The sequence below is a fragment of the Muscardinus avellanarius genome, assembly GCF_963383645.1.
Source record: "Muscardinus avellanarius genome assembly, chromosome: 18".
Classification (NCBI taxonomy): Eukaryota; Metazoa; Chordata; class Mammalia; order Rodentia; family Gliridae; genus Muscardinus; species Muscardinus avellanarius.
The window spans coordinates 7,449,736-7,590,677 of record NC_137804.1 but is presented as its reverse complement, the minus strand read 5'-3'; the positions used below and the strand labels follow the sequence as shown (position 1 = coordinate 7,590,677).

General features: G+C 55.0%; 4 protein-coding genes across 4 annotated transcripts; 2 read left to right on the top strand and 2 right to left on the bottom strand.

Annotated features, from left to right (window-relative positions):
- Nucleotides 1–9,412: 9,412 nt before the first annotated feature.
- Nucleotides 9,413–18,854, top strand: LZTFL1 (leucine zipper transcription factor like 1; the record flags this gene model as incomplete). The annotated part of the gene is made up of 9 exons (XM_080715331.1): nucleotides 9,413–9,682; nucleotides 11,140–11,264; nucleotides 12,350–12,544; nucleotides 14,293–14,353; nucleotides 15,725–15,793; nucleotides 16,729–16,794; nucleotides 16,870–16,947; nucleotides 17,902–18,078; nucleotides 18,747–18,854. The coding sequence occupies 9 exons, from the start codon at nucleotides 9,413–9,415 to the stop codon at nucleotides 18,852–18,854; spliced, it is 1,149 nt and encodes a 382-aa protein (XP_080571457.1).
- A 10,980-nt stretch (nucleotides 18,855–29,834) lies between these two features.
- Nucleotides 29,835–54,551, top strand: SLC6A20 (solute carrier family 6 member 20; the record flags this gene model as incomplete). Its single annotated transcript, XM_080714918.1, has 11 exons — nucleotides 29,835–29,959; nucleotides 39,288–39,424; nucleotides 40,207–40,298; nucleotides 41,595–41,822; nucleotides 45,184–45,294; nucleotides 46,000–46,241; nucleotides 47,993–48,155; nucleotides 49,811–50,015; nucleotides 50,959–51,118; nucleotides 53,789–53,954; nucleotides 54,402–54,551. The coding sequence occupies 11 exons, from the start codon at nucleotides 29,835–29,837 to the stop codon at nucleotides 54,549–54,551; spliced, it is 1,779 nt and encodes a 592-aa protein (XP_080571044.1).
- Nucleotides 54,552–62,517: 7,966 nt separating this feature from the next.
- SACM1L (SAC1 like phosphatidylinositide phosphatase) lies at nucleotides 62,518–100,026 on the bottom strand (the record flags this gene model as incomplete). The annotated part of the gene is made up of 20 exons (XM_080715773.1): nucleotides 62,518–62,654; nucleotides 64,100–64,157; nucleotides 64,712–64,804; nucleotides 64,921–65,014; nucleotides 65,763–65,835; nucleotides 65,927–65,996; nucleotides 67,240–67,378; nucleotides 70,552–70,650; nucleotides 73,625–73,704; nucleotides 76,700–76,768; nucleotides 77,165–77,251; nucleotides 78,096–78,181; nucleotides 78,889–78,990; nucleotides 82,950–82,983; nucleotides 84,098–84,157; nucleotides 87,839–87,988; nucleotides 89,706–89,833; nucleotides 91,028–91,102; nucleotides 92,444–92,541; nucleotides 99,995–100,026. The coding sequence occupies 20 exons, from the start codon at nucleotides 100,024–100,026 to the stop codon at nucleotides 62,518–62,520; spliced, it is 1,764 nt and encodes a 587-aa protein (XP_080571899.1).
- Nucleotides 100,027–109,321: 9,295 nt separating this feature from the next.
- LIMD1 (LIM domain containing 1) lies at nucleotides 109,322–140,328 on the bottom strand (the record flags this gene model as incomplete). The annotated part of the gene is made up of 8 exons (XM_080715979.1): nucleotides 109,322–109,459; nucleotides 110,678–110,746; nucleotides 111,152–111,203; nucleotides 111,692–111,822; nucleotides 113,688–113,750; nucleotides 114,854–114,921; nucleotides 124,717–124,818; nucleotides 138,975–140,328. The coding sequence occupies 8 exons, from the start codon at nucleotides 140,326–140,328 to the stop codon at nucleotides 109,322–109,324; spliced, it is 1,977 nt and encodes a 658-aa protein (XP_080572105.1).
- Between the last annotated feature and the right edge of the window lie 614 nt (nucleotides 140,329–140,942).

Genomic DNA, 140,942 nt, shown 5'->3' with positions numbered 1-140,942 from the left:
TGTTCTCACCAGAAGCCAGTGGAGCCCAAACTGAGTTTGATTTAAAACCAAGTTTCAAAACAAGAGCAGTTCCAAATATAACACGCAGGCCTTGTGGGAAGAGGAAGTGCTATTCTCTGAGAGGGCGACAGCGAGGCAGTCTAATAAATCAGCCTTTCCCACACCTGCTCTCTCTCCCTCTTTCTCTCTCGCTCTGGATCTTCAAAATAAGGAAGAACTCCAGGCGTGCATCTGGAGGGAGGCCACAGAGCCCTGCAAGTGGCCCTCCCTGGCGGCCAGCCCAAAGCCCAGGGTCAAAAGCTTCTCTGCTTTATGATGCTCCCAAGCCAGGGAAACCATTTTAACCAGGCACAGTGGCACATACGTATAATCTCAGTACTTGAGAGGCTGAGACAGGAGGATCTCAGGTTTGAGGCCAGCCTCAGCAACTTAGTGAGACCTAATAAATAAAAAGGGCTGGGGGTATAGCTTGGAGAGGGATGCCCCTGCGTTTCATCCCCAGTGCCGCAAAAATGTGCTTGCAGGGAGAACTCAATCTCACCCTTCTTTCTTACATAGCTGGTGGTCGAAACCAGAAATGCTAGCCCGCTTCACAGGGCGCGCTGGGTTAGTAATTGTCCCCACCGTGGTCTGTAGGAGAGACCAAAGGTCGTTGTTAAGATAGTGGCACCCTGTCCCTCCACGCCCCGTGTGGCCCTGCGGTTGAGTCTGATTTTGTCTTGGTCACTCCTGGTCCCTCCCCGGGGAGCAGAGCCATTGGGAGCGAAGCCATCCTACCCCAGGGCCTGGGCACGGTCAGCTCTGACCCCCGCAGAGGCAGGTGTCCTTCGGGGCTGGGTCCTGCCCCGGGCTGTTCCAGATGGGGCGGGCGGATGGCCTTGCTGTTGCGATTGCTGAGAAGTTGTCTCTCACAGGAAGGCCAGCGGAGTCAACATGGCGGCCGGGGCCGGGAGGAGAGCTGTCTCCACTCCTGCCGTCCTCCCGCCGGCATCTTACATTTATTGAGGGTTAGAACCAAAGCGCTATTATTATTAGTCACAGGAAATAACAAAGCAATCACGGGGCGAGCCAGGGAATGACAGCAAGCCCGTCACGGGGGTCAGGGAAGGAGAGGGCAAACGAAGGGCTGTGGGGTTGGCGCGTATCGGTCAGCTCCCTGGGCATCGGCCCCATTTGGTCCTTAGACACTTGTCTGGGTGCAAACAACTCCACTCGGGCGGGCGGTTCGTGCCGCTCCCGAGCTGGACAGAGGTGACCTCAGGGCAGATGACTACCGCGCTCCCAGCCACGGGGGACGGGCTGGCCAAGGGAGCATGGAAGCTTCTTTAGAGGAAGAGTGAACACGCAGAACCCACTTGCGGCTTGGAGACTCGTCTTGCTCAGGGGAGCAGGGGCGCCTCTGTGCGCCCCACGCCGTGACCCCTCGGCCCCAGAGGAGCCCGGCCTGAGCGCCAGACGTTCTTCACACATCGGCTGAACGAGTAAAACATAGCTGGCCATCTGTGAGTGTGAGTGTGAGTGTGTGTGTGTGTGTGTGTGTGTGTGTGTGTGTGTGTGTGTTACTGGCGACTGAACCCAGGGCCCTTCTACCTGAGGTACACCCCCCACCCTACTTTATTTTTTAGTTGAAAACAGGGTCTCGCTAGGTTGCTTAGAACCTATGATCTTCTGTCTCAGCCTCCCATGTACTGGGATTACAGGCATGTGTGCGCCGCCACGCCCAGCTCCATACATGATTTTTATTTTCTCAGGAAAATAACATGAGCTCCAGAACCCTAGCAGTAATGCTAACAGCCACCGCTGCTAATAAAGTACTTGGACATTGGGTGGCACCCTCGGCGAGCCGCGGGGCTTTCCTGGACCCTGGTTTCCCACAGAACGAGTTTATCATAAGTGATAGACTTCTCTCCACGGCTTTCAGCTTCTGAAAGCAGCGTCTCTTTTTTAGGCAGGGGATGAGTACATTCTTTCAGTTGGTCACACCGAGAGGTGAAATTCATGAAGCCTAAGAAAGTTGTTGACCTCAAATCAGCTGTGTGTTTCAGCTTGTTAATAAGACGCCTGTAGAGCCAGGGGTCTCGTCTCTCTTCTCTGATTGTACCCCTCATTCCTGCGAATGAGCAGGCAGAGAACACACACACACACACACACACACACACACACACACACACACACACCTTTGCAAGCACAACACACTCACAGGCTCCTGAGCAAAACTAACCTCCACCGCCTTTTGAGAAGCCTCCCCACCCCGCACGCGGGGAAGCTGCCGTGGACGCCTCGGTCCTGGCTGGCAGTCAGAGGACTTCCAGGAACACGCAGGTAATCTGGCAGTGCAGCCAGGCCTGCATCTGGGCCTCCCGCGCCGGCTTGTAACCGCCATCCTCTTTTAACATAAAAATAAACCCTTCCCTGAACTTTTGCCCTCTGAAGTTTTGATCTCAGAAGGGGTTTTTTCCCTTTCATTTGGCTTCTTTGCATTCTTTCCAAATGACTACAGTAAACCGGGTGTGGTGGCACACGCTTGTAATCCCAGCATCGGGAGGCTGAGACAGGAGGATCGCAGTTTGTGGACAGCCTCAGCTACTTAGTGAGGCCCTCTGCAACTTAGTGAGACCCTATTTCAAAATAAAGAATAATAAGCCGGGCGTGGTGGCACACGCTTGTAATCCCCCAAGCTTGGGAGGTGGAGACAGGGGGATTACGCAGGTTTGAAGCCAGCCGCACTGGTTTAGGAGATCCTGTTTCCAAATAAAAATATAAAAATAGGTCTGGGAGTGTAGCCCGAAGGTAGAAGGGTTTCCAGGAACCCCAGTACCACTAATAATAATAATAAAAAGAAGAATAAGAATTAAAAAAAAATATGGCAGGGGGTATGGCTCAGAGGTTGAATGTCCCTGGGTTCCATCCCCAGACCCGAGGGGGGGAAAAAAAAAAAAAGACTACAGTACTCGCCAACAGTCTCTGTTCTGAGCCTGGGCAGGCTTGGACTAAACGCCACGCCCAAGCCCTCTGGGCAGGTGGGAGTCCTGGAAGCCATCCCGCCTCCTGCGCCTGGGCACACCCACGAGGCCAGCCCCTGGGCCCTGTGCGGGATGGAGCGCTTGTGTGTGTCTTCTCCCTAGAAACAGCCCCACATAAGAGCCCCAGAAGAAATATACCCAATGGAGGGTCCAGCAGAGGCCAGTTGGCCATGGACTGGCCTGGAAGTCAGTGAGCCTCAAACTGAAAAATCTCTGCTCAGCAGAAAAAGAAAGGCTGGCAGGACCTTGCTGGGCCAGCCATTCCTGCTCAGACCTGGAGCAAACAGAAGGAGCAGAGAAGGCTCCGCGCCCCAGCTCGGGCCTGCCGGCCACCTGCAGGCAAAAGGAAAGAAATACTAGAATTAGTGGGGCACCGCCAAAGAAAAAAACACCTAAACGTCAGGCGTGGCACCCAGAGTGGAGAGGGAAGGGCGTTCCTTCAATGGCCTCCATCTAGGTCTCTCAGTGGCCTGAAATTTCTGCCCAGTTTCAGGTGTTCAGAGAACAGACGCGAGCCAAGTCCCGAGCACAGTAACTGAGTTGAGTGCTGGGACACTGGCCAGGGTGGCCAGGGTGTTTTTAAAGGGCATTTTACTTTAGTTTTTCCTTTATGTCACTAAATTATAAACATGCCTGCTTACTAAAGAAATTCAAATGACAGACATGTGCAAGGATCTGTCGGCACGCCACGACCCTGGCGTGTTTGGGTGCAAGGAATTTCTTGTCGTCCCCCTGAATGTGAGCCAGGCATGCGCTTATAAAAGTGGGGTCTTCCGTGACTGCTTTCCTCTGAGTCTGTTTCCACGAGGATGCACAGGATTCGTTCTCATTCTTTTAGACAGCAGCAGAAAACCACACTTGTGTCTGTTTCATCATTCCCTGAAAGAGGAACGCTTAACCTACTTCGAGATAGTTTACTATTTCCAGAATGCTGCGGCAGACATCTCCCACGCAGACTTTTGTGTTCTTGTTCTGTCTTAATTCTTAGAAACGGAGCCAAGCTGTGGGTAGAAGGGTGTGGACATTTTCAGTTTTGATAGCAATTTCAAGGCCACACTCCAGAAAGGGTCAGACTATTTCATCCTCCGCCAGTCTTTAGGCTCTTCCTCATGTCCTTGCCAAGGCTGAGTAGAATGATCTCTACGCACTTTCTCGCTTGCAAAGGAGCTTGCTTTGAACAGAAGCTCCCGGGTCTGTCTCTCCCACTAACCTTGAGAGCAGGGACTTCGTTCCAACTATCTTTGTCCTCCCAGCATCCCACAGCATTCTAGACAGGTCTGTGGCCCGTAGAAATGTTTGAGATCTGCACTACAAATGCCCTGGGCTCAAAATACAAAAAGCCAAAAAACATAAATTAGCAATTATTTTATTGGATAGCTTCAAAACGTAGCACTAAGTCAACTAGAATTCAATTTGTAGTGATATAAAAACCCAAGAATTGAGACCCGGGTGTGGTGGTACACGCTTGTAATCCCAGCATTTGGGAGACTGAGACCTGGAGGATCACGGTTCACGGACAGCCTCAGCTGTCAGCTGCAGTGAGGCCCTCTGCAACTCGGTGATACCTGGTTTCAAAATAAAGAATAAAAAAAAAAAAATAGGGCAGGGGGTGTAGCTCGGAGGTCAAATGTTCCTGGGTTCCATCTCCAGATCCGCAAAAAAAAAAAAAAAAAAAAAAAAAGAATTGAGTCAGGAGAACTAAATGATTCTTCTTTCTCAAACACATAAAATTATGTTAGCCATCTCAACTCAAAACTGTGTTTAACCTGGGGGATAAGGCTATCTGAGCCTGTGTGAGATCACAGGATATGCCTTCCAAGAGAAGGCGTGCCCGGGACCAAAAGCTGCCACCAATGTGGTGTCCGGAACCCCCAACGCTTCTGTTGACTACAGTCCTGCTCATCTTCAGCTGGATTCCACAGCTCAGAGCTGACAGACGCCACCCGACACAGCTGTCTTCCTCTGAGGAGCTCAAGCTGCAGGGGGGGAAGACAGACGTGTCCACGGACCCCGCACGGCTTTCCCTTGTGTCTCCTCTCCCTTCTCCAGGCCTCACCCACCCACCCCGAGCACACTTCCATCCGTGAACGCCGCCCGCGCAGGCGGGCTACACAGGGGCCCCACACGGCCCGCCTCTGTAGGCAAGACTCCCTTGGCAAGCGTATGCCTTCCGTTCCATTTCTAGAAACCGTGGTAGTAATGTTTTTAAAAATGGAGGGAGGCTGGGCAGCTCACGGTTGAAGTTGGGTGGACCTGTTCTCCCACGGCTCAGACTGTTAGCTCTGGTGATCAGTAAACAACCTCAAGTACAAGTTCAGCCTTTTTGTGAGCCAAACGCATCGCTGGAGATGGAAAACACACGCGCGTGTTTGCTGACACTGTTTAGACAGCTTATGTAACAACATTCGGCGCTGCTGGACAGCTTGGCTGACAGCGACGATCTTCTAGGCCCTTCAGCACAGGTTTTCAATTAAAATAGAGTTTTGAGTTAAAGTAAACTGCTGGTGCCGTTTTGCAGGACAACTTTAAAAGTCCCCAAGCCACAAACATCTCCACAGATGAGATATTTGCATCACACACTCACTCCTTTGGCCCCGGCAGCAAAATAACAGCACGCACAGGAGGTTGCCTGTGGGAAAGTACGCGGTCTTCTTGGCAAGGCAGACTGTCAACAACTGTGCTGACTTATGTTTCACAGAAGTTTTTCAGTTTGGGGTGCTGAGAGTTGAACCCAAAAGCATTCTACCTCTGAGCCACATTCCCAGCCCTATTTTATATTTATGTGAAAACAGGGTCTCACGAGGTGGGTGAGAGTCTTTATTTGCTGAGGCTGGCCTTGAGCCTGTGATCCCCCCAAGTACTGGGATTCTGGGCATGCACCTCCAGGCCTGGCTGTCACGGGAGATTTTATGAAATTCCTTATCCTTGGTACGTGACACCTACTAACGTGATCTTTTCTTACTGTGTGAAAACAGTGAATTCTACTTAAGAAAGAACGAAGTATTGCCAGGATTTATACTGAAATAGAATGTGTCCAGTCCAGATCCAACATAAACAATGGTGCCACTGTCATTAAACGCTACAAACACTCACTGAACAGGCGCGTGGGGGTGGCATAGTGAGGTGGCCATTTAACTGAGTGTGGAGGTTGAGAGCAGCTGCCCTTATGGGTCTTGCAAGGAGTCGAGATTCCACCCAGGTGCCGCTGGGCCCGGGGCAGGGAGCCCGGCGGAGTGGGCCTGGGCGTAGCCAAGCCAGGGCCCCCCACCGTCCCGCTGAGGAGAGCCCCGAGCACTCCTGTCCTCAGCCCTGCAGCCCTTCCTGGGCGAGTGTCGTCTGAGGGGAGGCTAAGGCTCAAGTCTTTGCTAAGCCCCTTCCAGTGAGAAAGCTGCCTCCAGAAGCACCTGGGCGCCCAGCTCCCTCGGCAGAGGGTGGAGCCTAGCTGGGGAGGGCGATAGGTGGGAAAGCCCTCTGGACTAGGTGGGCTCACCGCCAAGCAACTCTTCTGTGTGTGTGTGTGTGTGTGTGTGTGTGTGTGTGTGTGGTACTGGGGGTGGAACCGAGAGGCTTTCTAACTCCGGGATATACTTCCAGACCTATTTTATATTTTATTTGGAAACAGGGTCTCACTAAGTTGCTGAGAGCCTCACTAAGTAGCCAAGGCTGGCTTCGAACCTGTGTGATCCTCCTGTCTCAGCCTCCCAAACGCGGGGATTACAAGCGTGCGCCACCACGCCCGGCTTCAAGCAACTCTTCAATAATGAGGCACTGCCTTCTAGCCTTACCTCGTCCAAGTTGAAAATCATCCATTTTCATTATTTCCATTTTACTCTATTAACCATTTAACTAATAAACATGTTTTACTGCTATACCCCTTTCTCCAAAGGCCTCACCACACCTTTGGAAGTTAGCTTTACTTTAAAGAATTTATCTGTTTACCAATGGAAGTTTCGAGCTTACTTTAAAAAGGACTAAGCTCAATTCCAGGAACAACCACTAAGCTTTGTACATAGTTTGGTAGTATTCATGTTAAATAAAATGACTGTCACTAGAAATAAAAGACTGGAATTCTTGAAATCGGTGTCTGATTTAATACCCACTGTATCAGATTAGTTCACACCTGCCTCTTGGTCTTGCTTGAGAAAACTTATTTCCATCAACTTCATTAAGACTCAAGCTTCCAGCTGGACATGGTACCTCATGCTTGTAATCCCAATACTTGGGAGGCTGAGACAGGAGGATTGCAGGTTCACGGCCAGCCTCAGCTACTTAGTGAGGCCCTCCACAACTAAGCAAGACTCTGTTTCAAAATAAAGAATAAAAAGTAGAGTTGAGGGTGGAGCTCAGAGGTAGAATGTCCCTGGGTTCCATCCCCAGTACACACACACACACACACACACACACACACACACAAAGATTCAAGTTCCAGAGCCCCACAACTGGCCCTATGTGCTCAGACATGTTATCTGGCCCTCCATATTTTCATCCATAAAATATATCTCTAAATTCCTTTCTAGGGCTAAAAATCACCTGATAGTGATCCATTTTAAATGACACTTCACTAACGAGTGATGTGTGCATGTATGCCTCTGTCTTTTACTCCATTAAGATGTAGGACTACGATGCATCAATAAAAACAAATACATACATAAAAATAATGGCACTTTATAGTGGCTAAAGTCAACACATACCCAGAAGGTATTATCTAAAATTACTGTTTCTATTATTTTGTGTGTGTGTGTGTGTGTGTGTGTGTGTGTGTGTGTGTGTGTGGTGGTGATACTGGGGATGGAACCTAGGGGCCTTCTACTTCGGGCTACACTCCCACACCTATTTTATATTTTTTATTTGGAAACGGGGTCTCTTAAGCCAGCTGAGGCTGACTTTGAACCTGCGCGATCCTCCTGTCTCCGCCTCCCAGGCGGGGGGATGACAAGCGTTGGCGGCTCTCCGGGGTGCCTGTGGAACCCACTCTCCCACAGCTTACCCTGTCGGGGATCCTAGCTGGCTCCGTCCTCCCGCCCTCCCTTCTTCTCTTTCTTTCTTTTATTTATTTATTTATTTTATTTATTATTTATTTTTTATTGGTGCACTGTATTCATACATCATAGTGGGATACAAACTTTTGTAGACATACATGCACACATCGCCCAGTCAGCCCCCACCCGATCCCCACCCCATTCCCTCCCCATCCCTCCTTCCCATGCTTGGCTTAGTGGTTGACATCTAGTATTATAGCAATTTATCCAAAATTAAAAATGATAATCTCACACAACAGTTTCATTTGTCTGATACCAAGCTTTTGATAACTTAAAGATAACATTTCAATATTTCTTTTTGCTTTCTTTCTTACCAGAGAATATTTTTTCTTTTTCTTTTTTTTTAGGTGAAACTATCATATATATTTATTTTTCAGAAAAAAAAATCTATCCTAATATGGAATATGGACTCTAGATACCTTCTTCTCTTTCTTTCCGTGTATGTCACTGGGGCTTGACCCAGGGGACTCTACCTCTGAGCCACAGCCCCCAGCCCCATTTTATTTTGGAACAGGGTCCCGCTCACTTGCTAAGGGCTCACTAAGTCGCCGAGGGTCCTCGAAGCTGCTTACTGTCAGGCCGACGGGGGCTGCCCTCCCGGCCTCGCTCCCAGCGGCGACCCTCTCGTCCTGCACCCGTCTGTTCTGGGACAGTGTTTCTGAGGGGTCGCCATCACCCTGGACGACGGCCAAAGTCGCAGGTCTCGGGACGGTGAATCCCAACCAGCTCCGCGCGGCTGGAGATTTCTGAACTCACTGTTCTTTGGGCACACCAATATTTCTGCAACATTTTTAAAGGAAAAGGTGCTAAGTTAGGCCCCGCTGCAAGCAACAGGAGAAAATCGGGCTCTGCGCGGGAGGGAGGGGCTCGAAGCCCTGTCCTGGTCCTCGGGTCGCTGGTGTCGCCCCTCAGCCGCCGCACTCGGGCTGGACTCCCGCGGAGAGGGACCGGCGCCTGGGATGCCCGCCACGCCGACAGATACTCGGGTCGGGGGTTCAAGAGCCCGCGAGCAGAGCGCAGCCGCGCAGGACGCCCCGGGCCCGCCCCCTGTTACCATTGGCAACGGCGACCGGATCCCGTTGGCGTGGCACGAAGGGCGGGACTTCCGGCTCTGGGCGCCAGTGCGCATGCGGCGGCCCGCTGTTCGCAAGGCACTTCCTGTCGCGTGACCTCGAGGACCAATGACAGTGCAGAGCCTCAACCCACGTGCTTCCGTTCCCATTAGCAACCCGAGGCTTCTAAACAACCCGCCGGCGCCCGGGTCGCGTGCGGTCCTGCCTCCTCGGTGACCCGCGGCGCGGCGGCTCCCGCCGGCCTCGCTCCTGGAGGCCCCGACTCCCGCCGGCCACCATGGTGAGTATCCGGGGAGAGGCCGCGCCGGGGCTGCAGACGCAGAGCCGCCGGCCGAGGGGCGCGCCCTCCGCTGCTTGGGCCTCCCGCGGGAGGGCGGCCGATGGCGCCCGAGGCCCTTCTCCCCGCAGCTCCAAGTTCACACACACAGCCTTGGCCAGCATGAACACTTACACGTTGTTGATCCAGGGAGGGAGAAGGAGCACACCTTCTCGAGGCGGAGTCCTTTCGTCCTTAAGAATGCAGGAGCGGGGCGCGGTGGTCACGCGTGTAAGCCAGTACTGGGGAGGCTGAAATAGGATTGCAGGTGTGGGGCTGGCGCCAACTTAGCAAGACCCCCAGCGACTTGGACCCTGTTTCAAGGTAAAAACAAAAAAGGGCCGACGACATGGCTTGGAGGTAGATCGGCCCCGGGCTCAAGCTCCAGGAAAGAGAAGGAAAAGAAAAGCGACTAAGCGCCCATTTGACAGATGTGGAGGTTTAGTATGAGCAAAGTCCTGTGTTCAGTCTCCAGCAACAAAAATTAAAAACTCACCAATCTCTTCAGCAGATCCAGCATGCCCGTTTAAGTAGTCATACACAGAACAGCGCGCACTACTGACGTTGACGCGTTCAAAGAGAAAGAGGGAAGCCAGGTTAGCGAGTGCCTTGAAGGGCTCACGGAGTACCTCAACAGTCAGGATTCTTGCTTGGCCCCCTGCGAGCCAACGCTTAGCTGAGCTGAGAATACAGCGCTGGACAGAATAGGTCCTTCTTCACCCTCCTTTTTTTCTTTCTTTCTTTCTTTTTTTTTTTAATTTTTTGCAGTACTGGGGTTGAACCCAGGAGCATTCTATCTCTACAGCCCCAGCCCTATTTTATTTTTATTTCATTTTGAAACAGGGTCCCACGAGGTTGATGAGAGTCTCACTACTTGCCAAGACTGTCCAAGAACCCGCGATCCTCCTGTCTCAGCCTCCCAAGTCCCGGGATTAGAGGCGCGCACCACCACGCCTGGCCATTCCCCGCCCTTCCGGAGCTTAGACAGTGCTTCTCTTGGTCCCCCTAAAGTATGATGAGTTGACAAGTCGATGCTGATGTCACCAGAGCACTGCCACCTGATCGTGTCTGCCTCTGCCGCTCTTTCCCATCACTTTGATTAGCAGCCGAGGCTGTGGAGTCAGGCTTCAGCTCTTCCTTAGTAAACCGCAGATAATTACACTGCAGCTGTTGAAATGATAAGTGAGATAATGCACGTAAAATAAGCAGCACAGTGCCTGCTCAGATATCAAGCAGTGTTCCACCTGCCCTCTTGGCCTGGCCTATTAAATAGCCATTAAGCGCTCTTCTGGTTGAAAACGGAGAACAGCTAATGGCCATTTCCATTAAAGCTGAATTTGGTAAAGCAAACAAACAAAAACCAGTGGCTTACCAGCTCACACAGACGTGTATCTCTGCCTCACTCACGTCTCCCTTGCTGCTCCTTTCAGGTTGTGGGCGGGTCAGTGCAGCCGCATGCCGGTGGCCAGGCCCTTCACCCCTTAGTGTGTGACAGGCATACCCCAGATCTTACTGCCCTGGCCTTGGAAGCCATCCACTTCTCATGTGTCACTCCATTCCTGGCACGCAGAGGCAGGGAAGGAGCATCACCTGGGCAGCCAGGAGGCCGGCTCTAGAAGGCTCTCCTGAGTGTCTCATTGTGGGTTCTTCTGTAAGCTCCCCGGTGCTAACACGTGCTTCTTTTTCAGGCAGAGTTGGGCCTAAATGAGCACCACCAAAATGAAGTTATTAATTATCTGCGTTTTGCTCGTTCAAAGAGAGGCTTGAGACTCAAGACCGTAGACTCCTGCTTCCAAGACCTCAAGGAAAGCAGGTATGGGGCATCTTTGGAAACCAAGAAGGGGCAGGAATCCCTGTGGGGGCTGCGCAGAGCCATGCCGGTCCGCCCCTAGGGTTATCATGATTCATTGTTCACCGAGCCGCAGGGCTGCGTGCAGTCAAGACAGTGGACGCTGTGGGAGCAGCAAGCCGCCTATCAGACAGGAATGGGGTGGTAATTATGAGATGGCAAAGGTTCAGGCAGCTGGTCAGGAAACTGTGAGGGCTTTGGATGAGTGGTAGAGATTCTGGAACTTGACTTGAGCTACTCATTAAAAGATCAGAACGTAGATGGCTATGGTAATGTGTGCCTGTAATCACAGTATGTGAGCGGCTGAGACTGCAGGATTGCAGGTTCCAGGTCAGCCTCAGCAGCTGAGCAATAAAAAATAAAACAGGCTAGTGGGCGTGGTGGCGCACGCTTATAATCCCAGTACTTGAGAGGCTGAGACAGGAGGATCATGGTTCGCAGCCAGCCTCAGCTACTTAGTGAGGCCCTTTGCAACTTAGACCCTGTTTCAAAATAAAGAATAAAAAATGGGGCAGCCTCCTGGGCCCTCCCAGTGGGGTTGAAGGAGACGCCACGGTGCGCCTCCCCCACCAGGCCTCCGGCGCCGTTGCTGACGGTGGTGCTCTTTTTTTGTGTGGTAGTGGTGCTTTGCTAAGATGCGTTCACGAACACCAAGAGAAGCAGTATGTAGTTACCGAGCATGGTGGCGCACATTTGTAATCCTGGTACTTGGGAGGTTGAGACAAGAGGATCGCGGTTCGCAGCCAGCCCCAGCTACTTGTGAAAGGCCCTCTGCAACATAGTGAGACCTAAAGAATAAAATTGGGCTGGGGGTGTAGCTCAGAGGTAGAACGCCTCTGGCTTCAATCCCCAGCACCACAAAATAAAAAGGGAAAAGGAAAACTAGGTTATGGTTTTAGTCGATGTGCGCGTCTGAAGAATCAGCTCCGCTGTAGGTAGGTGCCAAAGCTTGGCTTTAAATGCTCTTTGGTCTTTTTATTAATGAAGAAGCAGCGCGGGCTTCTTTGGTTGTGTTGAGCTGTCGGCCGCCCGTGGCGGCTGTTCCCCAGGCTGGTGGAGGAGACCTTCACCGTGGACGAGGTTTCGGAGGTGCTGAGCGGGCTGCAGGCCGTGGTCCACAGCGAGGTGGAGTCCGAGCTGATCAACACTGCCTACACCAACGTCCTGCTTCTGCGGCAGCTCTTTGCACAAGCCGAGAAGTGGTACCTGAAGCTGCAGACGGACATCTCCGAGCTGGAGAACAGGTGATGGCGCGTGCGGCTGGCGAGCGCCCAGGCACGGCCTCCTGGTGCCCGCAGGCCTTGGAGGGTCAGCGTGCTTCCACGCTGCGGCCTCTTCTTTCCTCAGCATCTCTGTTAGCTTGGTCAGTTTTACAGCGAGGTCAACAATGACTCAAGGGCCATGAAACAGTTGAAAAATGAATTCAGATACACTAGAAGCCACTGGTTCTGATTAGTAACAGTGTAAGTTTATTTCTAAGTAGTTACATTTAAAGTCATACACTCAACCAGCTGTGGTAGCCACATCTGTAATCCCAGTACTTGGGAGGCTGAGATGGGGGAACTGCAGATTCAAGGCCACACTCAGCAATTTAATGAGGCCCCAGAACTTAGTGAGACCTTTTTTGTTTGTTTGTTTTTGTGGGTCTGGGGGTGGAACCCAGGGGCATTCAACCTCTGAGCTACGCCCTCTGCCCTATTTTGTATTCTTTATTTTTTAAATAGGGTCTCATTAGGCTGCAGAGGGCCACACTAAGTAGCTGAGGCTATCCACATACCAAGATCCTCCAGTCTCAGCCTCCTGAATGCTGGGATTACAAGCATGCACCACCACACCCAGCTTGTGAGACCTTGTTTTATTTTTTTTGTTGTTTTATTTTTTTTTAATTTATTTATTTTTTGTTTGTTTGTTTGTTTGGTGGTACTGGGGTTCCTGGAAACCCTTCTACTTCCGAGCTACACTCCTAGACCTATTTTTGTACTTTTTTATTTGGAAACAGGGTCTCTTAAGCCAGCGAGGCTGGCTTTGAACCTGCGCGATCCTCCTGTCTCCTCCTCCCAAGAACGGGATTACAAGCGTGCGCCACCACGCCCGGCTGAGACCTTGTTTTAAAAATCAAACATAAAATGAAACAGGGTTGGAGTGTGGCTCAGGTAGAATGCTCCTGGGTTCAATCGCCAGTATTGGGGGAAAAAAGTCATATACTCATCTTTAAGTTAGGAAATATAAAACACAAAGATGTTTATGATCTTAACACTTTTGAAGAACTCATGAATTTTTTAAATGATGTTAAAATCAGCGTAAACTTGTTCTGAGGAGAGGCTGCCCTGAAATCTGAATGGGCCGACCACCTCGCCCCACACTGCTTCCTGAGCAGAGTCGTGCCCTCTGGGCTCATGTGGACCGGCAGGTTGAGCCCTGGGGCGGCCCAGCTTCTGCCGCTGTCAGCAGTGACTGGTGAGAAAGGTCTGAGGAGCCGGTCTAAGAAGCCAAGGAGAGCAGGCTGTCCGCGTGTATGCGGTCGGCTCTCCTTCACCCTTGCAGACTGTAGGTGGCGCACCCCATGCCACCCAGCTGTCCTGGGAATACGCGTGCCTGCTCATTTGCTTTATTAAAATCAGCTTATCTCTCTCAGCTAACAAGGTGTGTTATGTAATAGAGCGATCTCTTCATGACACCTCAGAAACACAGAGCGAGATAAGATTCCACTCCTATTTATATCAGCACTGCAGTTATTCTAGCGATCGCGTCGTGTGCCCGGTGGGTGAAAGTCCTGGGCGTTGGAGAGGTTCAGAGCCATGTCCCGTGGTTTCGCTTCTCAGCCACTTATAACTACGTAGCATTCTGATGTCGTGGGTTTTGTCTATCTTGCACTTTTCTCTTTATCTAGCATGTGAGAGGTTGATACCAGTGCTTTTATGGCTTTATTATGCTTTTGCGTGATACAAATCTATTCTAAATGAGTATTTTCCTACATTATTTTATCTTCAAGAGAATTATTGGAGCAAGTCGCAGAATTTGAGAAAGCAGAGTTTACATCTTCAAGTAAAAAGGTAACTTGGCCGCTCCAGGTCATCTTGCAATCGCCAGTATTGTGGGGTGGGGGGGGGTACTGGGCATGGAGCCCGGGGGCATTCTGTTTCCAAGCTACACCCCCCAGCCCTTTTTTATTCTTTATTTGGAAACAGGGTCTCGCTAAGTTGCGGGAGGGCCTCACTAAGTGGCTGAGGCTTTCCGCGAACCTGCGATCCTCCTGCCTCGGCCTCCCCGGTCCTAGGATTACAAGTGTGACCAGCACGCCCTGCAGTGGCCAGTATTCAACCCACAGGCACTCAAAGCATTTGGAGGTCAGGGGAGCCTCCAGGAAAGGCGTCCGAGCGCTCTGTAACTGCCTCTCAGGTTTTCAATCAAAGAAGAAAAGCCTCGGGAGCACCTGACCCGCCACAGACACGCAGCCCTGCGGTCCAGCGTGAGCCCAAGGCCTGTGGCTCCTTCCCAGCTGGTTCAGAGCACAGGCTTTGGAGCGAGAGTGGCCTGGGGTGGCCGCCGAGCTGGCTGCGCCTCACCTGCCACCCGGAGGCAGTGCTAGCATCATCTAATATCTTGCTAAACGTTCTGGTATGGACGAAGCCCACTTGGCGCTCCGTCCCACAGACGTGCTGTGAATACTCCGTGGTCAGATAGTCAGCCCCGCTGAGGGTTCCACGCACAGACACGGAAAAGAGCTCCCGTGACGCCTCTAGAGCACGGTGATGGCCCGGGGATGTCTGGGTCACAGGGCACGGAGTCTTGTTTTATACATATCACTAAACTCCAGAGCATTCATGCCGAGCCGTCCTTTACAGAGCCCAGCTGCCTGGGTCCTCAGCGGCATCCCAGTTTTCCAGTGGGAGCTTCATGCAGAAGTCTCTCTGTCAGGCCCCACAGATGAGCATCTCAGGCCTAGACGCGGGGTCTCCAGCTCAGCCTTTGAGCCCTGCCCGGGCCCCTCTCCTTCCCTTGGTACTCTTTAAGGAGGTGTGGGGAACCGGGTGTGGGGCACATGCCTGTAATCCCAGTACAGGGGAGACTGAGGATTGCTGGTTTGAGACCAGCCTTAGCAATGTAGTGAGACTCAGCAACCTGGCAAGACCCTAGGTTCAATAAACAACATAAAATAAGACTGAGTGTAGCTCAGAGGTAGAACCCCAGGGTTCCATCCCCATCCTAAGAAAAACGGGGCGGGGAGGGGGGTTTTCATGTTCCTCTCACATGTGCTGGGCAGCGTGGGCTGGGCACGCCCTTTCCCCCGGAACAGACCCTGCAAAAACCCCTGGCCCTGCGCCCGTGGGCGCGACGTGGCATCTCCCACCTACCGCAAGGCTCTGTAGACGTAGTGCTGTGCTCTGTGGTGACTTCAGTCTGGTTTTCTTACTTCGTTTCAGCCCGTCATGGACATCACAAAGCCAAAACTTGTTCCCCTTAACGAAGGTGGAACAGAACTTCTGAACAAGGTAATGTCTCTTGCACCTTGAGAAACAGACGTCTGCGGGCCGCCCTGCCGTGGGGACTGCTGCTCCCCAGGGCGTGTGAAGCAGCGCCTGGTCACCTCCTCATGTGCTGTCAGAGCGATGAGTTCTGAACAGTTTTTATTGATGGACATTTGAGGTTTGTGATCATAATTAACAACAAAGGATTTGGGGGGCTTATACCAGCACACAGGTGTTTTTTGTGACTTCTCTATTCTCACCATTCCATCAGATATTGTTGGAGATTAAAAAAATAAAGGCAGTATAAAACCCGGCCCTTCGTGTCCTTGGGGAAGTGGAACAGAGAAGGAGAATATCCCCTGAGTGGCAGGCATCGCAGGGGAGCCGGTTCCGGGGGAGGAGCGGGGTGAGGTGGCACCCGAGCTGGTCCTAGGCAGAGACAGGCTCAGCTGTCGGAGGGAGGGGCTATGGTGGGTTGGATGGCCAAGGAAGCTGGCGTGGCTGTGCACAGCGCCCTGGGCTGGGCAGCGAGAAGCTGGACTAGCCGGTGGCTTCTGCATTGGCACTGCTTGAGAGCAGAGGTGCTCGGCGCCCGCCCGCCCGCTCAGAGCCACCAGGTGCCTGGCACAGGCGCAGAGGCAGGGCACTGTGCAGGCGAGGACAGCGGGCAGGGTCAGCGCGGTGAGGGGAGGCACAGAGGGATGCGGGGCGCCGCGGGCTGCTGGGCGCAGGCATGCCAAGGAGGGCGGAGGAACTCCAGTCTTGGAGCCAGACTGCTCCCAGTGGTGAGGCTGAAGAGCTGGCGAAACGGGTGTCTACAGAGCCGTAACCAGGGCGAGCAGATTTGTAAGACACTATGTAATCTCTGCTTAAAAATTAAAACTTTAAGTGAAACTAATAATTCAAATGTTAGAAAGGTAGTAAAGGTTACGAGAGCAAAGCTTGGTTTTCTCCCAAAGGAGATCTCAAGACTTGAGGAGGAGAACAAGAAGCTGCGTTCGAGGCTGAAGACCGTGGAGGTGCAGGTGAGCGGGCACCCGGCAGGGCCGCGGGCTCCACGGGGCGGAGCTGGCGCTGACGAGCACTCCTCTTGGTGGCAGGCCACGAGCGTGCTGGGCGAGAAGTCGAGGCTGGAGCAGGCCCTGCAGGACGTCCGGCGAGAGCAAGGGCATCAGGAGGTGAGGCTGGGCCTGAGTCAGTCTGTCCTCCCGTCCATCCCCCTCCCGAGGTCTGAGGTCCGCTCCGCACCCGCCGGGCAGGCCTGTGGCCTACACTCACATTGTGTTTATGTTTTTCTCTTTGGGCTTGCCGTGCATTCGCAGTGGAAAAGAGGCCGTGGAGACAGGAGGTTTTAGTTGGTTGGCTTCCATCTGGGGTACTGCACCGAGCTCTGCTTCGGGTCACGTGGACCAGCCTGCAGACCCGAGGCTCATTCATGGCACGTGGTCCCCGAGGGTCCCCGAGGCTCCAGCAGGGCGGCGGGTGTGGGCGCTGCGTGCTCCCCCTGCTGGCAGCCACATGCACAGCGCCCCTCCCACGGCCTGCCCTGCCCTCTGTGCCGAGGACACACCGCCAAATCCCCAGCCTTGGCTTTTCTAGTGACTGGGTTAAGTTATATTCAAAGTGTGCGTCACCATGTCCCGCTAATACATTGCATTTTGGAAAGTCAAGCCAGACATGGTGGGGCACGCCTGTGGTCCAGTACCTGGAGGTTGAGACAGGAGGATCGCAGGGTCACGGCCAGCCTCTGCAACTTATGAGACCCTTCTCAACTCAGTGAGGCCCTGTTTCCAAATAAAGAAATAAAATAGGTTGGAAGTGTAGCCCAGAGGTAGAGGGCCCTGGGTACCATCCCCAGTACCCCAAAAGAAAGACAGTATTTGCCATCTCCATCCTGATACACACAGCACTGCCAAGTGAGCGTCTCGTGCCCTCCCGCTCCTCCTCGGCGGGGCGCCAGGTCTGTCGGTGGCGTTTCTGTGTTTGGAGCCGAGTGAGTGTCTGCTGGGTGCAGCAGAACCCGCGCTGGTGCCAAGGCCGCACCTGCCGCGACCGCGTGGGGCGCGCTCTGAGGCGGCCAGCGCTGAGCAGGATGTCAGCGTGAAGTTGTGCCGCGCGTTTATTTTTCATAGGACGTTATAAAGGCCCAAGACTTGAGTGACTTGGAAAGCACAGTGGCCGCTCTGCGGAGCGAGTTTGAGAAGACTCTTAATGACAGGACGGAGAACCAGAAGTCCCTGGAGGAGGACCTCGTGGCAGCCAAGCACGACCTCCTCAGGGTTCAGGAGCAGCTGAGCATGGCAGAGAAGGTGGGCCCGCGCGTCGGTGGGCACAGGCACGGGGCGGTGTGGCTGAGGAACGCCGCGCACGCAGGCGGGCTGCTGGTCGGGTGCTGGTGATGTGCGTTCCAAAGGCTCTCGTGTCTGGGCACTAGGTTCTTCCAGCTGGACTGCTAAAGCTCCACGCTAGTGAGCAGTCTCCTTGGAGCACGTGGGAGACGCCCACCCTGCGTGCACCCACTCGGCCCACGGCCTGCAGAGGGTGGGGCTCTTTTAAGATGTCTGTGTCTCTTTCAGAACTTGTGTGACCATGTACACAGCTTGGTCACTCACTTGGGGATTAGGCCATTAACAATATTGGCACTAAAATTGAATTGAACTAAAATGGGCCTTGTGAAGCACCAACACTACTTTGGGATTTGAAGAGTCAGATACCACTCACTTCTGTGCAGCCCCGGTCTAGACGCGGGGCCTCTGCCGGCCGTGGGCTGGACTTGGGAAACCAGGGCTGTCTGGCCCTCATTTGCAGCATGCGTGTGGAGTCTGGGCAGCACTGACGTGTGTATTCTGTTAAGAAAATTAGAAAACAACCGAGTTTCCGTGCGAGGAGGACAGAGCATTTCGGCCCTGAGATGACCCTTTCCTGAGCTACTTCTAGTAATAAGGAATAGTAATGAGTGATGTTGTCCATTAAGCAGGAATTGGAAAAGAAATTCCAGCAAACGGCAGCTTATCGAAACATGAAAGAGATTCTCACCAAGAAGAACGAGCAGATCAGGGACCTGAGGAAGAGGCTGGCCAAGTAAGTGGCCTCTGCCCGCCCGCCGCCAGCGCCTCGGCCTGCGGGCCCTGACCTCACCCCTGCCACCCGCGGTGTGCCAGAGACTCTGGTGCTTTGCCTGGTCAGAGCTCGGGGGGAGCGCGTCCAGGTCGGCCCTGTCCCTAGAGGAGGCCGGCTCCCCTGACTCACCTGCTGCGTCGTCCCCTGCTCTGTCGAGGGACACGTGACCCTGAGTGTCACGGGTCTACATGCAGATCTGGAGACCTGGGGTCTGAAAGGCAGCGCCGCTGATCTGTGGCCCGACCTCAAGTCACCATGGCAACCATTAGGGCCTAGAGCTGTCTAGTCCCGCGGCAGCGAGAGTGGAACACGGGCACCAGGGCGCGCGTGACTGCTCTTCTCTCTCTCCAGATACGAGTCTGAGGATTGATGCCTGAAGATTCATCTGGAACCCAGTGCACCTGCAGCTCCCCACCCCAGCCAGGCGCGTAGCTGAGCGTCCATCGCAGTCCCTCTGCTCTTCCTGATGTTCAGACTTTGCTTCCTGTGTTTAGAACCAGAGGTCCTACTTTCAGTTGTCTAAGTAAGAAGAGAAGCGTGAGGATTCCGCTGGCCCCACTTCTCTGCCCAGGGCTCCAGAGCCTCGGTTCAACGCAGCGAGAGTCTTTATAGTAAGACATTTTAAAGTGGGAAGAAGTAAGGACTGTCTTCTAAATAAACGTTAAAGAAGCCGACAGTGTCTGTTGTTGTGTGTTCCCCAAAGGTAAAAGTAGACTTACTAAAGATTGTCACTACAAATAAACCTTATTTTTATGAGTAACAATGGATTCTTATGATTTGCTGTTGATCGTCAAAAGCGTATGAACTCACTGGAATGTGAGGACTCCACTAGAGGCAGTGTTTCCATCAGTCGTGGGGGAGGTTTAACGGCAGCGAACGTGAGACGGGCTTGAGGCCGGCCTCCTGTGGGAAAGGCTGCGGAGGAAAGGGAGGCCGCGGCTTGCGGTGGGACTCGCCGTCGATTGTGCTTTTTCTCCAGTGACCGGGTAAATCCTTAGAAATTGACATCACAGTAGCAGTGTGTAACTCAGTGACTGAGACAGACAGGAGGCTCAGGAGCAGTCGGCCTCCGCAGGGAGGCCCTGCTTCCACACCTCAGCACACAGCAGTCCCCACTTCTGACTGAGCGCAAGTGGCATCCTGCGCGGACACCACCTCTGAACGGGTCATCCCTGCCCAGAGAACCGCTATCAGGAGCAGGGCCCCCCTTTTTTCCTTTTTGGGGGTTTCTGGGGATAGAACCCCAGAGGCATTCTACCTCCGAGCTACACCCCAGCCCTATTTTATTTTTAAAATTTGAGATGGGGTCTCGATAAATTGCCAAGGGCCTTGCTAGATTGCCGAGGCGGGACCCATGCCTGCAATCCTCCTGTCTCGGCCCCCACGCCCTGGGGTCACAGGCATGCACCACCGCGCCTGGCAGAGCCGGGCCATGCCCGTATGGTGGTTGTGGTGGGTGCTGCTCCGGGACGGCCCCCCGGCATGTAGGCCCCGGGAACTCGGGTTGGACTGGGGCTAATCTGCCCTGAGCAGATGGCTCGATTCGCCTGGGAGGCTTGTGGGGAGCTGCCCCCATCTCCACGCCATGAGCTCTGAAGAGCTCAGGATGGAACAGGGTATGAAACCCCGGGAGCTGGCACCGTGGGCTTCCTGTGGGCTCCATGTGAGCCTCGACGCACCCAGGTCTCTGCTCTCCCAGTCAGTACCTCGCGACCTTGACCCTCTGACTGTCTGGCCGTGATGCCGGCTCTCTTTTAAGCACCAACCGCGCACTATGCCAGGTCTCCATAAAGCCCAACAGCCTGGCCCATGGTCTCTTCCACTGAAAATTTCCAAATTCTGTGCTCATAAAATCGACTGTATGGCAATGAAAACACAAATTATAGCAACGCACAGCACAGATGTGTCACACACACAATGTAAAACGGGAGATGCTGAAGGGACAGGCATTGTGATTTTACTCACCTGGAGCTCAAGGCCTGGCAAAGCCAACTACATTTTTTTTTTTTTTTTTTTTTTTTGGTGGTACTGGGGGTGGAACCCAGAGGCTTTCTACCTCTGGGCTATACTCCCAGACCTATTTTATATTTTATTTGGAAACAGGGTCTCACTAAGTTGCTGAGAGCCTCACAAAGTAGCCGAGGCTGGCTTCGAACTTGTGCGATCCTCCTGTCTCAGCCTCCCAAGCACGGGGATTACAAGCGTGCGCCACCACGCCCGGCTTCCAACTACATTGTTTTTTTCAGGGTGTGTGGACAGGTAGTCGAATTGTGAGGAGAAGCTAACAAGTTATAAAACAGTTGCTAAGAGAGTTAAGGTGGCACCTCTCAGCCAGCGTGATGGCACACACCTGTGATCTCAGTACTCGGAGGCTGAGACAGGAGGACCGCAGGTTCAGGGACAGCCTCAGCAACATGGTGAGACCCTGTTTCAAAACAACATAAAAAGGGCTGGAGGTAGCTCAGTACCACACACACACACACACACACACACACACACACACACACAGGCATATCTCTGGGGAAAGGGAAGAGAGTTGAACTGGAAAGCGTCTGCCTGGAGTGCTGGAGCTCTGGTATTTCCCACCTGTGTGGTGGCTACACGGACACCTGCTTGATTAGTTACTTGCTAAACTATACACGCACAGGTGAAATGTGCTTTATAAGCTGCTGCATAGAAACAAAGCCTGGCAGACAGTAACCGAGTGTAATCCAGGAGAGGCTATGTCTTCAGAAACGGGAACCAAGGGAGGGAAGCTGGAGGTGTGGCGTCCCCTGAGAGACAGCAGGGGTGGACGGATTCATCAGGACCTCCCAAACGGTCGGGCAGTTCCCAGGCCGTGCGGCCAGTGGGGACGGGTCTCGGGCTCAGCTTGGTTAGGACGCCCCCACAAAGCTCGCGCGCTGGAAGCGTCCCAACACAGGAGGTTCAGGGGTGGGCGCAGCTGGAGGAGACAGGCACTGGGGGGCCTCAGGGACTATGTCTGTCCTGGCCCCCGCCCTAGCGCTCTGCTCCCAACCACCAAACTGAAAATCGCCTTTCCCCACCGTGTGACTTCTGCCTTGGAGCCGGCCGACCATGGACTGAACCTCTGACCGTGAGCCCAATGAACCTTTCCCCTCTCCATGCTGCTTGTGAGGTATCCGGGTCACAGTGATGGCGAAGCCGACCGACACAGGCTCCTCACACTCATGGGAAGGAATCCATGTTGCACATGGGGAAGATTGCCTTCAAGACCTTTTCCTATCGATGCCAAATATATCTTAGAGAAGAAACTTAAGTGGGAAGAGGCAGCCGAGTGGGCACTGGGCTCGTGGGAAATGGTGGAGGGACCACAGGGAAGAGCAAAGGCCCACAAGGGCCGGTGAGGGCAGAGCGGGGGGCAGAGGGCTCCTGCTCTCAGAGAAGGGCAGCCCACGGCAGCCACAGGCCACTCGTGGTTTTTTTAGGGGTTTTGTTTGTTTTTGTTTGTTTGCAGTACTAGAGATGGAACCCAGGGGCATTCTACCTCCGAGCTACACCCCCAGCCCTATTTTTAAGTCTTTATTTGGAAACAGGGTCTCACTAATTTGCAGAGAAACTCACTAAGTAGCTGAGTCTGGCCGTGAACCTGCGGTCCTCCTGTCTCAGCCTCCCGTGTACTGGGATCACAAGCATGTGCCACCACGCCTGGCTGTTTTGGGGGGTTTTTTTGGTCCTGGGGTTGAACCCAGGGACATCCTACCTCTGAGCTACACCCCTCAGCCCTATTTTATATTTTCATTTTGAATCAGGGCCTCATAAAGTTGCTGAGGCTGGCCGCAAACCTGCGATCCTCCTGCCTCAGCCTCCCAAGTGCTGGGATTACAGGCGTGTGCCACCACACCCGGCTTGGGGGCCTCTTCTAAGTCCATCCGGGTGTTTCTCACAAGCCCCCCCCCCCCCAGTGATGCTGCTCCCTGGGCCTCATTTTGAGAATGGAAAGTGGGGAGAGATCAGAAAGCCTTTGAACTGCCGGGCTTGGGAACCAAAGGGCGTGTGTTTCCTGGCAGCCTGAGCTCTCAGGGCTGCCCCTGCTGTGAGGGAGCGATCAGGCACAGCCCCGCGGGGGCGGGCCGGGGCAGCGCGGCCCAGGTAGGCTCTGACCCTGGAAATACTTTCACAGTGTCCGTCTGTTTTTCCCCAGAAGTTCGTGCTTTCTAATTGGTCTCGATTCTGTTCCCAGCGAAAATATTTGAAGCGAAGGAATAAACGTAGCCAAGACCAACAAGGAGCACGCCGCATCCGAGGCTGTTCTCAGCAGCTGTTCCCACTCACGCGGCCCGGGACCGCGGAGCCCCGAAGCCAGCACATGCCTCCCCAGCAGGCTGGCGCCCTGCGTTGTTCTCGTGGGCCCGAGAGCGGGGTTGCCCCTCTGCACACAGTGGTACCCTCTGCACACGGCGCCCACTGCGGACTTCACTCCCAGCGCTGACTCCAGGACACCTGTTCACAGAAAGCCCACCTGGCACACGGCGGTCCTGTGCAGGTGGGCGGGTGGGCAGAAGGGCACAGATGCCAAACTGATTTCCTGTGGTCTGGCGCCAAGCCTCGGGAGGTCCCGAGTTTTGACCTGAATGTTCTGGGGAAGTAAAAATGCCAGTGTTCCTGGTGTTGGGGCTGAGCCCAGGGGCGCTCTGCCTCCGAGCGCCACCCTCACTGAGCCGCTGAGGCTGGCCTCGAACCTGCGGTCTTCCTGCCTCAGCCTCCCAAGTACTGGAATTATAGGCGTGCACTGCTGTGCCTGGCTGGGAGAAACATTTAAAACCTTTAAGATGTGTGGATTTATGTGTTTATTAGGAAAGCTCTAGTTTTGTGTGCATGGTAGTGATATAAAAGTTTTTGTTTTTAAATGTCTTTAAGTGAGCAGGTGAGTTAGTTTAAAGGGGAATTATAAATAATAGCACATTTGGTTCAAAATATGTCAAAAACAGCAGGAGTGTGGGAAGGACTGGCTGGCCCAGCTCGGATCAGGGCCCCAGGAGCTCGTGGGGGCCGTGACACGCTGCTCCAGAGCCCTGCCCGCTGGGCCGCAGCTGCCAGCCAGGCTCAGGGGCCAGAAGCTCCCACAGCCCAGAGTCCCCGACTCAGGGACTCCCAGCCCCACGCTCCATGCACACCGCATGCACACACCGCATCTATATGCACACACACACGTGTACACAATATACACGTGCCCATCTACACACACATTGCATATACACTCACACTCATGCATGAGCAAGCATACAATCTCACACATTTAAACATATGCACAGCACATATACATATATACACAGCAAAGTACACAATGCACACAGGGTGCACACCGCACATATATACATCCAAAGTCATGTACACACGCATCCACACCACACATACACACCCATGCACACACACAAGTACACACACACCCACGCACACACAAGTACATAGCATCCACACATACACATCTGTGTATCTGTGTACACAGATACACAACTCCACACGATGACACATGCCCAAGTGCACACACGTGTGCGTATACCTCTACACACAGAGGAAGGGCCCTGTGGGCGTGGGAGGACCCTCTTTCCCTGCCTAAGCCAGGCCAGGCCCTGGCACACCCCTCCTCTGTTCCCTGCGGGGCAGTGCCCAGGAAGACAGGCATGCCCCCAGGTCTTGAGGCCCGGAGCCAGCAGCCTCCTGGCACACAGACTGCGTGCCGCCAAGCTGCCGATGCCGGTGTGTGCTTGTAGCCGTGAACCAGGGCCCTGAACGCTCTAGGTGCTGAGAGCTGCCCCAGGCTCCATCCATCCGCCGACTCTCCCCAGGCCTGGCCCCGGGAGAGGAAGACCCCGCCGCGCCAGCCCGGCCACACTCACAGGCTTCACCAGCCAGGCAGAAGCGGCGAGCCCGCCCAGCGCCGGGCAGCAAGAGGGGCTCATGTCCCCTCTGGGGACAAGAGACGGGCTTTTCCTGGGCTGAAAGGGGGCCCCCGCTAAGGAACTGTCCAGAAGCCTGTGAACCCAGGCACGCAAGAGTCAAATTCCTCGGACGCAATTAAAAGACAAAAGTCTCCAGGCCCCACAAACAAAACTGCAGAGTTTGAACTTTATCTTGTGGGGAACTAGGAACCCTTGGTGGTGGTTAAGTACAAATGGGGTCACCAGGATAAGCAAATGATTGACAGCTGCGTGACCTTGGCACCTGTGGGGTAAGACTCTGGAACCTGGCACGGGCCGAGCGGCCCACACCCACTACTTAGTCAGCGCTGGCGCCTCTTCCTCCACCTCAGGGCTGGATAACACGGCTCGCTCGCCTCCGTCCTGCGGAATCACGTCCTGGTCGGCAGGGCACGGGGAGGTGGTCCACAGGGGGTGGGGAGGTTCACCAGGCTGCACCCTGCTGTCCTGGACGCACACAGGGAGCTGAACACGCTCCCCGCCTCGACCTCCCCTCCCGCCCAGCAGGCACCGGCTCCCACAGGTCCTTGAGAGCGACAGAGACAGCTTCAGGAACGCGTGAGCTGCTTGTTATTAGCCGGGTGTGGTGGCCCGCATCCATAACCCATCCTCAAGGAAGGCTGGGCCAACAGGATCGGTTTTGAGCCAGCCTCAGCCACTTAGCAAGACCCTGTTTCCAATTGAAAAATAAAATAGGGCTCAGAGGTGGGATGCCCCTGGGCTCAATCCCCCCAACACACACACACACACACACACACACACACACACACACATGCACACGCGCGCACACGCACACATAAACATACCAGCTATTATTAAGAAATGAGTTACATAAACTAGTGGTCACATATATTACTCAAAACGGGTAATAGCTGGGTACGATGGTGCATGCTCGTAATCCCCGTGCTTGGGAGGCTGAGACAGGAGGATCGCACAGGTTCAAAGCCAGCCTCGGCTACTTAGTGAGGCTCTCAGCAACTTAGTGACACGCTGTTTCCAAATAAAATATAAAATAGGTCTGGGAGTATAGCCCAGAGGTAGAAAGCCTCAGGGTTCCACCCCCAGTACCACCAAAATAATAATAATAATAATAATAATAATAATAATAATAATAAAGAATAAAATATAGGGCTGGGGGTGTCGCTAGGAGGTCAGATGCCCCTGGTTTCCATCCCCAGTAACGCAAAAAAAAAAAAAAAAAAAACCAGAGGTAATAACCGTTCAAAAGAATAGTAAAGAGAGGTGACAGAGGCGCGCCCCCGGTCGTCTGCTGTGCTGGACCACCGGCCCGCTCCCTGCATGCGGAACCCCACGGTGGTGCTCACTGGACGCCTCCACAGCTCCCCGCTGACGCTGGCGTCTCTGCCACAGCGCCCGCCAGCGTGCTCCCGAGCCTCGCCAGTCCACACCCACCGTTCTCTTCCTGGGTTTGCAGCGTCTTGGCGGCTCCACACAGTTGACAAGTAACCAAAGGGTTCTAGGAGCAGGTAGGACATTGTATGAGGAGGTCAGCGAATGGGGCGGGGGCCAGGCTCTAACGACCCCTTCTCCCGCAGGCCTGGTGACGAGGCGTGGGGCACGCGGCCATTCCAGAGCTTTCCCCGGGGAGGGGAGATCTCCAGGGATCCAGGGATGGACGGGTGCTGCCTATTTTCTTCCCTAACTTGGGCGGCATCTTCGGCTCTGCCCTGGCACTGTCGGGTGTGGTTCATCATACAATGAGACTGTAATCGGCCCGAGCTCCTCCGGAGCGCCAGGGTGGCACCTAGACTAGCCGGAGCCGTCGGAGCCGGCGTTTGGTGCAGTGCCGTCGGCAGCTGGGGCATGTGCTTGTCAGCAGCGCTTTGGCGGCTCTACGGGAGCTGATGGAGCAGCGGGTGGCAGGTTGGGGGCTCAGTTGGCGGCACCTATCCAGGATCTCAGCAGATTGGGACCCTAGCGCTCGGGAGGCTGAGACAGAAGGATCGCTCCGTGTGTCCTCTGGGCCTTGCTGCGGGCTCCCCCAGGTGGCTCCTGTGCTTCCTAAGCCACCGCCCCAACCAGCACCCCGACAGACTGCCAGGGAGCATGGGAGGGCGGGGAGGGCCGCCTGACCTGGGGCAGGGAGTGAGGCGGGCCTCCATTGACTTGACCATTGCTAGGCACCCAGTTCCTGGCACTGCACGGCCAGGCACACCCTGAGAAAGCCGGGGAGGAGGGAGGCACCGAAGCAGGGGTGGCCTCTGTCTGCGCCAGCCCGCAGTCCCTCGGACCCAGGCAGCCCTGTCCGATGGAGCAGACCGCCCGGTAAAGCACTGCTGCCTGGCTCCCCTGTCGTTCTGGGGTTTGGTTTGCTGTTGTGCAGAACTAGGGAGGGAACCCAGGCATATTCTACCTTCGAGCTACACCCCCTCCTCTATTTCGTTTATTATGTATTTATTTATTTAGTTTGAAGTACTGGGGATGGAACCCAGAGGCATTCTACCTCCGAGCTACACCCCCAGCCCTATTTTATTCTTTATTTTATTTATTTATTATTTTTTGTGGTACTGGGGGTGGAACCCAGGGGCTTTTCTACCTCTGGGCTATACTCCCAGACCTATTTTATATTTTATTTGGAAACAGGGTCTCATTAAGTTGCTGAAACCCTCACTAAGTAGCTGAGGCTGGCTTCAAACCTGTGTGATCCTCCTGTCTCAGCCTCCCAAGCGCGGGGATTACAAGCGTGCACCACCACGCCTGGCTCTTATTCTTTATTTTAAAACAGGGTCTTGAGCAGGACATGGTGGTGCACGCTTGTAATCCTAGCATTTGGGAGGCTGAGAATGGAGGATCACGGTTCATAGACAGTCTCAGCTACTTAGTGAGGCCATCTGCAACTTAGTAAGACCCTGTTTCCAAAATAAAGAATAAAAAAGAGAGCTGGGGTGTAGCTCAGAGGTAGAATGCCCCTGGGTTTTATCCCCAGTACCGCAAAAAAAAAAAAAATAATAATTAAAAATAAATTTAAAAAACAGGGTCTCACTAAGTAGCTGAGGCTGTCCACAAACCTGTAATCCTCCTGTTTCAGCCTCTCAAGTTGTGAGATTACAAGCGTGCCCCACAACGCCCGGGTTTATTTTATTTTAAAACAGGGCCTGGCTAGGTTGGGAAGGGCCTCACTAAGTAGCTGAGGCTGGCCTTGAACCTACCTCCTCCTGTCTCAGCCCCCCAGGCCTGGGTCCAGGCAGCTCGCCCTGGCTCGCGCCTCACCTTTTAATCTCCTGTGTGCACTTAGTACTTGCTTCTTCCTTGGCGACAAGCAGAGCGCAGGTGCAGTAAACAGTATTAACTGCTCGCTAGGTCCAGCAGGCCACCCACTGCATTGTCAAGAAGAATGAAGCCCTGTGGACAGACAGCAGGGTGGTGGCTCGCTCTGTGGGGCCGAGGCATACTTTGCCATGGATTTAAATTCTCAGGAATGTCTTTAGAGCCTTGGAGTTGAAAAGAGAGAGAGATATTAAACAGGTTATTTTAAAAAAGGATAAATTGGACTTTGTTAAAATGAAGAACTTAGCCGGGCGTGGTGGCGCACACCTGTCATCCCAGCATTCGGGAGGCTGACACAGGAGGATCAAGGTTCGCGGACAGCTTTGGCTACTTTAGTGAGGCCCTCTGCAACTCAGTGAGACCCGGCTTCAAAATAAAGAATAAGAGTCGGGCGTGGTGGTGCACGCTTGGAATCCCAGCGCTTGGGAGGCTGAGACAGAAGGATCGCATAGGTTCGAAGCCAGCCTCAGCTACTTAGTGAGGCTCTCAGCAACTTAGTGAGACCCTGTTTCCAAATAAAATATAAAATGGGTCTGGGAGTGTAGCCCGGAGGTAGAAAGCCTCTGGGTTCCATCCCCCAGTACCACCAAAAAAGAAAGAAGAAAGAAAGAAAGAAAGAAAGAAAGAAAGAAAGAAAGAAAGAAAGAAAGAAAGAAAGAACCAGCCGGGCGTGGTGAGGTACACTTGTAATCCCTGCGCTTAGGAGGCTGAGACAGGAGGATTACGCAGGCTTGAAGCCAGCCTCAGCTACTTAGTGAGGCTCTCAGCAACTTAGTGGGACTCTGTTTCCAAACAAAAATGTAAAATATGTTTGGGAGTATAGCCCACAGGTAGAAAGCCTCTGGGTTCCACCCCAAGTACCACAAAATTAATTAACTAATTAATTAAAATTAAAAAAAAACAGGGCTGGGCTGTAGCTCGGAGGTAGAATGCCCCTAGGTTCCATTTCTAGTGCTGCCCCAAAAAATAAAAAAGTAAAAAACCAGGACCGGAACCAAGACTCCACATCCAGCTTTGTGTGTGTGTGGTGGTGGGTGAGAACTGAACCCAGGGGCATTCTACCTCTGAGCTACACCCCCAGCCCTAGTTTTTAGTCTTTGTTTTGGAGCAGGGTCTCACTAAGGTGGGAGGGCCTCGCTCCGTGGCTGGCTGGGATGGCGAGCGTGTGCCCCCCGCCGCACGCCGGCTCTGAGGATGGTTTTGTCCTGCGCTCTGTCCCCACAGTAGCCCTTCCTTGGGGTCGGGATACGTTTGCGCCCATTGCAGTGGAGGAGCAGAGGCCTGGGAGTGAACGGCCCCCCACGACCCGGCCCATCCTGTGCGGCCGGCCCACCCAGCTCCTGAGCACCTGCCCAGCCACCTCGCAGGGCTGCGCCCGGCCCGGCCTGACGACTCAGAAGCCCCAGCCCTGCGCTGCTGGGCGGTGGTGGTCTCAGACCCTCCTGTAGGTGTGGACGGGCACCGAGGGGACTGGGCCGGGGGACGCGGCGGGGCCGCTCCATCTGGGTCTTGGAAATGGACCAGGTCTGACCCACGAACCGGCTCCGCTGTGGGTCAAAAGTCACTGAACCGCCACAGTGCGCAGCCCCAGCGTCCGCCGCCAAAGTCCAGCCGGGAGGGCGGGTCGCAGGCGTGTCCGCGGGCGGCACCGTGGCGCCCCGGGGAGCTCAGCGGCCACTTGTGCTGGCGGGCCAGCGGTGCGGCGGGAGCGCGGCATGGAGAAGGCGCGGCCGCAGTGGGGCCGCCCGCGGCAGTTCGTGTTTGCCTGCATCTCCTACGCCGTGGGCCTGGGCAACGTGTGGCGCTTCCCCTACCTGTGCCAGCTCTACGGCGGGGGTGAGTGCAGGCGCGGGCGATGCGGGGCGCCATGCCGGGTGCAGCATCCCGCCCAGCCGAGGCGCAGGGACCTCTATGGAGCTGGGTGGTCGGGAGCGCAGCCCAGGTCCGGAGTGAGAATGGAACCCGCTGGGTCAACAGAAACCGGGCTCGGCTCCTAGATCAGAAACTTAAGACCCAGCAGCAGGTGGAGGCTGGCGGTGAAGGATGTCCAGCTGTTTCCTTACATTTGTACAGAAGGATTAGCGGCTGGGGGCCGGTGGGCGGGAGCCACAGCGAGCCTGAGCGAGGGACTGGGAGGCTGCACCTGTGCGGCCAGAGAGCGCGTTTGAAGGCTCTCCTCGCCGGGCCAGGCGTTGGGTGCACGCTTGTGATCCCAGCATTCGGGAGGCTGAGTCCAGAGGACCGTGGTTTGAGAACAGCCTCGGCTGCTTACAGGTAGAACACCCCTGGGTTTCATCCCCGGGACTGAAGAGGGGAAAAAAGAAAAGGTTTTCCTCAGTTGCTTGGTTTCCAAGAATTCTGTCTAAAAGAAATAATCATGTTTCTGGCAGAAGGTAGAAAATGGAAGCGAGATGACCATCTTTTAATAAGATGCAAACACGGGGAGCGGCCCAAGCCCTCGACCCAGGAGCCTTGGTCAGTAACCCGAGCCGGAGCCGCCGGGCTCTTGGCCAATGGCGCGTCCACAAACGTTTATCTGTGTTTTCATATCATATAGTAAGTGGAGGCAGGGAGGCGGATCCGACCTCATAGCTAATGACATAAAAGTGTCCGCAATTATGTTAAAATAGTCCAGGGAAAGGAGGATGAAGAAACGTGTCCAGCTCGTAACAGGGCTCCTCTCGGTGGGGTGGCCCACCTCCACGCTTCTCCCCCTCTTTCTGTGTGTGTTCTATAATCACTTTGGTTTTTTCACCCATAAAAGACAGTGAATAAAGCCGGGCGCGGTGGCGCACACTTGTAATCCCAGTGCTTGGGAGGCTGAAACAGAAGAATGCACAGGTTCGAAGCCAGCCTCAGCTACTGAGTGAGGCTCTCAGCAACTTAGTGGGACCCTGTTTCCCAATTAAAAAAAATAAAATGGCCTGGGGTGTAGCTCAGAGGTAGAATGCCCCTGGGTTCAATCCCCCACACTCCGCACACACACAAAAGTATTTATTTTATTTATTTATTTTTTTGCCAGGTGTGGTGGTTCATGCCTGTAATCCTAGTACTTGGGAGGCTGAGATAGAAGGATTGCAGGTTTGAGGCCAGACCTTCAATTTAATCTTAGTACCATACAAAAAACTTTTTTTTTACAAACTGTGTGTGTATGTGTGTGTGCATGCATGTGTGTGTGTGTGTGCATGTGTGTGTATATGTGTGTGTATGTGTGTGCATGTGTGGTACTGAGGATAGAACCACGGAGCATTCTACCTCCACACTGCCCCCCAAGCCCTATTTTATTATTTTTTGTTTTGTTTTGTTTGGTTTGGTGGTACTGGGGTTCCTGGAAGCCCTTCTACCTCCGGGCTACACTCCCAGACCTTTTTTAACATTTTTTTGGAAACAGGGTCTCGTAAGCCAGCACGTGCAGCTGGCTTCGAACCTGCACGATCCTCCTGTCTCTGCCTCCCAAGCGCGGGGATGACAAGCGTGCGCCACCACGCCCGGCCTATTTTTTGTTTTGAAACAGGGTCTTGTTAGGCTGCTGAGAATCTAAGTTGCTGAGGCTGGACTTGAACCTGTGATCCTCCTGTCTCAGCCTCCCAAGTGCTGTGATTCCAGGCATGTGCCACCACGCCCGGCTTCAGTATTTACAAACTTTAACTCATGTAAGACCGAGACCTACATGCTGCCCCCCCCCATTAGCTCAGAAACACCTTCAGGAAAGCACGGTGCCCGCCGGGCCTGGGTTGTGCAGCCCTGTAATCTCATTACTTGGGAGGCTGAGTCAGGAGGATTGCAGGTTTTAGTCAGCCTCAGCAAATGGGGAGACCCTGTTTCAAAATAAAATTAAATAGGGCTGGAGGTATATCTCAGAGGTAGAATGTCCCTGGGCTCCATCTCTAGTTAAAAAACAAAACAAACAGCACAGCGCTTTTCCTCCAGTCCGATTCCTTTTCAACCAGGCGCCCCACACTTAGCAGCTGACTTGGGGGGCTTGGGCAGAGGAGGTTGTCACAGCGTGCTGGGTAGCACAGGTGCACGGTCCCCTCGTTCTGGGTACCGGGGGCCCAGGTGGGCCGGGTGGCCCCGCCGTCGCGGGTGGACTGGGCTGCGACTCCGGGCATTAGCGGGGAGGAGGCGGCCCTCTCCAGGGCCTCTGCAGCCCGCCCTCCTGAGCAGCTGTCCTGAGCTCCACCTCCCTGCCCCGCCTCTCCAGGACCGTCCTCTGCCCGCCCCGGCCTGGCTGCTCTGCTCCTCACCACCCTCCTCCGGGGCCGGTGAGCAGCGGGGCGAGGCCAGGAAGCACTGGGGGCTCGCCGGGTGCCCGCTGAGTGCCCTCCGGGTGCCAGCCGTGGGAAGCTGCCCTTGGAGGGCGGGCAAAGTCACTTATTAATGCGAGGTTTACTTTGCCCCAAACCCAGGCCGCTTCGGCCCGTCCTTTACCGCGGTGAGGGGGAAGCAGCCAACTCGGGAGACTCGGAGGGCATCCGTCCCCCTTTTCACACACGGAGCTCCAGCACCCCCAGGAACAAAGGGCTTGCTTAGGAGCCAGAGCCAGACCCCTCCCACAGCGCGGCTTAGGCCGGCCGGCGCACCGGGAATGTTAATTCTGGAGATTAGCTCCGTGCCAGGCCTCCGCGGCTCTGGCCAGGGAGAGCAGGCACGGGAGAGCGGCACAAAATCCTCCTTGAGAAGGAAGTCAGCAGGTCCGGCGACCGCGCCAAAGTCTGAGGCGGTGACCCGGTGGGAAGGAGCCGGACCGGGACGCCACACGCCGGCCCATGAGGACACACACGCACACGCTGCCCCACACGGACGTGTGCGCCGGAGGAACGGGGTGGGGAGCAGTCTGCCACAGAAGGAAAGACGGATGGATGTCGTCCTCTTGAATTTTCTCTGTACGAGCCAGGCGTGGTGGCACACGCCTCTGATCTTGGTACTTGGGAGGCTGAGACAGGAGGATCGCAGTTCATGGACAGCCAGTGAGGCCCTCTGCAACTCAGTGAGACCCTGTTGCAAAATAAAGAATAGAAAATAGGGTTGGAGGTGTCGCTCGGAGATAGAATGCCCCTGGGTTCCATCCCCAGTACTGCAAATAAATAAATAAATAAATAAATAAATAAATAAATAAATAATAAAAAGGATTGGGGATAGCCAGGTGTGAGGAGGCGGATCATAGGTTCACAGCCAGCCTCAGCTACTTAGTGAGACTCCGCAATGCAATTTAGTGAGGCTCTTTTTCCAAATAAAAGATAAAATAATAAAATGTCCCTAGGCTCAATCCCCAGTAACTAAAACACACACAGACAAAGAAATCCTCTGATGTTTGAACAATACCAGGGGGACCTCAAAGGCTGGATTCACTTTTGTTTTGTTTTGTTTATACTGGGGATTGAACCCAGTGGCATTCTACCTCTGAGCTACTTTTTATTTTTAATTTTGAAACAGGATCTTGCTAACTTGCTGAGGCTGGCCTCAAACCTGCAATTTTCCTGCCTTGGCCTCCCAGGTTCTAGTGTCATGGGAAACACAACAGCTTCTGTGAGTGCTTGGCTTTGATTTCAAAAAGAATTTAACTGTGCCGGTTAGAGATAAAGGCAGAGGTTTTAATTCAAGTAAAGATACAGGTTCGAGAACAGCGGGATCTTGTACAATCCCTCTTTATAGGGTACCCGGCACGGCTGGCCAAGGCTGCAAGGGGAGGGTGGCTGGCGGCTTCTTCTCTTTGAAGCTTCCAGGTTCACAAAGGTGGGAATTCCTTTTGGCCCAGGACTGTTAGGGTGTTGGGCTATTTTAACAAAAACTGTGACTTTTGTGAGGATATTCCTGGAGGCAATTGATGGATCAGCACTTTGATAAAGGTGCAGGCCCAGGTTTAATCACCTCAGGAATTTCCTGAGCAGGCCCATATCATTTAAAAGCATGGCCCACGCTTGTAATCCCAGCACTCCCACTGGGGAGGCTGAGACAGGAGGATCAAGGTTCGCAGACAGCCTCAGCTACTACCTAGTGAGGCTCTCTGCAACTCAGCAAGACCATTGCAAATTAAAGAATAAAAAAAAAAAGAAAGAAATGGGGCTGGGCGTGTAGCTCAGAGGTAGAATGCCCCTGGGCTCCATCCCCAGTACCAAAAAACAAACAAACGAATAAATAAATAAATAAATAAATAAATAAATAAATGTATGGGCCTGGCTTTTTAAGAACAACCAAGCTCTGTTAAACTGAAGATTTCAGATTTTAAAGCCATATCTTCCTTCCCTTCCCAATGCATCTTCTTTTGCCCTAAAATTTATTTCTTTTATCCTACCTCTTCCCTGGGACTACAGGTGTGCACCTCTACACGTGGCTTTATTTTTATTTTGAAACAGGGTCTCATTAAGCTGCCGAGGCTAGGCTCAAGCCCTGGATCCTCCCGTCTCAGCCTCCCAAGTACGGGATCACAGGTGCGTGCCGTATCCAGCAGTTCTTTCCTTTGTGCAACGCTGCAGCTCTAAGTGCACAGGCGGCTCTCTCTGAGCATGCCTGCGAAGCTTTCTTTTGTAGACCCAGGAGGGGGATGCCACATTTTCTCTTCTAAAAAACCTATGGTACTTTTCTACTGTCTCCAGGACTCCAGCTCTGCAGGCCGCTTTATTTTGATTAGTTCTTAGCATCCTGGATGCCTGAAATATGATGTAAATGTCCAGGACCCCGCATGGGCTCATGTCCCCCAGCCCACAGGCTGACGTCTGTGTGTGGCGTGCGTCCTCTTGAGCTTTGGCAGCCTGGGAGCCGGCGTCTGCACAGCCGTGGGACTCGTGCGTCCTGCAGTGCCCTGAGGGTCCCAGAGGTGGAGCAGGTGCCTGGCCGGCCTCACCTCTGCTCTCGGGACTCGCGTCTCTGCTCCTGCCTCGTGCTGGGCCTCCCACGCCCGGCCTCCCCTGGCCTAACGATCAGCGCCCCGGGTTTCCATCTGTGTTCAGTCTTTCCTTACTTGTTCTCTACCACTGCCGGGTGCTGTCCTGCAGCGCAGAGTCCCCTCCACTCCCCTCCGTCCCTCCTGGGCCCTGCGCCAGGGAGGCTCTGCTCCCCACAGCCTCCATTTCAAAGTGTCTTATCTTGGGTGCAAAGGTCTTCTCTGGCGGCTCCTCTGCACAGTTCCCTCTTATCTAACACTGGCACAAATGAGGTCAGAGGCTAAAGTAGTTTATGTGAAACTATTTTAAGCTCGGTTTTAGCACCACAGCGAACCTTACAGACTTCCCCTGATAACCTTTACAGAACTTTCATCCCACCAGAGCCTCCTGACCTGCCCAGCCAGGGAATCCCTACTGTAAAACCATGTACGGCCAGGCAGTCACTCCACAAACGCTCCCTGAGCCCTTCCTGCGTGCCAGGCCTGCTGTTAGGAGAGAGCGCTCAGCGGCGAGCCTGAAGCCCATGTCTGCCCTTGGGAGCTGGATGCGCAGTGTGGGTGGGGCAGGAGCCAGAGGGGCCCAGCTCGGCTGTGGGTGAGGAGCCGCTCCTGGAGGCCGCTGTCACCGCAGCCAGGGAGACCTGAAGCCCTCCTGGGCTCAGCCGCGCCCCGCCCAGCTGTCCGCCCAGTGCTCAGGGGTGGAGCGCTCGGTTCTGAAAACCGCGTGGAGACCCTGGAGGCGGAGCAGCCAGGACCAGCTGGCCAAGGGCTCACCGGTCAGCACGGGAGGGCACACGGGGGTGGTCGTGACCACAGGGCTCTGCCTGCGTCCGCCACCTGTCCGCCTGACGAGCCCCCGGGAAACAGCAGGACTTGCAAGCAAAGGTGCAAGGAGACAGGGCCCAGTGCGACCAGCACGGCGGCCATTGACTCGGGCAGGGTCACACTGTGGCAAACTCCTGGGCTAAAACTAGAGACGCGATGGTTCATGGACTCCTGTGTCTCCTGCGTGGTGCTTAGTATTTCCGTGGGGACACGGCTTCAGCAGAGGGAGCTGCAGCCAGCAGGGGGCAGATGACGGCTGGAGCCTCCGACACGGACACAGGCCACGCGGGTTTTTCTGCTGAAACCCCAGATGAGAGACTCCACAAAATAACAGCCGGGAGCCTCCAAAGCGCCGTGGTCATGACAGACTAAGAAAGTCAGGACAGGTTGCAGGGAGCGGGCGGGAGTGGATCTGGCCAGCCTGCCTGTCCGCCACGTGTACACACTGCTGGGACTCAGTGCTGGGAGCTGAATCCACGCGTGGCAGTGGTGGGCGGTGGGACCTTTAGAAGGTGATAAGGCCCTCGGACTCTGTCCTCAGGGACGCGTGTCGTTGTAGCGGGGCAGGGCTGATAGCGCTGCTCATTCTCGTCCTCCTGCCTGACACCCCAGGCGGCACCAAGCAGCCCTGGCCAGTGGGGTGGGTGCGCTGGCGCACCTCTGTCATCCAGCAAGGCGGAGGCTGAGCCATCGCAGGTTCCCCGCCAGCCCAGCAACTTAGCGAGACCCTGTCTTAAAATAAAAATAAAAGCCGGGAGTGAGCCGGGCGAGGTGGCACATGCTTGTAATTCCAGTGTTGGGAGGCTGAGACAGGAAGATTGGGGTTTGCAGCCAGCCTCAGCTATGTAGTGAGACCCTTTGCAACTCAGTGCGACCATTTTTCAAAATAAAGAATAAAAAACAGGGCTGGGGGTGTAGCTCCGAGGTAGAATGCCCCTGGGCTCCATTCCTGGTACCGCAAAAAAAAAAAAAAAAAAAAAAAAAAAAAAAAAAAAAAAAAGCCGAGGGTGATGGCGCACACCTGTATTCCCAGGAGCTGGGAGGCTGGAATAGGAGGATCAGAGGTTCGTGGCCAGCCTCAGCTACTTGGTGAGGCCGTCCACAACTTAGTGAGTCCCTGTTTCAAGATGAAGAATTAAAAAAAAGGGGGGGGCTGTGAGTATAGCTTAGAGGTAGAGTGCCCCTGGGTTCAATACCCAGTACTACAAAAACTAACTAAATAAAAAGGACTGAGGTGTAGCTCAGTGGCAGAGAGCTTGACTCACATGTGTGAGGCCGTGGGTTCGATCCCCAGTCCTGCAGAATAAGACAAGAAGTAAAGCAAGAGGCCCCCAGCAGTGTGCTGCTTGGTGAGCCCGTGAGTTTTACAGTCTTTGTTATCTTCGCTCTTTGTAAATGACCAGGCTCAGACTTTCTGGGATACAGAATAAATGGACCACTTCATCTGCTCCCCAGTGAGATATCTGTTCAACATCTTTGTGCCTTTGGAAACATCCTTTGTTTTCTTATGGAGTTTTTTGGTTTTTGTGTGTGTGTGGTACTGGAGATGGAACCCAGAGGCTTTCTACCTCCCAGCCCTATTTTATACTTTATTAGGAAACAAGGTCTCACTAAGTTGCTGAGAGCCTCACTAAGTAGCTGAGGCTGGCTTCGAACCTGTGCAATCCTCCTGTCTCAGCCTCCCAAGTGCTGGGACTACAAGTGTGCGCCACCACGCCCGGCCTCTTATTGAGTTTTGGGAATCTGTTATGTATACTCAAACCAAAGTTTGATCACATATGCGTTCTGCAAATATCTTCTCTTGGCCTGTAGTTGTTTGTCTGTCTGTCTCTGAGTGTCTGTCGCACCAGCCTGTCAGTGTTTCCTCACACACAGGGCTTTGCTGAGCTGTCTAAACTCCCTTCCGGAGTCACCAGGACCTTCCCCGTCTTGTTGGACAGAGAAGTCCGATCCATTTTCTTTCTTCCTTTTGGTGGTACTGGGGACTATAAACCTCTGCCGCCAGGCTGTACCCCAAGGCCTTTTTGTTTGGAAACAAAGTCTGGCTAAGTGGCTGGGGCTGTAAGTGGCCGGGGCTGTAAGTGGCCGAGGCTCTAAGGACCCGTGGCCCTGCCTCGGCCCCGCACACTGGGAGGCGTGCACCGTCGAGGTGCGCGCCGTCGAGGTGTGCGCCGTCACAGCTGGCCGTGTCCCTATTCCTTGCATAAAGCGTGAGCTGTGGCTGCGGCTCACTGCTCCGCACAGAGCTGTCCCTCGTTTAGCGTCATCTGTTGACACGGTGGCAGAGCGCACTCCCCACAGAGGCCTGCTAAAGGGTGGGGGAGAGGTCAGAATCACGGGAGGGCCCCCGTCCCCTGGGCCCACTGTGGCACGGAGCCGCGGGTTTCCACCTGACCAGGGCTGTGTGGGGCTCGGGCCTTGGGACAAGCCATCTGCAGGCACCTGGAGGAACCTGTCGCGGTGCCAGAACACGACTTTGCAAGGCGGGAAGGGCTCAGCCTGGGCAGGCTCGCAGCGGGCACCAGGAGGTGCGGACACCGCTGTCCCCTGGCACCACCTGCCGTCCCGGCCCTCGGCGATGTGGCTCCAGCCTCTGCGTGTCCCTGTCCCGGCCCTTCCACTTCAGGGGTCTGTGGCCCCAGGAATAACCAGCCAGAGGGCCGGACTGGTGCCCCAGGCCGGTTTAGGGTGAGCCGAGTCCACTACTGAGTGAGAGGGGTGCTCAGCAGCCGCCTAAGGACGCCCCGATCCCAAGGGGCCCAGGAGGGGGGGGCACCGGGAAGCAGTTTAAAACTATTGGGTGTTTACGTAAGAGCACAGATTTCCTCATCTACCCCAATGCCCGCCAGCCTTAATCCCCGCACCGGTAGCGCCGGGTTTCCTCTGGTGGAAGCCTGGACTTTTCTGGGGCCTCTGCCGAGGAGCTGAGGAGCCAGGGCTGGGGGGGGGCAGGGGCTCCTGAGTGGGGAGGTATGGCCGCCTGCCTCCTCGCCGGGGTCTGGCAGTGGGGCCGCAGTCCCACTCTCCCTCCCACGCCCGCGTCACCAAAGCACGGTCTGTGGTGGCCGCGTTCGTGGGTTTGAAGACCCCACAAATCACAGTTCTTTTCACTGAAATGGAACTTAGAGCCAGGGGCCTGTTTAAGCAGCAATACACAAAGGTGCTCTGTTTCAAAATAAAGAATAAAAAAGAGGGCTCGGGGTGTAGCTCGGAGGTAGAATGCCCCTGGATTCCATCCTCAGACCCTCAAAAAAAAAAAAAAAAAGGAAAAAGAATAAAGAATAGATGAATGGACGGTAGGAGGCGGCTGGTGGGAGGCGGGGCGGGGCGGGCATTCGCACAGGTGCGGCGGGCGGGCGGGCAAAGGGCAGGTGGCGGGGCGCGGAGGGCGTGGGCGCGTGGCTCTGGCAGGGGCGTGGCTGCCAGCCGACCGTGGCTCTGTGGCTCTGCCCGCAGGCAGCTTTCTCATCCCCTACGTCATCATGCTCGTGGTGGAGGGCATGCCACTTCTGTACCTGGAGCTGGCCGTGGGGCAGCGCATGCGGCAGGGCAGCATCGGCGCCTGGAGGACCATCAGCCCCTACCTGAGTGGCGTGGGTACGTGGCCCCTCCAGCCCTTCCCGCCCGGAGCCCCCTTCACCCCCAGGGCCGCACAGGGCTGGGTGGGACCCGCGGGCAAGCCCGGCCCAGGAGCTGATGCCTCGGCCACCTCTGGCCTCAGTGGAAATCTGTGAAGAGAGGGGACTGCAACTGGGCCCCGGCGGCGGCCACCCCCCATTAGCTGAGCAGCTACTACGCTCGGTGCAGCCGCAGGGTGTGCGTGCTGGAGCTTGTGAACGCTTGCACACCACCGGACACTGGGGCGCAGAGCGAGGTTCACGTGTGCAGCTGGGCGCTGCTTCCCACGGCCCTCTTCACCGCCCGGAACCGATGCACCCGGCTCTGCCTGTACACAGCCGTCCCCGGCTCTCCCGGACCCACGGTCCAGGCCACCACGGCCCCGCACCCAGGCACGCAGGTGGCGCGGCAGTGACACGGAGCCTCTCACGCAAGGGCTGAGCTCAGTCCACGCTGCCCCTCGCCAGCTGCGTGGTCTTGGGCAAGCCGGGTGCCGCCGCCGCCTCCATGGAATGGGGATAAGGCTGTGGCGAAGACCAAAGGCACAGGAAGTACTTAGCACAGCACTAGCAGTTAGATCACAAAAAAATACGCCATCAGCCTCGTGTCCCCAAAGATGAGAGGTCAGGGCGAGAAGCTTCACGGGGGCAGAGGCAGGCCGGTCAGCTCAGGGCCCACACAAGCCCGGCCAAGGCCGGTTTCCCCCCCCCAGAAGCGACCGCAGGGGCTTCCCGGGCCTCAGGCGGCCTCTGCTCCCGCAGGCGTGGCCAGCGTGGTGGTCTCCTTCTTCCTGTCTATGTACTACAACGTCATCAACGCCTGGGGCTTCTGGTACCTCTTCCACTCCTTCCAGGTGAGCGGCCGCCCCCCGGGGAGGGCGCCAGCCTTGGGGACCCAGCCCGAGCCCAGGGCCCTGCTCATCGCGCACGCGCGGCCCTGGGGAGCAGGTCCGCAGCCGTCCCTGGGTTCTCTCTGGAGCATGTGACCCCCGAGGATGCAGAACCCTCTCTTAGCGCGGAAGATAATTCGCGGCGAGGATCGATGGGGGCGACTGGGGACCCGGCAAGTCTGCCGTGGCCGTCCCCCCGGGTCCTCGCGTCCTTCCGACCTCTAGCCTCAGGCCGAGCCCCCTCTTCCCTGCAGGCCCTACACTCTCCCAGAGCACCATAGCCCCCCTTGGCACATCGGGGCTACCCTCCAAAACAGGCCTAGGAGGCACCTTTGACCATCCCCGGAGGACTCTCGCTGCAGGGAATGTGGACGGGGCTGGAGAGAGGGGCCAGTCCACATCGAGCGCTGGCCTTTGTGTCTCAGCCGGGGTCCCCCAAACTCATGCTCAGTTTCTGGAGCCCCCTGTTCCGCCCCCTCACCTTCCAGCGACCACCTGTGCCCTACAGAAAGAGGAAGGAGACGGGAGGACCAGGCCGGCACTGTCCCTCTGCTTCCGAGGCCCAGCAGCAAGGCAGGGTGGCCGTGGACCGCAGGCAGGGTCTCGCCGAACTGCTGAGGCAGGCTTTGAATCTGTGGTCTTCCTATCTTAGCCTCCCAAATACTGGGATTACAGGCCTGGGCCATCACACCTGGCTCCAATAAAAAAATTATGTGAGAGAGAGAGAAAGAAAGAAAAAAGCCAGGTATGGTGGCACATGCTTGTAACTCCAGCATTCGGGAGGCTGAGACAGGAGGATCGCGGTTCGCAGTCAGCCTCAGCTACTTAGTGAGGCCCTCTGCAACTCAGTGAGACCCAGTTTCAAAATAAAGACTAAAATAACAGGGCCGGAGGTGTCACTTGGAGGCAGAATGCCCCTGGATTCCATCTCCAGTACCACAGAGAGAGAGAGAGAGAGAGAGAGAGAGAGAGAGAGAGAGAGAGAGAGAAAGAAAGCGAAAGCAGGCCCCACACCCTATTGAGGGCACAGTGACCTGCTGAGCTCACACTAAAGCCCACCTCTTAAAGGCCACGGCGCCCCCCAGTGTCCCGGGCTCCCAGCCTTTGCATCTGGACCTCAGGGACATGCACTGCGCCCACCTTCCGGTGTGCTGCCTGGCCCTGGCTGGCCCCCACCTTCAGGGACCACTGTCCTCCTGAGCCTTCTGCCAGCCTCGGGGCGCTCTCACCTCCCCGTGTGACCTTTGCTTGATCCCAAAGGACCCCCTGCCCTGGTCCGAGTGCCCACTGAACGGGAACCGCTCCGGCTACGACGAGGAGTGTGAGCGGGCCTCGTCCACGCAGTACTTCTGGTACCGGAAGACGCTCAACATCTCGCCGTCCATCCAGGAGAGCGGGGCGGTGCAGTGGGAGCCGGCGCTGTGCCTCATCCTGGCCTGGCTCATGGTGTACCTGTGCATCCTGCGGGGCACCGCCTCCACCGGCAAGGTGGGCCCGGGCACGGAGGGCGCAACGCGGGCGGGCGAGCTGCCGGGGCAGAGGGTGCACACACAGCTGGCACCAACCGCCCGCTAGGGGCTGGTAGAGATGGCCAGAGGCGAAGTTAGAGCCCTGAATCCCAATGCGGGCCCCTTAAAAAGCGAGCATCAGCTGGGTGGGGGCGCATGCGTGTCATCCCAGCATCTGGGAGGCCGAGACAGGAGGATCGTGGTTCGCGGACAGCCCCGCTACTTAGTAAGGCCTCCACAACTTAGTGAGATCCTGTTTCAAAATAAAGAACAAAAAATAGGGCCGGGGTGTAGCTCGGAGGTCGAATGCCCCTGGGTTCCATGTCCAGTACCACAGGAAAGAAAAAAAGCACCTCTGCACCAGCTGTCCTCATGGGACCACTATGCATTGTGGGTTTGCGTGTGCCTGGCACACCCAGCCCTGGCATTACCCAGAGAAGTTGATACACCTGGTGCCAGGTACCAGTGCTCTGCAGAGTGGCCCGAGCACGGGCGACCTATAGGCGGTTCCAGCGTGCAGCGGGACCCTGTGTCTCCGCGGCTCGGGGAGCTCTGGGGGCTGCTCTTCACCAGCCTCTGTCCAGCTGCAGCCCCAGCTGTGCGCCCACAGGCTGACACGCGTGCTCTGAGCACGTGCGTGGCTGTCTCAGACCCTGGCGGCCCGCCTCCTACATGGCCACCGCGTGGATCCACGTGGCCGGGCGGCCCCTGCCGCTCACAGGGGTGAAGTGACCGCAGAGGGTGCGCTGGGGAGGGCCGGGCCGGGCGGAGCCCAGCTTCACCCCGGATGGACGCACACACCGTGGCTTTGTTGGGTGAGTCCTCAGCTCAGGGACTCAGGATCACCAGGGTCTCGGCTAATGTGGTAGGGAAGAATTTTAGCACACACCAGTCAGACGTGGACAGAGGGTTATTTGGGGGAAGGGAAGAAATAGACATTTAAGAGGGGATGTCTGCCACCTCAGGCTGAGGAAGGCTTCTTGGGGAGCGCAGGGCTCTCTTCTTAGGGGGCCTTCCATGAGGGGGGACCTGGAGGAGGTGTGTGAGCGTCCAGAAGTCCTGGAGCAGTTTATGGTGGTCCTGGAGGTCTGGTCGGCCTCAGGGTGGACGAGCTCAGTCCAGGAGTCCCGAGGCAGGTCCTGGTGGTCTGGTGACCTTCGGGCCCTCAGGCTAGTTGGGGTCTTCATTATCTAATTGACAGATGAGCTGGAGAGTGTCCTAAATTATCGTTTTCTCAAAACATCGTACCTGTCCCGTAACCAGTGCACAGGGCAATTCTAGCTTCTTCCAGTTAACCTAAGGAGCTGCAGACTGCCCAGGAATTTGGGAGAGTCAGGCCTGAACGGAATTGGTTTGGGAGCAAAGGCCAAGCACTTGAGCTCTGGGCTCTTGAGTTGTCCTTTCCTGTCCCTTCCTGTCTGCCCTCTGCCTGCTGGTTTCTGTCCCACGTGAGTCTGGTGGCCACCCCCAGGGCCTCTGCTCTGGTGAGCCAGTCACCCCAGTCCCAGCCGGGTGGTGAGAGCAGAACCTTAGCTGCCCTCCAGCCCCTCTGTGTTCTCCAGGCAGCAAGTCCCAAGTGGTCCTGTAGTATCCAGGCACAGCATGGACACCCCAAGCTCAGCCCCATGGACATTTCACCTTGGTCCCAAGTTGGGTGTTGGTGTCTGCTCAGCGTGAAGCACCCATGGGACCGGTGGGCCCAGCGCCTTCCCGGGTAGCTCAGACCCAGGGGCCACCACCCGTCCCACCGTGGAGCTGGAGGGCGTCCGCGACACCCACGGGCATAGCTGTAGACCGGAGACTTCATGAGGCCGTCCCTGGCTGGTCACTTTTGTTTTTGTGGCACTGGGGATTTGAACCCAGGGGCTTTCTACCTCTGAACTACACTCCCAGCCCTATTTTATTTTTATTTTGCAACAGAGTCTCACTCAGTTGCTGAGAATCCCACTCTTCGCTGCGGCTGTCCTGGAACCCACGATCCTCCTGTCTCCGCCTCCCACATGCTGGGGCTCCAGGGGTGTGCCACCGCACCCTGCTGGTCCGGGTCACTCTACTTGTGTGTAACGAGGCCACCTGGGGTCTTGATGACACGGACATCCCCGCCTGTCTCCTCTGCCCCGGCCCATCCTCAGAAGTGCCCAGCAGCCTGGGCATAGGTCCTGTTCAAAACCATGCCCTCCTCCCGGCCTCGTCCCCTCCCCTGCGGGGCTTGCCGGGTGGACAGAGTGGTTTCTCCCAGGTTAGTGGTGCCCACAGTCCCGCTGACTGATGGGAATGAGCCACGGGGACTCCAGTCTCCCCGGGACACTGGCTCCCTGCAGGAGGAGGGACCGCAGGGCCCACCGTGCCCCCCAGAGGCCCGTGTCAAGGATGATAGGGCGGGTCCTCCCTGTGTCCCCGGAGCCCTGCAGATCACAGTGGCCACCTGGCATGGTGCACCCTCATCACTCAAGGGCCGCGGTCAGGGACACACCCCATTCCGCCTGCTGCCCCTGGGCGGGGTGACAGCACCACGCTGGGGTCCTGGCCGTTCATGGGCCACCTCAGAAGAGGGGCGCTGACGGACTCGGGTCCATGGACAAGTGCGTCTCCCGGGACGATGCAAACTGCAGGGGAGCCCGGGCGCAAAACAACCTTCCAGATGCTTCTCTGCTTTACATACAAGGCTCTGGGACACCAAGGGAGTGATCTGCAGAAAGAATCCCAGCCCCGGGTGGGCAGGCGTGCCCTCGAAGGTGTGTGTGTGTGTGTGTGTGTGTGTGTGTGTGTGTGTGTGTAGTACTGGGGATGGAACCCAGGGGCATTCGACCTCTGAGCTATACCCCCAGCCCTTTTTATTTTTTGTTAGGAAACAAGGGTCTCACTAAATTGCTGAGGCTGGCCTCAAACCTGTGCTCCTCCTGTCTCAGACTCCCAAGTACCGGGATCACAGGCGTGCGCCACCACCCCTGGCTAACGTAGACCTTATAAATGATTGGGTTTCTGGCTTTGCGTAGCCCACTAGGAAGCTCTGAGGCAGACGAGGCTTGGAAACTGAACGCGCGCCTGCGCACACACGCTGCTGGCTGCCGCTCCCTCTGGCCGCATGACGGCCTCGCACCTCGCACTCTGAGAGTGCCTGCGTGTGTCCGTGGGCTGCCTCCAGTCCTGTCTGCAGTGTGGCTGCTGGGGGCCAGACCCAGTGCCTGTCGCCTGTCTTCCACTCAGATCGCCTGGTGGTCCTGGAAAGACACCTCCACTGGCCACACCGACCTGTCCAGCGCGAAAGTCAACCCCACTTCCAGCTGTTAGCAGCTGGAGGGGAGGGCGCAGGCGCTGACTGTGCCCTCTGGCGCCCCTAGGTGGTGTACTTCACTGCGCTGCTGCCCTACTGCGTGCTCATCATCTACCTGATCAGGGGCCTCACGCTCCACGGAGCTACCAACGGCTTGGTGTACATGTTCACTCCCAAGGTACCGACGCCGGAAGCTGGCTGCCCTGGGCGGCCGGGGAGGGCAGAGGCTGCCCAGCCCTTTTCCCAGGAGGGCCCCTCCGACCTCCCTGCCCTCAGCTGGCTGCCGCCCCAGCCTCCCTTCCTCTCACCAGAAGCCCACACGGCTGCTGCCCAGAGCTGGCACCGTGGGCACTGTTCCCGCACCGCCCTTACCCTCTCACACGCCTCCACAGGGCCTCCCCCAGCCGGCTCGGCTCGCCGTGGGCCCCGCCTCGCTCTCACCCCAGAGCCCGTGCCCATGGAGTGAGGGGCCTTCGGAGCAGGGCAGGTTCCTCACGCAGCAGATCTAGTGGTTGGAAATGAATTGACTTTACCATCCCCAAAAGTGGCCCTTGTTCCGAACGCCCCGGGAGCCAGTGTTGGGTGCGGTCTAGACCTGGCGCCACAGCCAAGCCAGGCCGCCTGCACCCCTGAGTGTCCAGAACACGCGGCACCTCTGCACCTCCTGTTATCTCTCCTGGACAGCCAGCGAGGCGCCGCAAGGAGAGGGCGTGGGATGCCGGGTGTCCGTGGATCCGCGGGGCGGGTTGGCCGGGCTCTGTGCCAGAGGCGTGGGATGCCGGGTGTCCGTGGATCCGCGGGGCGGGCTGGCCGGGCTCTATGCCGGAGGCTTCCCGCCCGGCCCTGTGCTGCAAGGCTGAGTCTGGCGGCCGGGGCCTTTCAGATGGACCAGCTGGCCAACCCCAAGACCTGGATCAACGCGGCCACGCAGATCTTCTTCTCGCTGGGCCTGGGCTTCGGCAGCCTGATTGCCTTCGCCAGCTACAACGAGCCCTCCAACGACTGCCAAAAGCACGCCATCATCGTGTCCCTCATCAACAGCTGCACCTCCATCTTTGCCAGCGTCGTGACCTTCTCCATCTACGGCTTCAAGGCCACCTTCAACTACGAAAACTGCCTAAGCAAGTAAGCCCGGGCCTCTGCGCTGGAGGAGGCCGCGCAGGCCGGCGGGGCGCCGGTGCGGGAGGCCTCGACCGGCCCCATGGGGTCTGCAACCACAGCACCAGGAGCCCACGGGCCTGGGCGAGTCAAGGCCGGCCACGCGGGGGCGGCCCTCGAGTCACCAGCGCCCGCCGGCGTGGTGGCACCCACCTGTGCTCCCTGCACTGGGCAGGCGGGAGGGTCGCTTGAGCCCAGGAGGTCAGACGAGACCCCATCCCCAAAATAGTGAAATGAAAGTCAACTTAAAAGTTAAGACATTTAGCCCGGCATAGTGGTGCATGCTTGTAATCCCAGAATTTGGGAGGCTGAGGCAGCAGGATCCCAGTGCAACCCAGTGAGACCCTGTTTCAAAATAAGGAATAAAAATTAGGGCTGGGAGTGTAGCTCAGAAGTAGAATGTCCCTGGGTTCCAATCCCAGTACTGAAAAAAATATTAGGCTGGGGGTGTCACTCAGAGGTAGAATGCTCCTGGGTTCCATCCCCAGTACTGAAAAAAAAAAAGTTTAAAAATGTAAGCTGTGTATGGTGATGGGCTGTAATTGCAGTACTTGGGAGGCTGAGACAGGAGGATGGCAGGTTTGAGACCAGCCTTGGCAATTTAGCAAGACTCTTAGCAACCTAGCAAGACCCTGTTTCAAGACAAAAAATAAAAAGGGCTGGGGGCAGCTCAGAGGTAGAATGCTCCTGGGTTCAATCCCCAGTACCAAGAAAATATATTTTTAATGAAAAATATTTTAAAAATTAAAGCAACCAAGACCTTTCTGGCCAAGCCATGAGGTAGCAGACTTTCCCATCTGTAGCCCTAGACCCAGGAAAACAGGAACTCCACCAGTTAGGTGAGGTGTCCAACGCGGGGACCCACAGCTGGAGCAGCTGCGTCCACCCTGAAGCTTGAGTTCATCTAAGTTAATTTACACTGAAATAATTCAACCTGCACGGCAGTATCAGTTTAAATTGGAGCAATTCTAAATTGACTTTTTTTGTGTGGTACTAGAGGTTGAACCCAGGGCATTCTACCTCTGAGCTACACCCCCAGCCCTGTTTTAATTTTTATTTTGAAACAGAGTCTCACTTGGTTGCTGAGGCCAGCCTCAAACCATGATGCTCCTGTCTCGGCCTCCCAGGTACTGGGATTATAGGTATGCGCACTGTGCCCAGATCTAAGTGGCTTTTGGTCGGCTGCTCAGTGGCACGAGGCAGGCGTGCCCGTCACCAGCCATGCTAGCGACAGCAGGTTGCAGTCCCTGTGCCGCAGGCCCGCCGGCGCAGGCAGCCCCGGCAGACAGCAGCCCCGGTGTAGAACAGCCTTCCTGCTGGCTTGGTTCTGGGTGGCATCGCCGTTCACACCTCAAGCTTCTTCAAGGCCGCTCAAGACCACCCTGTCCTTTATTTTTTTATTTTTTTTTTGTGGTACTGGGGTTCCTGGAAGCCCTTCTACCTCCGGGCTACACTCCCAAACCTATTTTATATTTCTGAAACAGGGTCTCTTACGCCAGCGCGGCTGGCTTCGAACCTGCACGATCCTCCTGTCTCCGCCTCCCAAGCGCGGGGATTACAAGCGTGCGCCACCACACCCGGCCACCCTGTCCTTTAAAAGGGCCCCGGTGCACAGGTTCCTTTCCTGAGCTGACCAGGATGGCAGAGGCTGGCGGGAGGGCAGCGCCCGGAGCGCGGCCTTCCTGGTCAGTGGGGTCAAGCTGTGGTCTGCTCTGCAGGGTGATTCTGCTGCTGACCAATTCTTTTGACCTTGAAGATGGCTTTTTGACAGCCAGCAACCTGGCCCAGGTGAAGGACTACCTAGCGTCCACCTACCCGAGCAAATACAGCGAGGTGCTCCCACACATCAGCAACTGCAGCTTGGAGTCGGAGCTAGACACGGTACGGGGCCGGGGACGCAGGGGTTCCATCCCACGTACACACGTGTGTGTGCATGCATGTACGCACAAGCATACCCGTAGATTGGGCCCTACACACAGTGTTTGTACTTGCCTGCATGCCTGATGTTTTATTTGGTTCACCATTCCTTCTGTCTTGGAGGAGATCTCCTTAAAATACCTTCCTTTAGGGCAGGTTTCAAGAATGGAAATTTTTGTTAGGTTTTGCTTATATAAATTTCCATATTTGGCCCTCCGATTTTTTGTGCGTGTCATACTGGAAATTGAACCCAGAAGCATTCTACCCCTCACAGCCCTATTTTATTTTAAAAACAGGGTCTCACTCAGTTGCTGAGGCTGGCTGTGAACCTGCTATCCTCCCGTCACGGCCTCCCAAGTATCGGGCTTTACAGGTGTGCACCTCGCCCGGCTGGCCCCCATTTTTTTTTTTTTTGGTGGTACTGGGGTTCCTGGAAGCCCTTCCACCTCCGGGCTACACTCCCAGACCTATTTTTACATTTTTATTTGGAAACAGGGTCTCCTAAGCCAGCGGGCGCGGCTGGCTTCGAACCTGTGCGATCCTCCTGTCTCTGCCTCCCAAGCGCGGGGATGACAAGCGTGCGCCACCACGCCCGGCTGGCCCCCACTTTTTTAGAAGATATTTATCCCCAGGGCAGAAGGGTCCAGGTCAGCAGATATTTTCTTTCTACACCCCAGCCCTATTTACTTTTATTTTAAGTCAGGGTCTAAGTGGCTGAGGGCCTCGCCAAGTAGCCGAGGCTGGCTGTGATCCTGCGCCCCTCCTGTCACGGCCTCCCAAGAACTGGGCTCACAGGTGTGGGCGCCACGCCCAGCCCTCCTACCATCCCCATCATCACTGTCTCTGCCTCTGCTTCCTTTCTCTTTTAGAACTTCAGTTACACCCGTGCTAATCCTCCTCCTCGAATACAGGCCTCCTGTGTCTTTTATTTTCTCATCTTTTTTTGCTTTGTTTATAATTGTTAAAATTATAACCCATCAGTTGTACAGGCATTAATGGGCTCGACCCTAGAATCAGGCAGTGGCCTAGACAAACAGGTCCAGAAGGCTGTGTCCAGTTGGGCATGGCAGCACATGCCTATAATCCCAGTACTTGGGAGGCTGAGACAGGAGGAATGCAAGTTCGAGACCAGCCTCAGCAATTTAGTGAGACTCACAGCTGCCTATGAAGACCCTGTTTCAAAATAAAATATAAAATAGGACTGCAGGTGTAGCTTAGAGGCAGAATGCCCCTGGGTTCCATGCCCAGCACACACGCGTGCACACACATACACATACACACACGTGTCCCTTGTCCTCCAGCGGGTTTGTGAATCCCTGATTGTGAGCTTGTGGCTTAGTCCCTGGGTCAGCTGTGGGTGGAGATGGGAGCTCCCGCCCTACACGGGGTTTGCTTTTGATTCTCCCGAGGACCCAGAGCGTGCCGCACCTCCCAGGCGCTGCCCCTTGCTGGGACCTCAGGTCCGCCTGGAAGCAGGAGTCGGCACCTGGGCCCGTGTGCACACACAAGCTGCGGCTCCGAGCACGGCTCCCTGCTAGCTCAGATCCCAGCTTGCTTAGGAGCGCGTGTGTTCAGGAGACTCGTCCCTGGGCGCGCACCCACTCTCTCTCCACGCGCAGGCTGTGCAGGGCACGGGCCTGGCCTTCATCGTCTACACAGAGGCCATCAAGAACATGGAGGTGTCGCAGCTGTGGTCTGTGCTGTACTTCCTCATGCTGCTCATGCTGGGCATGGGGAGCATGCTGGGCAACACGGCGGCCATCCTCACGCCGCTCACCGACAGCAAGGTCGTCTCCAGGCGCCTGCCCAAGGAGGCCATCTCAGGTCAGCAGGAGCCAGGGCCGGCCGGGCTCCATCTGCCTGGGTGCTCGCAACGTGGCCTCGGCCTTGCGATTCACCCCGCGCCATCCTCCCGGCCTCCTGGGAGGGGAGCGGGCGCGGCCCAGTGGTGCCGAGCTCCACCTAAGCACACGCCACCCAGGCCGGGCCCTTTCCCGCACCCACAGGGCTCCCTGACTTCTTCCCGGGCAGCAAGCACCCCATGGTCACCCCAGTTCTGACTTCTACGGTGCTAGTCCTGCGCTGTCCTGAAGTGGCTCCCGCCTGGTACCTACGCTCACATGTGGCTGTGGGACCCGCTGCCCGGCTCTGCCGGACAGCGCTCCCCCGCTCCCTGCGCACCCTCCTGCCGCTCCCCCAAGCCCCATGGTTGGGTCCTCCAGCAACCCAGCCTCCCAGCCAGCGTTGTAGTGCGCATAGCCCCAGGCCTGCGTGGGCCCCTTCTCCCGGCCTGTCCCCCCAGGAGGCAATGGGGCCCAGCGGCCAGCAGCGTCAGGGGGCCGCTGAAGGAGGCTGAGGCCAAACAAACCCAGGTTCTGAGGCTGTGGTGGCTGCATCCAATCCTGACTCTGGTGCTGTGTGCTGCGGGCAAGTTGCTTGACATCTGAGCCTTGCCTTGGAGGGGCAGGCCAATGCTTTGCAGGCAGTCGGAACTGCGTGAACCTTACCTTCTCCCCATCCCGACCACTCCGGGTGGTCTGAGGCCTCTAGGAGCCGGAAGGGCCCACCCACATTCCAGCCTCTCCCTGAGCTCTGGGGCAGGTGGGGTGAGCGGCACCCCTGACATCCGCTGAGGCGAGGTTCCCAAAGGAGCCTTCTCTCTGCTCTGTGTCCCCCAGCAGGGCAGCAGGGCGGCGGGGCGGCTCCTCGCCATGTGGGTGGGAGCCGGCAGGTCGCACGGCCGCGGGTGAGCAGCTCTCCTCCGCAGGGCTGGTGTGCCTGGCCAACTGTGCCATCGGCATGCTGTTCACCATGGAGGCGGGCAACTACTGGTTTGACATCTTCAACGACTATGCGGCCACGCTGTCCCTGCTGCTCATTGTCCTGGTGGAGATCGTCGCTGTGTGCTACGTTTACGGGCTGAGGAGGTGAGCAGCCGTGTCTGGGCAGGCCACCTCGCGCAGACCTTGCTCCTTTTCCGTCTGGCTCTGGCTGCTTGAACAAGCGGCTGCTCTCTCTCCTGCATCTCTGCCTGGTAGGATAGGAAGTTGCCCTGTTGGCCCCGCAGGACGCTCACAGCTCGGCGGGCAGCGAGATGTGCCTTTCACAGGAGATGCCCCAACCGTGTCTGTTTCTCAAGGGCCTTGACCAGAGTCCAGCTGAACTTAGGCCTGAGAAAACCTGGCAAGTTCAGAAGGTGGTCGGGCGCTTGCATGTGCGGCTGGGGCCAGAACCGCTGCCCTGGAGCAGCTGTCAACCCGGGCTGTGAGCGCAGTGGGAGCTGCGCCTCCCGCACCAGAGGTGCTGGTTAAGGAGGCGACTGGGTGTGGTGGCACAGGCTTGCAATCCCTGCTACTTGAGATGGAGGCTGGAGGTTTGCAAATTTGAGGCCAGCCTGGGCAACTCAGGGAGACCCTGTCTCAAAAAGAGAACAAGGGCTGGGGGTGTAGCTCAGTGGTAGAGGTCCTCTGGATTCAATTCTCCAGTTCCACAAAATAATGATACTACTACTAATACTAATAGGAAGAATTCTCAGCCCAGCACGGTAGTGCGTGCCTGTAATCCAACACCTGGGAGGCTGGGACAGGAGGATTGCAGGTTTGAGGCCTGCCTCAGGAATTTAGCAAGGCCCTATCTCAAAAGGGTAAAGGCTGGGGGTGTAGCTCAGTGGCGGAGTGCCCCGAGGTTCGACCACCCAATATGTAGGAATAGTTAGCAGGTTCTCAGGTAGCTTGGGAACACACTGAGAACAGGGGCTCCGGCAGCTGGCTCCTCCCCGGTGGCCCTTAGAGCAGCAGCCAGGGGCAGGTGGCCGGCCAGACCTCAGGACTCGGCCACCCAGCCCTGCCGAAGCGGGCCAGGAAGCCGCCATGTTCTGGGGACACAGCTGCCTCGACGTGTGGATGGACCGTGGAAGTCCCTCCGCCCCGGCCCTTTCTGGGCTGGTGAGGAAGACCAGATTCGCCCTCCCGCAGGCTGGTGGTGCCGCAAGAAAGTTCCCTACTGTCCCCAGAGGGCCAGGGATCCTGCATGTGGAAGGACTTCCCCGGTCGACTAGTTTGGGGACGGAAGGGGAAGTCAGGTGGCTGTTTCCTGGAGGGCTCCGGAGCCCTGGAGGTGCCTGCGAGTCTTGGCGGGCTGTGACCTCCAGCTTCAGCGCTCCTGAAACCCCCTTGGCCACCGCCCTCCCGCACTAACACGTTGAGGATTCTAGCATTAGGGTGGCCAATTCTCCCAGTTTCCCCAGCATTCTGGATTTCCTGGGACAGGGGCCTTTTCAGTAATACGACCAGGTAAGTCCCCTGTATCATGGGCTAACTTGGCCACCCAGGAAAAGCCAGTCTAGGGAAAAGGAGACTGGTCCCCTAAGAGGTGTGCAGGCCAGGGTGGTGGCACACGTCTATAATCCCTGTACTTGGGAGGCTGAGACAGGAGGCTCACAGGTTGAGGCCAGCCTCAGCAAGTAGTGAGGCTCTTATGTACCTAGCAAGACCTGCTTCAAAACACAAACGGGGCTGGGAGTGGGGCTCAGAGGTAGGATGCTCCTTGGTTTAATGCCTAATAAAAAGGCGGCTCAAAGCAGAGGGAGGAGGCCGGGGAGAGGAGGGAGCCTCAGGCCCCCTGGAGGTCGCTGGGAGGAGGAGCCTGGGGTTTCGAGGACTCTGTAGAGGGTAGGAGAGGTCCTGCGCTGGTGGGGGCGCGGCCCCACCCAGTGGCCCTCAGGCGGCGCTGTCCTGCCTCCCCCGGAACCTGCTCCTCGTTCTCTGCCCAGAGTGGGTGGGATGCGAGGAGAGGGCGCCCCAGGCCTCTGCCTGTGCCACGTGTGCGTCCAGGGGGTCAGCGCCGTGGGCTCTGCAGCACGCTGTGGCCCGCAGGGAGGCTGCCCAGGGAGGCTGTAGCTCGCAGGGAGGCTGCCCAGGGAGGCGGTGGCCCGCAGGGAGGCTGCCCAGGGAGGCTGTGGCCCGCAGGGAGGCTGCCCAGGGAGGCTGCCGGCCCGCAGGGAGGCTGCCCAGGGAGGCTGCCGGCCCGCGGGGAGGCTGCCCAGGGAGGCTGCCGGCCCGCGGGGAGGCTGCCCAGGGAGGCTGCCCAGGGAAGCTGCCCAGGCGAGGCTGCCGCTCGCAGGGAGGCTGCCCAGGGAGGCTGTGGCCCGCAGGGAGGCTGTGGCCCGCGGGCTCCGCCCTGTGGAATGCCGCTTTCCTAGTGCTGAAGGACTTAATCCTGTGGGTACTGCAGTAGCATACGATCGGCCTGTCCAATCCTGGCTAAACGAACACTGCTGTGCTGGCGCTAAGTTCAGGCAGAGGCTGCATGTGGCCGGGAGGTGGCGGGAGCCCTGGGCAGCTGCTGGGCACCCACTCCCCCGGGGCCGGCTGAGAGCGGCAGGCACAAAGCGACCACTCTGGGGGTTGCTGGTGGGGCGTGGGGGCAGAGCCAGCCTGCAGTGCACCGGGAGGCCAGCCCCAGGGGTCTCCTGGTGGAGGGCGCTTGTGACTCCTCAGCCCCTCTCCCGACCCCTCCCCGCCCTCCCCAAGAGGGGACTGGAGGGGCCCAGAACCCAGCGGCCGGCCTTAAGCTCTTCCTCCCCTCGGCCCACGCAGATTTGAGAGCGAGCTCAAGGCCATGACGGGCCGCGGCCTCAACTGGTACTGGAAGGCCATGTGGGCCTGCGTGAGCCCGCTGCTCATCGTCGGACTCCTCATCTTCTACCTGAGTGACTACATCCTCACGGGAACCCTGCAGTACCAAGCCTGGGACGCCAGCCAGGTACCACGCCTCTGTGGGGCGGGGCTATGGCTGCCCAGAGCTCAGCACGCCCGCTGTCCCTGGTCCCGGCCCCTCCAGACCCGGCTTCTGGTCCTGACACCGAGGGGCCACTGCGTGGTGTGGGTCATTGGTCACACGTGGAAACCCCGCCCAGGGTGTTTTACAAACGCCCAGTGCTGGACAGCAAGGCCACAGGGCCGAGGCAGGGTGTCCCCTCCAGAGCCGCCAGAGCCCTTCCCACTGCCCCGCAGCGGCTGCCCGGGCTGCGCCCTCCTCAGGATGGAAGTTCTACCACCCAGGAAGTTCTAGTCTGGGCTGAGGGTGCATGGCTGCAGTGGGCACGCTCGTGCGTGCCCAGGGAGGAGGGCATGAGGCCAGCTGGGCCTGGTGGTGCTCTCTGCCAGGGGCCAGGGAAGGTACCTTCCGCTCACGCTGTCCCCCCTCCAGGGCCAGCTGGTGACCAAGGACTACCCCGCATACGCGCTGGCCGTCATCGGGCTGCTGGTGGCCGCCTCCACCATGTGCATCCCCCTGGGGGCCCTGGGGACGCTCATCATGCGCAGGGCTAAGGCGGGAAGCGCGGCCCCCGTGGCCTGAGGGGACGCGGTCAGCGCTCGCCCGCCGCAGCTGCTCCCAGGGCCCCCTCCGCCTGCACCTGCGGAGGACTAGAAAGCAGAGGAAGACCCCTGGAGAAAGCAGGCCCCAGACCACCTCGCCCTGCGCGGAGGTCCCGGCCCGCAGGGTGGAGGCCAGGCTCAACGGCCTCCTCCCCTGCACGAAGTCCTGAAGTAAGCACACTGCGGACTCACATCTGGAGGGATCTGGCTTTTTACTGGGAACCCCAAGATAGCAGAGGACATCTCGTTCCCTTCGGCTGGACGCGCCTGCCACCGTGTGTTCCCGAACACCTTGGTCATGGCGAATGTCACCTGTGTTCCCTGTCCCCTCCTCTACGCCGTGGGGACTGACCTGACTGGCATTTAAAACCCTTTCTCTAAGGTCTCACAGTGGCCAGGGCTATGGCCTGAGACCCCAGGGTACCGAGCAGGGAGCGGAGGCCCCAGCCATGGTGCCTCGCTGCCCTGGAAGAGAGGCCACTGCACGAATGAGACGGGCCCGACTCCCCCGTGAGTTGGCCGTGCGGACGTCCTGACCAACTCTAAAGACAAACACTAGTCAGCTGACCTTATTTATCTGTACATACGGGAGTGTTCTAAAATGTATATAATTTAAACACTGCGTCTTGTTATGAAGACACACCACACGTATGATTACAGCATCAGTCCACCTTGCGAATTTGCCCTTTGCCCTTTCTCTTCTTTTTGACTGCAGTGAAGTAGGCCGGCCATTACCCTGCAGAGAGAGGGGCCCCTTCCTGTTCTAGGTTCTGGACTTCGTTAAGATTGTAAAATTCAGCCGGGCGTGGTGGTGCACGCTTGGAATCCCAGCATTCGGGAGTCTGAGACAGGAGGATTGCAGTTTGAGGACAGCCTCAGCTACTACTTAGGCCCTTTGCACCTCAGTGAGACCCTTCTTCAAAATAAAGAATAAAAAATTGGCCGGGCGTGGTGGCGCACGCTTGTAATCCCCACGCTTGGGAGGCAGAGACAGGAGGATCACGCAGGTTCAAAGCCAGCCTTGCTGGCTTAAGAGACCCTGTTTTCAAATAAAAATATAAAAAATAGGTCTGAGAGTGTAGCCCGGAGGTAGAAGGGTTTCCAGGAACCCCAGTACCACCAAAAATTTAAAAAATAATAAAAATAAAAAATAGGGCTGAGTGTGTAGCTCGGAGGTTGAATGCCCCTAGGTTCCATCCCCATTACTGCAAAGAAAAAAAAAAAAGATTGTAACGCCGGGCGTGGTGGCGCACGCTTGTAATCCCCGCGCTTGGGAGGCAGAGACAGGAGGATTGCGCAGGTTCGAAGCCAGTCGCGCGCGCTGGCTTAGGAGACCCTGTTTCCAAATATAAAATGTAAAAAAATAGGTCTGGGAGTGTAGCCCAGAGGTAGAAGGGCTTCCAGGAACCCCAGTACCACCAAAAAAAAAAAAAAAAAGATTGTAAAACTCAGGTAGGAGGATTGCAGGTTTGTGGCCAGCCCTGCATCTTAGACCCTGTTTCAAAATAAATAGGGCTAGGGTATAGGTCAGAGGTTGAATGTCCCTGGGTTCAATCCCCGGCATCAAAAAAAGTCTGTGGCATTGGGGCCCCGGGTTCCTTGGGTATGTTTGGACAGTCACCTGTGAAGACACTGGATGGAATACTCACTCTCACATCTCTTGGGACATAAACTAGAGGCGTTTTCCCTAACTTTTCATACCAGAAACTTCTTTACAGAAGAAAACGCCTGAGAAGTGTCCTGCTGCTCCACACCACCTTATCAACACTCCCAGCTCCTATCCGTCATGAGCCAGCACCTATTTTCCCCAGTTCTCAGTCCTGATGTCCAGAGCAGGCCTGCTCAGGCAAACAGGCCGGAGTCCCCATCTCACGACAGGGTGGCCTCCGCAGCCAGCCAGGCCGGCCTGCAGGCTCTGCACACCAGTACCCTGAGGTGGAGGGCACCGCTGGCCGGCCTGGCACTGCCTACTCAGACTCACGTAAGCCTGCCCACCTCACCACCAGGCCGACCTGGCCGGGAGGGCGAACACTGCAGCTGCCGGGCCCACTGCAGGCACAGGGAAACGGGAGGGTAGTTAGGAACGGAAGGCAGTGTGAGCACTTCCAATCACACGGGAAGTCACCGTCACAGAACACACCTGTATTCAATGCAGTGGCGTCCCAATAGAGCCTTGAAGTGAAAGTGCCAGGAGCCAAACGCCTTCGTCACCCCCTCCGACCTCACGGCTCGGAGCACGGAGCACGTGGCCCCTTACCTCGTGACCACGGTGTGTGCCTGGCCAGGCTGTCACCTAAACACGGCTCCCCCGCAGGCACACTGCTGCACTGCACCCGGGCCGAGCGTGGCTGGAAGGTGTCTGCGATGGGCTCCAGGTGGCCCGTCTCGGGTGTGGCTGGGGTTCACAGGCATCGCCGGGGACGCCCTCTGCTGTCTGCTGAGTTCTGCATGATGTGCCATCCTGGCACGCGTCTGCTTCCCTTCCAAAGGCTGGGCATCCCAGCCCGAGGACTCGGCCGTGACTGAGGCAGTGTGGACAGGTCACGGGCTCCGGAACTTCCTATTTACGCTGCAAGTGTAACCACCTGACAGGCTCTAGGACATCAGGGAAAGAAATGTTTGGTTTTTGTCAGTCATTCACACATAAAGGCTTAGTTCTCAGGGCGCCGTTACAGGGGTGCGTGGGCCTTCTGGGCTGGCCTCGTGGGCGCCCAGGTGACCGGGGTGTGCCTGTGAAGGAGGCCCGTGGCTCTGCTCCCAGCTGGAGATGTGCCCTTTGGCTCCAGAATCCGCGCCCGCCCTGCTCTCTCCACGCCTTAAACACAGGGCTGAGCTCCAGCGACCTGTTCTGTTCACTCCCCCGACGTGCCCCGCCACCTGCGTGTTCTACTTTTCCTGCCACCGGAGGACCTTACTCAGACGTGCAGCGTGACGGGCCGTTAACAGACGACACCAGCCGTGCACATGCTTTACAACAGAGACTGGCAACAGCAACGTTGCTGAAAGGTGACAGAGCAAGGTGGAGACCTGGATCTTTGGCTAAAACATACACAGTGGGAAATTCATACTCGGAAAAATCTATGAAGGGAAGAGGCGTACACACACCGCCCACCTCATGCACCCAGGATGAAGGCATCACCAGAAAAATCAAACACAGCTTGTAATGGCGGCCGGGGCCGGGCGTGGTGGCGCATGCTCCTAATATCAACGCTTGGGAGGCTGAGATAGGAGGCTTGCAGGCTCCAAGCCAGCCTCAGCAACTCAATGAGGATCTCAGCAACTTAGCAAGCCCCATTTTCCAAATAACAAATAAAACAGGTCTGGGCATGTACCCCAGAGGTAGAAGGCCCCGGGTTCCATCCCCAGTATCACCCAAACAAACAAACAAACAAACGCCAACTGTGAAGCCCCACAAACACTCACTCTCCCGACACTGGGGCAAGTGCCTTTGTCTGGGAAGGGGGTGGCAGGAGGAAACCCCTGATGGATGTGAACAGAAAGCCTGACACCCAGAAGTGGGCAGGATCCACAGCGCTGCAGACCAGGGAAGACATCCAAAGCCTCAGAAGCCGGCTCAGCGGCAGGGCGCGCAAGGACACGCACTCGCCCTCCAGGGCGGCGGGGCGGCCCCTGCCCGGAACTCCTGCGGCCATGGTGCCGGCCACTGCCAAGCACGTTTCTCCCACTCCCTGGAGGGACGAGTGAAGACGTCCACCCCTGGGACCCAGCATTCAGGCCCCTGCTGTGGGAGGGAGACAGGACCCTTCCCCTGCGGTCAGGGCTGGCCGTTCCCTGGAGGCTGCACTGAGGGAAGCCAAGACCGCCACACCTGGACCAGGCTCTGTCTCTAAGCTACATCGACGCTTTCCTTACTATGCAGCCCTAAGCCAGTCAGGACGGAATAAAGACCTACGAACGGCAAGGTAAAAACTGAGAAGACAGTCCTGAGGTGAGCAGTCTGGCTCGCACAGCTTGGTGCCGAGAAGCCTGGAGTGACAGGCTCACTTCACCCCCACAGACCGGGAGAACACGAGCTACTGGTCAGGACAAGTGTCCGTGGGGCCGATAACCGACAGACTTACTCTCCAAGACAGACAGAACTTCAACAAGCAGTGAAGACAACCTAGCAGAAACGGGCACAGGGCAGGAGGCACCGACAGCAACGATCAAAGGCCGCGTCAGACGTGCTGGATTACATGCTAGTCAGTCTGCTAACGCCAAGTGTCGGCTAGAAGTAAATGTGGAGCTGGTAGAATAAGGACAACCACGTCAGAAAACACCTTTCTGTTATCTTGGAGAGTTCCCCTCCCTCCCATCTTTTGCAGTACTAGGGATGGAGCCCAGGGGCATTCTACCTCCGAGCTACACCTCAGCCCTATTTTTTATTCTTTATTTGAAACAGGGTCTCACTGAGTTGCAGAGGGCCTCACTCAGTAGCCGAGGCTGGCTGCGAACCACAGCCCTCCTGTCTCAGCCTCCCGAATGCTGGGATGACAAGCGTGCGCCACCACGCCCGGCCAGCTCAGATTCTTAATTCTACCACTGGGCACAGAGAAACACCTTTCTATGGAGCGAGGAGAGAGCCCCAATGCTCACAGCCGTACTGAACGTGAGAACCACCAACCGGAAGCCACGAGGACACCCTTTACCATTACCCTGGTCAGTCACGGTGACTGTGCCCTGTGACTCTGTGAATAGACACTGCACCGTTCACTCCACGCAAATGAGCCCAAAGAGTAGACGGCGGCTGCAGCCATCAGCGTGGACGAGTCCTCTTGCTGTCTATGATGCTAGCGATCCCAGGGCTGTACCACTGAGCTTCACCCCAGCCCTTTTTATTCCTAGACAGGGTTTCTCTACGGGAGCCAGCCTGGCCTTGAACTTGCGGTCCTCCTGCCTTGGCCTCCGGAGTAGCTGGGATTACAGGCATGTGCCGCTGTGCTCAGCTAAGGCACATGAGTTAGAAACAATCCAGGTCCAAAGGCAAGCTACAGGAGGATACATACAGAGTGGCATTTTTATAATCCACTCTGGAGCCGGGCGTGGTGGCACACACTTGTAATCCCAGCATTTGGAGGCTAAGACAGGAGGATCGTGGTTCGACATCCTCAGCTACTTAGTAAGGTCCTTTGCAACTCAGTGAGACCCTGTTTCAAAATAAGCAAAAATAGGGCTGGGGTATAGCTCAGAGGTAGAATGCCCCTGGGTGGTTCCACCTCCAGTACCGCAAAAACAAAACAGAAAAACAAGTGGAGCTGAACATACAACCTAGAAATACGCAGTACGTACTGAATTAGAAAGGCAAAGAAACGTGGAAGGAGCCGGAGCTTTAGGAGGCCAGCACCGGCTCTCGGCGCAGCCTCTCCTGCACCACTGCTGCCACCCCGCCTTGTTCAAACAGAAGCCCGACTCCCTCCCTCGCACGCTCTCACCTCGCGTGGTCTCCTCTGCCCTTTCTGCCCGTGGTGGGCAGACTCCTGGACGCTGCCCCCAGCCACCGCCATCCCTTGGTGTCCGTGCCGCTGACGGCCGCCTCGAGCCAGCTGGCTCCAGCGACCGCATGGGGTGCGCAGGATGAAGGCAGGTTCTCCAAGACCACAGCTGGTGTGCCGTCCTGGGACAAGCTGCACCGTGATGGTGCTTGATGGGAGATGGAGGGCGGATCCTGCCCCAAACCTTGAAAGCCTGTGGGGACCCTGAGGTGGGGGACAGAGCCTGTCCAAGCTGAGACCTCCAGCTTTTTAAAAAGAGTGCTCATCTGGAGATGGGATGCCTTTTTGTTATTCTGGGACAGAGAACTGAACCCAGGGGCACTCTACCTCTGAGCACACCCCCAGCCCTTGCTATTTTTTATTTTGAAACAAGGGCTCGCTAAGTTGCTGAGCTGGCCTCAAACCCGCAGTCCTCCTGTCTCAGCCCCCTGAGCACTGGGATAAAGGCCCATGCCACTGCACCCACCCAGGCATTGTGCTTTAGGAGTATTTCCCTGGTCTATCTATGAAAAGTAACTATAAGGATATACAAAACTACTGAATGGTCATAACTAGAAAACAATTTCAGAAGCTGTTGATTTTCTTGCCCATTTCACTGTCTAATCTTTCAATAATAATCATACATTGCTTTAAGATAAAAAAAATATCAGCTGGGCACAGTGGCTCATACCTGCAATCCCAGTACTTAGGAGGCTGAAACAAAAAGATCACAAGTTTCAGGCCAGCCTCAGCAACTCAGTGAGATCCCGTTTCAGAATAAAAACTAAAGCACCAGGCTGGGGGTGTAGCTCAGGGGTTAGAATGTTCCTGGGTTCAATCCCCAGTACCTCTCCCCCCAAATTTACTTTTCAAGATAAAGTACAGAAATGACAGCAACGACAGTTAGAAAAGAATATGACATTTTATTTCCACCCGTGGAGTACAGTGCACTGCAGGCTTTGCACTGTGGACAGCTCCGACCCAGGTCCCAGCACAGCAGCCACCCAGCAGCTCAGATTTGGTCTATGTAGCTGTGGACATTAAGCTGCTACTGTGAAACAGACGGCCAGTAGCATCTGAACAATGCGTTACAGTAGACAGGAGCTAGGTCTCTGTTCCGTCTTTGGAACAATTATGCTTATTTACATGTTACACCAATAGCAGGCTCTATTTACTTACCCTATTGTGAATTTTAATGACCGGTTTTACACAGGCTTTCCCCAGCTATTATTTCTTTTAGGGTTTCTAAAAGCAACAGCTCTTATTGATGTTTATAAAAAATCATGTTGAAAAAAGGTAATGTTAAAATAAAGGCGCTTTCAGAAAGATTGAAGGGCAACAGAAGGTATTACTACTGGAAAAAACTATGCATACTTTCAAGCAAAACACTGAAATGTTATAGCAGTGTTTAATTGACTTGTTTTAAACAGTGGTCATCCTGCTACGTATACACGGTTCTAGCATCTAAGCCTCATAAACACCATCTGAACGCGGTCTGGCTCAGCACTACCGCGAGGCTTTGCAAGCGTGCTTTTCAGGTCCGCTTCTGCACATGGGTAATTCAAGTTGGTCCTTGACTTGGAGAACTGTCACTACCTGGAAGCACTAGTTTTCGACACACTTATTGGTAGCCAATGAAACTTCAACAGAGCCAGAGCAACAGAGCCATGCGTAGAGAAGCAGCCGCTGCCGGTGGCGGTGTGGCGGCATGGCGCCTGGCCGAGGTGGCTGAGGCCCTCATGGAGGTCCGAGGTCTGCACAGGACAGGACCAGGGGAGGAGCCGAGATGCACATGGAAGAGGCTGGCCGGGCAAGGGCACTCGCCACAGTGGGGCGAGCTTTAAAAGTAGAGGCTTTGGGCCTTTAGCACAAGAGCAATTACATTCTTTGATTTCTTTCACACCTTGAACAAGACAAAGGTGTACCTTAACCCCTTCACCACACTCGGGCTGCCGGAGCTCCCAGAGGCTCGAGCCGGCCCCGCGGAGACGCCAAGCAGCCGGGCCCACCGCCTCTTCCTTCCCGAGGTCCAGACCATCTCCTGAAACTGCGTGAGACTTGCATCCGTAAACACGGCAGAGTCGGCTTACCAATCAGCTTCTCAGAAAAGTCCCGAGACGTGGAGAAGTCTGCTTGCTAACAGTCACTACCTCTACAATGATGATAATCAAACAGAGCTAGAAAAATAATTTTACTGTCTTAAATAATGAAAAGGAGCTAATTTTAAAATATATTACTTATCTGCAACAGCTGATTAACTTGAGAATTAATAGATTCCTTTCAATTATAGTAGAGCTCCAAATATACACACACACATCGCAAGAGCAGAGAGCTCCTCCAGGCAGCGCCCAGATCAACCTGCGGCCGCAGCATGGCCACGCCCTGGCGTCAGGCCGGTGTGGAAAGCGGTCAGTAGAGGCTCCAGTTCTGCACCAGGGAGTCTTCCAGGCCCAGCCGCTTTCCACAGACACAGATTCAGTCCATCTTTTCTTTCTGGACCAATCTAGGCGCATCGACAAAATCTTTGCCGTTGTAAAGAATAATTAAAAAGGTTCCAATGCTTGCAACTCCCCAGAAGAGTACGTAGGCCAGGGTTTCTGTCCAGGTGTCACCTGTTGAGAAGAAGGAGCTGATAAGTAAGCCACCTGCTGACACCTGATCCCATCGTTGGCCGCCGTACCATCTTCGCAACATTAAAGCCCGCTAGCACATTCTCAGGAACATCTAAGACCCTCTGAATTAAAGCAGCAGTGCCCAAACTCTGGCTAGCACCAAATCATCCGCCGTGCCTGATGAAGTCCCAGCTGCTGGCCCCCAGAATCCACACTACTAGCCGGATGAGGCGCTCGGCCACTGGCCAGAGCCCTCCGATTACATCACACCGTTACAATATCGCCGTCTGCAGTGCAGGGCAAGAAGTGAGCGGCCCGGCCCCCTCAAGAAACTGCCAGAAGGAATGGCGCGATGTGGCGGGTGGGTAAGCGTCAAAGGGACAGCCTTCATTTGCAAACAAAAAAGCAGTCCATGTTCAAGGGCCTGCTATGCCCGAGACCCAGGCGAGACGGTGCAGCGGGGCCTCTGCCCTCAGTGTGCTGCTGGCCCAGTGAACAGGGCGGGCATGCAGTCACCCCCAAACACACAGAGAACGGCCACCCCTCCCCGACACACACAGTGCACTGCTCCTGTGAGGACAGAGGCGCTGCATCTCTGGAAACCAGGCCCAGGCGCCCAAGAGGGAGAGGGGTGGGTTCCAACAGCTGTGCCTCTGGGCTACCGCACCTGCCAGACGGCCCAAGACCGAGGCCCGAGCAGGGAGCGCTCCGCTCACATGGACCAGCCTGCGGCCAACCCTGGAAGCACTAAAGACCTCGTCCTGAGGCAACGGTACTCCCAATATTTTAAACTTTAATAATAAGCAAGCTGTGTGTGGTGGTGCACACTTGTAATCCCAGTTCTTGGGAGGCTGAGACAGGAGGATCCCAGGTTTGAGGCCAGCCTCAGCAACTTAGGTCCTCTGCAGCTTAGATCCCATTTCAAAATAAAAAATAAAATAGGGTTGGGGTGTAGCTCAGAGGCGGAGCGCCCTGGGCTCCATCCCCAGGGTCTGATCGCTAACAGCACACGGCCGTCGAGCGGGAGCGGGGCAGCCATGGCGGAGCCATCGCGAGCGAAGAACACGGGCCTCCTGCTGGCTCACCGAGGAGCACGCGGGAAGATCAGGACATCCAGACGTCAAGACTGGGTATCTCTGGAAGGCAGGACGGAAACAGCTGTGCTTTCTACAACTATCATGTTTTCCTCCGGTTAAAAAAAGATGTACTGAAATCTTAAGACCAAACGGGCCAAAGGCTGCAGGCCGCGGCACGGCACTTCCCCAGCTGGGCAGAGCGCAGGCCAGGCCCCGCAGCACGCGCAATCCCAGCAGCTCTGTGGCTCCTCTTTCTCCCTGTGATGCCACCTACTCCCCTCTCACTCGATAGGTGGACAGCACGTGCTGAGTGGACTCAAGCGCCAGCCGCCCATCTACGCCGTGAGCGTGAGACGAGAGTGCACTTACCAGCCATGAGCAGACAGATAATGCACATCGAGAAGGCAACAACCATGATAATAGGCAACTGCAAGAGAGAACGAAGAGACGCCGTCACGGGGCGAGACGCGCGGGCCGCGCACCCACACGCACGCTGCCTTTGACCCACACAGCGGCATCTGGGCTCCAGGGCTTCCTCAAGCTGCTAACCATGAGCCCGAGGAAGCAGGCCCTGCCCTGAGCCAAGAGTGCTGTGTGGAGGGAGTTGCTGAAGGAGAGGCCAGGCGACTGTGCCCACGGGCACGGGACCCGAGACGCTCTTGCCACGTCTGGGGAACAAAGGAATCAGACGAGTATCAGAAGCACACCCGCCTTCCATGCTGCCAGGCTCTCTCTGGCCCTCCCTGAGAAGGGAGGGCCGAGGCCTTCCTGAAGTGGCAGGCCTCACCCACAGTCCCTGCCTTTGTGTGCGAGAGCCAGGGGAGAGCACAGGCGCTCAGAGCCACCGGCTCCAAGCCCGACCCCGGCGGCCTGGCTGAGGCTCCGTTCACAAGAGCGTATCACGCTTTCAGTCAAGGGAGCTGGCACCACCCACACTCCACACACGCGTGCTGGCGACTTAAAAACATAAAGGTTTCTTACAGCCAGGAACTTCCAGTCCTTCGGAACACTTAAAGGACTATGAGATTCTAATTCATCCACTGAATAGTTTCCAAGAAATAAGTCTATGGAATCCTACAACAGAAAGAGGAAAATCAATACCTCCAACCTTGATGTGGCCACCTTACGGAGTACAAATGCAAAGACACAACCGTCCAGTGACCAAAACAGAACATCGAGCATGGGCCTACCTGCCTAAATCCGTCCGAAAAGTTGTTCTTGTAATAGCGAACCAGTGAGTTCCAGCCGTCCATCAGAAGTCCCAGCTGAGTTCTCTTTCCTGTCCTGGTTAAGAGATGAGTCTGACATTACAGACCTGCATACTCAATCCTCCTACCTCAAGGTTTGGAGACTGAGTTGCAGAGATGTAAAAAAAACACCCCTGCTACAGAGGAGGAGGAGCTGCGCCTTCCTCCTTCCCTCCCCAACCTTCCGCCACCTTCCAGTCACAAAGGAGTCACTAGCGGGTCCGAGAGAGGCGTAGGCCTCCCTCAGCACCCCAGGGAATCTCAGCAGACACCAAAGTCAGCAGGTGCCCAATCCCTTGTATTAAATGGGGAACATCCGCGTAGAGCCAATGCACACCGCCTGCACGCTTCAAATCATGTCTACATGACAATACTTGGCACAAGGTAAATATCAGATAAGCCACCACTATACAGTACTATTTAGAAAATCACAACAAGGAAAAGTCTATGCTTGGAAGAGGCACATTTTTTCTGAATATTTTCCTCCCAGGAAATACACTATAGCAGAAAAAGGAACCAAGTGCGCTCGTAACAAATCCAAACCGTCAGAATTCTTCACCATCCACTGCGGTCTGGACGCTGTGCAGAGCCAGCGCTCAGGCCGCACCAGACCTGCAGGCCCAGGACGGGGCGAGATGCGCTGGAGCCGGGGCCTGCCCATCCCTGCACAGCGTGGCCCCGGGAGGCGAAGGCCCCCAGCGCAGGCTCAGCTCCATCAGCCCGCGCGGCAGGCGCCAAGGGCCAGGCAGGCTGCCTCCGCTGCCCGAGAGCTGCCGCGGGCTTGCCTGGTGAAGTCCGTCTTCAAGGCACCGGTTCCTGCGTACTGCTTGGCACAAGCATTTGCGTTGTCAGCCCAGGCTGTGGGAAAGGCAGATAAGTGACCTGCAAACTCTCGATCGAAAGTATTTACTGCAAAATTTGAGCGACTTTGAGTCTAGTCAATACCTACCGTTTTTGTAAATCTTCTCAAATTCAACTTGTTCTTCAATCTTTTGTCCCACGTGAAGAACTCCTAGTCTCTAGAGTAAGAACCACACCCATACTTATGTGCAACACATTTCAGCAACAGGACTGAGAAGAGAAGGCAGACAACCCCAGCCACCAGCCCCTCAGCCGCCCGCAGGCCTCTCCTGGCTCCTCAGCCCGGAGCGCACAGACAGGAGGAGAGGGAGGGTGAGAGGCTTCTCCCTCCATGCCGCCGACCTTGACCCCCACCATGCATCACCAGCCCAGGCACCCCCCCAGGGGCCTATGGGAACGTGACCTGTGCTGTGTGCCCACGCCCCACACTGCACACATGGCCCTGCAGGGATCTCCCGGGCCCCAGAACCCCCTCTGCAGACTCCCCTCAGGCTGCACTGGGCGGCCGCTGCGACCCTGGGTCGGGCCCCCATGCCGCCTTGCCTATCATCTCCTCGGCATGGCTGCTCTGCCCTCACACGCAGCCAGGAGCCCCGGCAGCTGGTAGCCTGGTGAACCGCTCGCTGCTTGGCGGGGAGGTGCAACGGCAGAGCTGACGCCAGGCCGCGCCCTGGGTCGGTGTGCAAGGTTCAGCGTGTGAAAGAGCCAACCAGACCGCAGGACTATCTAAGCAGGTCTTGGTTAACAGCCATGGCGCTGTGCTGCTGAAAAAGGCCACCAGGCAGACAAGGGCAGCACAGGACCTGGGGCGCTCCGGCCTCAGCCCTATTTCTTACTCTTTATTTTGAAACAGGGTCTGAGTTGCAAAGGGCCTAAGTAGTGGCTGAGGCTGTCTGCGAACCATGATCCTCCGGTTTCAGCCTCCCAAATGCTGGGATCACAAATGTGTGCTACCATGCCTGGCTTTATTTTGTATTATTAAAATAGAAAAAAATATTAAAATAAAACCAGAGTTCGAAAACATGGACTCACTTATCCATTGCTGACCTCAGCTTAGTCCAGCAATTCCACTCTAGGAATTAACCCAAAGGAAAGAGTCAAGTTGATGATAACAGATGCATTTCCTCCACTGCGCAGTCTAAAGCCAAGATCAGAGTGGCTTAAGTGACTCAGCCAAGTTAGAGTCCGATACAACCACTAAAGACGATTTCATAAAGCCCCAAGGGCAGCGGCAGAGCCAGCACGCGCACACCGTGCTGCCCACGGCCACTGGAGGCGCGCACAGCCTCCAGGTCAGGCTGAGGGCCACGGGGATAATTTTTGTTACTGGTTTTCAAAGACAAAGGCTCTTTAAATTCTTTGCTATATAGTTTTCAAGAAAAAAAGAAAAAGAACTCCCACCTGAAGCTGGGCCTGAAGGGAGCGACGGGCCAACAGGCTCTGGATCACGTTGGTCCTGTCCAGGCAGTCCATGCAGTTGCTGCGGAACACGCCCTCCTGGCTGCTCAGCACCGTGCCCGAGGCGTCCACTAGGAAATAACTACAGCACGTGCATATAAGCGCTCTCATACCAGAGCAGGTCAAACCACAGACAAACGCCCTCCACGACATTACTGGAACCCGTAGCCAGACGTCACACGGGGATGCGGGGTGGGCACAGTTCATCACCCCAGACAAACAAGCTGGAAGGCCGAGGCAGCGCAGCCCCACAGCCGGACCAGCCGCGCCGCGAGAGGGCTCCGTGCCTCGGGCTCGGCGCCCAGGCAGGCTCTGTGGACACCGAGCCCACTTCCACCGTCAGACGAGGCTCTTTTAGCCTAACGATCCCACCGTGCCCCTGCTTATACCAGGCTCTGCAACTCCTACAAGCCCCATCAGAATCCCCAGGCTGCTTGTGGATCAACAGAATCAGGATCTCTGACCAGGGTTTCTGTTTAGCCGGGAATGGTGGTGCACGCTTGTAATCCCCGCACGTAGGCGGTGGGGACAGGAGGATCATGTTCGAAGCCAGGCACGCTGGCTTAGGAGACCCTGTTTCCAAATAAAAAAAAGTATAAAATAGGTCTGGGAGTGTAGCCCAGAAGTAGAAGGACTTCCAGGAACCCCAGTATCACAAAAAAAAAAAAAAAAAAAAAGGTTTCTGTTTAAATGAGCAATGCATGCTAAGAGCGTGAGAGGTGGGCGGCACCATCAGGCACCTGAAGACCACCCCGTCCTCCCTCGGCCAAGTCAGCTGCGCTGCAGCCGCCAGGCTCCCTGCCCGAGCTTTCTCCATTCTTAACAAGCTCCCCGGGGAAGCCTGCCAGTTCAAAGCCCAATGGTGTGCTGCTGCTGAGCATGGACTCACGTGGCCGCCCCGCTGCTGCAGTGGCAGCCCTGCTGTGCAACACCAAGTCGCACGTGTGTTCATCTGCGGAATGCAGAGGGCAGCACCATCAGGCTGCGCTCCAGCTTGAGAGGGATGGTGCACGGCCTGCCAAGAAGGTACTCAGCAGGGTGCGCAGACGCCAGTACTGCCCTTCCCAAGTTATCCCAAGGCCCAAAGGAGGAAGAAGGGCAGCACCTTCACCAAGTCCAGAAGCCTAGAGGCATTCAGATGAAACGCCACGCGAGGAAGGACGAGGGGCGGGGCTGAGTCGGTGCGCGTGTGCATGTGCGCCTGTTCAGGCGCTCCATCAGCCCACAAAACAATGTTCTTTCTTAAACTAGACAGTAAGTCTACCAGTAGGCACTGTCGTCTCCACTACGAGTGGGGAAATCAGTGTGCAGACAGCGAGCAGACCCCTGGCCACAGGCAAGAGACCAGCGGGATTTACTGGCGATAGGGCAGCTGGAAAGCCCAGGTTCTTCTAGCCCCAAAGCCCTTCAAGACACGTCCTGGGAGATGGGCAGACACCCCAGGGTAAAGCCCCGCCGTCTAGTGAAGCAGCGAGTGGAGGGGACATGCCATGGCAGGCCCCTACCCTCCGCACTTACTGCAGGACAGCAACTAAAGGACGAAGCCAAGCGCCCCTCCCTCTGTCAGCATGCAGGCTGCCGATGCTTCTCTAATGGCCGAACAGCAGCAAAGGCCATCCCCCTTTTACTAGCTAGCTAGGTTTGTCAAAGACCGAGGCTTAAGCCACTAGCTGATTACCATGTACAAAAGTATACTTTAAGACACCGAGGGCTGGGGATGGCTGAGTAGAGCACTGGCTCGCATGAGCAAGGCCCTGGGCTCATCCCGACACGGCCCCTCCCCCCAAAAGCAGCAAAGACTGAGTAAGTGTGCACGACAGGCGCCCACAAGGCTGGGCAGCAGAATTAAGAGATTGAAGTAGCACGCAGAGGCAGAAAAAATGGCAGCAGCTGCAACATAAGGCTGACATGTGCGTGAAGCCCAATGCACCTGTGAATCAACACGATAAGCAACACGCCGGGCAGGTGGAGTGCCGCGAAGACGTTCAGACCTTACTCCATTAGTCCTGTTCTGGACAGTGAGGTTACTGGGGCTGAACCCAGGGCACTCTACCTCTGAGCTACGTCCTCAGCCCTTGTTATTTATTTATTTATTTTTTTTTGGTACTGGGTTCCTGGAAGACCTAGCTCCAGGCTACACTCCCAGACCTATTTTTTTTAATTTCTGGAAACAGGGTCTCTTAAGCCAATGCGGCTGGCTTCGAACCTGCGCGAATCTCCTGTCTCTGCCTCCCAAGCGCAGGGATTACAAGCGTGCACCACCACGCCCAGCAGCCCTTTTTATTTTAAACCAGGGTCTTGTCAAGTCGTTCAGAGTCTCGCTACTTGCTGATTGGCCACGAACCTGCGACACCCTTGTCTCAGCTTCCCAAGTACTGGGATTACAGGCATGTGCCACCACACCCAAACAAATCATTTTTTACTTGACAGAAGTAAAAACTATGCATATATACACGTACCTAAAGTCACTGCAGCACACCTATAGAACACAGAAGGGCCACTTCACACCACCTCTAAAGAGCCCACGAGACTGCCAGGGACACGCCTACAGAACACAGAAGGGCCGCTTCACACCACCTCTACAGAGCCCACGAGACTGCCAGGAGCATGCCTACTGAACACTTGGCAATGACTGGACATGACACTGGTAAACCACATCCATGTACGTGGAAACTTGTAAATATGTGGAAGACAGTCATGGTATGAACACACTTGACTGGGATCATTTTTAAGAACTTAAATATATAAATAAATAAATACACACACACACACACACACACATATATACATATATGTTGTTTTTTTTTTTTTTCGGTAGTACTGGGGTTCCTAGAAGCCCTTCTACCTCGGGTTGCACTCCCAGACCTATTTTTACATTTTTTAATTTGGAAACAGGGTCTCCTAAGCCAGCGCGCGCAGCTGGCTTCGAACCTGCACGATCCTCCTGTCTCTGCCTCCCAAGCGCGGGGATTACAAGCGTGCGCCACCACGCCCAGCGAAATTAAATATATTTTAAGTTACCTATCCTCATCTTTTCAATAAAATATTAAAATAACATATATAAGGAGCACTGACAACGGCAATGGCCTGCCTTTGCAAGTCCGCTAGATGATGCATCCCACACATGACTGACACACATGCCCTGCCCGCCCTCCACAGGAAACACACACGACCGACACGCCCCACCCGCCCTCCACAGGAGACACACGTGACCGACACGCCCCGCCCGCCCTCCACAGGAGACACACGGCTCACCTTAACTCATCTTGCACCTCTGCAACCTGATCCAATAAAATGCTCAGTCGATCCCATCTCATATTTTTACATTCTTTATGGAAGTCAAAGGCAATGTATCTACCAAAGAAAAGACAGTCAGAAATTGACAAAAGATCATTCATTTTCCTATTAGTGATATCTTCATGCAGGGCGTGGTGGTGCATGCCTACAATCCCAGTACTGGGGAGGCTAAGGCAAGAGAGCACAGGTTCAAGGCCAGCCCGGAGAACTTCACAAGACCTTGTCCCAAAATAAAAAGGGCTAGGGACGTAGCTTAGCAATGAGAGTGCCCTGGCTTCAACTCCAAGTACACTAAAGGGATTTTACCATTAAATGGTCAAATCAAAACCTTCACCTTCCTGCGGCTGATTTTCTCCTGTATCAGAGCTCACTTACCTCTCAGGAACACCAGAGCCTCCTTCATTCTGGGCTTACCACCACACACATGCACACACGTGCACACGCACCCCTTCCAGGCTCAGACCTGCATGGGGCACTCCTATTGTTCTGTGGATCTGTGTGCACACGACACACAACACATACGCACACACACATGCACAATGTAAACACACATCTGATTTTCGTGTTCTTCTGGGCCCTCGGCAGTAGAGAAGCATAACGAGGTGCGTGCTGTAAAGAGGCACAGTCCAGTGAGGGTCTTGCGCCCGTTTTTCCTCTATCCAAAGAATAGCGCCCTTTTGTTTTTCAATTTCATTACCAGGGTCAAATTAGTCCAATTCAGTTCAGCCCACAGAGAACGAGTCTAGATGTGTTGGTGAATCTACTTTGAGCTTTTCACACTTACCCATGAGTTAGGAGGCACAATTTGAAAAGTCCTACCCTGAACTGAAAACCTGGCCTTAAAAGGAGCAGGACATGGCCCCAGGCCAGGGCATCGGGAGGAGCGCTGGCTAGCTCGCCCTCTCTGTCGCTGTCTGCCATTCCACTTCCGCCCAGCCTCCGCTCAGGGACCAAGACGAGGCCCGAGGAGCCTGCAAGGCCTTATGCTCTCATCTGCAGAGCAAAGTCCAGAGGAAGCCGCTGCTCCCAATACCCTGGGTGCCAACATCCTGACCTGGCGGCCATCGGTGACAGCGGGCTTCTGACACCTAAAGGAGCTTGTGCCTCGGGGGTCATCTCATACGGACGGCACCCAGAGGCGGGCATGGACATGCAGGCTGGCCAACGGGGGTGGGAGCGGGGTTCAAAGGCAATGCCAGCCAGAATGGTGGCATGGCAGCTGTTTCTAGAGAGCTGACCAGGAGTGTTAGCGCTAGTCTTGCTTAAAGAATTTAGCAGGCATAATTTCAGCCAAGCAAAAGGAATGTGCTAGAGACCTGTGTACAACACTGTGTCTACGGGCAGTACCGTACGGTACACCTTAACAATATGTGCAGAAGGCAGCTCTCGTTACATGCTCTTACAATAAAACTAAGAGGAAAAAAGGAAAAGCACCTAAACCAAACACACAAAAGAATCTACAGAGCCCACCAGCATCTCAACACCTTGGATTCCCAAGCTTGTATTCTTGTTCTGAATCACATGTAGAGCTGCTCAGGGACTGGGAGGTACATTTGGATGATAAAGTATTTTAAGTACAGTTTAACTTCTGAACCCAACAGCTGAGCAGTTCTACTCCCCAGTTCTAGGAAGGACCCCCCAGACACACCACCTCACACATCTTTTTATGTTTCTGAACGAATAATTTTCCACTGCTAACGACACTCCCAAGATGTGACCACACGAGCGCTCTCACTCACTCTCTCTCCATTTCGCAACTCATCAACCTGATTCCCTCAAAGTAACAACTGGCTTAATAACCAGAAAGTTTATCCGTACAACACATAGATAGATGTCTTAACAAATCACTTCTCAGCCTTTTGGCTGAGATCAAATGTAAAGACAACCAATCTACCATTTGACTTCAGATTTAAACCAATTCACCCACACCCATTCCCTACTAAAATAAGTATTTGGTAAACTAAAAAAAAAAAAAAAAAACAACTCCTAAGAATTCAAAGACAATTTCAGTATACTCCTCTGGAGGTCTTTATGGACCGTTTAAGAGAAACAAATTAGCTTTGGGCTGCTCATTTCTTAGCAGCAGTTGTCCTACACATTCAGACTTTAATTTGTGCTCAAGTCCTCCAAGTTAGGTGTTGCTAAAAACTCCAAATTCCTCAGGACAATTCTGGAGGCAAAGACTGAACATGGAAACCCTGTGGCGCAGGGGGTCTTAACTAGGGTGCACACAGGGGCCCATGTGAATGCTTCCAGTACACAAAGGCTGGACCCCGACCTCAGAGGGATCTGGAGTTTTGGGGTCTGATGGTTCAGGTAAGTTAAGCTCCTGCAAGGACTCTCTGGCACTCCTGGGTTAGGAGTACCTTCTCTGAGTCCCCCAGGTACATCTGGGCAGGCTCCACTGTCAGAGCTGGAAGTGTGGATGGAGTGAGGATCTGATCAATTTGCTAGAGCTTTTGAATTGAACAAAAAAGACATAAATTCTTCCCCAAGACTCATTACTCATTTTTGTGTACGTTTAAATTTTCCACAGGTTGAAGCAATTCCTCCCCAAATAACCTGGCACCGTTTTTAGGGGAAGTTTCGCCACATGCTCATGACCCCCCCATTTCCCACCACAAAACACTCCAAAGGGGCTCTTCCTCGCGCCTCCCTGAGAGCAAGTGCCACCTTAGCACCTGTCACGTCCCAAGACAAGGGCACCCATGAGAGCCAATCCGAGTCACCCAGAGAACACCTGACCAAACCTCCGTGAGGAACCGAACGCCGCTCAGGGGCCACTGCCTCGCAGCGCCTCTCAGAGACACGGAGCAGGATGGGGATTTGAATCAGGCCCACACTCAAACTAAAGTCCTGCTGTGAAGAGGGGATTCTGAAATGTATACTACACCAAAGAAAATGCCAAATCAACAGAAAGAAAAACCCTGCTGCATGGTATTGAAAACACACAAGCTGAGCTAGTTTGTTAGCTCCCAGGCGTGCTAGTGCTCAGCTGACCCCAAAAGCCCGCGGCGGAGCCCCAGGGTACCTGATCATTCCGCTGCCCAGGGAGGACACCATTGATGCGAACGTCTGCTCGAGTGGTTTCTCTGAGCCCTTCTGGTTTACCTGCAGACAAATGGAACCCACAGCTTCAGTTCACCTGAACAGGGAGGCTGACAGCAGGAAAAGAGAAAGGACGCCCTGAGCTCTCATTCTGACACAAATATAAAACAAAACAAAACCATGTGAATCAACTCTGTAGGAGCTGGGCAAAATAATCAAAGACTTGCAAGGATACAAAGGCTTGTGAAACCGCGAAATGCTCAATCAAGAAAAAGGCCCCTTCCGAAGGGCAGGAGGTTCTGTGGCAATTACTCTCCTTCCCCAGAGGGAGAGGACCTCAGTCCAACGACAGCGACCCTGTCCTCAGCTCTCCTCATCACCGGGGACACAGGCCAGGCATTACTTGGAACCGCAAGGACAAGCCTGCGTCTCTGTTTTGCTTAGCTCTGAACCCTGGTGGAAAACTGCGGGACGCTGTTTACAAAAGCCAGAGGGCTAGAGCCTGTACTGCTTATAAAGCCACAAGAGGGCACAGAGCAACAGGCCTGGGGCAAGGGACTGGGTGGAGACCCACAGTGACCACCTCAATCTGTGAAAGAGCTGGCCAATACTTTGGGAAATCTGGACATTTAAAAGTAGCCACTTAGTGAGGCTCTCAGCAACCTAGTGAGAGCCTGTTTCCAAATAAAATATAAAAAAGGTCTGGGAGTATAGCCCGGAGGTAGAAAGCCTCTGGGTTTCACCCCCAGTACCACCAAAAAAAAAAAAAAAAAAAAAAAAAAAAGTAGCCATACAGCCGGGCGTGGTGGCACACGCTTGTCAGCCCCGCGCTTGGGAGGCGTAGACAGGAGGATCGCGCAGGTTGGAAGCCAGCCACGCTGGCTTAAGAGACCTTGTTTCCAAATAAAAATATAAAATGGATCTGGGAGTGTAGCCTGGAGGTAGAAGGCCCCTGGGTCCCATCCCCAGTACCACTAAATAAATTTAAAAAATAAATAAGTAAGTAAATAAATGTACACACTTTTATGGAGGCAGACAGGTATGCGTATACTAATGCAAGACACAGAAAAAGCCTGAGCCTTTATGCCCTCCCTTCAGACTGCTCCCCAGCCCCCGGGCAGGCCAGGCCCACGGGCAGCACGTTCTCTCCCAGCTTTCGTTTGTTAAGTTTCTCTATTTCAACACCTAGAATTCAGTGAAATCTGTCAATAGTAGCTAAACACAACCAAGGGAAGAGGACCTCTGATGAGGATGCATGACAAGGAGCAGTCTTTACAAAAGTAACATGGAAAAGCCTCACAAGCAGCTACTACAGCCTTCAACAGTCAATGCACTAAAGAGAGACAGCCAATTCGGAGAAGACTCTGGGCTCCAGTTACTGCTATAATAATCAAATGCATGACTACACACACCACAGGCATACAAAGAAACAGAGAAACACGGCTCAAAAAAGGAAAAAATAGACAGAAACCATTTCCATGGATGTAGACATCAGACTTACTACATAAACACTGTAAATAAGTGTCTTAATATCTCAAAGATAGGTGGGCATGGTGGCACACGCTTGTAATCCCAGCATTCAGGAGGCTGAGACAGGAGGTTCAAGGCCTGCCTCAGCTACTTAGTGAAGCCCTTTGCAACTCAGTGAGACCCTGTTCCAAAATAAAGGATAAAATATAGGGCTGGGAGTGTCGCTCAGAGGTAGAATGCCCATGGGTTCCATCCCCAGAACCCCTCTAAAAAAAAAAAAGTCTCAAAGAGCCAAGGGAGCTGGACACGGTGGCGCACACTGCAATCCCAGTACTTGAGAGGCTCAGATGGTGGGTGGCAGGTTAGAGGCCAGTCTCAGCAACTTAGCGAGACCCTGTTTCAAAATAAAAAATTATAAAATATGTCTGGGGTATAGCTCAGAGGTAGAATGACCTGGGTTCAATCCTTAGTAACACACACACACAGCCAAGGGAAAACAGAGAAAGAACTAAAGGAAATCAGAAAGGCAATTACTGAATAAAAATTATCAACAAAGAGATAGAAATTATTAAGGAGAACCGAACAAAAAGTCTGAAGCTTGCTCTGAGCTCCAAGGAGGGCAGCCACAACACACCCAGAGGGCACCGTGACCATGGGCTCAAAGGCAGGCCGACTCCTGGAGCACGGGGCAGAGTGTAAACAGGAGTACCTGCTGGCTTCTCATCGGGGATCAGAGGCCACAGGCGCATCACAATGGGAGGGACCCCATAACCTCCACAACTGGGACGTCTGTCTAATAAAACCGCCCTTTCTTTTTTTCTTTTTTGCGGTAATGGAAATTGAACCCAGGAGCACTCTACTTCTGAGATACACCCCAGCCCAATTTTTTATTTCTTTATTTGGAAACAGGGTCTCACTAGGTTTCTGAGAGCCTTGCTATGTTGTCGAGGCTGGCTTTGAACCTGCGATCCTCCTGTCTCAGCATCCCAAGTACCGGGACTACAAGTGTGCGCCACCACACCTGGCCTTAAAACTGCCCTTTCAAAATGAGGGAGAGCTGAACTGGGTGGGCAGGGCCGCCTGTAGTCCCAGCTACTCGGGCCTGAGGCTGAGGCAGGGGGGTCACCTAAGCCAATGTTCACAGCCATGATATGCAGTCACCAAAAGGCGGAAGTGACCCAAACGTCCAATAGATGAACAGATAAACAAAATGGAGTCCGCACCTACAGCAGACTCTCATTCAGCATCAGAAAGAAGTGAAGTTCTGACCTCGGCTACAACACAGATGAACCTTTAAAACCAAGGGGTAAGCAAAAGACAGAGGGCATGTGCTGCGTGGCTCTACCATGTGGAGAGCCCGGCGGGCAACTCGGGGCCTGGAGCAGTCACCGGGCGCTGGGAGGATGGCGGCAGGAGGGCTCCGGTTAAAGGCTCACGTCCCTGCTGTGTGCAGAGAGCAGTGCTGGTGAGAGCACAGCACTGTGGAATCCTCCGTGCCGCTCAGCTGTACCCTTACAAATGGTTAAGTCACTACGTTTTCTCTTAATTACAAATAGTTAAGCTTTTATCCCCCCCCCCAGAAACATACCAGATTGATTATGACTTGTTTTCCATAAATAATTACTTGCGAATCAAAATGCCTTTGGAAACCATCCATCTAAAAGAGAGGGAAGGAATATATGTTTCCAGATTACGTTACAGGAAAACTTTATCACACTTTCCAAAGCGCCTCCTTACATGCCCTATTACTATAGTAAGAGAACGACGTGAGGATGAGGGTCGAGATTCCAGACATTCTGGAACTCCACGTCACTGTCCTCTGAGCTACAATATATTCTAAGCACAACCTCAGTAAAACAGACTAAGTACTATACACAGCAGGAAGCTGCCTCTTGCTGAGACCCTCACTGGCACATGCTCCCTCATCTGGGTGAGCCGAGACGGGCCTCGCAGACACTCAATTCTGACTTACGGGAGCTCTGCTTCCCACGCACACTGAAATGCCCTTGAAGTGTCTGTTGATAGCCAGTGAAAAAACATGCAAGATACACACATGATTTGCTACTTTGTTGATCTGTGGCAGCGGCTTGTACTTCAGGTTTGGTCTTTGGGACCAGAAAAAAGGTATTGATCCTCGAGTCTAAAAAAAAAAAAGAGAAAAACGTGAGAAGAAACCCAGGCAGCCTGTTCTCCTCTGCCTGCCTCTCCTTAGCGGTGCAGACACTAACGACTCGCAAAGGAAAAGAGAACCTGACCCGGCAGCTTGGAGAGGCCTACGCGCCTGCCCGTACGCTCTGGTTTTGCGGAACAGCTCAGCAAGCACTCTTCCTAGCTGGCTGTGGTGGTGCGCGCCTGGAATCCCCATGCCTGGGAGGCTGAGACAGGAGAACTCAGCTACTCAGTGAGGCTCCACAACTTAGTGAGGCCCTGTTCCAGAATAAAAAAGAAAATAGGGCCGGGGTTCAGGTCAGAGGCGGGACGTCCCCAGGAACATACTAAAAAGCACTTTTACTCCTAGCTCTGTATACATGGCACTTGTAGACAGTTCTGTATTTTTCCTAAATTCTATAATACTTCAATTTACTAAGGAGTAAAAATTAACAAGTGCTGTCTATTATGTAACGTGACCATAGGCTCTCCTGATCCCAGAGCGTGTGGGTGAGCAGGCTCACACCGCCCAGGCTCTGGGCCAGGACGGCGCCCACAGCTCCACCAGGGGCAACAGGCGAGTGGAAGGGCTCACGAAGGCGCGGCCAACGCAAGCCCGCCCGGCCGGCCGCCCAGCGCCCGCAGCCCTCTCCTCCCTCCCACGCTCTGCTAAAGGGACCAGGGCGGCGACCTCAGCCAGGACCGCGCGGGCTTAACAACGCTCTGGGTGCCCTTTGCCCACACGATAGGCAAGGATTCCCCGTGAGAGAGGAGGGGAAGGGAGGGAGGGAAGCCCCGAGACAGAAACGGGGCCAGAGAGAGCCGCAGTCACTCGCCTGCACGAACGACGCCTTGCTCCCGCTGCAATGCACAATCTGTTCTGTTTCCACAAAGTTAGCTGCGTGTCCTTCAGAATCAATTCCTGAATTGAAAAGATTAAGAATTAGCTGTGACTAGTACGGAGGAAACACACACACCAGAAACTTGCTGGCGCACGCCTGCAATCCCAGTACTTGGGAGGCCTAGACAGGAGGATCGCAGGCTCCAGGGCAGCCTCAGCAAGTAGTGAGACTCAGCAACCTAGTGAGACCCTGTTTCAAAATAAAAACAAAAATAGGGCTGGAGATGTAGCTTGGACAGAGAATGCCCCTGGGTTCCATCTCCAATAGGAAGGAAGGAGGGGAGGGAGAAGAGGGAAAGTTATCCAGCATTTCCATAAATCCTACTTTCAAAATCACTCTAGAGGTGCACAGTGGTGCTCACCCAGGAGCCCAGGACTTGGGAGGCTGAGAGAGGGAATTGCAAGTTCAAGACCAACCTAAGCAATTTTGCCAGATCTTCTTTCAAACTAAAAAACAAACCCTGGGCACACTCCCCAGTGCCAGAGACAGACGCACATGCCTGGTCCCAATAAGGCTCGCAGCAACTGGTGAGACCCTGACTTCCAAATAGGGTACGAAATTGGGCTGAGCATGTAGCTTGGAGGTAGAATGCCTCTGAGTTCAATCCCCAGGACCAATAAATAAATACCTAGGTCAAAAAAGGGGCAGGAGTACCTTAATGTGGGGTGACTACGCATGGACAGGGGCAGGCACATCGGCACCGTCGCACCCACACGATGAGTCTCACCTCTCACGTAATAGCGCACGCCAGCTCGGAAGCAGCTCCTCCTGGAGATGAGGATCCAGTCCAAGTGTTTCCCATTAATCGAGCACGAGTGCATTGAAATAACTTAAGTGCATTAAGAAAAACAGGGCGTAGAAGTGCATGCTATGTGTAGACTTAACAATCTATGTTCCCTGGTAAGAGCGGCCTTCTAGAGAAAGAACGCGGAGCGCGGTCTCCCTGGTCCTCCAGGAACATGCAGGTCCTCGGCCGTGAAGCTCTGGCTGTCAAGTGGCCTCACCGACGACCTTGAAGGAACGCAGGTCAGCTGCTGCATGCTTGCCTTCTCTCATTCCTCGCCGCTCTGGGTTTGCCTCTGGGTTTTCTTTTCTTTTTATTCTCTTGTGGCACTGAGGGTGGAATCCAGGGGTCTTCTACCTCCTGGCTATACTCCCCGCCCGATTTTCTTATTTGGAAACAGGGTTTCACTAGGTTGATGAGAGTCTCCCTACTTGCTGAGGCTGTCCTCAAACCCAAACCTACAATCCTTCAGTCTCAGCCTCCCAAAGTCCTGGGCTCACAGGTGTGCGCCACGCCCAGCTGTTATTTTCTAAGTATAACTTTTTTCTTAATATAATGATCCACCCGCTATAAACCATAATCACATAAATAATCATCTGTGAACCTACCATTTGATTTCAGAACAGTGCCAAACCCTGACAACTCCACCCCCTGCCTCGCCTGGGAAGTGGTGGCCTTCCTGCTCTGTGGCGGCCGCCCACCTGTCTTGAGTTCCAGCATACGTGCTTGTGACTTAACAGCACACGGCTCGCAGCCCCACACCACTCACCAAGCGCACACCCTTGTTCCCAGGGCTCATCCTCAGACCAGAGGCGGCTCATCCCTCCTTGGCGCCATGGCCATCCACATGCCCACAGCACTACGGGCCTGGTTCTGCTGCTGCTGGGGCTTGTGCTGCTCAGCTCTGCTCTAACGGGAAGCGCCCGGGACAGGCTGGTGAGTCACGGGGATGCTGGAGCACTGGCCCGGCGGCAGCACTGACGGCACCACCGCAAGCGGCAACGGCCCGCTCTTCACGGCAGCGTGCTTACCAGTGCTTACCACTGCTCCTCTGAACCCTGGCCCCGGGGCAGGTCCCAAGGCAGGACCTGTTCATTTAGTCTCCCAGTTATCTACTCCGAGTACGACACAGAGCGAGTAAGAGCCAAATCTAGCAGAAAATAAGACTGACTACTCAGTGAACCACTCTCCTCTCATGACAGATCACGCATGCACGCAGACGTGGAAGGAAGAGCGGACCCGACTACACCCGGCACTGGCAGGGCTGTCTGGGGTGAGGGTGGCCCGCCTCTCATTGCACTCGCAGCTTCCTGGCCCCTCCACGTGTTCCCGGCACGTTCACACCACCTCCAGCATGCACACCCGTCTCTTCCCTCCAGGATGGAGCCCCACCGGCTCACCCACACAGGTAGTACTACCAGGCACGCACCTCAGCAACCGCCCTTCTCCAGGACCTTCCCTGTGGATCCAGCACAACCTGCCTTCGGGGCCTTTCAACATCTTCTAAAAACGCCTGTCTAACGCCTCCAGACGCTCTCCAAGTGGCAGCGCCACCTCTCCCTGGCGGGTGACGGCACTCCTCGCTCGCCTCTGCCTGTGCTTCAGCCAGTCGAGAGGCCTGCTTACACCAACCCTCTCCCAAGCGCCCAAGGCTTCACACGTAAGAGCCAAGCGGGCGCGGTGGCACACCTGTGATCCCAGTGCTTGGGAGGCTCAGACAGAGGACCACGGGCTCAAAGGCAGCCCCGGCAACTTAGCAAGACCTGTTTCCAAATAAATAAAACTGGGTTGGGATATAACTTGAAGACAGAATGCCTCTTGGTTCAATTCCCAGTACCAAATAAATAAGAGCATAAAGTAAAAACAACAGTTTCCGTGGTCCCCTGAGGCCAGCTACTTCCTGAACACAGCTCTTCCTCGCACTGCCCCGCTCTCCACCCTCTCCACGAAACAGGAACTACTGCTCGAGCTGCCCAACTGCATTACACCAAGCTTCTTCAAGCTTTAAATGCAAATGGGTGAAGTGTTATCCTGAGCTCTTCTGGTTTTTAATTCCCCAGGACTATAGAAAGTGTTTCCTCCATCACTTTTCTGTTTTTAAGTAGAACATACATGTGTATCTATACTAAATTAATCTAACAAAATAAACAAGTCAGACTGCTGTATCAATAAGCTCCTAGGGATACTGGTGAAAGATGTCACCTGGCCCACAGGGCAGTCCTGACCACAGGCCTGGTCGCAGGGCTGCCCCTTCCACGCTTGCTGGCTGCTCTGGTCTTGCTATGACATCCCTGAGGAGGATGTGCTTAAAGGAAGACCACACTCTAAGGACCACTACTCAGGCTGTGTCTGCGCAGTGACTCTCCCAAGCATTGTCCTCTGCACCATTTTTATTTTTCTAGCACTACTCAAATACAACTTTATTTGTATTTCTCCTCTCCAGGTTGCTGAGCACCCTAGCTCCAGAGTCTTTTTTGACTACTAAAGAAAGACTTCAGCTGGGTGTGGTGGTGTACGCTTGTAATCCCAGCAATCAGGAGGCCGAGACCAGAGGATTATGGTTCGCGGACAGCCTCAGCTACTTAGTGAGGCCCTCCGCAACTTAGTGAGACCCTGTTTCAAAATAAAGAATAAAAAACAGGGCAGGGGGTGGAGCTCAGAGGTCGAATGCCCCTGAGTTCCATCCCCAGACCAGCATAAATAAATAAATAAATAAATATAAAGAAAGACTTCGAGGGGTTAGGCTGGTGCCAGAGCCAGCGAGGGGCTGGGATTAGAGCCTGCCATGAGGCAAGGCTGGTGCTGGGACCTCTGAGGCTGGGATCGGAGCCTGCCGAGGGGTGAGGCTGGTGCCGGGGCCAACAAGGCCAGGATCGGGGCCTCCCATGAGGCAAGGCCGGTGCTGAAGCCAGCGAGGTCGGGATAAGAGTTCTCCGGGTGGCCAGGCCAGTGCCGGGGCCATCAAGAATGGGATCGGAACTTGCAATGCAGAATACACAGAGAAATATCGCAGAAAGTAAAAAACCAGATGCTTTCCCTAATATGCAAAAACTAGGAAGAAATAGGTAATAAGAGGAGATCTAGTTGAAGAAAGGGCCCTATGGAGGAGCAATTAAGGTGACCAATTATAGGGGATGGGATGGGGAGGATGGAGTCTTTAAAACTCATGATGTATGTAAACCAATGTATCAAAGTTAACCACCAGTCAAGCATGGGATCGAGGGAGGGGGAGGGAATGGGATGGGTATTGGATAAAGGCTAATTGGATGATGTGTGCTTGTATATCCTCACAAGTCTTGTATTCCATTGTGATGTTGACTACAACGCACCAATATATATATAGAAAGACTTCATTTAAAAAGCCAAGTTCAGCTGGGTGTGGTGGCACATGCTTGTAATCCCAATACCTGAGAGGCTGAGACAGGAGGATCATAGGTTCATGGCCAGCCTCAGCTACTGAGTAAGGCCCTTTGCAATTTGGTGAGACTGTTTCAAAACAAAAACCAGAAAATAGGGCTGGGGTGTGGCTTGGAGAGAGAATGCCCCTGGGTTCAATCCCTAATACAGCATAGTAATAATAATAATAATAATAATAATAATAATAATAAGAAGAAGAAGAAGAAGCAGCAGCAGCAGCAGCAGCAGCAGCAGCAGCAGCAGCAGCAGCCGCAGCCAAGTTCACACTCCTCTTACATAGCTCACTGATACAAGGTAACATCAAATAAAGGCAAAATACAGAACATATATTCTTCCTTTTCCAACTCCCAGTCCTAAAACTCTCCAATAGACACAATTTGGTCCAAAGAGTTCATTCTTGGGGAAAAGGCTGTTTACAATCAGTACACTAGACTTTTTACCAGCGAGCTTGACTTTCTTACCAACAGCAATTTCAACTAATCACAAAATAGTCCCCTCAATGTGGAGATAGGACTGTCTCCAAATCTGTCTCATAATAAAATTTAAATGAAGACTGCTAAAACTAAAGTAACATCATAGAAGGATACAGCCATGTAACACGGGAAGTGCGAATCGATGGACCTGAAAGGAAGATGGATATGCAATGTGTTCAGACCAACACACCCCAGCCATGGAGAGAGCGTGCGCGCACACGGCCGCTCACACAGGGAGCGTGCGCGCATACGGCCCGCTCACACAGGGAGCGTGCACACACCACAGGGCAGGGAGCGTGCGGCACACACGGCCTGCTCACACAGGGAGCGTGCACACACCACAGGGCAAGGAGCGTGCGGCACACACGGCCCGCTCACACAGGGAGCGTGCACACACCACAGGCCTGAGCATACAGTGAGTAGCCTCGGGGCAGGGCACTAACAGTGAGGTGCACCGTGCTCACCCTCCTCCCAGTGTGTGCACGGCGCTTCATCTCCTGGGGGACATTCCACACTAACCGCTGCAGCTGGAACTACTTTTCCCCCAAATGCATTATCAAATAGCAGAAATAAAGCACACAAGTCTCCCCTGAATTCCGTGGTTTCCCTGCCTCGCTTCCTTCTGGCTCGCCGTGTGGTCAACACTGGGCTGAGGCAGAGACACCGAGCATCTGCAGAAGCCCAGGGCAGCGCTGGTTGGCTGGCGACGGCCCTGGAGCCCTGCCTCTCATGGGCACCCCCTCCCATCTCAGACGGTAATGCCGCTCTCTCACGGCTCCCTTGGTGCTCTGCTTTGCGGCTGAATGTCCCCACAGGCCACGTGTTAAAGGTGCTCACCACCTGAGGCACTGCTGGGCGGTGGAGCCTCATGGAAGAGAGGTCACCGAGAGGCTCCGGCCCTGGCCAGCCCTCTCCCTGCTGCCTGGCGGGCCTGGTTGTGCAGCTTTGCTCTACCTTGCCGCTGCCCAGATCAACAGAGCCAGCTGACCCGGAAGAAAACCCCTGGAGCAGTGAGCTCACGACACGGCCTCCCTCAAAGCCGTCCACTGCCAGGTACTTTGTGACAGCCATGGAGAGCCATCGAGAGCCGGTGCAAAGGAGGCCACAGAGGGGCCATCAGGCCTCTTCACACTGGAGTGGCACCGAGGGGTAAGCCACACTGGAGTGATGCGCCCAGCCCCTGGCCACGGTTCTTCCCGTGACACAAGCTCACGCAAGACTTGGACAGTGGACAGCGAGCAGAGCTCAGTGGGTGTAATTACCTCTGGCTGGGCTGACAGTTCTCGGAGAAGATGACCGTTCCATACAAATCGCTGATCTGCCTGAGAGAAGTTTGAAAACTTAGTAAAATATCTCTAGCATGTTGGTCTCTACAGACAGAAAATAACACCAACCAAGGTCTCTCTCAGGGGCTGGAGGCAGGCTTCCTTGCCGTGCTCCCAACAGAATACAACTCCCCCCAAGCCAGCTGTCCTCCCGCTGCTCCTGTCTGCCTCACACCAGATTCCCAGAAGTCCCCGGGTCCTCCTCCCCTACGCCAACCGCTGTGGAGCACGGGTCCTCCTCTGATCCCCTGCCCTCTCCCTCTGCCTGATGCTCTTCAGTGATTCCCTGTCACCAGCCAGCCCTCGTCTGACGTAACCAGCCTCCATCCAACTCCCTGGCCTCACCCCGGCCCTCTGACGTTCAACTCCCGACCCCGCGGAGGGGCTGACTCCCCAGTCTGTCGAGAGCCCCTGAGCCACCCACGCTCTCTGCCCACACCCACGCTCACCGGGGCCGCACACTCGGCCACAACTCACTAAATGTTTCCTGAGATCTGAGCGCGTTCCCAGTTGAGTGGAGTCTGTCATACTAGGTATTTACCATTACGTAACAATGATGGCATCTTGGCTAAATATAACTCAATAAAATATAACAAAAAATGAACTGTGGTTTCTATGAAGTTGAATGGTTTGGAATATAAATTGGCAAGAGGCAAGTTGTGAAAACTAAACTGCTGCTGAGCCAGGAGTGGGAGTGGGAACTCGCCCACGGGGGGGGCAGTGAGGCTTCGGGTCCCACGCACAGAGCGCACTAGGACCTTAATGTCCGCGAGCGACTCAGACTGCAGAGCTTATGGTGCGAAGAATGCAGGAAAGACAACTTGGAATCCAGGGACCAGAACCAAAGAGAAGCCTGCAGTTGTACGTAAAAAGCACTCATCGCCGGGCGGGTGGCGCACGCTTGTAATCCCTGCGATGGGAGGCAGAAACAGGAGGATCGCGCTGGCTTAAGAGACCCTGTTTCCAAATAAAAAATAATAAAATAGGTCTGGGAGTGTAGCCCGGAGGTAGAAGGGCTTCCAGGAACCCCAGTACCACCAAAAAAAAAAAAAAAAGAACCAAAGAGAAGCCTGCAGTTGCAGTTGTACGTAAAAAGCACTCATCGCCAGGCGTGTGGCGCACGCTTGTCATCCCACCACTCAGGAGGCTGAGACCAGAGGATCGCGGTTCCTAGACAGCCTCAGCTACTTAGTGAGGCCCTCTGCAACTCAGTGAGACCCTGTTTCAAAATAAAAAATAAAAATAGGGCAGGGGGTGTAGCTCGGAGGTTCCATCTCCAGACCTGCAAAAAAAGAAAAGAAAAGAAAAGAAAGAAAAAACAGGGCAAAGGGTGCCAGAGGTCAAATGCCCCTGGGTTCCATCCCCAGACCCCCCCACACACAAAAAAGCACTCATCAGTATATATAAAATTGTTTTGAAATAAAATGTTAGTTGGGCATGTTGGCTCAACTGAGACAGGAGGATCGCAGGTTCAAGGACAGTCTCAGCAGGTAGTGAGACTCATAAACCTAGCAAGACCCTGTTTCAAAACTAAAGAATGAAAAACAGAGCCGAGATAGTAGCTCAGAAGTAGAATATGGCCCCGGGTTCCATCTCCAGTACCACAAAAAAAGTCTCCTTTGTTTAAAAGCCAAATTTCATGACTGTTATCCTTTATCTAAATCACCATCTGAGCACATACAATTATACTTAGATTATAAAAATTTATCCAAAAAGCCAGGCGTGGTGGCGCACGCTTGTCATCCCAGCATTCAGGAGGCTGAGACCTGGAGGATCGCGGTTCGCGGACAGCCTCAGCTACTTAGTGAGGCCCTCTGCAACTCAGTGAGACCCGGTTTCAAAATAAAGATTAAAAAATAGGGCAGGGGCTGTAGCTCAGAGGTAAAATACCCCTGGGTTCCATCCCCAAACGCCCCCCCCAAAAAATTTTTTTTACCCAAGAGAACCAGCCAACTAAAAGATTGATTTAGGTTAAACAACATTAAAAGTATTTCTAATGATCAAAAATGTTCAGTTACTGGAAATTTCATATGGTCCGACCTAACAGGTAATGGACAGCAACCTTCTAAATTCTGGGCTGCCCCATAAACTCATCTATGGAGTGTTACTTAAAAAAAAAAAAATCAAGACATTGTCGGATGCAATCCCAGTACTTGCAAGGCTAAGACAAGAGCATCACAGGTCCATGGCCAGTGTGTGGTAACAACTAACACCCTGTTTCAAAGTAAAAAGTGTCAGGGTGCGGCTCAGAGGCAGAACATCCCTGGGCTCAATCCCCAGTTCCTAAAGCAAAACCAACACTGAGGCAGCACTTACTCGGGTGCCAAGGATCTGAGGCCTGTTTTTAAAAATACCCTCCTCAGCCGGACGTGGTGGACACGCTCGTAATCCCTGTGCTTGGGAGGCGGAGACAGGAGGATCACGCAGGTTCGGAGCCAGCCTTGCTGGCTTAAGAGACCCTGTTTCCAAATAAAAAAATATAAAATAGGTCTGGGAGTGTAGCCCGGAGGTAGAAGGGCTTCCAGGAACCCCAGTACCACCAAAATAAATAAATAAAAAATAAATAAATAAAAATACCCTCCTCTTTTTAAAAAGGCAGAGGAACAAAAACAGGCCCTATGGAAAAATATCAAATTCTTAAGTCAATAAACTGCTGCTTTTCTATTTTATCATATGTTGCCAGGCATGGTAGCCCACACTTGTACTCTCTCCGCTTGGGAGGCCGAAACAGGAGGATCTCACAGGTTCGAAGCCAGCCTCAGCTACTAAGTGAGGCTCTCAGCAACTTTGTGAGACCGTTTCCAAATAAAATAGAAAATAGGTCTGGGAGTGTAGCCCGGAGGTAGAAAGCCCCTGGGATCCACCCCAGTACTACCACATAAAAAAAAAAATCACTGCTGAAAGAACATCAACTGCTAGAAATTGATTTTAGTAAGCCTAATGATGTTGCAAACAACACCAAACGCTGAAGTCTAAGAAACAACAGAGGTGTGCCTGAGAGTGAGCACTTGATAGCCTGCTGACACTTACACACACCCAGCGGTCTCCTCTACCTGCCTGCATGTGTGCTTAAAGTAGATCTGAGTGTCTACGCCAGTGGTTATCAATCTTGGCTGTGTACACACACAGATGCCAGGGCCCTCAATTTAGGATCCTGATTTACATCTCAAAGCCCCATACAGGACCCCAATAGTAAGAAAAATCAAAATAGGGCCGAGGTGTAGCTCAGTGGTAGAGCACTTGCTTATCATGTGTGATTCTGTGGGCTCCATCCCAAGCTTGGCAAAAAGAGAGCGAGAGAGAGAGAGAGAGAAGAGGGGGAGTAATAAAGAAATAGAGAAGGAAAGGTCAAATAAATGTGTATGATTAAAGAGTCATGTCCCTTAAAAAAATACACACAGACACACACACAGACACACACACAGACACACACACACAGACATATATATATAAGCCAGACATGGTAGTGCACACCTGTAATCCCAGTACTTAGAAGACTGAGACAGAAGGATCGCAGGTTTGAAACCAGCCTCAGTAGAGGCTCACATCAACTTAGAGAGACCTTGTTTTCAAAAAAAGAATAAGGCTTGAGGTATAGCCTGGAGGTAGAAGGCCCTGGGTTCAATCTTTTGCACCAAAATAAATAAATAAATAAAAATTACTGAAGATTAAGCTTACCCTTTCCAAGAGACTCATTTCTTGGAATTCTGGACTGGTGTTGGACAGACGCTGCAACGTATGCGTCAAATCGTAGGTTGTTGAAAAGTAAAACCCATCCATACTCAAAACATGGTTTAGCATTGACAGGAACGTCTTGTTATCTTGTAACTGTAAACGAAAGGGAAAAATCAGTACATCTCATGGTTGAAAAGGATACCTATCAACAAGAGGAAAAGAGGAAAAATAAAAACGTCCACGTCCAGCCCCATAGACATGGCATGGGACTGAGCAGAGAGAGCAGCTCACGAGTCCCACACCAGAGTTCCTGCCACGGCGAAGGCCTCGGCGCATCCCCACGAGAAGGCCAGCTCCTGCCCTGCATACCCTTCAGGTTTTACTGTAAAGGGCAGAAGAGCTGTTTTAACAAAACATCACCGAGACCCACTGTGTGCCAGACACCTCGCACAGATTCTTTTTAATCTTCCCAACAACCCCGCCTGGTTGGCATAATTAGCCTTGTCTGACAAATGAAACACGTAAATTCACAAGGGGTCCGGTAAGGCAGATAATGGACGAAACTAACATTATCATCATTCTTAAGAAACTACTGGTTCATTCAGGTAAAAGTCAAACAGATTTATTTTTCTTTAAAACAAAGATTCAAAATTCTAGCTAAAAAAAAAAAGCAATACACACGCTTGTAGTCTAGGCATTAGGGAGGCTGAGACAGGAGGACTGAGGTTGTGGACAGCCTCAGCTGCTTAGTGAGACTTTGCAACTCAGTGAGACTCTTTTAAAATAAAGAATAAAAAAATAGGGCTGGGGGTGTGGCTCAGAGGTAGAATGACCCTGGGTTCCATCCCTAGTACTCAAAAAAAGCACTCAACTCAGTGAGACCCTACTACTGCAAAAAACCCAATAACTTATTTGTGAAACTATTATCAAGAGAAACTCTGACAGTGCTCGTGCCCGTCCTCATGTCTAACTGGGCTGAGGACTAGGGCCCTCCTTGGCAAGCCACCGCGCACCTGCGGGCGAGCCAGCCGTGACACTGACCCTCCGCGCCCTCCAGGGCTCCGCAGGGCCTGCACTCACCCCTGGCCCTCCCCAGAACTCGGCTCCTCCGCGGTCCCCTCAGCAGGGAGTGGCGGTGCGCAGCCTCTGCGCTGACCTCCTGCCAGTGTCACCGCTCGCCCCCTTGGACTTTCCCCTTCGCCACCTTAAATTGCAGTTACTGTGCTGCGGCAGTCAACACTTCAACTGTGCGGCCGGGACCAGCAATAACCAGCCCGGGCAGCTGAGATCTATGCGCACAGGAATCGGGCAAGGAAAGGACCGCCTGAAAGACGTGCGCACACACCATTACGTTCATGTAGGAAAGTAAAGAGAACCTTTCCCTGGGGAAAGAGGGAATCATATAAGTATTACTTCAAAAATATCTACTATTTTATTTTTTACAGAAAATATAAAGTTGAACCTGGGTGTTGAATATTGTGTGTGTTTCCTATTTGTCCCTTTCTTTCCACAAGAAATTCTGTAGTTTGAGAGTTTCAGTCGGGCGCGGTGGCGCACACTTGTAATCCCAGTACTTGGGAGGCTGAGAGGAGGATCAGCTAAACTTAGTGAGGCCCTCTGCAACTCAGTGAGACCCTATTTCAAAATAAAGAATAAAAAAAATAGGGCTGGGGGTGTAGCTCAGAGGTAGAATGACCGTGGGTTCCATCCCCAGTACCAAAAAAAAAAAAAAAAAAAAAAAAAGGCCCCACAAAACCATTAACCTACGTGAGTAATTTCTAGGACATTTTCTGCGGCTGGGTCAAGCGGCCGCAGCAGCTTAGGTCATCAGCACGCTCGCTGCACCTGCCCTGCGGCGTCCTGGCCTCACCTGAGTATCAGTTAAGTGCAGCATGGTCTTCTTGTAAGAAAGGATGTCGAAATCCATTGCTTTCCAGATTACATGGTTGAAAAATTCACCAACTTTCTTCTTTTTGGTTATGACAATAAGATAATTACCTGCAAAAAAGCACAACCAAACACACCTTCGAAAAAGTGCCAGATGGGGCTAGAGCTGTAGCTGAGCCTGTGCTTAGCATGTGCAAGGCCCTGGGTTTCACATCCACTCCCCAAAACAAATGCAAAAGTAGCAGTCCCTATTTTTAAACTTCAAAACTGGCAGAGTGAGACTATTGTGCTCTGTCCATAAAAAGACTATCATATTAGAAAATGTCCCATTAGGAGGTCAATATTTTTCTCAGAAACATAAAAGCAAAATCTTCCAGTAGCCAAAGGAGGCCTCTTAGCAGATAGAAAGAAAGACAAAGGGCCGGTGTGTGGGCCAGGTTCCATCCACAGTGCCAAAAGGAAAAGGAAAGTAGACAGGGAAAAACTTGTGCCCCGTCGCTCCTGAGGCACAAGACTAGCCCCTTACGCCCTGCATGTGCCCGGCAGGATCCAGTCCTGCAGTCGGACCCGTCGGGACAAGCTCCTCTACCCCAGCACCGCGGGGTGAAACGCGCCGGGCAATGTACAGAACTGGACGTTACACGGCGGGGGTTAGGAATCGCGGAGCCATGGCAGCCCCTTGACAGGACTGCCACCTGGCCACCACCTCCCCGACACATAACAGAGGGCCTGCCCTGCCCGTGTGCGGGGCGGGCGGCACCCGTGGGGCTCGAGGCCTGCTCCCCAGGCGCTCTGCTACGAGCGCTCTCCCCGGGGTCTGCCTGGCAAGGCCTGGCTACTTAGCTGCCTCTTAGCTCACAAGCAGCACAGAAGCTTACTTTTATAACCTGGCATCCAGCACAGTGACTGAACACAGCTTCTCAATGAAATGGCGTTTAGACAAGCAAAATTCACCTTAATAACTGAGAAGCAGGCAAGGTTCCAATGTGCGCGCTGCCTGGCCACGCAGGGCTGGTGGCACAGAGGGCGCTGGCCTATCAACGCGGTTGAAACTTTATTCAAACACTCTTAGGATTTATGAAAAACGTCTAGCTGACAAGGGACTGCCACTGCTTGCAATGAAGCCAAACACGAAACCTGACTTAAGGCAGAACTCGAGGCAGGCCGATTTAACCTTGGGAAGTGCCATTTTTAGACACCACCGACACCGCCCTGACCTAGAGGTCGACTGTGCCAAGCGTGACTCCGCGAGCTGAACTGCACGCCACCCGTGCCCTCCACGGGCCTTCTCTGCTGTTCTCTTACCTGCCACCAGGTGGATGGTGCCCAGTATGCCAAATATTGGTCTCGTGACGGCCGAAGGAGGAACATCTTTCTTGACTTAAAAAAAGAAAAATCACACAGAAAAAGCTCAGCAATAGAAAAGGAAATTCAGCTTGGTCTCCAGTTACTTGAAGCAAATAATCTGCATGTGTCTTCTGAGAAGCCCATTCTTCACTGGCGGCAGACCTGCACCCCGACAGGACGCAGACTGACCACGGCTGCTGGCGAGTCGGGAAGTCCGCACCCGACGGTGCTGTGCTCACTGAGGGCGGGTCCCTGTGAATCCCACTAGCAGGTGCGCTCACAATGCACCGATAAGACAAAAACAAAGGCCTCGACCTGGCTAGAATAAAATCAAAAGTAATGTGCTTCAGCCTCATCAGGAAAGTTGTGGGTCATTGAAGGGCAGCTTTCAACCACATTTCAACCTCCCTTTAAGAGAATGGTAACGAATCAGGGCAGTGAGGGTTTGGGACAAGATTTAAATTTATTTTTCTTTTGCAGTACTGGGGATGGAACCCAGAGGCATTCAACCTCCAAGAAATACCCCCTGTCCTATTTTTTATTTTCTTTCTTTCTTTCTTTCTTTCTTTCTTTCTGGTGGTACTGGGGATGAAACTCTTCTACCTCCAGGCTATACTCCCAGACCTATTTTATATTTTATTTGGAAACAGGGTCTCCTAAGCCAGCGCGGCTTCAAACCTGTGCGATCCTCCTGTCTCCACCTCCCAAGCGTGGGGATAACAGGCGTGCGCCACCACACCCGGCTTTATTCTTTATTTTGAAAAGTTGCAGAGGGCCTAAGTAGCCGAGACTGGCCGTGAACCGCGATCCTTGAGTCTCAGCCTCCAAGTACTGGGGTTATAAGGTGCGCCACCACACCCGCCTCTTTCACCATCCCAATGAAATAGACTTTCAGCTCACTCTCTCCACTCAAAGAGCATTAGGGGGATGACTACTCTATGGTTATTCAGATAAATAGGCTCTCTGTAGGTGAGCTACCATTTTAATTGTGATATCGCGTAACCTTAGTTACCCAGATTGCTTCATAAATCAGAGCACTCCGTGCAATCTTTGAAAATGATTACTCACAGTCCAGTAAAGCAAACCCAAACAGCTGTTAGAGTTTCTCGCATTCCCAGCTGAAGCAGCTTTTCACACTCAAGAGGCTCCACCTTAGACCTAGAACGGCAGTGCGCTCTGAGCCAGGGCTGCCCGGACAGGCTGAGATGATACGGAAGACGCGCCCCAGTCCTCACAGTCGGCACACCGCCTAACGCTTCAGCACACGGCAGGGGAAGGGAGCGCGTGGCCCCCAAATGAGGCGGCAGAACGGCCTCCAGTGAAGAGGCCTGCGGCGCTGCAGCCCCGCCCTTCCACCGCCTCCCTGCCCGGTACCTGCAAGGGTGACCTCGGTGGACACTCGGTCGATGGTGAGCACATCGTCGGCTCCGTCGTCACAGGCTTCCACGTAAAATTTTTCAGGTGTGATATGCCTGCGAAGAAAGGCAGGGACACAATAAACTGCCTGGCATGAAGACTCCGAGGGCCGCGCCTCACACCGCGCAAGCAGGCTCTTTGGGCGGCGCCACTGCCGCTCTGCCAACATGGCTTTCAAACACTCCTTTGTCTTACAGGAGAAAATCATAACCAAGTCTAACATATTACACAACACCGGCACAGGGCAGTGTAACATGGTAGCAGAGTCTACAGAACCTGACCACTGACCCTTACAACAATACTTAGAATAGTGCCTGCCATACAGTAAGCGGAAACACATATTTAAAAAACATTTCCAAGAGACCGTTTCAATTACTTCAAGAGAGGCAGGCATGGTGGCGCACGCTTGTAATCCCAGCGCTTGGGAGGATAAGACAGGAGGATCACAGATTCAGAGCCAGCCTCACCTACCGAGTGAGGCCCTCTGCAACTTAGTGAGACCCTGTTTCCAAATAAAAAATAAAAAATAGGGCTGGGAGGGTAGCTTGGAGGTAGAATACCTCTAGGTTCAATCCTTAGTACCAAAAAAAAAAAAAATGACTTCAAGATTCAGATTTTGTTGTTGTCGCTCTTAGAAAGCCACTGTGTGTTTCTAAGAAGAAAACTTCCATTTGATACAACATGATGCGGTACAAGGTAAGAACAGGGCTGGGGCAGACTACTCAAGCCTGTAGCTCTGTAACCAGAATCGAATCAAATTAAGCACTGGTCCCTCAAGAGAACCTGGCCAGTGGAGCAGGCCGCCGGGGCACTGCCCAGTGCAAACCCTGCGGCGCGGAGCGAACGTGGGCTGCGGGAGCGCTGGGCAGAGAGCGCAGAGGCCGCGTCCAGGACGGCTTCTCTTCCCCCAGCCCCTCAACTCCTGAGCAATGGGCCAGGCATCTGCCGTGCAGCGCAAACCTCGGCCTTCCCTTCTGAGTGCCGCCCTCCGCGGTGGCTGACGTCCTTTGGTGTGGCAGCTTCCTGGCTGCACAGGCCCAGGGCACCGACTACCTCCCGCACACGTTCTCCGCCTCTGTCTAACCGTAATGGCGTCCTTGTGGTTCCTGCCAGCTGCTTCGCTGATGTTAGACTCGCTCCCTTGCTTGCCGAGGGACGTGAAAGTCACCGCCCAGCAAGCACTGGGAAGGCGAGCCTGACCTGCGGGGTGTGGCGGCTCCACTCGCCCCACACGCGTGCTCACCGCTCACCTCCCTTCACCGTGGTGTTCCTAGGCACCTGGAGGGCCTGGGGCGCTGTGGCTGCACGCCTGAAGGCAGCTGTGCTCTCAGCCTTCTTGGGGAGCTGCCCAGGAGAGGAAGGGCGCCTCTGCCCGCGCATGCCCGTGACCCGGGACGGGAGCGCAGCAGGGCTCCTGCAGCGGGTGCAGGCTCCCTACCTGACACTGCCGTGTCCCTGGGTGTGAACTGTGTCAGCACTCAGCGAACTAAGTATGTGCCTCTTACTGTGATTCAATGATGTGCTAGTAAAGCTATAAAAAGAAAACAAAACGAGAAGTCCTGAAACAATAAACATTTAAAGACTTCCAGACTATTTGTTATTTCTAGTCTTAAATCATTACCAAAAAAAGCAGCAGAGGGTAGGTCCGCTGCAAACGCCACACTCCCAGAGCAACACCGACAGGCTGCCGCGGGGAAAGCAGAGGCGGGGACGGCCAAGCATACCATGCCCACGTCTTTGCCTTGTAAGTAAAAGCAGACCTGAGAAACAGGCCGTGATGAGCCTCGCCATCGAGAGTCTGTACCCACAGGCCTCCCAGCATCAGGGCAACAGGCGCAGGCACCACACACGCTTGGCTTAAATGAAAGGTCCTTAAGTTCTCATTCGCTCAGTGACAGAGTCAACAGAACTTTAAACATTGTTTTCCTTGCTAAGAAAAGATCTTGACAGGTCAAGTTTCAAACTGGAACTGAGAAGAGAGGGAGTAAAGTTTTCACTGATAAGAAAGTTTACAAAGTATCTCTGAAGCCACACTTCCTGCAGCATTTTTTTTTTTTTTTTGTACTGGGGGTGGAACCCAGAAGCTTTCGTACCTCCAGGCTACACTCCCAGACCTATTTTATATTTTATTTGGAAACAGGGTCTAAGTTGCTGAGAGCCTCACTAAGTAGCTGAAGCTGGCTTCGAACCTGTGAGATCCTCCTGTCTCAGCCTCCCAAGCGCGGGGATTACAAGTGTGCGCCACCACGCCCGGCGAACCTAAGGTCTTTAAGGAAACCAAAAAGACTCAATGGTAATCAAACTTGAGGAAAAATTCCTTTAGGAACTTTAGGAAAAAGCCCTCGATTACTGTGCTGTCCCTATTCACAGAACTCTCTCACATTACTGAGTCCATGAAACAGGTATTAGAAGAGGAGACTCCATGAGGCTGTTGATAAAAGACTAAGTAATACTCAGATCTCAAAGGAGTGCTGGATACAGAGAGGATGCGGCCTGTACAAACCCTCTCGTAAGGTGACCAGAATGCAACAATGCTCCTTGAGCTGCCGCAGACCTGTAACCCTAGCTACCCGGGAGGCTGAGACAGGAGGGCCAGAAGTAGGCCAGCCAAGGAGCTTACCAAAACCCTGTCCCAAAGGAAGATTTTAAAAAGGGCTGGAGATGCTAAGTGAGATTAGTCAGTCACAAAAAATAAGAAATCAGATGCTTTCCCTAATATGTGAGAGTTAGGGAGAAATGGGTCATAGGAGGAACTCTTGAAAGAGGAAATCCTATAGAGGACAAACAAGACAACCTAAAGGAGGAGAAAGGAGGGGGGAAGAGGAAAATCTCTAAAACACACAATGTACTTAAACATATCGAAGTCAACCACTAAGCCAAGCAAGGGAGGGAGGGACTGGAGGGAATGGGGTGGGAATTGGGTAGGGGTTAAATCAGCGATGAGTACATGTTTGTACACATATGTTTTTTACCCCAATAAGTTGTATGAATATAATGCACCAATTAAAAAAATAAAAAATAAAATAAAATAAAAATAAAAAGGGCTGGAGATGTGGCTCAGAGGCACAATGTGCCAGGATTCGATACCTAATACCCCCTACACCCACACACATACACACTTAACTCTGAACTACTAAGTTCAAGACAGAGAGATTCAATATTCTGGCATGGTGGCACACACTTGTAATTCCAGTAGTTGGGAGACTAAGACAGGAGGATCACTTCAGCTACTTAGTGAGGCCCTCTGCAACTTAGTGAGACCCTGTTTCAAAATATAGAATACAAAGCTGGGTATAGTGGTGCACACTAGTAACCGCAGCATCTGGGAGACTGAGACAGGAGGATCTCAGTTTGAGGACAGCCTCAGCTACTTATTGAGGCCCTTTGAAACTCAGTGAGACTCTGTTTCAAAATAAAGAATAAAAAAATAGGGCTGGGGTGCAGCTAGAAGGTAGAATGTCCCTGGGTTCCATCCCGGGCACCACAAAACAAAACAACGGCGTTAAATGTATCAAATAGGCCCTCAGCAACTTAGTGGGGCCCTGTTTCAAAATAAAGAATAAAAAATAGGGCTGGGGATGTAGCTCGTTGGAGGTAGAATGCCTCTGGGATCCATCTCCAGACCCATAAAATAATAAAATAAAAATAAATAACTATCAAATAACACATTCCTGTTCTAATTCTTTTGCAGTGTCACATTTATTATTGTCTGATATTACCCATGCTTACACAAAATATCTAAAAAGCAAAAACAGATCTCTCAACAGAATACTTAAGACTTCCTGGAAGTTTAGAAAGTATGAATTTGCCAGGTGTGGTGCATAACTGTAATCCTAGTACTTGGGAGGCTAAGACTGGAGGACCCACGGCTCACGGCCAGCCTCGGCAACCTGGTAAAGCCCTCCACAACACAGTGAGACCCTGTTTCCAAATAAAAAATAAGGCTGGGAGAGTAACTTGGAGGTAGAATGCTCCTGGTTTCAATTCCCAGTACCACACACACCAAAAAAAAAAAAAAAGAAAAAGAATGAATTTTTGAGCTGGGGATATAGCTCAGTGGTAGAGCATTCTCCTAGCATGCCCAAGATCCTCATTTTATTCCCAGCACACACAAAAGTATACTTTTTTTCTAAAAAAAATCAATATTCTATTTTCCATATTAAAAATCCATATGGACGTATGAGCTGCCTTTGATTCCAAGTGACTGTTTTCTAGGGCTGGCGTGTCCGAGGACCAGGGGGCACCTGCTGAGAGGTCAAGTGCGGAGTGCAGCGCAATGGGGCGACCCCTGGACTCTGGACCAGCTGTGTTCCAAGGCCAGTTCCGCCCCAGCGCGGCTGTGAGGCCACTGGGACCAAAGGCAATGATGTGACTGTCTTCAAGGTGCCAAGAGATAACACCGCGAAGAAAATGACTTAAGTTTTTCCTTCTTCAAAAGAAGGTGTTCCCAGCTGGGCATGGTGGCGCACGCTTGTAATCCCAGTACTTGGGAGGCCGAGACAGGAGGATCTCTGGTTCGCGGCCAACCTCAGTTATTTAGTGAGGCCCTTCACAACTTAGTGAGACCCTGTTTCCAAATGAAGAATAAAAAGTAGGGCTGGGGGTGTAAATTGGAGGTAGAATGCCCCTGGGTTCCATCCCCAGTACTATTTAAAAAAAAAAACAACAACAGGTTCCCAATTACCCCCCATGTCTCTTTGCAGGGCGGCGGTGGTGTAACTTGGGGAGTTCTTCTCACCCACTCGAGGGCTTCACTGAGGACTAGAGAAGAACTGGGCCGGAAAGTTCCTCAGGCCTCCGTGATCCTGGCGACTGCTGGAGAAGCAAAGCTACATGCTGACGACATCATTTCCAGGTGGCAAATGAGCCGCTCCAGCAGCTCCAGCGTCCAGTCCTCGGTCCCGGAGAGGGTGGACGCCCTGTCAATCAACCCTGCGAATCACGAGGCCTCTTGGCATCTAGTCCCCGCGACAGAATTTTTTCACCTTCAGCTTCTAAGACTCATGAAGGCTCGGCAAAGGGGAAGATGAGGAAACAGTGTCTGGAGTGTTATCTGTGAAGTACGGCGGGGACTTCACGCACAAACTCTTTAAACTGCACAAAAGTCCTGTGAGGTACTAACATTCGTGTTGGTCAGATAAAAACACTGGTTCAGGGAGGTTGAGCCTTGCGCGGACAGCACAGGGAGCAAGTTCAAGATGTGAACCCAAGTCTGTTCCGAGTACAAGCCTCAGCTCTCGCAGCTCACCCGTTAGAAAGTCAGCAGGCAGAGAGGACAGAGAAGATTCAAACAAACCCAGGCCTGGGCCAGAGACAGCGAACCAAGTCTGGCAGAAACGGGGCGGGGTATTTAGAGGAAAAAGGAGCTAAGTGATAAGGAGGGCAGAATACAGATGTCTAGAAAACATGGGCTTAGCCGGGCATGGTGGCACATGCTTGCAATCCCAGCATTCTGGAGGCTGAGATAGGAGGATCACGGTTGGAGGACAGCCTCAGCTACTTGGTGAGGCCTTGTTTCAAAATAAAGAATAAAAAAATAAGGCAGGGGGTGTAGCTCAGAGGTCGAATGCCCCTGGGTTCCATTCCCAGACCTACAAACAAAAGAACAAAACAAAAAGCGTGGGCTTGATCCTATGGGTCGGTAAAACTGACGCTGAAAAGAGAGAATGAAACAGGATGTTTGAAAGATGGACTTCAGCAGGGCTGAGATGAGCGGCAAAAGAGCACTGCATAAGGGAGAAAGACTTGATGTCTCAAGCGCCTTAACATCTGAGTAAGTCCTGCAGCAATAGATTGAATAAAATAATCGGACCATCTCTTTAGAATGGTTGCTTCTTACAACACATTTCCAGGCACTTTTGAAAAATGGCTGGTATGTCCTACCAGTTCTTATGTAGGTCAGCAACCAATTCCACCTCTGAATGCATCCAAAAAAACACCCCCTGGTCAAAGGCCACATTAAAAACTGAACCACAGGGCCCAAGAGAAGGAATAAGAACCGGTTTCCACTCACAAACTCCTAGCTAAAGACAATTCTGCCAAACACCGTTGCATCTTCACATATACAGGCATTTAAAACTTAAGAACTGAGGGAACGACTTTCACATAAACCTCAGATTTCTTCACTTTAACACATTTATACTTCCCGTTTCTCACAAAATTCAATACAAATCAGCACACCAGGTACGTGGCGGATACAGAGGGCGTTGCCATTTGTTTGGAGGTCTAGACTGGTGGAAGCTAGCGCCTCGTCAGCTCAGGAACAATCACCAAAACTCTCAGGTTCTCCATCGTATTCAATCTTTGCGGCAGGACAATTCAGCTGCATCTCGTAACCTGACGCTGGGCTGCACTAAGCCAGGCTCCGTATTGTTAAATACACCTGAGACCCGGTGTAGGATCACATCAAGCCCTTCGGAGCCTATCAGATGGACGACAATAACCTAATTTGCCGGCAAGACACATGCAACACTGGCCCGGCCAGAAACACTTGAGATCAACTCTTTCATGAGCCAAGTGACTGGGCACTTTGCAAAGGGGAAATGGGAGAGAATTTAAAAAACGGCGAAGGTGTGGAGGGAAGTGTTGCAGGGGGTTTGCAAAGAAAATGACAATAATGGGGAGAAGCAAAGGGGATAAAATCGTCACGGACGTTTCTGCCAAATGCAGCCTCCCACCCAATCCTGCACCGAAGCTTCACATGACACCTCCCAGAGGGCCCGCAGGGAGCCTGAGGTTCTGGGAGCCCCAGGGCCCCAGCCGCATTCCTAGGCCTCCTTTCCCGGCAGAGGAAACGCGGTACTTGTGCTAAGTGCCCGGATCCGGTCGCCGTGTACGGAGCGACGTCTCCGGAATCACGTTTGCTTTTGCTGTCAGACACTCCCAGGCGGCGGCCCCAGGCTTCCAAGCAGCCAGGGTAAAGCTAGTTTAAAGCCAGTTGAACGGTAATTCGCAGTCAAGGGACGCAGGAGAGGCGCTGAGCACAGTTCCGAGGGAAATAAATGCGTGCTGCTTATGGGGCCAAAGGCCTTAGGTGACCATTTCACTGCTCTCCCACCGGCCTCTGCGCGCTCCACGTCTCCGCGCTCGGCTCTGCCAGTCACTGCGAGTAACCGGGCGTCCACACTGACACGCAGCCAATACTGCGTAAAACAAACCAAAGCAGACTCTCTTGTACTGGGGATGGAACCCAGGGGCGTTCCACCTCCGACCTGCACCCCAGCCCTTTTCTGGGGCTGGCTAAGTTGCGGAGGCTGGCCTCGAACCTGCGACCCTGAGGTCTGCGAGGCTGAGGTCTCAGCCTCCCCAGCTGGGATCGCAGGCGGCCTCCAGGACCCCAAGGCGCACGGCGGGAACGGTTCTGCACCCGGAGGGCTGGCCACGCCGGCCGCCCCGGGCCGGGAAGGTGTGCGCCGCGCGGCGCTGCCTGGGTCGCAGCCGCCCTCCTCCCGCGCCGCCCCGCACGGCCGCCCCCCAGAGCGCGGAGCGGGCCGCGGCGCCCCGACTCACAGCTTCAGCCGCTCGTAGGCCGCGGCCGCCATCCTGCACCGCCGCCGCTTCCTCTCCGCGCCGCCGCCCCGCCTCCCGCCCCGGGTCACCCCGCACCGCCGCGCCGCCTCACCCCACCGCCGCCACGCCCCGCGGGAGTGGACGCGAGCGGACGGGGGGCGGCGCGGGACAAACTAGTGCGGGGCGGCGGCCGCGAGCCACGCCCCCGCCGCCGCGGATTGGAGCGCGCCGCGGCTCCCGTGACGTATAGGCTGCTGATAGGTGGGATGCGCGCTGGGGTGGGCGGGGCCCGGGCCCGGACGGCGCGCCGACGCCACGACGCTGGGCTCCGGGCCGGGATGGAGAGCTGCGGCCAGGAAGCCTTTGAGACTGCGTCGGCGGTGATGAGCCGCGCGGTGCACCCCTCGTCAGCGCGGGCCAGTGGCGCAATGGATAACGCGTCTGACTACGGATCAGAAGATTCTAGGTTCGACTCCTGGCTGGCTCGAGCGTACCTTTTGCTCGCCCCTTTCGGTGTTGCCGGGCCTCCGTGTGAAGGACTCGGGCTGGTGCGAAGGGCAGAGGAGACTTCTAAGGGGGCAGTGGGGAGCCGGAGCCGCCGGCCTCCCGCGCCTTCCCGCGGGCCGGGAGCCAGCAAGGACACCGCGGCAGCCCTCCCCGCCCGCCCTGCTACTGAGGTTTTGTTCCCCGCTTCGTTTTTTTAATTTGTTTTTTATTTTAAGCCGGGCGTGGTGGCGCACGCTAGTAATCCCCGCGCTTGGGAGGCTGAGACAGGAGGATCGCACGGGTTCGAAGCTAGCCTCGGCAACTTAGTGAGGCTTTCGGCAACTTAAGAGAGACCCTGTTTCCAAATAAAATAATAAAAAAAGAAAAGATCTGGGAATATGGCCCGGAGGTAGAAAGCCTCTGGGTTCCACCCCTTGTACCACCACCAAAAAAAAAGAATAATTTATTTTTTATTTTGCAGTACTGGGGGCAGTGGACCCAGGGGCCTTCTATCTCCGAGCTACACCCCTGCCCTGTGTTTATTCCTTATTTTTAAACAGTCTCAATTGCAAAGGGTTAGGCTAAGGCTGGCTGCAAACCTGGAACCTCCGGCCTCAGCCTCCCAAGTACTGGGATTACAAGTGCGCGCCACCACGCCCAGCTCTTCCACACTTTAATAGGGCCATACCTACACATGCCATTTTTTCTAGACTTTGCCGGTTCTGGGGGTGGAGCCCAAGGGCATTCTACCTCCGAGCTACACCCCCAGCCCTATTTTTTATTCTTTATTTTGAAACAGGGTCTAAGTTGCAGAGGGCCTAAGTAGCTGTCTGGCAACCGGTCCTCTGGGTCTCAGCCTCCCAAATGCTAGGATTACAAGTGTGCACCACCACGCCTGGCTCAGTTTAACATATTTTATTTTATTTACTTATTTATTTATTTTTTGGTGGTACTGGGGGTGGAGGCTTTCTACCTCTGGGCTACACTCCTTTTATTTGGAAACAGGGTCTCACTAAGTTGCTGAGAGCCTCACCAAGTAGCTGAGGCTGGCTTCGAACCTGTGCGATCCTCCTGTCTCAGCCTCCCAAGCGCAGGGATTACAAGCGTGTGCCACCACGCCCGGCTCAGTTTAACATATTTTAAAAAGTAATAGCATGCCGTACTCTTTCTATATCTTATGATTCCTAGATGTGGAATGGGCAGGTAGACATTTTTAAGATTTTTGGTTCATATTTTTAAAATGCCTTCTGGGTAGAAGCCGGGAGTGGTGACGCACGCTTGTAATCCCAGCATTCAGGAGGCTGAGAGAAGAGGGTCACAGTTTGTGGCCAGCCTCAGCTACTTAGTGAGGCCCTTTGCAGCTCAGTGAGACCCTGTTTCAAAATAAAGAATAAAAAATGGGCTGGGGTGTAGTGCGGAGGTAGAACGCCCCTGGGTTCCATCCCCAGTAACAAAACAACAACAAAAGCCTTCTGGGGACATTAGCCAGCGCATACTTGCCTGCACGCTGAGCAATACCATCTTATTTTTGTGAATGTGAATTAGATATTTATATACAAGTTTATAATTCCTTTGCACTTTATAACTGAAAAATGGAACCTCCTTTACATTCCTCCCCCCCTTTGGTAATGAGGATCAAACCCAGACCAGTCTACTACTGAGCTATACCCCCAGACCTCTTTACATTTTTTTTTTTTTTTTTTTTTGGTGGTACTGGGGTTCCTGGAAGCCCTTCTACCTCTGGGCTACACTCCCAGACCTATTTTTACATTTTTATTTGGAAACAGGGTCTCCTAAGCCAGCGTGCGCGGCTGGCTTCGAACCTGCGCGATCCTCCTGTCTCTGCCTCCCAAGCGCGGGGATTACAAGAGTGCGCCACCACGCCCGGCTTTTACATTTATTTTTTTGATTTTTATTTTCTCTTTGATATATTTAACCTTTATTTTGAAACGTTGACTTTTTTTTTTTTTTTTTTGGTGGTACTGGCATGTGGAACCCAGAGGCTTTCTACCTCTGGTCTATACTCCCAGACCCAGACCTATTTTATATTTTATTTGGAAACAGGGTCTCTCTAAATTGCCAAGAGCCTCACTAAGTAGCTGAGGCTGACTTCGAACCTGCGCAATCCTTCTGTCTCCGCCTCCCAAGCGCGGGGATTACAAGCGTGCGCCACCACGCCTGGAGAAACATTGACTTTTTACTATGCTAAGGATATTAACCAGCCGGGCGAGGTGACTCGCACCTGCAATCCCAGTTCTTGGGAGGCTGACAGGACCAGGTTTGAGGCCGGCCTTTGCAACAAGGCCCTTAGCAACTTAGCAAAGCCCTATTTCAAGATAAAAAACAAAATAGGGCTGGGGGTATAGCTCAGAGAATAAAATGTCTCTGGGCTCAGTCCCCGGTATCAGAAAGAAAAGAAAAGAAAAAGGGTTTTAGTTATTTGGCTCTCAAACACATCACAGTTTTTTTTTTTGTTTTTTTTGCCAGCTTCTCATTTTCTTCTTTATATTCTAACACAGTAAGTTTTACTTTTACATAATTAAATTTACTAATACTTTATTTTAGTGTCTTTTATCACATGTCCCTTTTAAAAATTGATTTCTTTTTTCTATTTAATCCATTCTAATTTACTTTGTTGATCATCCTAGCATGAAGATCAGTGAAATCTGAAAGCTCGTCAGGCAGACCATAGGCGGTGGCCGCACCTACCATCTAGCTCAGCACTCTGGAGGCTGAGACAGAAGGCTCGCAGGTTAAAGGCCAGCGTGCGGTAAAGTAGACCTTGCTTCAAAATAAAAAATAAGGCTGGGGGTGTGGCTCAGAGACAGATGCCCCAGGTTCAATTTCCAAATAAGTACAAATAAATAAGTAAATAAAATATAAAAAATAAAATAGGGCAGTTTTATGCCCTATGGTTGTAGTATTATGCCCCTGGGTTACACACACGCGCGTGCACACACACACACGGAGTACTACAAACAACATATATGTAAGTGTGTCACACTGAGCAGCTATGCCAAGCACTGCCTACGCCTCTTCTTGGAGGGAGGTGGACGTGTGACTCGCAGCAGTGTCCGGGTGTGAGGTCTGGACGGGACCTTTGGCTTCTTTTTCTCTAAGGTGCGACCTCCTGTGCTTCTCACACCAGATTCCAGGCATGTTTGTGTGCAGTGCGTTTCTGTTTCAAGCCAGCGCACGTGCAAACCTTAATTTTAGCAGTGCATGAAGAAAAGGCCCCTAGTATCCCAGTGATCCTTTCCTTGCTGTCCAAAGGGGAGTCCGCTGGCGTCTCGATAGTGCCTCCAAAGGCGCCCATGTCCTGGTCCCCAGAACCCGTGAGCCTCTTAGCAGGAGGCAAAGGAGCTTTTAGCTAAGGCTCATGAGACAGGGAAGATTATTTTGGATTATCTGGGTAAACCCGATGCGGTCACAAAGGTCACCATCAGGAGGCGGCACAGGTCAAAGGCCGTGTGGGGAGTGACCCCGCAATGAGCCTGTGGCCCCCAGAAGCTGGACACGGAGGAGGAATGGGTTTTCCCTGGCACCTCTGGGACCGTGGATCAGCCGCAGGGCCCATTTCTCCAAATCTTAAACTTGTGTTGTTTAAAGCCATTGAGGTGCGGGCCTGTAATCCCAGGGCTAGGAAGGCTGAGACGGGAGGATCAGGGTTTGAGGACAACCTCAGCAAGGACTTAAGACTCTCATCAACCTAGCAAGACCCTGTTTCAAAATAAAAATTGAAAAGTAGGGCTGAGGGTGCAGCCCAGGGATAGAACGCCCCTGGGTTCAATCGCTAACACCCTCCCCAAGGCCAGCCAGGAGCTCCTCAGCGAGGGGCTTCCTGAGCTGCTGACGGCAGCTTTGAGGGGCCAGTACACCAGGACAGCCCTGCCGGCTCCCCAGCAGCCGGGAGGAACCCCATTATATCCCACAGCTTGCTGACTTGCCACACGCTCACTATGAGAGTCAGCTTCTCCTGCGTCTCAACCCATAAAATAAGAATGTAGAGCCAGGTGTGGTGGCGCACGCTTGCAATCCCAGCACTTAGGAGGCTGAGACGGGAGGATCGTGGTTCGCGGCCAGCCTCAGCTACTTAGGCCCTCTGCAACTCAGTGAGACCCTGTTTCAAAATAAAGAATAAAAAATAGGGCTGAGGGTGTAGCTCAGAGGTAGAATGCCCTGGGTTCCATCCCTGGTACTGCAAATAATAAATAATAGAGGGTACTTAGAGTAACATCAGTACCCAGAGAGCACATGAAGCCGGGTTACTGTCCCAGCAGTCTCCACAATGGAACTTCTCCACTGCTACATCCTCAGTGGCCCAAGTGCCTGAGGCTGGCTGTCACCTGCCGAGCTGTCACCTCCCCACCCAGGTGCCAGTGGGGTGCTGGGAGGAGGAGATCCAGCAAGGTACTGGGAAACATGAGCCCAGGACTGTAAAGTCCCAGGCCTCAGCTGCAGCACTGCATTCCTGTGTCCTCGGCACATTGGCAGAGTCACGAGACCTGAAGCCTAACTCCGGGCTCCACCCAACCTCCTAACCACAGGCTCCTGGGGCGCCAAGGCCCCGAGCTAAAGGCCATTCACCTCCGGGACTCCTGGCTCATGACGCAGGAGAGAAGCAGTCGCGTACACCTGACAGGGAAGAAGAAAGCGAGCACGGTGGCCGGCTGATGGACGCAGCGGGGCTCAGGGCCAGGGGAGGGGCCGCTGCACCTTGGCTACGGTAGGCTTTGTGAGTGCCGCCAACCGCCTTCAGGCCGCTCTCCAAGGACACAGTGCGGTGGATGGTGCTGGAGGGCAGTCTCCCTCTGCAATGCCCAGGCAGGCCCAGTGCCCACCCTAAAAGACAAGGGCTCCCTAAGCATGGCCCCTCCCGACCCAGCTACTGTGCAGAGCCGCTCTGTGGGCCAGGGACCATAAATACTGCTACTGCCAGGGACAGGCTGTCCTTTGCCCCTGACCCAGGAAAACCTTTACTTCTGCCAGCATCTGTGAAACCACAGCAGACTAATTTATTAGATTCGAACTAGGGCAAAATCTAAGACCCTTCGCGGGTTTGAATTCATGTGATACTTTTAAGAATGCAGCACTTGGGCTGGGCGTGGTGGCGCACACTTGTCATCCCAGCATTTGGGAGGCTGGGACAGGAGGACTGCGGTTTACAGACAGCCTCAACTCTTAGTGAGGCCCTTTGCAATTCAGTGAGACCCTGTTTCAAAATAAAGAATAAAAACAGGGCTGGGGGTGTAGCTCAGAGGTCGAATGCCCCTGGGTTCCATCCCCAGACCACAAATAACTAAATAAGATTCCAGCACTCTAACCTGGGTCTCGTGGCATATATCTAAAATCTCACCCAGTACCTCGGAGGCTGAGAGGATTGCAGGTTTGAGGCCAGCCTCAGCAACTTAGCAAGATCTTCCTTCAAAATAAAAAAAAATAAAATAGGCATGGGATATAGCTGGGAGGTAGAATACCACTGGGTTCAATCCCTGGTACCAAATTAAAAAAAAAAAAAAGTATCTAGCACTCTAAAATAAGACAAAACCCTGAGACAGGAGGATGGCAGGTGAGGCCAGCCTCAGCAATGTAGCAAGACCCTCAGTAACTTAGTGAGTCTCTGTTTCAAAATAGACAGTCAGGCGTGGTGGCGCACACTTGTAGTCCCAGTACTTAGGAGGCTGAGACAGGATCTCAGTTCGCAGACAGCTAGAGCTACTTGGTGAGGCCCTCCACAACTCAGTGAGACTGTTTCAAAATAAAGAATAAATAATAGGGCTAGGGGTGTAGTTCAGAGGTAATATGCCCCTGGGTTCCATCCCCAGTAACCCTCCAAAAAAAAGGAAAAGCCAGGTAGAGGAAGTACTGTCTGATTACTCCACACACAGAAGACACAGTGCACAGTTACGTCAAAGAGCACTTTAATAGCCTAAAATCGATGCAGCTTTATTGGCACAAGACTTCAATAATTTCATAGTTAGTGGAGACACACTGGAAAGCGATTCCCTGCACAGTCACTTTCCACACTACGAAGGCTTCCCACGTCTGCCCGCGGTCTCCTAACAGAAGATGGCTAGTTCATTTTACTTGTGTGTTTTTTTCCTGTTACTTTAAAAAATCACCTCAGAAACTAACTGGAAAATTAAGGCTGGTTCTTGACAAACGAAAAGTACAAAAATAATTTTGGTTTCCTGGCAGGCACGAGGTTTTGTTTTGTTTTGGTGCTGGGGATTGAACTCAGAGGCATTCTACCTCTGGGCACTTTTTACATTTTGAGACAAAGCTGGGCGTGGTGGCGCCCGTGCTTGGGAGGCCGAGACGGGAGGATCCAGGTTCTTGGCCAACCTCAGCTACTTAGTGAGGCTCTGTTTCAAAAATAAAGAATAAAATAGGGCTGGGGGTGTAGCTCAGAGGTAGAATGCCCTGGGTTCAAACCTCAGTGCCACAAAAAAAAATTTTTTTGAGACGAAGTCTCCGTAAGTTACTGAAAGCCCTGCTCATTTGCTGAGGCCAGCTCTAACCTGTGATGCTCCTGTCCAGCCTCCAGGGACTGCGACTGCAGGTGTGCGCCACCACGCCTGGCTCGGAGTCTGGAGGAGAGCACCAGGCGGCTGCAGCGCTGGCCGTGATTGGCACGCGGACACACCCCTTAGGGGGTTGCAAAGACCACATTCCAGAGAACCGCCTCAAGCCCCAAGGACCCCGCTGTGACTGAAGCCCTGGAGCCCATGAGAGGCTCTGGGATGCGGGGATGCGCTCGGGCATCCTGGTGACTCCGGCAGGGACCCAGGGCTCTCCTGTGTGCCAGAGCAGCAAACTACAGGGACACGGAGTGGGAGACTCCGCCTAGACCACCCTGACAGAGCTCAAAAGACCCCAGCTCTACACACACACACACACACACACACACACACACACACACACACACACACAGTTTATAAACACCTCAAGGGCACAGTGAGGCCGGGAAGTGTAGAGGCCGGCCTGGGAGCCTGGGGTCAGGCGGAGCCTCCTCGCTTTACCTAAAGTCTGAGCAAAAGCTGCCCAGGAAACTTGAAAAGGCTATCTGCTCAAACTCTCAAAACTTATTTGTCCTGGCCTTGAGTCCTTGTGCCATAAATACAAGCCCAGTAGAGCCCTGTTTGGCTAATCACTTACAGGACATATTAAGTACCAGCCAGGTGGGCCTCCTGTGAGGATTCTGTGCGAGGGCCCGCGACCCCTCGCCAGGCCACCTGGAAATAAAGGCCTTTGTTGTTTGTTTTCAACACTAGAAGACACATTCACAAGCTCAGCTCAATCAGCTCCATCAAGGCCACTTAAGTTTTTCATTTCAAAAGTTAATCAAAGAGTGTTAAACTAATTACTTGATTCTCAAATAAATCCCTGCCACTTCTGACAGTGATGCCCACGTGTGACTATGTTCTCCGTTTTCTCGGCTCCGCTCGGCTGGGAAGCGGCAGAGGCGTGTGGGCAAGGCTGCAGGGCCAGGGTGGCCGCGCTGGCTGCCTGGACGCAGCCTTGCGGAACCAACCTGCCTGGCTCGTCGGCAAGCGGGGCTGGGGAAAGCTCGCGCTCCCACACGAGGGGACCGCTGCCCTCTCCCCTTCCCCAGCGCCCGTCCCCTGGCTCTGGGCGGGGAGGGAGAGCAGGTGGGTGCCCAGGGCTGCCAGGCCAGGGACGACGGTCTTCTGTGGGGTTGTTGGGTTTGCGGTGGTGGAGCCTGAGCCAGGGCCCTGCACGTGTGAGGCTTGAGCTCCACCAAACAACTTAACTCTCTCAACTGTTCGGCAGTGTCTACCATTTGGGATGCCCAGGGGCCTGGGGTGCTGGCCTCAGCCCTGCCAACGCCTGCGGGGCCGTGGTGCCATCAGACCGGCCCGCGCCTCATCAGACCGGCATGGCCTCCAGCTGGCGATTCCTCACACACCGAAGGCTGCCGTGTCCAAGCTCCATCAGTGAGGTATTTGTTGTGTGTGAAAAGCTGAAAGTGGACAGATTTTAAAAAGCAGACCAAAGCAGTGTACCTTGTACTGGTTGCTCAAACCAACACCTGGGCCAGGCCGTGGCGGAGAGGCCGGAGCTGGCTTAGAGATCACACACACAACACTCGTGCTCGCTGGGGCTCCCTGTACACAGGTGGGCCTTCCAAAGGCCCCTTGCCAAGCAGCTGCAACAGCCCCAGGGCGGCCCGCCGCAGGCCTGGGGTCCGCCCTGCAGGCACAGCTCCGAGCCAGCACAGAGAAATGTGGCGCAAGCCCGGAGAAGAGGCCTGGCGCCAGCACCAAGACCTTGCCCAGGGTGCGCTTGCCGGTGGCAACCCGCAGGGGCCCGGCTGCCTGGGGCGCAGGCTAGGCGGATGCAGGAGGCTGTCTGGTGCGAGGCGAAGCCAGCCTCGGCAAGCCCCTCCTGGGGTGCAAAGCTCGCGCCCAGGGCCCTTCTGGCCGCGATGCAACTGCAATTGAAGTGTGTAGCCATTCGCAGGCTAAAGGCATGCTGGGAGGAAGCCCTGCCGGCCCGGGTGCAGGGCTGAGGGCCGTCTCGGCAGGGGGCTGGGATGTCTTGCAGCTGGGCCGGCTCTCCAGGAGGCGCTGTGAGGTCAGATCCATGTGAACCTCTCCCCTGAAGTGGGAGCTGCTGGGGCCCAGGCCAGCTCGAGCCGGAGGTCTTCCTGAGCTCTGGGGTGGGGGCAGGCGCTTGGAAAATCACGTGGCGGACAGGCGCTGCGCCTCCGGCAGGCAGTGGGGCCGGGGCCTGCCGCTCCCCACCTGGCCCACCCTGGAGGCGGCTAGGCGCCCCCCGGCCTCAAGCCCACCCCACGGGAGGCCGCAGGGCCGCGGGCTAGAAGTGGAGCTGCGGGCGGGCTGGGGCCGAGGGGCCCTTCTCCAGCCGCTGGACGTGGCAGGAGTGACAGAAGAGGTGGTCCTCCAGCGGGTAGCAGCGGTGGCCGTCCTCGTCACTCAGCTCCAGGCCGCAGTCCTGGGGGCGAGAATCCAAACGCTGCGAGGCACGCTCGCGCCACGCACCAGCCAGGGAAAGCCCGGGGCACCCGCACGCCACCGGCTGCCCGCCTGGGGCTCAGGAGACAGGCTGCGTGACGTGGCCGGCGCGCTGCCAGGGCGCACGCCAGACTCCCGGGATTAGAAACACGGCGGGGGAAGACCTGTGGATAACTTTATACCAACTGCACGTTGGAATGGTAATGTCTTGGGTTGAATAACTAAACCCACTAAGTGTTTTCTTTCTTCTTCTTTTTGGTTATTTCTGGTACGGGGATTAAACCCAGGAACATCCTACCTTCAGGATACACACTCAGTCCTTATTTTTTGGAAACGGTCTCACTAGGTTGCAGAGAGGCCTGCGAAGCTGCTGAGGCTGGCCTCGAACCTGCGATTCTCCTGTTTCAGCCTCCCAGTACTGGGATCATAGGCGTCCACTACCATGCACAGCCCACCAGCTTCTTCTTCCTTTTTTTTGTTTTTTTTTTTGCGGGTCTGGGGATGGGGCATTCTACCTCTGAGCTATACCCCCTGCCCTATTTCTTTATTCTTTATTTTGAAACAGGGCCTCACTGAGTTGCAGAGGGTGTCACTAAGTTGTGGAGGGCCTCACTAAATAGCTGAGGCTGTCTGCGAACCATGATCTTCTAGTCTTAGCCTCCCGAATGTGTGCCCACCACGCCCAGCTTTCCACCAGCTTCTTTTAACATTTTAAATGTGGCTAGTAGGAAATAGCAAGTGATCCTGGAGCGATGCTGGGTAACGGGCACTATACCGCTGCCTGACCGTGCGTGCGGAGCGCCCCTCGCCCCAGGCAGCTGGGGTGAGATCTATTTCTTCAGGTCAAACTCCCTGTCCCCAGCCCCAACAAGGTCACAAAATGAACCCAATCCCTCTCGTGGGGGGCCCACTCCCACGGCTGAGGTCCCGTGGACACCCTTCCCAGGGACGGTGAGGGAGTCGCCCTCAACCTGAGATGTGACAGGACTCAGGGGCCCTGCCTCCCTTCACCCCGCAGCTGGCGGGCCTGTGTCTGAGAGGCTCCTCCATGATCTCTGGGACTCAGCTCAGACAGGAGACCCCGGTGGCAGGGCCGGCGTCAGGGCGGGGGAATCTGTTGCCCAGGCTGCGTGGCAGCCTGACCCGAGGAGCCCGACAGCCACACTCCACGCCGCCCTGCCGCCGGGGGAGGGCCCACCTCGCAGTGGTAACACTCCACGTGGTAGTCTCTGTCCATGGACACGACGCGGATGGTCTCGTCTGAGCCCTGGAAGGAGGAAAGGTAAGACACGTGGCCACGGGTGCCACAGACACGGCAGGAAGGGCGGGCTCCGGTGGCGAGCCGGCGCCTGCGACGGTCATGAGTGACAGCGGGACAGACTGGGCCGAGGGCAGAGGCAGGGAGGGGCAGGCCCCCTTCCAGAACGGAGTCGACACTGCAACCACGCTGCAGGGACCGTGGCTGGCCAAAGGAAGGAAAGACGGGAGTCGCTGCTGGGTCAGGTGAGCGCGACCTGGCCCTAAGGACACCCGGGTGCGAGAAGGGCGCGGGGCTGGGAAGGGGATGCAGTATCTATCCCGGAGCTGGGGTTTAGGGTGACACAGAAGCCTGGGAGCAGCCCCAGGGGCATGCGCGTCAGAAGCCCCGAGCAGCAGGTCCAGAGCGCCTTACCTCGGGGGGAAGGATGGGGAGCCCGCAGGCTGCGCACTTGGGGGCCAGCACCCTGGGGAGGAGAGAGGCAGAGACTATGCCGCGCTGTTCCTGGGAGGCAGGGCCCAGGACGAGAGCTGCGCTGGGGCCTGCACAGAGGCTGGCCTCAAACCTGCGATCCTCCTGTCTCAGCCTCCCAAGTCCTGGGATTACTAGCGTGCACCACCACACACAGCTCCTATTTTATCACTGAAACAGGGTCTCAATAAGTTGCTGAAGGTCCTGCTAAATTGCTGGGCTGGCCTTGAACCATACCGGGCCTAACGAGACCTTCTCAGCAGTTTCTCTCTCCTTACACGGCTTAGTCCTGGGGCCCACACTGCACCTCAGAGCCATTCTGCCTGAGCTGATGGGATGAGAGGCAAAACAGCTGCCCTCACGCTGCAGCCATCCGCCCTCAGCTCGCTGCAGCCATCCGCCCTCAGCCCGCTGCAGCCATCCGCCCTCAGCTCGCTGGCACCAGCGAGGCGCACGCGCGGCTCCGCACTCCGTCCGCCTTACTTGTGGTAATCGCGGACGCAGTAGATCTTGTTCTCCGAGTCCACAGTGAAGGGCACGCCGTCCAAACACTCGTTACAGACGACGCAGCGGAAACAGCCAGGGTGGTAGGACTTCCCCAGGGCCTGCAGGATCTGGGGACAGGAGGACAGCCAAGACCCAGCAGGGTCAGAGGGCAGGAGCGGGCAGCGGAAGAGCCAGCCGCTCACAGGGTGCCGTCCAGAAGGACGGGACAGGCGCCCTGGAGTTCCACCCGGACCCAGAGAGGGCGGGGCGCAGGCTGGTCCTGAGCCTTGGGCACAGCAGGGATAAGTTGGATACTTTAGTAAGACGGTGCCGACGCATGCTAAAGTCTACACCAAGTGAGTCTGGGTTTTTCTCTAAATCAAGTGGAGAACATCTTCCCTGGCTCGATGAGAGATTCATCTGTCCAGTGTCCGTGCCACCAGGCAGCACCACCACCGCTGCTTGGTGGCACCACGCACAGGCGTCTGCGGAGAATGAGCAGGTCGCCCACGCCAGGCGGCGGGAGCCACGGAGGTGGAGCGCTCAGCCAGCCCGCGGCGAGACCTCGAGAGGTGCTGTGTGCCGGCTCCTACTGGGAGTCAGGGGATAACACACCGCACACTCCAGAGGGGAGGCCCTGGAGCTGCCGGCTGGCCTCCAGAAACTCAGCCTCCCAGCTTCCCCGGCCCTCCCTGGCCCTCCTGCCCCGCGGCCGCTCTCCAGCTGCCAGAGAGGAGCAACCACGGGGCTTCCAAAGTCCACTTGGCAGTGCGAGCCTCGGAACACGTTTCTTCCCAGTCTAATGCTATTTTGACAGAAAGAGCCTTAAAATGACTCAACCCACACCAGGCCCAGAGCAAGGCTGATAAAAGGCACTCTGTCCCGGCTAGCGGCGATAATTCCAGCATGTGGGGCCGCGTCCTGTCCTAGGACATTCCCGTCTCTTAACCAAGGGGGATACAGACAGACAAGTTGTCTAAAAAGTTGGACAGTCAGGCAGTCAGGGTTCTGCTATAGAACAAGGGTGGTGACAAGAAATCTCTCTGTGTGTTATTAAGATTCTTGGCACCCAAGCATGGTGGCACTTGTAATCCCAGCATTCCGGAGGCTGAGACAGGAGGATCACGGTTCGCGGACAGCCTCAGCTACTTAGTGAGGTCCTTTGTAACTCAGTGAGACTCTGTTTCAAAATAAAGAATAAAAAATAGGGCTGGGGGTGTAGCTCAGAGGTAGAATGCCCCTGGGTTCCATCCCCAGACCCGCAAAAAAAAAAAAAAAAAAAAAAAAAAAGATATTTAGGGGGGCACCAGAGGCTGAACCAAGGGGCATTCTACCTCCGAGCTACCCCCCAGCTCTATTTTTGAAACCAAGTCTTGCTAAATTGCTGAGTCTCACCAAGCTGCTAGCGCCGCCGTCTCAGCCCCCAAGTCCTGGGACTGCAGGTGTGCGCCACCACCCCTGGCAAAAGGGAGTTTTAAAGGCAGGTTCCCAGCGGTGACCGGCCTGCTCCAGGAGACGTTGTCCTTACGGAGAGAAGGCCTCCGAGGCCAGGGCAGACTGGGAGCCAGCCAGCCGCTGAGCAGGAGCGGCACGTAAGGAACGTGGGCCTTAGTCCAGGCCCCAAGCCCGCCTTGGCAACGACCTGGGCGGGGTGGACCTTGGGGGACGAGCAAGCGTGTGGCTGGCTTTCTGGTCTGGCTGAAAGGCCGCACCTGGCCTCTCCCCTGACAGACATGCTCAAGGGCCGGGGAAGGCAGAGGGCGGCCAGGGCGCCGCAAATGGCCCGGCGGGGACAGAAGGTCGGACCGCGGCACCATACAGCTGGGAAGAACGCTTACAGTGAACACAGCAAAAGCCCAGCCCACCTGGGCTCATCCAGAGAAGCAGGCTGCGCTCCTCGGGCCTCTTCTACTAAACAGCCGTATCCCTGCCCGCGCCTGTCCCCACTGTGCTGCCCGAGGGCCCCTCCCCACGAGGCACTGACCCCACTCACCATGTCCATGATCAGATGCCCACAGAGGAAACACCTGTCGGCCGACTGCTGGAAGCCAGAGTACTACGGAGCAAGGCAGAGGTGTGAGGGCATCTGCCACCAACCCAGGACATGGCGGCCGTGCACTGAGCCACAGGCTGTCCCTGGCCACAGAGCATTACGGATGCTCGCAGTGCCCAGCCCAAGCGCAGGATGCCCACCACAGCTTGGGTATGGGGCTGCACAGACAGGCTGGAGTCCCTGCAGCAGTGGTTCCCAAAGAGGAGCGCCCGGCTCCACCCGGGCACTCGTGAGGCGGAGCGCCTCGGCCACGCCAGACCCAACTGCACACTCGGGGCGGGGCCTCCGGGGCTCCGTCCTGCAAGGTGCGTGTCACTCTATCCCTCAGATGGAGGGAGGCAGAGCCGAGCTGCGCAACCTCCTCAGGGTCCTCCTCACGCGCACAGTAGTGGTAAAGACAGGACTGCAATGCAAACCCAAACTTGGGAGGCTGGGACCTCCCAAGTTTATAAAAAATAAAACAGGAGCCGGGCGTGGTGGCACACACTTGTAATCCTAGCATTTGGGAGGCTGAGACCAGAGGATCACGGTTCACAGACAGCCTCAGCTACTTAGTGAGGCCCTCCGCAACTTAGTGAGACCCTGTCTCAAAATAAAGAATAAAAAATAGGGCAGGGGTGTAGTTTGGAGGTCAAATGCCCCTGGGTTCCATCCCCAGACCCGCAAAATAAATAAATAAATAAATAAATAAATAAATAAATAAATAAATAAATGTAAAACAGTAGCTGGGTGTGGTGGCTCATGTTTACAATCCTAGTACTTGGGAGGCTCACACAAGAGGACTGCAGGTTCGAGGATAGCCTTAGCAATTTTAGTGAGGCTCTCAGCAACTTAGGGAGACCCTGTTTCCAAATAAGAAATAAAATTGGTCTGGAGGTGCAGCTCAGAGGTAAAATGCCTCTAGGTTCAATTTCCAGTGCCACGAAAAAATACCAAAAAAAAAAAAAAAAAAAGGAATGGAAATGTAGCTCAAAGGTTGAATATCCCTAGGTTCAATCTCTGGTACCACATACACACAAAATAAAATAAATAAATTCCAATTCAAGTGTGAGCCGGCGTGGCGGCACAGGCTGTGGGGGAGGGAAGGCAGTGGGTGACAGACTCACCAGGAAGTCCTCCTCACAAAACACTTTGCCACCGACAAAATAGAAGGCTTTTCCTCTCAGCTTCCGGCCTAAGGGGGAAACATAAGGGCGAGGTATGAGGGCGATGTTGGCGTGCAGCTTGACACGTGGGAAGAAGCTGGGCACGGCGGCGCGCGCTGGTAATCACAGTGCTCGGGAGGCCGAGGCCACAGATTAACGAGACTCGCAGCCACTTAGCTAGGCCCTGTTTCAAAACAAAAAATAAAAAATGGGGCTGGGGCTGGAGCTCGGAGGTAGACTGGCCCTGGGATCAATCCCCAGTAACACACACACACACACACACACACACACACACACACAGCCCTTGCATGACATACACTGGATAGCTCTCACCTGGAGACAGGGTAAAATTTATACACTTTGGGAGAAAGGGGACACAAGCAGCCCTATTTCATTTGTTTATTTTGAAACAGGCTCTCACTAAGTAGCTGAGGCTGGCCGCGGAGCCTACAATCCTATCTCAGCCTTCCAAGTACTGGGATTACAAGCATGCACCACCATACCGGCTTACTTTTTAATTTTGAAACAGGGTCTCACTGAGTCACCAAGGCTGGCCTGGAACCTTTGATCCCCCAGTCAGTTTCCCGAGTACTGGGATCATAGGCGTACCCTACCATGCCCGGCTGCTTCATGTATCTGAAGAAAGGCTGGGAACCTTGTGGCACCTGTCAGGGCCCCCCTGCCCCATCCTGTCCTGCCAGACGCACTTGCAGGGAAGCCCACAGAGCCACGCCTTCGGGCCTCACCAGCCCAGGTTTGAGAGAGCAGACAGAGGCCCCAGGAGCAGGCGCGTTAGTACCACGAGCAGGGCGAGGACCAAGAAGGGGCACCCTGGACTCACCGCAGGATGCCGCTCATTTCTCAGACTTTCTTTCATGCGTCATAAAAACAAGACTTGTTTAATTTAATGAATGTGTTCCTCTTTTTGCAGTCCTGAGGACCCAGCGCGGCCTTGCGCGTGCTGGGCAGGTGCTATACCACTGCGCTACATCCCTGGCTGGACAGCTGAATGTTATCACCGTCCTTTCGCCAGTGGGGAGATCGTGGCTGCCTGAAGCCCGTGCTCGGCGGCCTGTGCCACAAGCCGCCCGGTGGCGTGATGCTCGCGAATGCGCACGTGTAGGCACGGTCCAGCTTCTTTCCTACCGGCAAACAGGGAGGGGGATTCCAGCCCCTTCCTCCCCTGGACCCTTCACTTACATAACCACACATCACACTTACATGCATGAACACGTCTATAAACATCCCCGTGAGTCAGGCACGGAGGTGCAAACCTATGGCCTCAGTCCTTGGGAGGCCTTCAGAAACTTAGTGGAGCCGTTACAGAATAAAGAGCAGATGGTGCTGGGTGGAGCTCAGAGGCAGCGCGAGGCACCTGCTGCTTGTGATGACACACCGGGCACAGTCCAACTGGTGACTGGCCGCCAGCTTCCACCTGGGAGAAGGGACACCAAGGGGGAGGACAGGCAGGAAACAGCATGGCCATCCTGAGACGAGGGAGGGGCCGAGCAACCCACCGCCACCACGAGGTGGCGCCAGCCGCAGCCGGCCAGCCTGCTGGCCCACGCGGGGCAGCAGCCAACCACGGTGCGCTTGGGTGGAGTTTTACTGACTCTTCGCCTGGGACAGGGGCACAAAGGCTAAGGAGGTCCACGTTCCCGGCCAAGGCCCCGCCGAGGGGCTGAGGCGAGCCCAGTTCTCCACCGCAGCCGGCGGTCTCAGTCTGTTCTGGAAGGAACACTCTCAGCCTGGGGTATGTCTTAGTCTGTGCTGCTAGGACCCAGTTCCATAAGCCAGGTGGCTTGAACACCAAACATTTCTCAGGGTTCTGGTGGTGGGAAGTCCAAAACCAGGGTGCCACGGGGCCAGGTCCTCGGCATGGGTGTCTTCCTGGTTTGCTAATGGCTGCCTCTTGCTGTGACCTCAGGGGATGCAAAGACAACTGGTGCACGCGTGCGTGTGTGTGTGCGTGTGTATGCATGTGCATGTGTGTGTGTTGCTGGGGGTTGAACCCAGAGGTGTTTGTTCTACCTCCGAGCTACATTCCCAACCCGTTTTACTTTTGAATTTGGAAACAGGGTCTCACTGAAGGCCTCGCTAAATTGCTAAGGCTGGTCTGAAACCTGCGATCCTCGTCTAAGTCTCCTAAGCCCTGGGATTTCAAGGGTGCGCCACCACACCCGGCTTCTCTGTCCCTTCTGAGGGCGCTGATCCCACTCATGAGGGCTCCACCGGGTGGCCTGATCACCCAGGCCCCACCTCCAAACGCCACCTCACTGGTCCTCCATGGGGACCATGACGGATGTCTTGGCGCTCCGCGGCGAGCATCACCTCCTCTATGCCCTCAGGTGGGCAGGCTTCGTGTCTTGCCTCTAATGGCAGCTCAGGCTTAGTGGTGTGCTGGGCACCCAGGAGCCAGCTGGCCAAGGGGCAGCTGATACAGACAGCTGAAGGACCGGTCAGCAGGCGAGCAGGGGAACGTCAGGCTGGTGGTCCTCACGCCCGAGACACTTCCAGACCTCCCGTAGGTGTGGGGCGGGGCTGGGCAACAGGCCAGGCCAGGCCAGGCTTCTAGAGCCAGTGAGTTAAGTCAGGCCTCAAGGTCTCTGAACCAACATCTTGACACAGTTCATCTTGGTCGAACCAAAGTGCTCAAACCTAGACCAATCCTGGATAATTAGCATCCAACATTAAAACACTGGGTGAAACCAGGCGTGGTGGCACACACTTGTAATCCCAGTACTTGGGAGGCTGAGACAGGAGGATCACGGTTCGTGGCCAGCCTCGGCTACTTAGTGAGCCCCTCAGCAACTTAGTGAGACCTTGTTTCAAAATAAAGAATAAAAAATAGGGTTGGGGGTGTAGAACAGAGGTAGAATTCCCCTAAGGTTCCAACTCCAGTACCTCCAAAAAACTGGGGTGAGGTGTGTCAGAGGAACTAGATTAAAAATCTGGTTCAAGCCGGGCATGGCGTGGCGGTGCACACCTGGAATCCCAGGACTTAGGAGGCTGAGACGGGAGGATGGCAGGTTCACAGCCAGCCTCAGCAACATAGCCAGACCCTGTTTCCAGATTAAAAATAAAATAGGGCTGGTGGTGTAGCTCAGAGATAGAACACCCCTGGGTTCGATCCCCAGCGCGCCACACACACACACACACACACACACACACACACACACACACACTACCCCTAGTTTCAGAATCCGCCTGCTTCCAGAAGAGGACCCCTCCAGGAAGCACCAGGTGACACTACACACTCAACACGCATGTAGCCTTCCCTGGGTTTGGGGCACAGACACCACAGGTGCTCTTCACTTTTCTATTAAAACGTAGTTTATAGACGTACAGAGAACCTATTACAAAAAGACACTTCCCATAAAGGCAGTGGATGGATATTTTATATTTGCCTTCAGGGCCCCTTCGGCTGAAAAGAGAAAAACGCACCTGATAAAGCCAGCAGAGATTAAGGACGGAAAGCGCAGGATGAGGTCACCGGGTGGAGGCGGCTAGCCTGACGAGGAGCTGGGCTTTCGGGAGCACTCGCCCGGCCGCGCCACCTCACACCGACCTCGGCTCCATCGCCGCAGACGGCCAGCCCACGGCTGCCACAGTGCGCGGGGTCCCGAAGAGAGGTGAGGGCCGAGCAGCCCTGGCGTAGCTCATCACCCCAGCACCTGGGAGCCGAGACAGGGGCCCGCGGCTCACAGGCAGCCGTGGCTACTCAGGGGGCCTCTGCAACTCAGTGAGACCCTGTTTCAAAATAAAGAATAAAGAATAAAGAATAAAGAATAAAGAATAGGGCTGGGGTGTAGCTTGGGGTAGAATGCCCCTGGGTTGCATCCCCAGTACCGAGAAAAGAGAGAGAGAGAGGAAAGGAGTGAAAACCGCAGGCCTTGGGGTGTGCTCTGCTTGTGCTGTGGGCGTGGACTCACTTCTACGTGAATTTAGATAATGACTTAAATAATGTTAGAAACTCAGTTCCTGGTTTGTTTATTTATTTATTTATTTTATTTATTTATTTTTTTTTGCAGTTCTGGGAATGGAACCCAGGGGCATTCTACCTCCCAGCTACACCAGCCTGATTTTGATTCTTTATTTTGTTTTTTTTTTTTGTTGTTGTTGTTTTTAATGGTACTGGGGGTGGACCCAGAGGCTTTCTACCTCCAGGCTATACCAGACCTATTTTATATTTTATGTGGAAACAGGGTCTCGATAAGTTGCTGAGAGCCTCACTCAGTAGCTGAGGCTCTTTGAAGCTGGGCGATCCTCCTGTCTCAGCCTCATTGATTCTTTATTTTGAAACAGGGTCTCACTAGGCTGTGGAGGGCCCCACTAAGTAGCTGAGGCTGGCTGTGAATGTGCGATCCTCCCAAGCCCTGGGATTACAAGTGTGCGCTACCATGCACAGCTAGCCTAGAGGCATTCTACCTCTGACCTACAACCCTATTTTTTTTTTCTTTTTAATTTTTCTTTATTATTTTTGGGGTACTGGGGATTGAATCCAGGGGCATTCTACTTCCCACCCTATTTTTTTATTCTTTGTTTTGAAACAGGGTCTCACTAAGTTGCCGAGGCTGGCTGCAAACCTGCCATCCTCCGGTCTCAGGCTCCCATGGTTCCCATTTTGAGCAAGTACACATCAAGTACTCAGTGGCCACTCGTGACCTGGGCCTCGAGAAGCAGTGGTGTTGCTGGACAAAGCTCCGCCAGATCCAAAGAGCGAGCTTTTTCCAGAGTAAACTTTTTTCCTTTCCTCCTTTCTCTCTCCTCCCACTCCTTTGCAGTACTGGAGACTGAACCCTGGAGTGCTTTTCCACTGAGCTACATCCTCCACCTTTGTATTTTTTTTATTTTGAGACGAGGTCTTGCTAAGGTGCCCAGGCTGCCCTTAAACTTGCAACCCTCAGCCTCGGCCCAATTAGCTGGGAACACAGGCGTGGACCGCCTGTACCCAGCCCAGAGGAGGTTAACTTTTAAGGGGCACTGCTGATAGCAACGCACCAGAGGAAACCAACCAGACTGGCTCCATCCACACAGATGCCCACCCTGGACTCCCAGGCCCCAAGGTCTCAGCAGGCCTAGGACACAGAGGACGAGAAAAGCAGAAAGCCCACGGGGCTGGGTCCTCTGCCCAGAGAGGAGGCTCAGCCAGCACCCAACCCCTGACCCTCTGGGTCCTTGGCAGGTGCCGAGGCGCAGACAAAGGGGGCTGGGGTGCCACCTGGAGGTGGAATGCCCGGGGTTAACGCTCCAGAACCCCCACTCAAACAAAGTGAGAAACAGCGAGCCCGGCCCGGGCCCCGCTGACCGCGTCTCCCACAACTGCACTCCAGAACAAAGCTCAGGACGAAAGACGCAACATGGAGGACTAGGAGGTGACGACACGCTCTGCACCCCAGGCACCTGGCCTGCGAGATGGAGCGAGGACACTCGCTGTTGCAGCTCTTACACCCTAGTCCTGTGTCCAAAACGCTAAATGGCGACGCGTCAAAAGCCCCAACTGAGCTGCAGGAGATGTAAACTAAAAGGTCTGGCACGGACAACGAACGGGATGGGATTAGGGCAGGCCATGCGGAAAGGCACAAGCAACATGAGCTCAAGATACAGCAGGAAGCGGGCGCCCTGGTGAATGCCAGCGACCCCAGTGCCGGGGAGGCTGAGACAGGAAGGTCACAGGTTCACAGCCAGCCTCGGCCACTTGGCCACACCCTCTGCCCACATTTGCAGGAAGAAAGCTTTGGGTTAAGAAGGATACAAAGCCAGGCGCGGTGGCGCACACTTGTGATCCCAGCATTCGGGAGGCTGAGACCAGAGGATCGCGGTTCACAGACAGCTTCGGCTACTCAGCGAGGCCCTCTGCAACTCAGTGAAACCCTGTTTCAAAATAAAAATTAAAAAAAAAAAAAAAAAAAAAAAAGCCGGGCGTGGTGGCACACGTTGTAATCCCCGCACTTGGGAGGCAGAGACAGGAGGATCGCGCAGGTTCGAAGCCAGCCGCGCTGGCTTAAGAGACCCTGTTTCCAAATAAAAATATAAAATAGGTCTGGGAGTGTAGCCTGGAGGTAGAAGGGCTTCCAGGAACCACCACCAAAAAAAAAAAAAAAAAAAAAAAACCTCTTCCATAACCAGAAAGTTTAGTAACTTACCCCACTGCATTTATTTCTTTACTGCAGTGCTTTTCACTTGTGTCCAATCTTTCTGCCTTTGTAATAATCAATTTGCTTAAGCTGAGAGCAGAAGAGTTCGGGCTATTCTTTTCTACAAATAGCTAAGAACAGGAACCCACGGCTACATCTCACACAGTACAGCTTTGGTGTGGCACCGTAACAAGTACCACATAAATACAAAAAGAAACAGCAGCAAACTAAGCACGGTGGCGCACACCTATAATCCAGTACTTGGGAAATTGAGACAGGAGAATAACAGGTTCAAGGCCAGCCTCAGCAACTTAGTGAGACCTTCAGCAACTGAGACACTGTTTCAAAATAAATAGGGCTGGAGGTGTGGTTGAGAGGGTAGAACACCCCTGGGTTCACCCTCCAGTAGCAAAAAAAAGAAAGACAACGGCTAATTAAGCAACCTCTATTAACAATCAAAATATAACAATAAACAAAGAAACACCTCCTCCTGCTTGGCTAGGTGGAAATGAACCCAGGAGGCAGAACCAGAAAAACAGGGAGTTCCCAGGGAGCCCGAGTCAGGAGCCTGGGCCCCCAGCGCCGGCCAGCCCCGGCCTTGGCACTGCCGCGCTCTCTGCCCCGAGTTCTCTCAGAGCTGGCGGGCTGGACGTGCCAGCTCACACGGTGCCGTCTCCGGCGCTGGCGCCCTCGCTCAGCTGGAAGTTACAGGGCAGCAGTGCGTTAACCGGATAAAGGCAAGTGCCTCTGGCCGCCCGAGGGCACCTGCTCAGGTATGCCCGGCTCCCACAGGTGCCTGGCACACGGCTCCTGCTGCGTTGGCTGGCGGGCAGGCCTGCCGCTGGCCCGAGCGGGACACCACGGCCAAGCCAGCAGAAGGTGCCACACTCGAGGCCAAGGCCTCCCTGCTGGGGACAGGAGGCTCCTGCAAGAGGAGGTGCTGCGCCGCTCCTGCGGCTCGACGGCGGAGGTGCGGCGTGGGCGGGAAGCCCAGGAACAGTGCGGTCAGGCTGTGGATGTGGAAAAGAGAAACAGTCTGACCGTGGCAGGAAGTGACAAGACAGGCCTGGACCACAAAGGCCGTAAGCCAACCGCGGTAACCACCCAGCTCCGCCGCATCTGCTCTCGTCAATCTGAAGCAATGGGAACGCACTGCCGGAATGGAGGGCCATTCCCGAGGCCACGGTGAGCCGGTGGCTCCTGGCAGGTGCCCCTAGCGCCCACCAGCTGACAGCCCACCCTCCCGGGGGCAGGAGACCCACAGGAACGGGACTAGTGCCTGAGAGACTCCAGAGCTCCCTTCCCCTTCCACAAGGACCCAGGGAGAAGACAACCACCTATGAACCAGGAAGCTGGCACCACCATCTTGGACTTGCAGCCTCCAGACCCCTGAGAACCTGAGAACCAAATGTCTGCCGTTCCTAAGCTGCTCAGTCTACGAGGCGTTGGGGTTGGAGCGGCCCCGTAAGGCCGAGGCACTGCCGACAGGCTGTTCTCCCGCAACCACTTCCCCAGCTCCAACGCAACTGCCTGCGGCGAAGAGCAGCCTCGATTTCATTTTTTTCCTCTCCTGGTAAACAGAGCAAATATGAAGCAACACTTGTGGGACCAAGTTCAAAGGTAAATGTTACAGACGATCTGATCTACTCCCGTTCAGACAAACCACAGACACGGCAGAGATTGCATTTAGCTCATCAGCTGATACGGAGACCGAGATGCCGCAGCTGGAAGAACACAAACCCACCCTATGTAGGCCACCAGGGATGCCGAAATAAACTGCTGAGCGCATGGGAACCTGGTCATTGTGCACCAGAGAGTCCTAAATGGATCTGCCTCATCATTCCCTTTTCCAAAAAAAAAAAAAATCAGTGCTTTTTTTTTCTTGTTTGGCGGTACTGGGGATGGAACCCAGGGGCATTCTACCTCCAAGCTACACCCCCAGCTCTATTTTGAAACAAGGTCTCACTAAGTTGCAGAGGGCCTCACTAAGTAGCTGAGGCTGGCCTCCAATCCCTGGGATCACAAGCTGGCGCCACGCCTGGCTGCAAGCTCCTTCTTTACGAGAATGAACAGAAGACACAGGGACAAACCTGCACTCTCTGAGGCGTCTATCTTGATGCCAGCACCTGGGGGTGGCATCGCCCACCTGGAACCTACAGCTCAGAGCGGCAGTCGTCCCCTGCGCCTCCACCAAGCGTCCACACCGCCAGGGACGGGCGTCCCAGCTCCACGGCAAGGAAGCCAGGGGCCGAGCAGAGCCCGTGCCTTGGCATCCACTAAGCACGCACAGCAGGCTTCTCGGCCCGCTGCAAGGCCTCACAGAGGTGAGCATGACCCAGCACAAAGCACCAGGCCAAGTGCGGGACCCCAGGGGGCTGAGGTGCTGGATGAAAACCTGGCCAGAGGCAGGCCAGGCACGGTGGGCTTCACACTGCCAGCAGGACGCCGGCTGGGCCGCACGCCAGCAGGGCCCTTCAGCAGAAGGCGCTGGAATATGGCACCAGGTGCCAAGCCAGGGGCACTCAGGCCTGAGGGCCACAGGACCCTGGGAAGCCACCTCTGCAGGCTTTCAAACAGTACCTGGCCTGCTCCGGGGGTCCCACCTTAGAGCTTATTCTTTTGTACTGGGGATGGAACCGGGCATTCCACCTCTGAGCTACATCCCCAGCCCGATTTTTCTTTTTATTTTGAATCATGGTCTTGCTAAATTACTGAGAGTCTCATTACATTCCTGAGGCTGTCCTCAAACCTGTGATCCTCCCGTCTCAGCCTCCCAAGTACTAGGATTACAGGTGTGTGCCACTACGCCGAGGCTACCGGTTCAGGCTGGGACTGCACTTCGTTGGTTTTAAAGTCTCCGCAGGTAACGCTAAGGAGCTGCCAGGGCTGAGACCCCCCCAAACCAAGCAACAAGAAAGAGCCCTTCATCTGACGTTCTGTGGCTGCTGTCCTGGTCCATTTCAATCAACAGCTGCTAGTGTGTATAGAAATGAAACACCGGTGGGACATTCTCCACAGACGATCCTCGAGGCTCATCTTTGGTAGAGACCAGGGAGCAAGCACCGTTCAGGACCCGGGCAGACCTCGCACGGCGCACTGGCCGCTGAGAGCAGCGGCCACCAAGCTGGTCTCCAACGTCCTGCTGTACTCACGACGCAGGTGCTGGAGTCTAACGATGCCTATGGGTGTGTGCCAGCGACACAATGCATACGTGGCATGCACACACGCATGCACACGTATGCACACACACACACACCTCACGACTCACAGGGCAGCCTCTAAATAGAAGACTGGGGTTGAAGAAGTCCTGCCTCTCACCGAGGTGAGTAGTGGACTGGTCAGTGGCCTTCTAGCTGGGTGGTCCCCAAGCGGGGAGATCAGTGACAGCAGCAGGCGGGTAACCCCAGCACATCCCCTCCTCCGCTCCTCTAAGGCCTCTGCCGTGCATTGCACACCTGATATGGTCTGGGGCCGCCTAGAGCCACTCAGCTTCTCACCAAGACCATAGGCGATCGTGGTACTTTGTGATAAGTGCCCTGACCCTGAGCACCCTGTGTCGGTGGTGAGGCTTGGGCTCTGGAGGACACAACGGGCTGGGTGTGGCCAAGGGTACAGCCCTGCATAGCATGCACGAAGCCCTGGGCTCCAGCCCAGACCTCCCTGCCCCACCCCGTGGCCCATACTCACTGCAGGCCGCACAGGTGAAGCAGGCATCGTGGTAGAGGTTCCCCATGGCCTGGCAGGCCTGGCTGGCCCCAAACACACCTTTGCTGCACTTCACGCAGGCTCCTGCAAGGCAAGGGCACACTGGTGGGTCAGGGAACCGAGGCGCGGGAAAGCCTCCAACCAAGGCGAGAAGCCGTCCCTCCGCAGCAAGCCTGGCACGAATCCCGCTGGCTGCTCCCCAAAATGTTTGCCTCCACTCTCACCCTCTCGGCAGGCCACCACACTGAACCCCAGGCCACACACCTGCCCCACACCCCGGCCTCAGCAGAGCACATGCAGTGCCAGGCAACGCAGTCACCAGTGCAACGTCCACGAGCTGGCCCAGGCCGCCGAGCGCTCCGTCGCTCTGTTCACGTCTCCCCTGAAGCCACTGTAGGTATGTCTGCCACAAAGAGCAGCGGAGGCAGGGGATGCCAGCTGGGGGTGGCCGAGAACCCTGGTCCTCCCACCCTCAGAATCAACACAGGAACAGGGCTGACCTCAAGGCGGGCGGGCGGGCGGAAGGAAGAGGCAAGATGACCGCATGAGTCACCCAGGCTGCTGGCCTGGACACTGGGGGGCTCACCCCTCGAGGTGTGGGGGCGCCCAACACCCTCCCACCCGCTCAGCCCGCAGGTGGCAGGCGGACGGCACCTGCAAGCGGATGCTCTGACAACTGCCCAGGCCCGCTCCTCACCAGCCGACATCAGGCCCGCCTCCTCCCTGCACCTGGCCCACCTGGCCACGGGCTGAGGCCGGTGGCCCCCTCCCTCCAGCCTGCCCCCCACGCTGCGCCCAGGGCCGCTGCATCCGCTCTCACCCCTCTGCCTGGGAACGCAGACACAAAGCAGGGAAGGAAGACCCTGTGTGCTGACCCTGGAGTGAGTAAGATCCATCCAGGACCACGGCAGCAGGGAACTATTTCGCCCGTGTGGCATATGGTAAAAGGATCAAAAGGACTTTATAGATAGACAAGGTAAGAAAAAAAACCAAGCTCGAGAACTTTACATTTCTAGGAAATAATATACTTACCACGGGCCAGACCGGGCTGGAAGCTTTTGCCCCACAAAGGAACCGCTCCCGACTCTGCCTGACACCCCAAGTTCTACAAAGGCCCTGAGGGTGGCCAAGGGTCGCACAGCCGGGTGGCTCGACAGATGGAGTGGGAGCCCAGGCTCTTAACCTCAAAGTCCTGTTGCCCCTGTGTGGCTACGGGGCCCTGAAGAAGAGTGGGGCAGCTTCTCCACCTGCACGAGACCCGCCCCGCCCTGGGCCGCCCTGGGCCACCGCCTTCTGCATCCCCCACACAAGGCTGTGCTCCTGGGAGCTCGGGGCTCCCACATGGCGGAGCCGCCGGCCGGACAGGCTCCCAACACGGCCTCCGCGGCCCACGGGGGCTGCGCAGGGGCCTGCTCCACCGCCTCACGGGAGCCAGCCTCACCTGGAATCTGAGGCTGAGGCTGAACCAGGGGTCCAGGTGAGGACAGGCAGGCTGAGCCCCAAGAAAAAGCAGCGCAGGGCTCCCCCAGTGTTCAGCAGGCCAAGGGTTGCAGGCCCGCCCAGCAGGGGGCAGCACAACCCTGACAGCACCTCTGCCCGGATTAACGGAGCCCAAAGCCTCAGAGGAGGGAGCAGCACAGCCTGCCCCTCACTCTGACTCCCGCCCTCTAGTCTAGCTGGCGTTGGTGCCCCCAGGCCAGCCCTCGCGCCCCCAGGTCTCTGTGCTTTCCGGGTTTATACAGTGGAGTCTGGGTGCGAGCTCGCCCTTGGTTTCCAGGTCTCGGCACACTCGCTGAGCCTGCCCCTCCTCAGTGTCCCGCGGGGTTTACTTCAGGGATGGCCACGTCTGCCGCCCACCCCGTCCAGCACACAGACTTCCCAGCCCGTTCCTCGGGACGCCGCGCTCCACGCTGGTGCCTGACTCTGTACAGACGTTTCCTTCTCTTCTGAGTAGAAACTCGAAAGAGGACTGGCCATGTCCATGTGCATTTAACTTCCTAAGAAACGGCCGGTTTCCCGAGGCGCAGTCCCCACACGCTCCGCAGCAGCGTGTCAGCGCTCAAGCGTCTCCACACCCTCGCCAGCACCAGGCAAAGAAGGTCCTCAGCTTCATCTACTGTGATGGGTCTGCAGCTCGCTCCCGGCTCCAATGTGCACGTCTCTAACTCCCCTGCACAGACGTCTTTTCACTACTAGCCTCTATCTTTTCCTTTTTAGGACTGCTGACTAAACCCAAAGGCATTCTACCTCTAAGATACAGCTCTAGCCCTTTTAATGAATTAATTTGCAGTACTAGGGATGGAATCCAGGGGCATGCTACCTCTAAGATACACCCCAAGCCTATTTTTTTAGTGTTTACTTTGAAACAAGGTCTCACTAAGTTGCTGAGGCTGGCAGCAAGCCTGCGATCCTCCTGTCCCAGCCTCCCAAGTACGGACTGACAGGCTAATGCTCCACAGCCCACTTTGCCAACTTTTGCTCATTTTTTATATTTACTTATCTGTTTATTTATTTTGGCACCGGGGACCGAACCCAGGAGTACTCTACCCTTGAGCTACATGCCCAGCTCTTTTCGTTTTTTGTCTCGCTAAGTAACTGTTTTGCTGGCCTGGAACCTGCAAATCTCCTGTCTTGGCCTCCCAGGTACTGGGGTTATAGGTGGGCCATCACTCCCAGCTCCTTTTTTTTTTTTTTTTTTTTGGTGGTCCTAATAGTGGAACCCAGGGGCTTTTCTACCTCCGGGCTATACTCCCAGACCTATTTCATATTTTATTTAAAAACAGGGTCTCACTAAGTTGCTGAGAGCCTCACTAACTAGCTGAGGCTGGCTTCAAACCTGTGCGATCCTCCTGTCTTAGCCTCCCAATTGCGGGGATCACAAGCGCGCGCCACCACGCCTGGCTTCAATTTTTTTTCTTACTGTTGGGTTGTGTGCGTTCTTTACACAGTCAGGACAGTGTGTTATGGGGCACTGCTTTGCAAAGGTTTGGCAGGAGCCCTACAACCTCCGGCTGCTGGGCTCCGCCTCATCTCGGTGTCCGCCAGCTCCAGCCCTTCTCTTCCTCCCGGCCGGGCTGGCAATCCCCTCTGGCGGCACACTAGGGCCAGCGTAGACTTGCCTCCTTGGCCTCCTTCTCTCGGCAATCTCCATCCTGCTTTCCCTTGTCCAGTGTCTTGACACTATTTTATCCTCGTTCTTATATCTTATCTGTTGTTTTTATTTTTTGCTGTTTCAGTCCTGGGGTTAACTCAGGCCCAGATGCTCCGTCTGCAGAAGGGGTATGTGTTAGACATCCTGTTGCCGACCACTGTGCCAGACGACTTACGTTTCCTCATTTAATAACAAACCGGTGAAACAGATACCACCATCACTTTACAGACACCCAAGTGCAGTGCAGCCAGAGCCGGCGGGGGTGCGCACGCCTGCAGTGCCCGGCCTGGGAGGCAGACAGCCATGTCCAGGCAGGTGGTCAGCAGGTCGCCGTGACGCAGAAGTCTGAATAACAAGGCAGTGAGCGTCGCTGCACCCCGCAGCTCAGCTGCTTCCTTTGTGGGGAAGAGAGGCCTGGGGAGCCGTCCCCCTGCTCCCATCCCTGGACGTCACGTGGGGTCAGGCAGCCGTGAGCCTACCTGTGGCCGTGTGCAGAGCTGTCTGAGCCGCGGACGTGTGGGGAGCAGCTGAGACCCTGCGGCGGTCCAGCACTCTACGAGTTCACAGCACAGGTGCGGCCCCGACGGATGCAGGAACAGACCCGCACTTCCAGGGCCCCTCCAGGGCAGTGGTGCGGACACCCCACAACCCCTCCAACCAGCAGAGCAATTCTGGGGGTGCACACACGCCTGGGGGGACCGCGACCCCCTCCCCCGTGACAGGCCTGCTCTTTAGTCAGGTGTGAGCGTGGCTCCGCAGGAGGAGCTGCACGTGAATGCTGTGTGAAGCCATCTCTGTTCATTTTTTGTGTGTGTGTGTGATACTGAGGATGGAACCCAGGGGCATTCTACCTCTGAGCTACACCCCCAGCCCTATTTTTTATTCTTTATTTGAAACAGGGTCTCACTGAGTTGCAGAGGGCCTAAGTAGCTGAGGCTGGCCTTGAACCGTGATCAGTAGCTGAGGCTGGCCTTGAACCGTGATCCTCCTGTCTCAGCCTCCCAAATGCTGGGATGACAAGTGTGCGCCACCACGCTGGCTTCCTGTTAAGTCTGGTTGCTGGGAAGAGGCCTGGATCGGGTGGAGCCTGCTTCTACCTCCAGGGAGTGAGAGTTAGGGCCCCTCAGGTGTTGACACTCACCAACGCGCACACACTGCTGCACACACACGGTGTTTTTAAGACCAGGCAGGGGTTCCTGGACACCCTTCCCATGAGGAAGAGGCGTGGGGGCTCAGAGCTTGGACGCGTGGCCCGCTGGCACGGGGCTCCCTGCCAGCCCCACCTTCCCTCCCTAGGTCCCTGGCTGTGAACTGGGCGAAGCCACCTCTTCCTGTGAGCGTTCGCCCACTGCTGGCCCAGGCAGAGGGCGGAGGAGGGCCTGCCGGCTCCGGCCCATTCGCAGCTTTTAAAACTGACCTCTGGCCGGCCAACAAAGGGCCTGTGTTCACCCTGCCACCTGAAAGCCAGCCTGAGCACCATCAGGCCAAGCCCAGACAAACAGGCCTTTGGAAGCTGCCTGGAAAATCGCTTGGCCGCCAACCCCCCCACCACCACCACCACGTGCCCAGAGGGCCAGTCCCAACAGCTCCTCCGCCCTCCAGCCGGGACACTGCCTCCTCCCTCTGGATGCTTGACCACGCTGCTGAACAGAGACTGTCTTCTTAAGGTTCTAGAAAACAGGCTTAGAGCCTGGCATGGTGGCACATGACTGTAATCCTAATCCCTGGGAGGCTGAGACAGGAAGTTCATGGAATTGATATCAGTCTCAGCAACATAGCAAGACTCCCAGCAACTTACCAAAGCCCTGTTTCAAGACAAAACATAAAAAGAACTGGGGGTGTAGCTCAGAGGTAGAATTCCATTTCCAACACCCCCACCATCACAAATAAAAAGAGTAGAACCAGCCCGGGCAAGGTGGCACATGCTAAAACCCAGTACTTAGGGGCTGAGACAAGAGGATCGTAGGTTCAAAGCCAGCGTCAGCAACCTACTAAGGCTCTCAGCAACCTAGTGAGACCCTGTTTCCAAATAAGAAATAAAATCGGGCTGGGGGTATAGCTTAGAAGTATAATGCCCCTGGGTTCAATATCCAGTACGAAAAGGAAAAAAAAAAAAAAGAGTAGAACTAAGGAAAACTAACTTTAATGTATTTTGCATAGCCCAATATAGCCCCAATATAAAAAATGTTTACATTTTTTCTATACCAAGCACTCAAAGTCCAGTGTTTCATACTAATGTGCATCTCAGTTCAGACAAGCCACCTGAGCGCCTTTATTGGTGTGTGATAAATTTAGAGTGTGCCACCTTCTGAAGCGTTGAACGCCTGCCTGCGAGCGGCCAGTCTCCCAGACTGGACGGCTTAGATGCGTACCAGCGAGCTCAGCCGATGGGGAAACTGAGGCAGACACTGAGCAACCTGCCCAGGACCCCACAGCCAGCGATGGTCCAGGCTGGCAGGCGCGAAGCTCACTTGCTCCTGAGGGCTGAGCGAGCCCGCCAGCACGCTCCCCTCACCGCCCCGCCTGCCAGGATGAGCACAGCGCTCCAGAGTGACTCTGCCCAGGACAGCGACCTCCCTGAGTCCCTCGCTCCTGTCTGCAGCTGCCCGTCCCTGACCCGAAGGCCCTGACACGTTGGTGTGGCGGGGGGCTGGGGGTCCAACCTGGGACCTCCCCTGTGCTGGGGGGCTGGGGGTCCAACCTGGGACCTCCCCTGTGCTGGGGGGCTGGGGGTCCAACCCGGGACCTCCCCTGTGCTGGGGGACTGGGGGTCCAACCCGGGACCCCACCTGTGCTAGGCAAGCGCTCCACCACTCGGCTACATCCACAGCCCCTTTTATTTTGGAACAGGGTTTTACTAAGTTGCCCACGCTGGCCTCAAACCTGGGATCCTGCAGGGATCCACCATCACCCCCAGGACGACAGCCCGAAATCTGGAGCTCACAGCTTGGAAAAGGAAGCCCAGACACCCAGTCCCCAGATGACGAGGACACCCAGAAGCAAGCTCGCCTGGTCGGAGCGCCACGCTCAGGCCCTGCTGCCCACGGCGCCTCCAACGTCAGGAATGACTAAGCAGGGAGCACCGGGAGCCAGACACAGCCCGCGAGCGCTGGCCACCAGGACCCACTTCTCTGGAAACCCGCGGCCTGCCTGCATCAGCAGGAAGCCACGGAGCCGAGGTACAAGTGGTCAAAACCCCAGGGCCGGCCCCAGCCGCCACGTGGGAGAACTGGCCCGCCCTGCCACAGGAAACGGTCAACTCAGCCGGCAGCCGACTCAGGAGGACAGGGAAGCCGCAGCTCTGGTCCAGAGGGGCCCCGGCCGAGCTCCTGGAACCACCCCCACCGTCCAGCGCAGGCCTGCGGGAGCCCGGTTTCCTGATCCCGGGCTGCAGGACAGGAGCGGAGCCTGCCCAGAGAGCGAGCGCCGGAGGTCCCAGAATGGGCATGCCAAACCCCAAGTCCTTCTTTGTGAATGAAAACAACATCATGGTAAGCTTCCAGAACTTTCCATAAGTTAAAATATAAGTTTGGGGGATGGGAAGTAGGCCCCTGGTATGTCCCAGCCAGCGTCCAATAACCAGGAGTAACTAGTCCTCCCCCTTCTGGGACACAAGAAGACAGTCATGGAACAAGGAAGGAGAGGAAGGAGCCCGGCCCAGGAGATACACACAGACCCCAAGACTTAAAAATTACACTCCACCACTTAGAGAGACCCTGTTTCAAAATAAAAAATAAAAAAATAGGGTTAGGGGGTGTAGCTCAGAGGTAGCATGCCCTTGGATTCAATCCCCAGTATGGCAATAAAGTAAAATAATAAAAAGTAACCCCGCTGTGGATCCTAGTCTCCCTTGGGAACGCTTGAGCACCAAGCCCCCGCCTTCCAGTGTGACCCTGGCGTCCAGCCAGTTCCCTGGGGGAAAAATGAAAATAGAAACCAAAGAGATACAAACACCCGCCCATAAGAACAGTCCTTTCAGCTGCGACCTGCTCCGCGCCAGGTAGGTTTCTGTGCCCCAGCCACACTCACGAGCAGTCTGGCTGGCACCCTCCCTGTCTGTAGCACCCACCGAGTGGGACAGGAGGACTCGGGCCTGGCCACCAAGCGGCCATGTCCCCCGGCTCAAGGCCCTGTAACTGCCTGCAGGCGGCTCGGGTAGGCACCAGCTCCTGGCAAAGCCAGTTTCCCATCCAAAAAATGGGGATAATAAATAGAATGGTTGGAGCCGGGCGTGGTGGCACACACCTGTAATCCCAATACTTGGAAGGCTGAGACATGAGTTTTGCAGGTTCAAGGCCAGCCTCAGCAATTTAGTGAGAACCTCTGCAACTTAGTGAGACCCTGTTTCAAAATAAAAAGTTGGGCGTGGTGGCACACGCTTGTAATCCCCACGCTTGGGAGGTGGAGACAGGAGGATCGCACAGGTTTGAAGCCAGCCTCACTGGCTTAAAAGACCCTGTTTCCAAATAAAATATAAAAAATATGTCTGGGAGTGTAGTCCAGAGGTAGAAGGGTTCCATCCCTAGTACCACCAAAATAAATAAATAAAATAAAAACAAAATAAAAAAATAAAATAGGGCTGAGGGTATAGATTGCCCTTGGGTTCAATCCCCAGGGCCACAAAAGGAAAATTGTTGGGAGGATCAAACACCAGCGCGTGTGGAGCCAGGTAGGGGTGCGCGCCTGCAATCCCATTCTGGAGGCTGATGGAGCTGCTCAAGCCTGGCCCCAGCTCCACCCCGCCACCCCTTCGGCCTTCACAGGCGCCTGGCGGCCCACCTGGGGTACAGCAGGGGGCACAGGGAGAGGACAGGGTCCTGGGCCAACGCCAGCACCGCCCAGGCCAGCACGGAAGCCACGGAGGCAGGCACCGCAGCGGCTCCCCGCCACCCCCACGCAGGGACGCCGAGAGGACCAGGGCGACCGCCGGTGCTCGTCCTTCCAACCACGTGAACTAGACACGCGCTTCAGACGCGACTGGCCTTTAGCTCCGCAGGACGGCGCTGGCCGGGCCCGGGAGACTCCGCGCCATGCTCCACGCACCAGAGGCTCCGCTGCCTGCACCAGGTCTCGCGACCTCGAGGATTTCTCTGGCAGCAGACCTGAGTGATGTGTACTTCTTGTTTTTTCTTTTCCCCAATACTAGGGATGTAACTCAGAGGCATTCTACCTCTGTGCTAGACCCCCAGCCTATTTTTATTCTTTATTTTGAAACAGGATCTCACTAAGTTGCGGAGGGCCTCAAAAGCTGAGGCTGGCCATGAACCTGCAATCCTCCTGTCTCAGCCTCCCAAGTACTGGGATTACAATGAACTCCCTTTATTTGATGAATTTATTTATCTACTGGTGGCATTGGGGGTGGAACTCAGGGGCATTCTACCTCTGAGCTACATCTCCAGTCCTACTTTTGTCCTTTACTTATTTCTGTTTATTATTTTTATTTTTTTTTGTATGTGTGTCTGGGGATAGAACCCCGGGGCATTCGACCTCCAAGCTACAGCCCCAGCCCTATTTTTTATTCTTTATTTTGAAACAGGGTCTCACTGAGTTGGAGAGGGCCTCACTAAGTAGCTGAGGCTGGCCATGAACCGCGATCCTCCAGTCTCAGCCTCCTGAGCGCTGGGATTACAAGCGTGCGCCACCACGCCCGGCTTATCCTTTATTTTGAAACAGGGTCTCAGTAAGGTGCTGAGGGCCTTGCTAAGTTGCTGAGGCTGGTCTTGAACCTAGGATTTTCTTGTCTCAGCCTCCTAGACGCTGGGATTACAGGCATGCACCTCCACGGCCAGCTATATTTCTTCTTCTAATGGTACATCTTTCAGAAGATCCAAAGTAAAAAACACTATTTGCAATTTAAAACATAACCATAACTAAAAATAAAGCTTTTTTTTTTTTTTTTTTACTTCTATGAAGGTCTGGAAAGAGGCTGGGCTAGAAGGCCGCTTGGCACTGCTGACAAAGATGCTGCCCAGCCCTGGTTGCTGGGACAACCACCATCTAGGCACAAATGACGCCCAGTGCCACGGCCAAGGACCCGGGCTGCCTCCCTGCCCAACTCCTCCCGCGGCTATTGGTAGGGTCAGGCCCAAGACAACCCCAGACACCCTCTCGCCCCAGCCCAGTCTCCCGGGCGGGCGCCATAAAGCAACAAGGTAAAGAAACACCGAGGGCGTCTGGGTGTGGTGGCGGGGGTGTAGCTCAGAGGTAGAATGCCCCTGGGTTCCATCCCCAGGCCCACAAAAACAACAACAAAAAAAGAAACACGCCCTCTTTTAAAGCTCTCTGGCGAGCTCTGTTCCGTCCAAACACCAGTTTCATGCTGTGGATTATTAATGGAAAAAGCAGGAAGAGCTGATGGAAAAAACAAGACATTCTTTCCTGGTCACAAAGGAGAAGCGCAGACACCATCCCTCGGGGAAGCGCTGCGTGGGGACCAGCGGTGGGCAGCCGGGCGGCAGGCGGGGACAGAGCTGTGCCAGCACTGGACTCCACTGGGCACAGCGAGGCGAGGCCCGAAGGCCAGGGACAGCGGCGAGGCCACAGCATCACTCGGCCCTGTCCCCTACACCAGCCCCAAAGGGGGGCGCGCAGGGACTGACCACTCATCGGGGTACAGGCGCCTCTGGCAGATGTATGGGAGATGCCTGGTGTCCTCATCTCCCCAACATCACCGAGAAGAGCTGGGAGAGGGCCGGGACAGGACTGGGGCCTGGGATGGAGTCACGCCCCTTTAGCATTCGAGCCCTGATCCTGGCCGTGTGCACAGAGGCCACCTCGGTCACTGGCTCACAGCAGGGCTGCCCTGCACCCACTGGGTCACCAGTGCCCTTGCTAGAGCAACCCCTGCTCCCCACCACTCCCTTGCGGTGCCCAGTGGCTACTCCATGGGGGGACGGCCAGGCCACCTCACCCACTCAGGACAAGGCTGAAGGGCGTGCCCCACCTGGCTTCCCACACTTAGGGCTGCGGAGTTCGGCCCTCTTTTGCCTGCTCCGCTTCCTTCCCCACCTCCAGGGGTGAGGACCCACAACACCCCAATCAGCCCCGTGCAGGGCCTGCATCCCTGGAGCCAGGCGGGGCAGGGGGTTCTTTCCTTAGTCAGGGAGGAGAGCGCAGCGTGAGGGAGATTCGTGGACACCCTGGGGGAGGCCAGGTACACAAAGCCCAAAGGCACAAGGCCCATAGCAGGGAGACAGAAGCTGCGCTCAGGCATGCCCAGGCACACAGGGCATCCCTGTACTGGGGAGGCTGAGACAGGAGGGGCGCAGGTTCAAAGCCATCCTCAGTACTCAGCAAGGCCCCCTTTTTTTTTCCTTGTGGGTCTGGGGATGGAACCCAGGGGCATTTAACCTCTGAGCCATACCCCTAGCCTGAATTTTTATTCTTTATTTTGAAACAGGGGCTCACTAAGTTGCAGAGGGCCTCACTAAGTAGCTGAGGCTGGCCGCGAACTGCGATCCTCCTGTCTCAGCCTCCCGATGCTGGGATTACGAGTGTGCGCCACCACGCCCGGCTTATAATCCAGTATTTCAAAAAACTAAAAGAGCAGACAGATCTTGAATGTTCCCAGCACAAAAACAAAACAAAAAACAAAAACGACAAACCCCTGCAGGGGTGGACGGGCCACTACCCAGTCGTTATGCATCATACGCGTGCTAAAATGGCTGCAGAATCCTACAAACACATCAATTACTATGTACCGACTAGAACCATTTTTAGAGTCTGCCCTCTCCTTGGTCCTCAGGGAGGACAGCCACAGGGCCACAGAGCGGCACTGGAGGCAGGGCCTCGCAGGGAGGGTCGGGAAGGCGCTGTCAGCCTTGCTAACCCACACCCGGCCCCCAGCGTGCCGGCGCCCTCGGTGCTGAGTGACCATCAGAAGCCAGGCGCTGGGGACCGAGTGCTGTAAAGATGGCGGCCGGCCTCACTGCCTCCCCACGGGGGCAGGACCCAAAGGGACACTCGACCAGGAGGGGGCCGTGCCAACCCACCAGGGCATCTCTCCTTCCCCGCTTCTGCCTGGAACTAACTGGACTGTGACGGTGATGGCTGCAGACACCAACTCTCTCTGGAGTGGTACCGCAACACACTCTTCTAAATGTAACCGCTACTTAACGATAGTGTGTGGCGCGGACAGAACCTCTGAGGTGTTCCGGAGCTGGTGACACCCGGTCCTGGAAGCGCGTTCATGAGGCTGAGCAAGACTGCACCACCGGGCCACACTGAGGGACGCCCGCCGCAGGCCAGCCACTGCAGGGGATACAAGCTCCCACACCAGCGGCCCCAGGGACATCTCAAGGACATGGGGCACCCAGCCCACACTCCACCCCACAGCTCTGCCTGCTGGCAGAGGGGCGCATCCCAGAGACGCCAGTGCAAGCAACCCAAGCCCACCCAAGCCAGCTCGTGCAGGACAACCACAGGACGCGCCGTTCGGGCGCTGTGCCCGCCACACTGATGGGAATGGGCCATGCTGCTACCCAGGACGCTGGGCGCAGGAGACTCCACTGTCACTGCACACCTTCCACATGCAAACTGTGATGCTGAGTCGAAAGGCAAATCAGATCCAAGACCTCATCTGTACCAAGTGTCCAGAATAAACACAGCCACGGAGACAACGCGCAGGCTGGCCGTGCTGGGGCTGGGAGGAGAAAAAGGGAGCTAGCCTCTGGAGCTTCTTTGGGTGATGAAAATGTTTTGAGGACTGGACCGAGACACAGGCTGCAGACACTGAATGTGTTAAATGCCACTGAACTGTTCACTTTACTTTTGTTTATTTATTTATTGGTGGTGCTGGGGATTGAACCCCAGGGGTATTCTACTTCCAAGCTATACCCCCAGCCCTATTTTATTTTTTTTTAATTTTGAAACAGGGTTTTACTAAGTTGTGGAGGACCTTGCTAAATTGCCGAGGCTGATGGCTTACCTAAGATCCTCCCGTGTCCGGCCTCCCAAGAATTGAAATGATAGGCTTGCGCCGCTTGGGAGGCTGGGCATGGAGAACTGCGGGTTCAAAGTCAGCCTCAGCAACTTCACAAGACCGTCAGCAACCTGGTATGACCCTGCCTCGAAATGAAAACCAAAACAGGGCTGGGGTGTGGATTACAGGTGAAATGCCCATTTTTAATCCCTGGTAGCTGGAAAAAAAAAAAAAAGTTAATTTTGTGTCATGTAAATTTCACTTAATTTTTTGTAAAAAAATAAATAAACGAAATACGTTTTCCAATCTGAGCTTGGGAGGCAGCTTGGCCGCTAGCCAAGGGCACTGGGGACAAGCTGTCAGGCTCAAGTCCCTGGGTATCTGGAACTGCTGGCGGTGGCCAGGCCTTGGATAAGTAATTTAACCTCCGAGTTTCTGTCTCTTCCTCAATAAAATTGGCATAAATACAGGACCTGCTTCCCAGAGTTGTGGAGACCAGTAAACTGTGTGCATCACGCGTCTGGCACCCAGCTGGTGCCTGGGCTCCTGCTGCTGCGGCTGAGAGCACCCCAGCTGGAGAAGGGCACATGGTCCTGTGCTCGCCCCGCTATGCAGGCCTCTGCTTACTGGCGTCTTCCCAGGTCATCCGAGTCGATACTGAGTCGAGACTGGACGCTCCCCTTCCCGCCCACTACCTAGCTCCCTCCCTGGTACTTGCCTGCTTCCTTTGCTGGCTTCTGGCCTCTGTGCCCGGTCTACTCCGGGAAGCTGAGGTTCTGCCTGTGCGACTCGCCGTGTACCCCCAAGGCCCAGAACAGCCCATGGCCAGCGACAGGAACCCAGCGAGCAGATGTTGAATGAACAACACCAGCTAGTATCACTGCTCTGATCCGGAACAGACACTCCTATGCCTGGTAAATAAAACTGTTTTGCTATTCAGCGAGCTTGAAATTAAAAACTAAACAAAAGTTTAAAAGACACAGCACCGGGCATGGTGGCGCACACCTGTAATCCCAGTACTTGGGAGGCTGAGCCAGGAGGATGGCAGGCTTGAGGCCAGTCTCAGCAACTTAACAAGACTCTTTCAAAATAATAAATAAAATGGGCTGAAGCTGGAGCTCAGAGATAGAATCCCCCGCATTCAATCCCCAGTACCAAAAAATGAATTAAAAAAAAACAGCATCCCTGTTCTGCTGCCAGCGTCTGGAGAAAGCTGGTTCCGGGTCTTCTGTGCTTTGAGCAGCGACAGCAGTGTCCCCGGGGTCACATACACGTCCAGTGCCAACACCTGGGCCCCATCCCTCCAAGGCCTCCTCCAGCCAAGAAGTTGCTGCCCTGCGGGACTCAGGCTAGGGGGAATGCTGAGCCCGGGACCCAGACTTCACACGTGGAAGGAAAACACTCTCAGACACCCACAAATTACTCAGCACCTCAAAACCCTGTGCAGAGAAAAAACGTAGAAGTCAGCAGTCTCCAAGAGTCTGTGATTTAAAAAAGAGAATAAAAGGAAATCTGCAAGACTGAGTGAAACCAGCAAGCAGCGTCTTCCACCCTATTTTAAGCCACAGCTGTGGGTGCCACCCAGGGGCCTAGGCTGAGTTAGGATCCCCCCATCAGCATCACTGGGCTGGTGGAGTTTCTCATTCAGTCGGTCTGGTTACCTGGTTACCGTAAGCCTGGAGAATTCGCCTTCTAACCAGTTCCCGGGGGAAAGGATCTGTTGGCCCAGGGAACACCCCTGAGAACCACCGCCTGAGGACCGCCTTCCACAGTACAGGTTCACCTGCCTCAAGTGCAAACGTGGACCAGAAGATGCACCCCACGCCCGCCCTTACGCACAGCGGCTGAGCTACACACAATCGCTCAAAGGGGGAGCCCAGCCCGAGAACGCTGCCCCCACGGGAGCCCCCAGGAGGCTCTGAGGCTGCACCCCACGCTCTTGAAATTCCAAGTCGCAGCACATCCTATGAGGGAGGCCCACGCAGGGCACCCTTCACACCCGGGGAACTCTCAGCTGAGACCCGCCTTCTGCCCAAAGAGACTTTCAAGTTTCTGAATCAGAGAAGCGGCTGAAAGAGGAAGCACCCTCCCCCGCCCTCCAAAAAGAAATAAGCATGAAGGGCAGCTGTGGCACCCCTGGGGGCCATCCTCCCACCAAAGCCCACTCACCAAAGTAATCGGCCTTGGGGAGAACATCCATCTCTTGCTCCAGGCGCAGGGTGAGGGCTTCTAACTTCAACTCTGCGGCTGAGGGTCCCAGCTCGGGGCCTGGGACCAGAGTTTGACAGGGCAGCCTCACCCTGGGGGGGCTGGGGCTCTCTGGGGGCACGGGTCCCGGGTTTCCGTCAGGTGACCAGCCAAGAGGACCCTCCTTACAGGATAGCTCGGGCGGGGTGGACGTCACTGGATGGGTAAGGTGAGGGGCGCTCAGCTTGGCACCCAAGCCAAGGTCGGCACAGAGGGGCCTAGGGCCCAGCCCGGGGCCCGCACCTGCCTGTGAGCTGTCCTTGGCGGCTGGCGAGGACAGCGGGGCAGAACTAGAGAGGTAAGATTTGGGCCCGTCCTGGAACCAGGACTGAGGGGCTGCGGCAGGTCTGGCCAGCACGCCTGGGACCTCGCACCCCGGACCCGAGTTCGTCCTTGCAAGAGCTGCTGGCCCGGGGCAGCTGGAGGCCAGCGGTGGTGAAGCAGATGAGCCGCTGGGCTGAGCTGGGACCCCATTGTCCAGGCGTGGGCCCACCGTCTGGGAGGACGCTGCAGACCAAAGTCCTGCTGGCTGGTCACTGCTGCGGCCACCCAGGCCAGTCTCGAGAGGCCTGCTGGGGCTCAGGGAGAGCCGCGGCTGGTGTGGTGGGTGCAGCTGGAGGTCCCCGCAGGGTGTGGGCGCTGGCGTGTCTCTCCCTGGGGGGCCAGGCCACCCGCTCCCTGCACCCAGGCCGAGGCTGGGGGACACGCTTGGTCTGTCCCCCCACTTTGGGCTTGCCACGGAGAGGTTGTCATAATAGTCACCGTGAGTTAGGCAGGAAGGATCCTCGCAGGGGCCACCTGGCGAGTGGTGGGCACACCTCTCGGGCCTCCCACAGTCCTGGCTGCCAGCCCCGGGCCCCTGGACATAGGGCCCAGCCCTCTGCTCCTGGGGTGGGTATGCCGGCTGTCCAGGGGAGATGGAGGTGGCCACCCCAGGTGCCAGGGTCGGGGTGGCAAGAGGGGGCTTGGCAGCACCATCTGTGGCCAGCCTGCTGCCTGGGCCCACTTCCCGGGGGGCCTGAGGGCGGCCCCCACCGCTGCCCGGGCCCCAGGCGGCCCTGGGCAGGGTCTCCTCCTGCAGGAGCTGCTGCTGCTGCTGCTGCTGCAGATGGATCTTGGCCATCTTGGTGGCGAACACCCTGCGCGTTTCCTCAAACTCGGGGTTGTTGCCGCCACCTCGGTCCACTCGGAAGAGCCCGTCCTTGGAGGCCTCGTACATGTTCAGGTCTTCGATGAACTTGCTGGCCTCCAGGCCCAGGTCGTCGTACTCCGCCATGTGGCAGCCGGGTCGGGTGGGCCTCGCCAGGTGCCAGGTGCCAGGTGCGGGCGGCGTTGGCGCTCAGGTCCAGCCCGGGGCGGGCCGCGGCTCCCACCTGCGCGCCGCGGGGCTCATGGCTCGGGCCCGGCGCGGCCTCCCGCTCCTCCTCCACCCGGGCCGCGTCCACGTGGGGCCGCTCGGCCGTCCCGGGCCTGCTCTGCCGCCGACTTCGCTTCTCTTTTCCGAATCAGAAAAAGAGGAAGAAGTCGGCACAAGTGAAAAGGAGAGAGGGAAAGGAAGAAGTCGGCCCGCCTCGGCCCGAGCTGGGAGCGGGCGGCCGGCGAGGGCGGCGGATGGCGGCGGGACGCGGAAGCGCAGCGGGGCGGGCCCGCTCGGCGGCGGCCGGCGGGACGGGCGCGGGGCCACGCCCCTTCCTGCCACGCCCCGGGGCGGGGTCTCGCGGGCCACGCCCCCGTCCGCCCTCCGGGCCAGGGCCAGCTGCCCGGGAAAGTTGTCATGCCACCTGTGGCTGGTCCTCTTGGACAAGGAGGGAGACTGAGGCACGGGGAGAGACAGGCCCAAGATGGCATCGTGACCGCACAGCAGGTCCTCTGCAAAGAAGGGAAAGGGAA